We start from the raw sequence: 121,896 nt of genomic DNA, 5'->3' as shown, positions 1-121,896 counted from the left end.
GGACTTTTTTGAGACAGAACCTATGTAGTCCAGGATGGCCTCAAACATCCATCAATCTCCTCCTGCCCCCCAGTGCTGGGATTACAGGTGTAATCCCACGCTGGCTTGGTTTTTTGTTTTTGAGACAGGGTCTTGCTATGTAGGCCTGAATTTTTGGTGATCCTCTGGCCTCCTCCCCTAACCTGCCCCCAAGCTCCATGACAGGTATGCACCACCATGCCCAGCCCTAGGCCTTTTAAAAAACTCTCTTATTTTGGGCTGGGGATTTAGCTCAGTGGCTTAAGCACTTACCTGGTAAGTGTGAGGTCTTCAGAAAAAATGTTTTTTATTTTTGAGAGAGGGTCTTTCCAGATGTCTGGACAGGCCTCAAATTTATGCTCCTCTGGTCTAAACCCCCCAATAGCTGGGATTGCAGGCATGTGACATCACATCTGACTGTAGTTTTTTATTTCACGAAATACAGCCAAAATTTTAAAACACTGCTTTACCCAGTTGTTGAATAAATTTACCCTACTTTATAAGAATATTTGGTTTCCACTAAGATTTTGCCAATAAGCTCCTTTAAAAAAGGGAACATGTTTTGCATTCCTTCAACATTTTGTGGGGGAAATATAGGGTGTCACTATGTAGCACAGGCTGGTTTTGAACTCGATGCAATTCTCCTGCCTCAGCCTCCCCAGTGCTGGGATTATAGGTGTAGGCCACTTCGCCCTGCCCATCCACACTTCTTAAAATTATGAATTCATTTTAGAAAGATGAGTTGGGAATGGCCACAGGGTATCACCAGTGAAACCCCTGACTCAGCCATTTCTAGAGTGACGGACTGAGTGGGTGATTAGGAAAAGGAGATGTGAAGGTGAAGGACCAGATGGAGTTCGGGCCTTGAGTGGGATTCTGGACAGCAGTGGGATGGGAGATGCGTCTGTTTTTCTTTGTAAGATGGAAGGACTATTTTTCAGTCTTTCACCCACTCTACCTTCCCCTCCACATCCCCACCACACCCTCCACTCTGTGTCCCCAGTGCTTACCAAGATTCTGCCAACTCTTAAAAGGAAAGACTCTTTTCCTTTATTCTCAAATGTCATTCTATCTAGAATTTTTTTTGTTTGTTACTTTTTTTTTGCCTTTTTGAGACAGGGTCTCACTTATGCGGCTCAGACTGGTTTTACACTCACTTTGTAGCCCAGACTGGCCTCAAACTTGCAGCGGTTATTCTGCCTCAGCCTCCCGAGTGCTGGGAGTACAGGTAGGCACCACCACACCTGGCTTTCTCTGATCTTTTTATTTCCTACATTTCCTTACTCCCTATTTTTCAGTTCTTACCTGAAATGATCTTGTTCATTTTTTTATCTATTGATTATATGTTCTCATTACAAGAAAAGCCCAAGGGAAACTGGGTGACCTACAAGGGGGTTATTTGGTAATACCTGTGTTTTTATGGATTGTTGCATGCAATCTGCATTCGATGTGTGTCTCATGTATTATTCCTCAGAGCTGCATGTCTATGATCATCTCAAACTTCTCTTCAAAGTAAACTCTGTGACCCTTTCAGAACGCTGAAAACTCATTCTGAAACACAGTCTGTTTTTGTTGTTGTTGTTTTGTTTTTTGGAGGCAGGGTCTCATTTAGTCTAGGCTGACCTTGTACTCACCGCAATTCTCCTGCCTCAGCCTTCCAAATTCTGGGATTACAGGCATGCACCACTATTCCAGGGTTTTGAGACATAGTCTCATTAAACAGGTGACTCAGTGCATGACACTCACTCCTTGGTCCTGTCTGAAAGAAGAGAAAGAAAGGTGGGGGTGAATACACACACACACACACACACACACACACACACACACTCTCACACACGAGATAGGTAAGATAACAATACAGCTAGATTCTATTTGTTCCTTGCAAATGTTTTGTGCTCATATTGTTTAGACAAGATATTATGCCTATATCCTGTACTCTACTACCATGACAACAATATGCAATGTATCAACTATTGTCACTGTCTGACTAACCTGTTTAGTAACTCGGTTTCATTGTTTGTCTATCTTTTTTTTCTCTTTAAAATATAAAAAAAAGAAAGAGGATTGCTGGCGGAAGCACACAAACAGGAAAGGCAATCTCGAGCCTGGAATTGGGACTGGAATCTGGATTTTCAGAACTATACCTCTCCCTTAATGGAGTGTCGAGTATGTTTTGTGCCTGTAATCCCAGCACTCTGGGCAGCTGAGGAAGAAAGATCCTTTTAAATTTTTATTTGTGTTTGTGAGACTGGGTCTTGCCGTAAAATTCAGATCAACCTTGAACTCACTACGCAGCCCAGGCTGGCCTTGAACTCTTGGCAATCCTCCTGCCTCAGCCTCCTAAGTGCTGGAATTACAGATGTGTAGATCCTACCTTTAAGCTCAGCAATTTGGTGAGATCTTGTCTCAAAATAAAATTAAAGCCAGGGATTTAGATCAGCGGCATAAGCATCTATCTGGCAAACGCGAGGTCTTCGATCCCCAGTACAAAAAAAATTTTTTTAAATAATATTAAAAATAAAATGCTAGGGGCTGGGGATTTAGTTCAGCGGCATAAGCGCCTGCTTTGCAAGCGCGGGGTCGTGAGTTCGATCCCTGGTACCGATAAATAAAATAAAATGCTGAAGTTAGATGTGGTAGCTATACACCTGTAGTCTCAGCACTTTGGAGACTAAGGCAGGAGTATTTCGGAATAAAGTCCAACTTGAACTGCACGGCGACACCTCGTCGAAAGAAACAAGCAAGCAAGTAGAAAAGAAAAAGAAGACAGAAATCAAGAAAGAAAGAGAGAGAGAGAAAAGAAAAGAAAAACAAAAAAAAAAATGGAAGAGAAAAAAACAGAACGAGGGGGGTGGGGGGTGGGCCTAGTTCCAGGCGAACACACTGGGTGCAATACCAGTTACCATCCAGAAACAAAAGCAAGCTTTGGAGTAGAGGGCCGAAGCGCTCTCGGCGGTCCCGGGCTCACAGCTCGGGGCTGGTCGTGGTCGCCCCGAGGCCGAGGACCCGCCCCGCCCCGCCGCGTGGGAGTTCTCACATTTCCATAAAGCGCCACCCGCAGGGCGCTCGGCTGCACTCTGCGCTCGCGGTCGGCCGCGCGGCCGCTCTGGGTGGCTTCGGGTTTCAATTCTCCCCGGGCCGGGCTTCGGCTCCACCCGGGCGGGGTGTGGGGAGCGGCGGTCGCGGCGAGGCCGGGACTTCCTTCCTCCACCGAGGAACAAAACCGCGGGCAGCGAGCGCCGGGCGGCGATGGGGTCCCTGCTGAGCAGCGACGGCGGCCGCGGGCCCCCCGCGCCGCGCGCCCCGGAGCGCAGCGCCGAAGCCCCGCTGCCGCTCGCGTCCTTCGACTGCGCCGTGTGCTTGGAGGTGCTGCACCAGCCGGTCCGCACCCGCTGCGGCCACGTGTGAGTGCGGGTGCGGGCGAGGCGGGGCGCGTGTGCGTGCGCGCGTGTGCAAGAGTCGGCGTGGGTGAGCCCGGACGCGACCGTGCGCGTCCACCAGAAACTCCCGGTCCCAGCTGACCCAGGGCTTCGCGGGAGCAAACCGAAGCGGCGTAGGCAGCCTGCGGAGCTGCGTGCTCCCCAAGCCCGGGGGCGGAGGTCGCAGATAGGGACCGGGCTCCTTCACCGCTGGGGCGCTGGCACTCGCCAGGCACTCGGAGGGGGGACCCCGGCGTCAGCCGAACCGGGTAGGTCGGGCAGTGTTTGCTTCGTCCCCAAGGACTGGCCTGGTTTTGTTTTGCTGGAGCACGCGGGATCCCCAGTTCTCCAGCCGCGTCCCCGATCCAGCGCGCATCACCGGGATCCCTCCGCAAGCCTCAAGCCAAGGTGCAGCGTCCAAGGAACCTGCTGGATTCTTAGAATTTAGTAACGATATGTCTCAGGGTGGAGCTTGGGGTTTGAGCCAGGCAGAGTGTGTCACAGAGTGATGGGACGCTGCATACTACTTGCTCCACTCACCACCACCCCAAACCGAAAGGGTCGTATTGGGAGGGATACAGACTTTCGTAAAAATCACGTACTAATTGATTAAAATGCAGTTAGTGCAAAACCCTTGCAGTTTCTAGGAAGAGATTTAAAACAGTCCTGGCCAGGCATGGTGGCACACACCTAGGATCCCAGTGCTCAGGAGGCTGAGGCAGGAGGATTGCCGCGAGTTAATGATAACTAGTGAATTTTAAGGCTAGCCAGATCTATATAGTGAGACCCTATCTCAAAAAGAAAAAGAAAAACATTTCGAAAGAAAGGAGAAAAAAACCCCGCAGGTCTCTGTTCAAAACTGGCGTGCCCTCAGTGAGTGCTTGAGTGACTTGAGAGGGTTGGGTCTGCGCAGATAGATCCTTTGTGTGGTTACTGAGTGCGGCGGGAAGGAGCCCACTTGTACGTTGTCTGTTGTCGGTGGACTAATATCGTGTGATGAGTCACCCGAACCAAACCACAGTGGCTCTTACGGGCCCGTTACACGGGCAAATGCTTCATAGAGAAGGCAAAGTCTGGGACTCCTGCCGCCTAGGAGCTAAGCTGCGGTTTTCACCTCTGCTGGCCAGCAAGCAGTGCAGGAAAAGGTGCTGCCCTTTAATTATACAGTATTTAAATAAGAAAAGCTCTGGGTGTCATTATGTGGCTGTATTTTCCTTGTGTTTTCAGCCTTGCACTTTAAACTCCAGGTCTGCATAGAGTCCGTTTCTAGCTGTGCTGTTCCTCAGCTGAGCTGTCTAGGGTGCAATCGACAGAATTACCCAAAGGTCAGTAGGAGAGCCGAGAGGCAGTTGTGTGTAGCACTGTAAATTCTATTGATATGCTCAGGGTAATCATGGCCTGAAATAATTATGTTTAACTTGAATCTTTCTTAGCATTAAACTTCACAGTTGTGTCATTGGTGAACAGTAAAGTCTTGGAAATCCCTTCCACGGAACAGAGACTGGGCAGCTTTGCTACTGTAGTTATATTCTCCTGCAGAGTGTTCTCAGGGATTGTGGTGAGCCCTGTAGTTAATTCACTGTTTACAGGGTCCCTGCTTCTACCAAGTAGAAGACAGATTTGCATAATGTTGTGGTTTTTGTTTAATCTTGTTCGTGGTTGAAGTGAACAGGAAACCAGCCAACGGAAAAATAGTCATAAACTAGCATAACGAGCTCAGGATAAATGTGTTCCCTCACTTGACTATTCTTTGTTTTGACAAATCTGTGTCCATTGTTCTGGCTGGGGCAGACTGTCTGTGTCGCTCCTGCTGGGGCCTCCCTTGGGTCCCTTCCACATTATAGATGTCGCCCAGGGTCCCTTCTGCCTTGGAGCCTTTGTGTGGTTAACACCAACCGTCTGCTCTTAATGAATTCCTCTTTTCCACTGAGCTTAAACTACTAGGAAACTAAGAAAATGCAAATAGAGCCTCTCTGCTTTATTATCCTGCGGGAAGCTAGGCTTTCAGACTTGGGGAACTAGATTGTGTCTGCGGATTTCAGTTTGTAAACTTATTTTGAGTCGGGCAGTGTAACAATGACAGCGATACCCCGAATGAAAATGTGACAAGGATTTTATGAGGATTGTATGAATTGTACTGTGACTTTTTAAAACCAGCCCTTCTGAGAACTGGATTGGAAGCCCACCTCTGCCATTAGCCACCTGTTGACCTCCATCCATGTACCTTGATGTCTCTGGATCTGTCCCTTCCTTTGTAAAATGGACGAAGTAATGAAATTTTATGAATATTTAAAGTGTAAAACAAAAAGGTGGGCAGGGATAGTGAGTTCAGTCCCTGGTACCAATTAAAAAAAGTCCATGGTGAAAGTTGAGGGCTGGGCAGAGCCTGCCTGGAATGCTCAAGGCCCTAGAATTGACCGTAGTGGCCTCCTTCCTGGAAACTTGATGTTTATTTTCTCAATCAACAAGCAAACACCCATGAACAGGTATTATTTTATCTCTAAATTTCTTTTGGAAACAGATTGGGCCACAGAAGGTAAATCTATGACATTTCCAAGGTATTTGCAGATAGTCTTTGTTGTTGTTTTGCTAGGAGCCAAACCCAAGGTCTTTGGACTGAGCTATATTCCCAGCTCCTTTTTAAAATTAAAAAAAAAATCCAAAACTTTTTTTGGTACAGGGGATTGAACACAACCTTGCGCTTGCCAAGTAGGCACTTATGCTGCTGAGCTAAATCGTCTCCCAAAACATTTAAAAAAAATTTTTTTTTACTTTTTAAAACTTTTTTTGTCTTTTGAGACAGGGTTTCTACGTAGTTTAGGCTGGCCCTGAACTCACTTTGTATCCCATGCTGGACTCAAACTCACAGTGATCCTCCTGCCTTAGCCTCCCAAGTGTGGGGATCACAGGTGTGTGCCACCAGGCCAAGCCAATGTTGCTAAATTGCCTGGGCTGGAATTTATGATTGTCCTGCCTCAGCCTCCAGAGTGCTCACACACCTGGAGGTGGGTATGATTCCTGCACTTGGGAGATGGAGGCAGGAGGATCTCCAAGTTCAAGTCACCAAAAAAAAAAAAAAAAACGTTGATTTTTAAAAAAGGATGGAGATGTAGCTCAGTGGCAGAGCACTTGCTTGGCATGCCTGAGGCCCTGGATTCAATCTGCAGTACCCCCACCAAAAAGCAAACAAGCAGAGTGCTGGGGTTAAGATGTATGTCCAGCTCATATAGCCTTATTTTCAGTTTAACTTTTTTTCCTTTTAATAGACTTTTAAGAAAACTGTCTTATTTTATATCAGTTATAAAAAATGGACTTTGGGGAAAAGGCTTCTTACCTCTGCCTTCGGTTATCAGAGTTGAGGTAAGGGGAGGCTAGCTTTATAAATGGAATGAAAAGGAATGTCATATTCAAAAAGATATTTCAAAGAAATTTATCATATTGGATATAGCAGAAAGAAGGGAAAAATATGTCAAAGACAATGTCTGGCTTTTGTTTTTATGGGGTTTTTTGAGACAGGATCTCTGTGTAGTCCAACCTGGCCTCGAACTCTGTGCGATCCTCCTGCCTCAGCATTCTGAATGCTGAGGTTATAGACATGGACCACCATGCCTGGCTAAATTCTGGGATTTAAACCAGATGATAAAGAGGGCTGAGAGGGTGGCTTGGTGAGTGCCTTGGGGGAGTTGATCGAATGGTAAATGCTACAAGGTGAAAGGCCAGGAGGCTGTGGGAAGAGCTGGGGGGCCCTCAGTAAAAGAGAAAGAACCATGTCTCCAGGGACACAACTGCGAGTGAGTCATAGCATCTGCCTGACTCTGCCTAAATGAATTTCTGTGGAGGGTGCTTGTGTTTACAGGTGAGCGGATGAAAGGGTTCCATTTGTGGCCCAGTAGGGTCGAAGGCTGCCCCAATGAGTCACCCTCCAGGGGAGTCTGACAGCCTTCCTGGTGAGTTTTTAATGGGTCCAGAAATATACGTTAGTGCATTCTTTCTGTTTTATTTTTGGCATTTCTGGGAACTGAACCGAGAGCCTCAAGGAAAGCACCCTACCACTCTGGGTGAGTGAATAGGACAATAGATAAGTTTGAGTCCATCTTGGGTAACATCGGGAGGGCCTTTCTGTTTCTTTCTCTTTTAGAGACAGGGTCTCTGTATGCAGGCCTTGAGCTCACTTCACAGCCCAGGCTGGTCTCAAACTCAAATGATCCTCTTGCCTGAGCCTCCTGAGTGCTCAGATTACAGGTGGGAGCCACCACGCCCGGCTACTTTTTTTCTTTCTCTCTTTTTTTTTTTCTTCTTTCTTTCTTTCCCTTCTTCCTTCCTCTTTTTTTTTTTTTGAGACAAGATCTCATTGTGTAGCTCATGCTGGCGTTGAACTCACTATATAGTCAAGGCTGGCCTCAAACTTGTGGCAGTCCTTTTGCCTCAACCTCCCGAGTGCTGGGATCACAGGTGTGTGCCACCACAGCCAGCTAGTCTCTTAAAGTCAACTGATGGTAGCAGCTAATCACATCTATAAAATTTCTTCAGCAACCTTGAGGTAAGTGTTGGATTAAATAACATGCTGTAGACTCCAGATTGACGCATAAGGCTGATCATCACATCTATTAAATGAGGGTTTATTAGAAGCTAGTTACCAAAAACAAGTGGGATCATTACTGATCTTTAGTTAGAGAAGTCTTTGGAATCCTAGTAGGAAGTCTGGCTGTCAGGCAACAGTGCAGGCACCTATATGCTCCTGATAGGAATCAAAACTCCACTGTAATCCATTGTTCAACAGCAGCAGCATCAGAATCATCAGTTTGATTTGTGTGTATTGTTTTGGTAACATCTATGGCTCATTCACTAGTCCAGCCGACATTCTCATGGAGAGCGTGGACAACAAATAAGGAAGCAATATTGGGGGAAAAGGAGCCCTTCTGTACTATTGGTGGGAGTGTAGACTGGTGCAGCCAGCACTGTGGAAATCAGTGTGGAGATTCCTCAAAGAGCTAGGATTGGAGGTTCCGTATGACCCAGCCATTCCCCTCCTAGGTATCTTCCCAAAAGAATTAAATGCATCATACACAGTGGTGTATGCATACCTATGTTTATAGTGGTACAGTTTGCAATAGGCAAATCTTGGAATCAGCCCAAATGCCCATCAACTGGTGAATGGATAAGATGTGGTTTTCTTATACAATGGAGTAATATTCTGCCATAAAGAAGGATATGCTGGAGACATTTCTAGAAAACTGGATACACCTTGAAACCATACAATTAAGTGAAATAAATCAGACACATGTGTAAATACTGCATTGTTTCTCTGGTATGCAAAACCAGAAGTGTTAGACCTGGCGTGGTGGCACACACCTATAATCCTACAACTTGGGATGCTGAGGCAGGAGGATCCATACAACTTCAAGTCCAGCCTGGCCTACAAAATGAGCTCAAGGCCAGCAAAGTGAGCTCAAGGTCTGCATACAGAGACCCTGTCTCAAAAAGAAAGAAAAAAAAAAAAAAAAAACACAAACAACAACAAAAAGCCATCAAAAAACTCCACCAGAAATACAAATAAAGGAATAAAACATATAATAGGTGTTCAGAAATGAAAATGTTCAGATGAGGAGAACAAGTGACAGGAAGAGGAGAGGAAAGAAGAAAAACGTAAAAACAAGAAAAAATCCCCCCCCCAGCAACATTAAGTATGTGATGCAGTCTGATGACCCTAACTATATGTAGTCCTGTATCCTTGGAACTTAAGATTAAACATTCAAAGGAAAGCCATTTGCAATGAACATGTAAGGGCTGCTTTCTTGTCATTGATCCCTATTGATCACTACACAATTCAGTAGAGTGTAGATACTCTTAAGTCATGTGCCATGGGCAGTGAGGGCCAGCCTTTGAGAGAGGGAGTGCCGAAGTACAACCCCAAACCCATTGTTGTAGTCAGGGGTATGAGGAGAACAATTAGAATCACGACAGTGGAGTTTATAATATTTTATGATGGTCACCCAGAGTTAACACAAGAAAATGCAGGAAATCTGTCCACAACACTTTAGACTCAGAATATTTAGCCCAGGCCTAGATCCCACAGCAATGTCCTACATGAGTCCAGATGAAAATCTAGACCCCATGACAGAGCCTTCCACAAGCCCAACCAGAGGTCTAGAACCCACGAGAAGGACTCATGCCGGTCTGTTTTACAGATTCGTGCTGGGAAGGCGTAAAGGTCTGCGCTGGAAGCTAGGAAGTCTACGCCAGCTGGGTGAAGGAGCTGTGCTTGTAGGTTGAGAGCTCTACACTGGAGCTGAGAAGTCACACAACCAAGACCAGGGCTGTCCTGAAAAGCACCACAGCCATCCCCAGTGACACAGAGGTCTGGAGCTCCTCTGACAACAACAGTTGAGTGCATGTGAGGCAGCCAGCATGATGAGTTTGTCCTGGAGATTAAACAGCACACATCTTCCCCTCCAGAGCCAGAAAGGACACTCAGTGTAAGGACCAGAGCTCCCCCAAAGTGAGTCACAGCCATCATCACCAAGGTTCTGAGCTTCTCTGATGACAGTGGTCGAACTCACACTGAGGAAGCTAGTCATGAAAAGCTCCTCCAGGAGAACAAATAGCTCAAAACAGCAACACTTAGAGAAACCCACAATGCCTAGTTCTCCTGCGGCCTAGTTCTTCTATTTATGCTGGCAGCTTTCCTCAGGTGGGCCATCTACACTCAGCACCATCCTGATTTAATTCAGCTGTTGTTAAGTTGACCACCAGTTTTTAGTCCATAACAACCATTTATCCCAGAGTGCCAAGGTGGCAATTAAACCTGAATACTGAGGATTTAGTTTTGAAAAAAACAGCTCATACATTAGCATCTTTAGTCTTAAAACAACACAGGTTTGTGCCATGGCGCCCCAGGCTTTGGGTATATGTAAGCAGTGGATACCATTTTATCCGGTGGCTTTGAGATGGAAGTCTAAGCCAAGATGGCTTTGAGCATTGGTGGATTTTGCTCTGGGACCAAATATCCTGTAGATACAGAAGGACAACTATATAGGAAATCAAGGAAAGAAACAGAATAGGAAGTGTGTGTGTGAGCTGCAATTTCAGGATGTTTGGAGCAGTGCTGTTGAACAGACAGTGTTGCTCACTCCCCACTGCCAAAAACTAAACCAGAACAAACAGCCCCAACCTGAAAAATAAAAATAGAGGACTTTGATTTTTTTTTTCTTAAATTTCCAGCCCATCACTAATTTTGTAGAAAAGCCTAGAGAAAAATAAAAAACAATACCAAATATTTACATGTATCTCCTCACTTAAATTATCATCGTACATTGTTTGCCTAACATGTGCCATGCCCTGGGTTCCTTCCCTAGCACCTCGTTGCTGTCCAGGAAAGTTTACAGTAGTAATCCTAAGGAGAATTTATTGGGATTCCAGTGAGTTAATTTTAATCTACCACTTCCATTGCAACCTACGGTACTGAGAGATATATACAGCTGTGGGGAGCCAAGGAGTCCTAATCCTAAATCCAACCAAGATGGCAACCATCAGAACAAAGGCCATCACCCAGGCCCTTCCCAGGTGGTATTAATTTTCCATGAGGGGCGTGGCTTTGGGATGAGTGACAGAGTGGTGGGAAATAGTGACTGCTGTGACTGCCATGAGCTGGGCTAGGTAAGAGGTCTGAGATCACCTCTGCAATAAGCAGAGAGCAAGAAATGTGGAGAGAGCAATCTGCATAACACAGCTGAGGTATCTAATAATTTGGGATCAGTGCTTTACTTTTGAGGTATAATCTTTTTGCCCTGGGAAGTGATAGCTTCTTTTTTTCAGCTCAATTCCGACTGACAGCGTGGAGCAAGGTTCTCCATCCTACCAAACTCAACCACATACTTGGGGAATCACTGGACAGGGTACCACTGACCTGTCATTTTGCCTTAGAGATTATGTATCAGCTCCTCAGCCAGCCCAATTTATATTGCTTAAGGTCAATTGAAGGGACAAGGAAACAGCTTAGCCAGCTCTGTACATACATGGAAATAGGGCCATGTTTATCCAAAGTGAAGATAGTTGCTCCCCTTTTCAAAGAGAGTCATCTTTGTGGTTCCTTGCAAGACAAAAGAATTTCTTGTTAAATTCAACACACACAAAATTAGTCTGTCTTAATTGCTGGATGTTTTGAATGCTTGCCTGGAGGCCTATGCTTACACAGGAACCATTAATAAGGGGTTTCCTGTTGTGCAGCCTCAGCCTGGAGAAGAGTGGGGAGCAAGAAAACTCCTGTGGCCCTGGTGTGTCAGTTGGGCAGGGATGTGTAGAAGTTGGCTTTTTTTCTGAGTAGCCTTTTTTTCCTCCTGCCTCAAACTACCTTAATTTGCACTTTAAATGCACAAAATGAAATAATTTCTCTGCATCTCACCTGGCTCTTAGGAAGAGCAGAGTCCACGCTCTTTCATCTTCAGCCTCAGGGAGAGCCCCTGAGTCTCCTTTGTCCTCTGGGGAGAATCTGGATATAGAAAGTACCACAGCAGCATCTGAGTCATGCTAAAAGCAACGGGAAACCAAGAGCCTCATTGTGGTGCCCAGCAGTTCAACCTGCATGACCTTGGGAAACAATCCAGACTGTCTGTACTGGGGCTGCATGTGACACCAAGGCTAGCATGATAGTGTCACTGCTTGTGACACCAGCCTGCGAAACTCACCAGCCACATCTGGGGCCACATGCCTATACCTGCCCAGCTGGCTTCACACCTCTCTGTTCCCATCACTTTTGCTCAGTGGAGGGTTTGAACAGGGCTGTGGAATGCAGTGACTTGAAATGGAACAGAGTAGGAGAATGGGTTAGGAGGCCACTGTGGAGGTGCTGAGAATGGTAAAATTTTAGATGTTCTTCAAGACTTGACTGAGAAGATGAATTCAAGGTGGAGTGCCAGAGAAAGGGCAGAGTCAAGGATGACCTCAGAGTTGCAGACTTGAATGGGCAATTGGATCGAGGAGTCTGAAATTTGGAGGGACACCTGGACTGTAGACAATGATACACCCTCGACAGGAGTTTATTTACCAAGGAGAGGGTGTAAGATGGGCATGGTGGCACAGTCACCATGCAGCAGCATTTAGAGACTGAGATGGGAAAGCTAGGAAAGGACCAGCCAAAAAGTGAGCAGAAGCAGGTTGAATGTGAGATCTGGAAGCTACAAGAAGGGAAGGAGTTGCTGAACCATGGCTGCTTACAGGCCCAGAAGACGCAGTCAGCTGTTCAATTAGTGATGTGGAGGCCATGCATGGTCTCAGGAGAGGCATTTCAGTGACATGGTGGTCATGCTGAGGTGGAGCAGAATCACAGTGCTCAGAGATGAAGGATGGAGAAAGCCACTGGGCTTGAGAGGTACAGGGAAGGGGAAAAGTTTGGGGCAACAACTGGAGAGTGCAGCGGGATTCAGTGAGTCATCTTTTAAGAAAAGGAGAAGCATAAATGATTTTGTGTGCTGATAGAATGAATCAATGGAGGAAAAAAGATTGAAGCACTGAAGAGAGAGAATTACAAGAACACCGCCCATGAATAGAAAAGAGGTGAGAAGTGGCCCAGTGGAGTGCTGGGCCTCAGCCAGGGCAGTTCACGGAGTGCATGACGTATCACATGGGCACAGATGTAGGACATTACATAGCGGGAGTTTGGGGATTCCCAGCTGATAGATCAACTCTTATGTGACTGATAATTTGCTATTGCTGCGTGTAGTGGCACACTTCTGTGACCCCAGATTGCTATGAGTGTGACGCCAGCCTAGACTACATAGTGATTCAAGTGCAGCCTGAGTGACATAGGGAGACCTTGTCTCAAAAACCAACAAAAAGGGGCTGGGAATTTAGCTCAGCAGCATAAGCGCCTGCCTTGCAAGCAGGCCGTCGTGAGTTCGATTCCTGGTACCAATAAAAAGGAAAAAGACAAAAAAAAAAAAAAAAAAAACAACAAAAAATGATTTTTCCAATAATAATTTTAAGATAAAACTGCAGCTTAAATGTGACCAGTGTTTGTCCTCATGCTATACAGAAAATCTCCCTGTCCATGGACAGTAAGTGTTGTTCAAATACAGTGAGGGAAGGATTGGGTATCATAACAAACCCCAACTGTCTTGAAAGCCACTCCTTGGAGATCTGGCTGTTAAGTCTTAGATATTAGCCAAAATCACAAGTGACTCCAGAACAAAGCTTAGTGTGTATGATTCGGTAAATACCACTTAAGAAGGGAATGTTAGTCCATAGAGAGTCAGTCATCTGATGTTACAGAGTTATGCACTGTGGACTTGTGGGGGTATCAGAAGTCCCATGGTGGCTTTTGAACTTCATTAACCATTTCTGTTGTATGACTACTTATCTGTGCCTGTAGTGTGAGAAAGATTTAATTACACTGGTCCACAATTTACCTGGTCTGTTTATTCAGCAGCATCAGTATTGTCAAAGACAAATATTATTGCTCTATTAAATTGTATATGCTGTAACAAACTTATGACGATGACGTAGAGCTCCTGCCTCTCATGTGCTGAGATTACGAGTGTGTGCCCCTATGCCCCTTGTGTTTTATTCAAGATGTTCCTTAGATCCTAGTTATTGGACCTTGGACCAGCAGCACTGAAGAATTTGGGGTCCCACCTCAGGTCTTCTGAACAAGAAGGTGTAGTTTGACAAGATCCCCAAGTCATTCTGTCACCTTTAAGGTTTCAAAAGCACAGCTTTAGGTGACCCTGTTTAATTTTTATTATGGCAGTAATTTGAGGACATTTTTCAGGGTTATAGAAACTCACCTCTAAGATTTAGGATAAACGAAATAAAGTTTCTCAGAGAATGAAATTTAAAATCGAGAATAGTGTACAGAGATATGCAAAGGCAACTTTTGGGAACTGAAAGACTGAGGGCCATGCTGGTCTTCAAGTGTAGCCTAGTTGATTACTTCAGAGGAATGCTTCAACACCTGTTCATAGTGGGAGGACCTAAGCTCTGAAAATACCCTTATTTGGGCCTATCCAGATCCATTGTTGAAGATTTAACTTAGAAATACAAGCACGAGGGTTTCCAACATATCGTGACTTAACAATATGCCTCATTATGCAGAAACTGTAGGCTGTATTGATAGAGGGCAAAGAAACTCCCAACCTACTAGATGTCTGGTATGGGTTCATATTCTCTAAAATTGAAGCCTGAATTAGGTTAAGAGCATAATATGTTTCTTGAAAGAAAGCTTCTCTCTGAGGCAGAAGGGGGCCTGCGTGGGTTGCCCAGGACCCTACCTTTTCAGGGGATTTTTTTTTTTTTTTTGTCCAAGGTGCATGAATCCAAATTCAGGGGATTTCTGTAAAGCAAAATCCTGAGGTGAGGCGAGTCCAGGATAGGGAAAAATGGGAACTCCACAAACTGGGCATGAGGTGGGACAGAATTAAGGCCAACCAATAAGATTATGGGAATAGTTGGCTCAGGTTAGACTGATTAAATGAGGATCCAACAAGTAAGCCAGTTACATTGCAAGTGGGAGCACAACCTTTGTGGGGGAGTGTTTGGATTAGTGGCTTCTTCTGGTTTAAGATGATTAAGGTGATTACTATTTAGAATATCAATTCCTGAGGTTTATACTTAGGGTGTGGCTGCATTTGTTTTGTCTTCTGATTTGAGATTTGCCCTGCAGCAGGAGGTGTTTTGTTTCTCCCTATAATTGCAAGGTATCTGGTCCTCTGCCCTGGCTCCTTTGAGGGCTCAGACCTCTCTGGCTGCCTATAACATTTCTAATTAACTCAGCTGCCTATAAAATATGATTCCAAGACCATGACTGTAGATAGTTTCATGAAACTGGAGAGATTTTCATTCTTTATTTCTTATTTCTCTGCGTGTACTTGTAAATTAAATCCTAAATCTGTCTGTTTACAACTATCACCTGCTGCTTTGCTGACAGAAGTCACCATCATTTCGATCCCTGGTATCAAAAAAAAGTCACTGTTATGCATGAAGGAACTCATGCAATAATTTAAAACTGTACTCCTTGTGTACCTCTGGGAAGTCTGTAATCTCTTCTTCACATAGGCCACACAGTGACCTACTTAATGTTAGTCAAGTCAGGTCAGCCTCTAATTTAAAACCCTCCATTCTATTCCATTACTCTTTTTTTTTTCTTTTTTGTCTTTTTCATTTTTATCGGTACCGGGTATTGAACTCATGACCGCCTGCTTGCAAGGCAGGTGCTTATGCCGCTGAGCTAAATCCCCAGCCCCTATTCCATTACTCTTTCGCTTTGGTCATAGAATCCGTCCCCTACTTAGTGGACTTTTCCCACATCTCGATGTCAGCTAGACATTGGCAAGATGGTCCGTTCCTCTCTCCCTCTCTTCCTTTTTTTGTTTTCACCTCGGAAAACTATCTCCAAGTTTTCGCTAGGACTCACGCATAATCACCTTCTATCTCATCAGATTGTATTTTTCTGTAAGCAATTCTGCTCTTTTTTGGTGGGGAGGGTTCCAGGAATCAAACTGCGGACCTTGTGCAGGTCCTTCCTTTCATCCTCGGCAGGTCGAAGGCTGTCTGGCAATAGCAAGCTGCTAAGGACTTTGCCTTTGTATACTATACTGTGGGAATAGTTCAGTGGTAATCACAGATCACAACTGGGTTCAACCCCTAGCATAGGTTTGAAAAACGATTATATAGGTGAGTTTGGGGAGATTTGTACCAATGGATGAATTCTTTCACCAGTCTTCATTATAATTCATGGAATAAATATTCTTACTAAAAATAAACACATTCATTTTTTTTCCCGAGGTGCATGAAATCCAAAACATTCATTTTTAAAAGCTTTAGATTTTCTTGTCAACCTTTTATATTTTAAATTAATCTGTCTTGAGTTCAAGACCAGGCTGACTTGCATAGTGAAACCCTATCTCAAAAAGCCAAAAATTTCTGTGCTCTTTATTCATACTGGATTTTTAATTCCCTTAAAATATGTTTAAATTCTTTTCTGTTCAAATCACATCTGTTCATATCTCAAGTATCTCAATCTTCAAACATTTCCCTTTCTAATTTTCCCACTAAGTTTTCGTCAAGAAATGTTTGGTTAAGAAAAATTTAGTCATAGTAAAGTGAATAATTTTTCCTAATTTTGTATTATGAGAAATTTCAAACATGCAGCCACGCTAAAAGAATTGTATGGCAAGTATCCATATAACCACTGCCTGTATTTCATAATGCTTTTTTTTTTCTTTTTCAAATCCATTTTATCTCAAGAAAAAAAAAGTCTAAAACTAAATTTCAAAACATGTCAATCAGAGGGGCAACAATGGTATGTACATTGCATACACTGTACATTGTCATCTCCAAATCACCCAAGCACAAGACATGTGCTTACTGTTGTCTGAACAATACCAGCACAAATCTTTCTTTTCATTGAACTCAAAAGAAGTCAGTAGTATAACAATTTACTTTGATCTTTATCGCATTCCTATTAAATCATCAGTCCATCTTATTTTTCAAGCATTTTCAAGTAAACTGCATTGGGATGGGGATGTAGCTCAGCAGTGTAAGTGCCTGCCTGACAAGTGCGAGGTCGTGAGTTCAATTCCTGGTAATGACAGAGTGGAATGAAACTTGACCTACTATGTCTGCATGTTCGAAGAATGAATTTTAGGAACAATGTAAGTTAAGAGTAGAATATATTTATTGAGAGAAAGATAGCTTCTGTCTGAGAGACAGAAGGGGTCCTGAGCGGGTTGCCAAAGACTTTGTCTTTTCTAGGGACTTTCATAGAGCAAAATCATGGGGTGAGATGGGTTCAAGGTGGGGGAAGACTGGGCATAAGGTGGGACATAACTATAGTTAGCCAATAAGATTAGTAGTTCAGGTAAAATTGATTACATTGGGGACCAATGGGAAAGCAAGTCCATAGGAAGTGGGCATTCTTTTTTTTTTTTTTTTTTGTCTTTTTTGTTTTTATCGGTACCAGGGATCGAACTCACGACGGCCTGCTTGCAAGGCAGGCGCTTATGCCGCTGAGCTAAATCCCTAGCCCCGGAAGTGAGCATTCTTATAGCTGTGACTCTTCCCTAGGGTGATGGGATGGAGACTCTAGACTTCCTAAGGTGATAGGAAACTAATTAGAATATCAGTTTAAGAACTGATGTAGATGCTTTTGTTTGATCCTTTGTCTTGAGGCCTGGCCCACAGCAGGAGGTGTCAGTCTCCCTCCCCCACAGTGCAGTTGCCAGGTGTCTGAGCTAAATGCATTGACTCCTTTGAGGGCCTAGCCCTGTCTCACTGAGTATAGTATTTCTAACTAACTCAGCTGCCTGCAACAGTACAAATAAATATAGTAAGCTGCATATTTCAACACATTCTGTCCTCTTTGTCAGCATGTGTAATATTAAGCAGCGTTCGCTATGTGCTTGTTCTTTTTGGGTTTTTTTAGTGCTAAAGATCAAACCCAAGGCCTTGTGCATTCTAAGCTAGGTCTCTGCTACTGAGCCATTATCTCCAATTGCCCATTTTAGTACCAGGGATTGAACCTAGTAGTGCTCTACTACTGAGCTACATTAAGACTCTTAGGGGCTGGGAGGTTCTCACTATGTATTTCATGCTGGTCTTGAATTTGTGTATCCAGGCTGGACTGAAACTTTTGGCAATTCTCCTCAGCTTCCTCAGTTGCTGGGAGTACGGGTGTGCATCACTACACCTAGTCATTGCTCTTATACCTTGCTGCTTCTGTTTTGTCACTGAGAGGAACTGCCCTGTTTCCCAGAAAATAAGACCTAACTGCAAAATAATCAGTCTGTTCTTGCTCTCCTTGCCTTACCTGCACGGACACGGCAAGACAGGACTGGCTAGGGTGGATTGTTATCTCTAGTTTGCAAAGCTGATTGTTTTCCTGTTAGGTCTCACCGACATAGGGTGAATGATATATGACTGCCAAATAATCTAAGGGGGAAGATTCTAACTCCCAAGTGCTAGATGTCCAAAATACCATGTTCATGTTCTCTAAAATGCAGGAGTGAATTCTAGGAACAATGGAGGTTAAGAATAAGAAGAATTTATTGAGAGAAAGATTGCTGCTCAAGGGTGTTTTATTGAGCAAAGCCACGAGGTGAGGTGGGGCAAAATTATAGTCGGCTAATAAGATTACAAGTGTAGTTGTTTGGGTAACATTGAGCTAGTGAGAAGTCTCGAGGTGGGTGTGAGGTGTGGGACGAAGCTATGGTGAACCAATCTTAGGTAATACTGGCTAAATTGGAATCAAATGGGGTAGCAAGTTACATAGCACCCGTTCAGGGAATAAAAGAAGGAAGGAAGGAAGGAATGGGCTAGGGAGGTTTAGGTCCCCCACCCAAGGTGATTGATGCCTGTTTAGAATATCAATCACTGCTGTTCATCCCCAGGGGAAGTATAAGGGGGGGTAGTCCTTCCTCCTTTTCTTGAGGCCTGGCCTGCAGTGTATATGCCTCTGGTTACAGTTGTCTGCTAAGGGCCAGCCCTGTGGAGCTGCCTGAAATGTTTATTTCCAGTTTGGCTGAAATGTTTATATCCCATTTGGCTGTCTTCAGTACAGTGGGAATGACTGGGAAGATCCAGGAGACATAGGGCATAAAGTGTAGGACTTCCCAATAATATAAGGAAAATATAACTGCCAACCTGCTGGATGTCCCACACACTGAGTTTGTGTTCTCTAAACTCAAAGAATGAATTCTAGGAACAACCGAAGTTAGAGTAGAAAGAATTCATTGAAAAGTAAGCTTCTAAGAGAGACAGAAGGAGTCCCAAGTGGGGGGCCTGGGACCCTAGTTCTCAAGTGAGTTTAACAGAGCAACACCATGAGATAAGGCAAGTCTAAGGTGGGACAGAGCTATAATCACTAAGATTGTTGATTATAATACATAAGTGGCCAGAGGATGTAGCACAGAGGCACTAGCGCCTTCCTCTTAAATGCAAGATCCTGAGTGCAATTCCAGTTACCTAAATAAACGTAATAGAAGTGTAAGTATTAACAGTAGGTACTGTTGATCCAATTGGAAAGACACAGGATGGGATGAGGTAGGACAAGACCTTTATAAAGAACCCCTAAAATGAGAAGTATAGTCGCTTAGGTAATATCCATTAAATGGGGGTCAAAAGGGACAGCAAGTCAAAGTAGCAAGGGCACACAGACTGTCCTGGAGGGGTGGCTAAGGAGGTTTGGTCCCCCACCCTAGGTGCTTGAGGCCTACTTAGGAGTATGTATCAGTCCCTGCTGTTCATCCGGAGGGAGAAGCATGTGAGTGGGCAGTTCCTCTTTTCTTTTCTCTGGAAGCCCAGCTTTCAGTGGATGCCTCCGGCCACAGCTGTGCTGGGCCCTGACCTTTCAAGGGCCGAGCCCTGTCTGGCTGCCCACAGTATTTCTAAATAGTTGAGCTGTCTATAATCCAAGCATGAGCTGTTCCGCCCGTCTGAGCTGCAGTTTGCCCTCAGGAGAGTGAGAAGAAAGCAAGTGACTGAGGTGGACGCAGACCTGCTGGGGGCTCCACACCAGCACTTACCTTCTGCTTGGATTGGCAGAAGACTTAACTTGTGAGAAAAGGAGGGAAACTGGTTAGTGAATAAAACCCCCAAAGCCGTCTGTCTGCTTGCTTGTGAACAATGTGAACAAAATAACTCAGGTCACAAGCGTAGATGTTTTACTTGGTGTGTTACTTCTGAGTGGAGCGCAGTGGAAGAGCACCTGTCTGGCAGGCACTGGGCTCTGGCTTTAATCCAGTTCTGATGTGTGTGTGTCCTGGCTTCAGTCTGCAGACCCACAAAAGGAGAAAAAGGCTGAGTTGAGCGCTTGAAACAAGTATAATAAATATCCTTCAAGAGTGAGCTAAATCCCCAGCCTCTGGGGCAAAAGAGACTATACACTTGGAGAATCAATTTTCAGAGGTATGTGAGGGCAGATGTGCTTTAGAATTTGGAACTGAGAAGTGAAAGACAATAGAGGATTCAGGTCACTTAATTCCTAAAACAGTGACCCTTTCACAAAGGAAGGGGGAGGTGCCTGTGACGTGGAATGAACAGCTGCTGCGCTTAGGGTGGGAAAAGCCCAGTTTTTAGCAGGGCATGGGTGCACACACCTGTGGATGCAGCAGTCAGGAGGCTGAGTCAGGAGCAGCTCCATGAATTTGAGGCCAGCCTGGCTTACATAGTGAGTTCAGTGCTAATCTGGATTACATAAGTAGAGACTCAAAAAACAACAACAACAAAAAAAAAAAAAAAACCACAAGACTGGACAAGTTAGGTACTTTCTATAGCTATCACCTCATAGAGGTAATCTACCTCTTCACATGTAAATAACAATGTTGATGTTTCTTTGGCTGTTCTGTTTTCTTTTTACTTGTTGTTAGTTTTGTGGAGCTGGAGGTAGAATGCAGGCAACCACTCTACCCGATTCCCAGCCTCTCAGGGCAATTTTTTTTTTTTTTTTTTTGAGGTTAAATAAATTACACTTTTTTTTTTACCTCAACTTGTAAGAATGGAGATAAATTACACATTTTTTTTTTTTAAAAAAAACAGTCAATCAAACTTGAAATAACATTAAATGTAAAAGTTTACCAGACACTAACAAAAGCAAAAGAAAAGGTCTAGGGACCTGAGCAGAGCTGCAGTTCTTAGAAAAAGCAAGCCAGTCCTGTTGAGTACTTTGCTTCCCTTAGGGACCTGGCATGGTGTCAACATGGAGGCGGGGAAGGAGGAGTGGGGTTTGCTTGGGGTCCCAGGAGATTGCACCTCATTGATAAGTAGTTTCCTTGGAGCCAAAGCAAGATGCTATTTTGCTAGAAAAGTAGGGAGTGGCCACTGGCCAGGCCTAAACATCAGGGTGCCTGGAGCCCCTGTTAGCAGTTCAGTATCCTTTGTGTGCTGATAATTGATAACAGGCCCAGAAGGGAATACTTCTAAGAGCAATGAAAAAGCACAGGAAGGGTTTGGAACTTAGCTGTGCTTATCCATTACTAAAATTGAACACAGGAACTACCCTAGTGTCCATTAGCAATAGAGTAGGAAAAAAAATTCACACTGCAGACTTCACAAAACCAGAATGGACCATCTACACACCACAACCATGACGTCATGAATCTTTCTTTCTTCTTTTTTTTTTTTTTTAATTTAAGGAGAAAAAAAAACAGTGAAAGGGTACATGATCTTGGTGTTGAGCTAAGGAAAATGGATGCAAACAGTGCACACCCAAATTTTTCCATTTATAGAAAATAAAAAAGACAGGAGCTGGGGTTTTAGCTCAGCGGTATAAGCGCCTGCCTTGCAAGCAGGCAGTCATGAGTTCGATCCCTGGTACCAATAAAAAGGAAAAAGACAAAAAAGAAAAAAAGGAAAGAAAAGGCAAACCAGTCTTTGTTGTTTAGACATCAGTGGTCATAGCTGTGAAGCATGACAAACCTGTGGCATGCAGGTTGGTAAAACGTTTGATAAATGTGACACTGTAGATTGAGGTGCATGTCACTTTTGAGAGTTAGTGATTACTTGGAGAGATTAGAAATCGGCTGGAAGGAAATAGGAGGGGGAAGTCTACCAGCTAGCCAAGTTCCTTTTTTTTTTTTCTTTCTTTGTTTTTTGAGACAAGGTCTTGCTATGTAGTTCAGGCTGGGATGGACTCACTCTGTAGCCCAGGCTGGCCTCTAACTCACGCTGATTTTCCTGAGATTATTGGCATGGACCACCCCATGCTCTTCTTTCCTATGTGAGCTACATCTCAGTCACTGCCCCCCACCCTCACGCCCTCCTCCCCACTCCCGCCACTGCCTTTTTTGAGATGGGACTCAAACTTGGCAATCCTCCTGCATCAGCCTTCTGGGTAACTGGTATTACAAGCATGAATCATTGCACTCAGCGGAGTTACAGTTTTAACTTTGTGGAATCCAATTACCCACTTTGTGTGCTTGCGTTTGTTGAAATGTGTGCAAGTGTGTGGGATTGTGTCTGATTGGGAAGGTAAGCAGTGCTCCAGGAAGCAAGTGGACGTGTAATTGGACAGTGTGAGTCACCATGTGCAAGGTGTCACCAAGTTAAAATTTCCACAAACACGTAGGAGTGACTTCTTTGTGTCTTTGTGTGACAGTGATGTATTCTTGGTTGATTCTGGGTAGATTCTGCCGTTCCTGCATCACTACCAGTCTGAAGAGCAGCAAATGGACCTGCCCCTACTGCCGGGCCTATCTTCCTTCCGAGGGCGTTCCGGCCACCGACGTGGCGAGAAGAATGAGAGCCGAGTACCGGAACTGCGCCGAGTGCGACACCCTGGTACGTGCCTCTACCTGTGTGTGGTTCGTGGCCGAAGATTCGTGAGAAAATTTTCATTTCACCTACGCTTTTGACCACATCCTTTTCTACAGTTTTTATCTCAGCCTTCCCATTTTTCTGCATTTTATGTACAGGTTTCAGATGGACAGTTCCTCGAGCCCCTGTCTTCACCTCATTTTTCAAAAGCTTTCCTTGACTACCTTCACCTCCTCATCGGTGGATGAGGCACTATTACTAACTTCCATCCTGCTAGGTTTTTTTGTTTGTTTGACACAGAGTCTTGCCTTTGCAGCAGTCCTCCTGCCTCAGCCTCTGGAGTGTTGGGGTTACAGGCATGGACCACCGCACCCGTCCCATTCCTGCTATTCTGTTGCAGCCCACCAACAAACAGTTTCATTTTCAAATCACTGTTTTGAAATCAGGTGGGGCCCACCTTTATTCTGGACTTGCCGTATTTGTCATTACTTCCTTGTTATGGCTTGTCACGTTTGGCCTTGTTCTAGATGGATCAGATCCCAGGAGATTCTTGGAGAGCATGTGAGAATGTAGGCTTTTGAAATAGTAAGCCATGCAAAAGAGTGTAAGCTTTGGAGTGTCAAGACTGCACTTCTCTGTTGAAGGTATCTATCTCTCTGGCATACGTGTGCAGAAGGGTTTGGAGGGGGAGAAGCGGAGTTGGTGGAACCAGTTGGTCAGATAAGGAAACTGGATTAGGGTGATTGCATTAGATACAGAAGAAAACACTGTTTGGCGGAATAGGATTGAAGGAATTGGTAATCGACTGAATGTTAGAGTGAGAGATGTGAATAAGCAAGGGTACCCAAAAGAACAGCACATGTGGAGGAGGACCAACACAGTACAGTTCTGGGCATGTCCCTGGGTGTTAAGGTGTGTGTTTGGGTAGATGATTGGACCTGCTGAGAGGAGACCCTGGTTGGGCACTTAGCTATCTCCATTGGGAGATCAGCGCTGTTTTTGGAGTTGCTGGAGGACAATCGCAGGATCTCACTGCTGCTACGCAGCTGCATCTGCAGTCCTAGAGATGAGGAGACAGAAAACGTGTACTGAGTTAGAGTTCTTTCCAGAATCTTTCTTGATCATTTAGCCGTGTTTTCTTTTGACAGCCTATGCATTCCCTTGATGCCACTTATAACACCAAGTGCAGTCACATCTGTTTTTTTGTTATTCCCATCAGATTTGAGTCCAATGAGAGTAAAAGACACTGCTGTTTTATTGACAGCTGTATACTCAGCACTTCTCTTTTCTTTTTTGAAACTTGAAACTTTTCTCACGTTCTTCATTTACCCAAAACAGGGAAATAAAATTGTCAAAAAAAGAATTTCTAGAAAACACAGGAAACAAATTAAACCTAGTGCCCAGCAGTCTGTGTCCAAGGTGGCATCCTGCCCCTCTGCCACAGAGAGGTCGGGATACCTGGAGGTCATGGGAGCTGGGCATCTTTGAGCCACACACAGGCCCTGAGAAATTAATTCTGACTGTGGTGGCAGGAAGTCCCTGGTGCCAAATGGCAGGGCGTCTTCTCTCTACCTCCTGTGTATGACACATTGCCCTGATTCTGACTTCGTGGCCTCCTCTTAGACAATGCCCTTGTCCTCTTGTATGGGCTGTTCTCCTGCTACTCTCTTGTCCTAGACACCTGCGCGGCCACCTTCTATCTGTCAGCCACAGCTAGATACCTTGGGACAAGGGTGCCTGTGCAGTCTGGCACCTCCACCAGCATGCCAGCGTGTTTAATGGTGACTAGCACACAACAAGGGTTGAAGACATTGCTGAATATGTATATAAGGCGCAATCATTGACTCATGGCTACTGGATTAGTATTTATGCACAGGGGCTGGGGATTTAGCTCAGCGGCATAAGTGCCTGCCTTGCAAGCAGGCAGTCGTGAGTTCGATCCCTGGTACCGATAAAAACGAAAAAGACAAAAAAAAAAAAAAAAAACTATAAAAAAAGTATTTATGCACAGTCCCTGTCGGGTCAGATATTCTTAGATCGAACACCAATTCTCTCACTCTCTATGATAATTTTTGTAAAGTAAGGAAAAAAATAATATTCATGTTACAAGGCTGTTTGGCTCAATATCTGGCACTGAAAATGCCAGGGATGGGGGCACACACCTACACTCAGGATGCTGAAGCAGGAGGATTGCTGTGAGTTTGAGATCAGCCTGTGCTACATAGTGAGTTCAGGCCAACCTGAACTACATAGCAAGATGTGGTCGCAAAAGCAACAACAACAAATAACAGATTATTGTTTACTTTCTCTTATTTTTGTCATACAAAATTTCCCATGCACATTGTCAAAACTTCTCATCTCACACGGGTGTCTCTCAGCAGTCTCCCAGTTAGCCCAGGTGGAAAGCCTTTCCCTTGTTAACATCTGACTCCCACCACTGTGTCCAGCTCTCCCCCTTTATGCTATCCCTTGCCAGGAATGCTGCCCATTCCTTTGAGAGCCATTTTATACTCCACCTCTTCTTCAGAGTCTAGACCAGCTCACTGCTTCAGGAAGACTGGGACTTAGTGTTATACTGTTTAATCCCAAACACTGTCCCGTCTACCTCTCTCCACATCCTTTTTCTCTAGTGGATTTTAAGCACTGTGACAGCAGGAATGTGCCTTATCTCTCTCTTGCCATCTCTTACAGCAGTCTTACGTAACTGCTGTAGACCATGAAGGCATCAATCTGTTGGTCACTACTTAGCCTTCAGATTGCTGATTTCCGTGAGGAATGCTTACCTTTGTCAAACAAGGAATACAGGAGAACTGTTTTATTAGAAATAGTAAAGCGATGCAAGAACTTTATTGAATGTGAAAGGTTGGATGTTAAAGGTTACAGACATGTCTGCTGAAGTCCATCTTACTCGATCAGTGAGTTTCCATAAATTTTAGGTGGATATTTATTTGGCAAGCGAGGATTTTGTTTGGACTTTTCCACCAGCTTTTGTTTTTGCCTTTGGTTGAACAGTGTGACTGTTCCTTTGATGGAGTTGATTGCGTGTTTGAGGCTGAACTTCCGCAGTTTGGATGAAATGAAGCGGCTGGGTCAGCCGCAGCAGCACAGCTGTGCAGAGCTTCCTCTAGTGCAAGATCTTATCAGAGCCTCTAATGCAACATTCAGTTGAAGATGTGTTACGGTAGCCACAGACCCCTCATGGGGAGGCTCTCTGAATGTATATCTCGAAGAACAAGGGCTCTTTCTTCTGCATTGATAAAAGGGGACTGCAAGACTTGTCTTTTATGTTTGTTCTTAATGGGACCATTAAGTATATCCTGCATAGTGAATTGATATAATACTGGCTATGTTATAAAACCATGGTATTTATATCTTGGCCTAAGGCCCAGAAGCTCTTTTTAATTTAATATGATCCCCTCTAAAATTCATGTGTTTTTAAAATCTCTTTTATTCCTCTTCTTCATATATTTTCTTCTCTCCTTCTAGCATTTTCTTTACCCAGTTTTCTTTCTCTTCCTATTTTCCAAAACTTATTTACATGGTGGCACGCAAAAGCTATTTCTTACTTACTGTATCTCTTCTCACTTTTAAAAATATGCATTCATTTTAGAAGAACCAAGTTCAAAAGTTCAACATTTGGGTCTCCATAGTATTGGAGAAATTTATGCTTGATAATGCCTACACTTTGTGGTACTGTTTCATGAGTGGATCTATTTAATCAGCTGACTCCACAGTTGACCTTACTTGAAAATTATAAAGCTGGGTTGTAAAAAAGTCTCCTTTCAACTGTGAGTTTATTTTGAATTTGCTTTTTATAGGTTTGCCTTAGTGAAATGAGGGCGCACATAAGGACTTGTGAGAAGTATATTGACAAATATGGACCACTGCAAGAACTTGAGACAACCGGGAGGTTTGCTTTCATTCCATATAATTTAATATTAAACAGCTATAAAGAATGTAATGGGCTGGGAAAGATTAATACTTTCATTTTGAAAATATTTATGGATAGGCTCTTGACTATAGTACCTGAATACTGGTGTTTATTTGGTAAGAGCAATCACTTCAAAGATTTTTGCTCTACTTTAAAAACTTATGGAGGGAGGGAACTCAGCACACAAATTACACACTGTTACAATTACACACAATTACAAACACTGGAGCGACTTGCGGAGATGTTTCTATTGAGGAAGATCCAAATATGGAATGCAGAATGCTCAGATTTCTTCTGGACTCTTGTTTTTGGACTGACAGGTTCCGGAAGTAGATCCTGACAAAATGACTATCTTTACTCTTCTATCATCATTATCTCTGCTCAGTTGCTCTGTTCTCTCATTTTGCTAGTTTCTCTTTGCAAGGTAGGAAGTGGCATCTCAGTGTGTATTTGAACAAGGGAAGACAGGGCTGGGCAGAGATCCTGATTCCTGAGCTTTTTGGTGGGTGATTTTGCATGGGGCTGGGGAGGACAGAGGTGGCTCATCAGTGTAATGGGAACTATATTGATCATAACTGTAAGTGTGAGGTATTTTGTCTCAGCAAGGAGAGAAAAATAACTAACAGTCTCTTTTAGGATACATACTTAGATTTCTTATGGGAAAATATTTAGGTACCAACACCTTTACCAGGTTAAGAAAAGTAAAATCAAAAGAACTGGGATTAGAAAGTAAATCCATCTATATTTTATTTTTTAAAAATTTCAATTAGTGACTACTGTCTAGCTGCCAACGATTTCAGTGATGTTTGTAATTCTGTGCAATTTCTAGGTGTGTATGCCCATTTTGTCAGAGGGAATTGGATGAAGACAGCCTGCTACAGCACTGTATCACTCATCACAGATCCGAAAGGAGACCTGTGGTAAGAATTTTTGTTATTGTATCTTTATGTTTAATTTAAAATTAATTAATTATTTATTTTGCCTTTTGAGACAGGGCCTATGCAGTTCAGGCTGGCCTTGAACTCACTTTGTAGCCCAGGCTGGCCTTGAACTTGCAGCAGTTCCCCTGCTTCAGCCTCCAGAGTGTTAGGATGACAAGCAGGTGCCATTGCGCCTGGCTCTAGTTTTTATTTTTTTGGTACCAGGGATTGAACTCATGACCTTGAGCTTGCCAGGCAGGCACTTATGCCACTGAGCTAAATCTCCAGCCCCTTTTGTTTTAATTTTTACTGGTACATGTTTGAAGTACATAACGTTACTATATTAGAATTTAAAATACATCAGAAAATCCACTTAATGGATTTTTTTTCTTTCTTTTAATGCTGAAGATCAAACTCAGGGCCTCACTCATGCTAGGCAAATGCTGTATCCCTGTGTTGACATCCTCAGCCCTACAACTTTAGACTCATTCTGATTTAATTTAATTAATTTATTTATTTTGAGGCAGGGTCTCACTCTGCAGTTCAGGCTGGCCTTGAGCTCACTTTGTAGCCCAAGCTGGTCTTAAACTCACAATGATTCTTCGGTCTCAGCCTCACTTTGTAGTCCAGGCTGGCCTCAAACTTGGAAGGATCCTCCTACCTCAGCCTCCCGAGTGCTGGGATTACAGGTGTGGGCCACCACGCCTAGCTTAATGAATGTTGATGTAATTTGGCTTGTGCTTCCCTGATGGCTAAAGATTTTATACTTTTTTCATATACTTATTGGGAACTTGTATTTCTTTTGATGATTTTTTAATTCATTGCCCACTTATTAATTGGGTTATTTGATTTTCTTGGTGTTAAGTTTGAGTTTCTTTGGTCTTTTAGCTGTTTCCCTTGCTGAGAAGAAGCTTTTTAAACTGATGCCAGGGATGGTAGTGCACACCAGTATTCTCAGTACCTTGGGAAGCTCAAAACTTTGAGTCCAGCCTGGGAAATTTGGTGTCTAAAAAAAGGCTAGAGATGTAGTTCAGTTCAAAGACTGGGTTCAATCCTCAGTGCTGCAAACTTGAAGAAGGGAGGGAGAGCTAGAGGGGGAGGAAGAAGAAGAAAAAGAAATTTTAAGGCCAGGAATACAGCTTAGCAGTACCAAGCCCCTACCCCTACCTGGCAAGTACGAGGTCATGAGTTCTATCCCAGGTACCAAAACCAAAAAACAAACAAACAAAAATCAGTATTAATTCTGCCAATCCATGAATATGGGCTGTCTTTCCATTTAGTGTCTCCATTTCTTCATTGTTCTGACAATTTCATTGTAGACGTCTTTTATTCCTTGCAAATGTAAGCTGCTTTAAAGTTGTTCTACAAAGGTCAGAGAAAAAGACCCATAGGATTAAAGATCAAAAGCAATAGGAATGGCTTTATAATTTTCACAGATTGCAAAAGAATGAACATAAGTACTAAAGAAACTCACATTTTGGGTTTTATGCCAGTGGTGGCTTTGTTTACATAGAAAACAAAAATCACAGCATTTCTATCCCACTTTTTCACCCCAGATGTATTTATAATAGACGCACAACAGTATTTGTGTTGTACAGCGTGCTTGGGCTGTTCATATTACACAGTTAACAAAGATTTTCATGGATCGAAGCGAAGAGTCACCTAGGTGACATTAATGCATCCTCCCACACAGACAGTAGCTGAGTTTCTATCATGTGTTCTGCAGTATTAATACAAGTGCTACAAGGGTGTTGTGTCTAGACTTCTCAGCATCTAACTTTCCTTGTGTATCTCTTGCATTTCCTGGTATTTCTCTTATCCAACTGTTAAAATACAGCCCAAAGCTTCAAGGGGGATCAGTAAGGAAGAAACAGCAAGTGCTAGCTAGCTATTTGCACACTTCTCAGTGCTGTTCTTGACTAAGCATTTTATTAGCATTTAAGTGGTTTAACTGCTTCTGGCTTGATAAAGAGTCTCAATAAAATGAAAACCGCAAATGACTTTTCTGCAGATCTGGAACTTAAGAAAGCTATTCTTTACTACAGCCTAGGTCTAGAGTTCTCCACTTTTTCCTCTTCTATGTTTTCTTTTTGTTTGTTTGTTTTTACATTTTAGTGGTTTATCAGAGTTGCCGGAGAGAGCTTGTTTAGTCAAAAAAAGCCTTGGCCTGCCCCTAGAGCCCCTGGAGCCCCTTGAGTGATTGAAGAGGTCTGGGCTGGGATCAGATCATTTGCCCCTGTCCCTTTTGCTGGAGATTGAACCCAGGGCCTCTTGCAAGTTCTCTTTGTGCATTTCTAACAAGTTTTTAAGTGGTGCTGATGCCGTGGGTTTGAGGACCCCATCCTGAAACTACATTTAAAATTTTGAAGAAAGCCGGATGTAGTGGTGCGTGCCTGTAATCCCAGCACTTCAGAGACTGAGGCAGGAGCATTGCTGCGAGTTTGAGGCCAGCTTGGGCTACATGAGTAAGTTCAAGGCCACCCTGCACTGCATAGCAAGACTCTATAAATAAATAAATAAATAAATTTTGAGACAGGTTCTTGCTGAGTTGGCCAAGCTGACTTCTAATTTCCAAGCAGCTGGTATCAGTGGGGTGAACCACTATATCCAGCTAAAATTCACGTTGAACGATTACTTTCTTAACTATTCTGGCACTAATAATTATTTTAGATTCTTTCTTGAACTTTTGCTCTTGTTCCTTTCCAGTTCTGTCCACTTTGCCGTTTTCTACCAAATGGGAATCCAGGTAGCTTCAATGGCAGTCTAATAAGACATTTGCAAGTTAACCACACTTTGTTTTACGATAATTTCTTAGTAAGTATATTGTTTTACTTTTACATTGTTTTTATGCTGCTGTACTAGGCTTACTTTCTTAATCCAAGTGGATAAAATTATAAAGGAAAAATGTGTGTATAGCTGAAGTGCTAAATACCAGCATTAATTAGAAAATCTTGTAAAGATACTATATCTTATAAGTTTGACTATTAATGCTAAAGTCATTCTCTGCTCTGGATGAAGGTATTTTCTTTGTGATGTTGATAATCAGCTAGTGTATAAACAGCCAGAGGTAGCCTTTAAGTTGTTAAAATTTTTGTTTTAGTTCCTCCCTTTTTAATGACATTGTGAACTTATATAGTGGAGACGAAATCATTATCAGTAATGAGACTGGTTCAGACTTCTGCATTCAGTTGCTTTTATACACAGTCATAGACAGAATAACAGAGCAAACCTCATTTGAGTCGCACGCCCTTGCCTGAATGTCCAACCCAGAATGAATCTTGTTTTTTCAACATGAATGAAAGTTATATAAAAACTGTATGATACTCATATTTCTCATTATGAGACCTGATAGTTGTAAGTAAACAAAAAGTTAACATAGCCTGCTCTACTTTGGTCTCTGCCATTTATGGATATGGCATTTCTTTTTAATTTTACTATTTTTTTTTCTTCTTTTGGTGTGTGTGTGTCTTTTTTGAGGCAGAGTTTTCCTGCACAGTTTAGGCTGGCTTTGAACTCACAGTGATCCTCCTGCCTCAGCCTCCAGAGTGCCAGGATTTCAGGTGTGTGCCACCACACCTGGCTTCCTAAATACTTTTCAATAAAAGATTGTTGCCTGTCATGGGGAGAAAATCATTCCTAGCCATGTTCGCAAAAAAGCTTTCATTGATTTTGACTTGTTATGCAATTTCAAAATGAAATTGTTGATGATCATCATTTGAACATTTTCTATCCCTTTCCTTTTTTTTTTTGAGGCAGGGTCTATATTTACTCCAGGCTGGCCTTAAATGCCCTATGTATCCCAGGTTGGCCTTGATCCCGCAGTTCTCCTGCTTCAGCCTCCCAAGTGCTAGCATTGCAGGCATGTGCTGTGTGCCCAGATGTCCTCCATGTTTTCTGTACTGCCCATTGTGATTATCCAGGTTGGACCCAAGGAACTCAGCTTCTGACCTGGAGTTAAGTAGTAGCTGTGTCACAGTCCTGCAAGTATTGAAAGGCATTTAACCCCTGAATTTAGTTTATTCATTTATGAAATGGGTAGAGTTAGAAATACCCACTCTCAGAAGCTCTTATGAGGATTAAATGAGAAAATGCATATGAAATAATATATTTGCACAGTCCAGGCATATGTGATAGGTAAGATTAGTTCTATGCCTGTTCTTCCCCTCATGCTCAGGGGCTTCCAAAGTATCATAAGACTGGTCAGGAGGAGGCTACTTTTTTTTTTTTTTTTTTTTTTTTTCCTTTTTTTCTTTTTTATGGGCACCAGGGATTGAACTCAGGACTGCCTGCTTGCAAGGCAGGCGCTTATGCCGCTGAGCTAAATCCTCAGCTCTGGAGGAGGCCACTTTGTAGAGAGCAGTTTATAGCCACTCAGAACCATATCTTTGAATGTGGAAGTGAACTTGAAATAGTGTTCCTTGTTTTGATTGTTTGGTTCTATAAGCTATCATGTACCGAGTTGTTCACTTTATTCCAGATAGTCCCTTCTTGAGGTAAATACTATGTTTTCATCCTCATTTAACTGTGAAATAGCCAAAGCCCCAAGTCTACATGCTTAAGAACAAGCTAATCAGCTGGGCCAGTTGGCGCATGCCTATAATCCCAGCACTTGGGAGGCAGAGGCAGGAGGATCATTGCATGTCTGAGACCAGCCTGGGTTACAAAGTGAGCTCAAGGCCAGCCTGCACTGCATAGTGAGACCCTGTCTCACAAAAACTGGAGGAGGGGGGAAAGCTGATATTAGGTCCAAATCCTGTGCTCTTCTGAGCTACATGGCTTTCCTTCGGATTTGTTTCTATGTTTTAGAATGGATTGCCAGCAGAGATGTCACTTTTTGTAGTTTGTTGATAGTGGCAGAGAGTAGCAGTTGCAGAAGATAGAGCTCTTAATAACTTTTGTTCTACTTATGGACTGTGCTAATAGGAAGCATTGAATTTCGTTTTGACACATGGGCAAGAGGGAGTTTTTTGTTTGCAACGTTTTAAAAAATATAAATAGATATTTAGTGGTACTGCTGACTTTGTGAATTCTAGGGGATATGTGGTTTTGGTTTTGTTTTGTTTTGTTTTGTTTTGAGGCGTTGGAGACCAAACCTCAGGTCTTGCACATGCTTCATGATGCTCTACACTCAGCTACCACCCCAAACACCAGAGGATGTTTTCACATTACCCATGTTATGTGTTCATGTGAAATGTAGCCCTGTAAGATTTAGAATACTGAATAAAAGCTGCTACTTAGATCAGATACAAACTATAGATCTATTTTATTGTGAGTGTAATAGTTCATTCCTATGGTGTAAAATGAAACAATAGGTACTGGCCTCACAGCAAGTCCCAGGTTCTCTGACAGGCTTCATGGAATCATATCATTTAACTCAGGGCTTTAGTTTCCTGCAAAATGGGGCCATTGTGTTGATTCTCATCCTTCCATTTCTAAAACAATTGATTCTGTACATTTCTAATTATTTTTCTTTATTGTAGGACTTTAATATAATTGAGGAAGCTCTTATCAGAAGAGCCTTAGACCAGTCGCTTCTTGAATATGTGAATCATTCGAACACCACATAATTTTACGAATAGGAAGGGGAAGGGGAAGATTCAGTTGTACCATTTCAGATGCTGCTTGAACAAGTGGAGGGAAACTGTCAGTGTTTGACAGGGGAAAACATACAACCCAGCTGTATGTCTATCCATGCTTATTGTTATATTGCATTTGAAAACTGCTTTCATTTTGATGGTTTAAATCTGTTTTATGTTTTTGAGTATCTTAGACATTTAGCAACAAGAAATAGTCTCCATCAGTCATCAGTATATAGAAGAAGCACAGGCTGAGTGTGAAGGTAGAGAATTGTATTTGCAAATTGGATGACACTAGGTATAATGCTGCATATTACAACTACCATCATGGTTAGGCAAAGAAATTGATCTTTGTTCTGTGTAAAAGATGGAGAATGAAGCAATGTGTGGATATTCAAGGAAGTATGGAACTTGTTCCAATGTTCTTGTTCTAATATCTAGCAATGTACGACAAATAATCTTATATGGGAATAAGACATGATAATTTTGAAGTCAGCAAAGATCATCGAACCAAGTTATATTACATACTACTATAACAAAATAAATTTTATGTTAGCAGTGTATACTTAATTCTTTGACTTTCTATATGCACACATGAGCTTAATATTTTTCAAATATTCGTAGCTTGTTATTAAATATTTCTTAAGCATCATCAGTTGTTATTTACAGAAAAATTTACTTCCATAGTTTTTAGTGGAAACCGCAAGGGCTTTCTTTGTAATTTTAATTTTTATTTAGAAAGTAAAATGCATACTGAAGATTAGAAATTTATAGTCGTATGCATTGTTAAAAGAAACATTCTTTTAGAACTCAGCCAGCTACCCTACTGTACTCTGTGTCCTCTCCGCAATTTCAAGCTCACAAAAGTAGCCACTATGCTAATTGCAACAGAAGTCACTGAACCTCGCCCTGAGACACATTTTTCATTTTGTTTTGCTTTATTTTGTTTTTGAGATGGTATCTCACTATGTAGTTCAGGCTGGGCTTGAACTTGCAGTGATCCTTCTGCCTCAGCCTCTCGGATAACAGGCATGTGCCACCACACCCAGCTTTATTCTGCATTTTGGACATTGATTTTAAATGTGCTTTTCTCAGCTGCCAACAAGTAGAAACAGGTTTTTATTTCACAATCTCTTTTCCTCAATTTGGATGGATCATACATATAGCAAAACCTGTTGGGCAAGAAAAGTGACCATTAAACTAAAAATCTGGCTATTGAAAAATGGAAGAAAATGTTGAACATTAGTACCTACTGTGCAGACAATCCATTTTGGTTCATTTAGAGCAATAAAAAGGTGTCTTTTACATTTGTAAAACCTAAAAAATAAATCTTAACTTTAAAACTTTAAAAATGTGTACTTTAAGTAAGACTTGGGTCATCTACCGTGATTAACTGCAATATAGCAACTCTGAACCATTTCCTTGAATTCCTCTTATGATAACTTTGCCATGTATAAGACAAATTAGGTGCTGGCCACCTGAATTATTTTGTGTTTTGAACTGTTTAGGATTCTAGAGTGGTGAAACACAGATAATTGTTTCGCTTTGGTGAATTTTTATTTGTTTTTTGCTTTGTTTTTGAGACAGGGTCTCATTTTATAGCCCAGGCTGGCCTTGAACTTGCAGTGATCCTCCTGTTTGAGCCTCTTGAGTGCTAGGATTACAAATTGTGTGCCATTGAGCCTGGCTTCAAATATTGTTTCACTGTGCCTTTACCTTTTTATCAAAAGGTTGGTTTTTTTGTTTTTATTTTTGTTTTGGTTCTAGGGATTTAACTCATGATCTTGTGCTTGCCAGGCAGGCACTTAATGCCACTAAACTAAATCACTGGCCCTAACAAAGGTTTTAATTGTTGTTTTAAAAAATGAAAAATTGGGCTGGAGATTTAGCTCAGCAGCATAAGCGCCTGCCTTACAAGTGCATGGTCATGAGTTCAATCCCTGGTACCAAAAAAAAAAAAAAAAAAAACAAACAAACCAACCAATGGTCCCATAAATAAATGAAATACCAAGAATTATTTTAAAAAAAAAAGAGAAATCATTATTTGAAATACCAACAAAAAAAGTTTCACTCACTTTCTTTATAGTACACCAGAATATAGCTTTTTCAAGGCTTTTTAATAGAAAAATCATTTTGCATTATTTAAAATGAAATTTTCTTAGCTCTGCCAAAACCTATGGAGACTTCCCTTTCATGTGTTTTTTGCACCCATGTTTCTAGAAATGTAGGTGGGAAGATCTGATTGTGAATCTGCGGTAAAGATAGATTTCCACATTAAATCTCCTAGGTGGTTCCATCTCTAATGATGTTGCTTCATTACTGTTACTGAGTTCCAATGTCTTTCATTTTGAAGTGAACATTTTCCAGTATTTAAATATTAGCATATCGCAATTTGTATCCTAAGACACTGAAGGCATTTAAAAAAATAATGAGAGATTGATTCTTTTATTATTCAATGTTTTAAAAAATGTAGAATCAGAATTTAAAATGTATAATTTCTTTTCTTATGAAAATTGTATTATTATGGAAAATAAAAAATGGCAGGACCATTGCATTCATTAAAATAGTAACGGTTTATTCTTAAATACTGATCTTGGGTATTTTTTACAATGACTTTCTTTCTTTCTTTCTTTCTTTCTTTCTGGTGGTGGTAGGGATGGAACACAGGCTTTTAAAAAAATATGTAATTTAATTTTTTGGGTACGAGGGATTGAACTCATGACCTTGTGCTTGCTAGGAAGGCACTGCTGAGCTAAATCCCTAGCTTTAATTTTATTTTAAAGAAAATGAAGCCCAGGGATTTAGCTCAGCGATATAAGTGCCTGTCTGGCAAGCTTGAAGTCATGAGTTCAATTTCCGGTACCAAAAAATAAAAAATATTTTAAAAAAGGAAGAACTAAAGAAAATGAAACCAAACAAAACAGAATTAAGGTAAACGAAACATAACAGTGAAAGTGATACAGGACCTCAAGACAGGATAATAGGAAATCAACAATTGTTACCATAATACCTCTTGTTATCTTCAAAATTGCTGCCCATACTGTCAGATGTAATAAAGTAACAGAATAAAACCCATCAAAACACTGAATAAAACAAAATAATAAAACAACAAAACAGGGCTGGAGATTTAGCTCAGCGGCATAAGTGCCTGCTTGGCATGTGTGAGGTCATGAGTTCAATCCCCGGTACTGCCCCCCCCAAAAAAAAATTAAAAACAACAACAACAAAACAAACAGAACAATGGATTTTAAAAACAAGACAAAAATCCCCCATATTTGCTGTAATGCACATTGTCATCTTCCCAATAGATGCTCCCAGCTTTGGTCCTGCAAAGTAAATGAAACAGTACAAGCATTAAGTTGTTTTTGCACCTTAGTTGCTATCAACTCAGTCTATCCACCAACTCAGCCAGTTGCTTATGGGGTGGAGCGCAGCTCTTGTCTCCCAGCCTGCACACTGGCTGGCTCATGGAAAGGGTGAATTGGCTTCTTCTTTCTCTTCCCAGGCCCACAAGGCTGCTGCTGACTCATGGGAAGGGGGAGTTGGCTTCTTGTTTCTCTTTTTGTCCCTACATGGCTGCTGCCACAGGGAGGGCAGGTTGACTTCTTGTTTCTCTTCCCAGCCCTCAAGGAACCCAGGCTCTTAGACATGCCCGACAAGTGCTAACTGGTTGCTTCAGCTCTCTGATGTGCTTTTCAGATTGTTATCATTCAGTATTGTGTATCAATAAAAAATGAGTTCTCTACTAGAGGTACTCTTGCATCTGTGAGGACATTGGCAATGTCAAGAGATATGCTTGGTTGTTGTAACTTTGAGGCAGGTGCATGAGTGGTCCAGGAGTTGGGTAGAAGCCAGGGATGTTGCTCAGCTTTCTCCAGTACACAAGATACAGCTCCTCACATTAGTTATCCTTTCCAAATACCAAGAATGGCCAGGTTTACCAGCCCTGACTTGACCAAGCTGATGGTGAGTATAAAATTACTACTGGCTCTGCTGGCAAAGGACTTCCTTAAAATTTAAAAGGTAAGACACAGCGGATGGGGATGTAGCTCAGTGGCAGATTGTTTGTCTAGCATGTGTGAGGCCCCAGATTTGATCCCTAGTGCTATACAAATAATTCCTTTTTTTTTTCTTTTGGTACCAGGGATTGAACTAACAACCTTGCACTTTCTAGGCAGGTGCTTATGCTACTGAGCTAAATCTCCGGTACAAATAATACTTTAAAATAATAACATTTTTTTCCCCAGAACAGCTTCTCAAATTAATAGGAATGATTGTTTAAACACTAAGAAAGGCTGAAAGTCAAAATGTGCCTGAGAAACCAGTTTTGGAGCTGGAGAATCGCACTCACTGCCAGAAAAGTTTTTTAAAAAAAATAAAATGTAAATACTGTTTTCCCTGAAAAATACTAACTTCTGAGTGGCTGTAACTGTCATGTGTACCTTTGTGTCAAGAATATATGAAAGTTTAAGGTTCTTTATGAAAAATATAAGCCAGAATGGAGGTGTTATTCATGTAACTTCTGATAACTGAATTTGCTAAGTGACTTCCTAAAAGCTAAGAAACCCAGATCACTTGAGGACCTACATTTGTTGCTTAAATTATTCGTATTGAAATACCTAAGACAAAAAGATCACAAAGGAATGCTTACATGTATGATCTTTGAGGCTAAAGAAATACTTGTTTTAAATTATTACTGGGAAATCTAATATTTTAATCCTGCAAATTTCAGGGGCTACATATGAACCTAATCATGGCCCCTAAAGTAGCCATGAACGAGGATGAAAGTGAAGGGGAAAAAAAAAGTGAAGGAAGGGGAGAAATATTGAAGAAGACAGGTGAATTGTGCTTTAGTTACATAGAACCCCCAAGCTTCACCACTTGCCTGAAGTCTACTGTGGGTTCTGCCTATCTATTCTCTCTTTTTTTTTTTTTTTTTCTTTTTCATTTTTTTATCGGTACCAGGGATCGAACTCACGACTGCCTGCTTGCAAGGCAGGCGCTTATGCCGCTGAGCTAAATCCCCAGCCCCTCTGCCTATCTATTCTCCAGGGCAGCACTGTGCTGGCCTCAGAATTGCTGGGAACTTTTAAGCCTGGCATTTACAGATCACCATGTCTCCCCACAGCACACTGGAGAGTGGGCTGCATAGGTCATTTTCTGCTTGGATTTCATTTGCCAGAGAAAGTCATACGGCGATAGATCACATCAGGGTGCTAGGCAGTGTGGTCTGCTCAAGTGTTGGGATAGAATGGTGATGCCAGCTGTGGAGATGCAAGTCAACTGGGGTTGACAAGGGAAGGTAGGGAGGTCTGCTGGGGAAGGGAGCAATATTAAAAATGTGTGTGAAAGTGAAGGGATGAAAGGTCAAAATGAGATTTTAAAGCGTGAAGTAAATTACTTTTAAAACATACACATGTTCCTACATTTTTTTTTTTTTTTTCCCCGACAGGGTCTTGTTCTTGCTGACCTTAGGGTAGCCTCATTCTTTTTTTTTTTTTTTTTTTTTTTTTTTTTTTTTTTTTTTTTTTTTTTTTTTTGTCTTTTTCCTTTTTATCAGTACCGGGGAACTCATGACTGCCTGCTTTCGAGGCAGGCGCTTATGCTGCTGAGCTAAACCTCCAATCCTGGTAGCCTCATTCTTATGATCCTTCTGCCTTTAGCCCCCAAGTGCTGGGGTCGCAAACATGGGCCACCACACAAACTGCATAAAAATTCTTTTTTTTTTTTTTTTTTTTTTTTTTTATCAGTACCGGGGATCAAACTCACGACCACTTGCTTACAAGGCAGATGCTTATGCGGCTGAGCTAAAACCCCAGCCCTTGCATATAAATTCTTTTTTTTTTTTTTTTTTGGTCTTTTTCCTTTTTATTGGTACCGGGGATCAAATTCATGACAGCCTGCTTGCAAGGCAGGCACTTACGCCGCTGAGCTAAATCCCCAGCCCCCAAAATATAAATTCTTATAAGGTATAAATCCTATTGTGAAGACCTTAGTCACTGATCCTGATTACCACCCAAAAGATTGATCTTCAGTACATCAAGGCTGTTTAGGCTTCAGCATATGAATTGCATTCTGTTTTGCTGTTTCATTGGTTTCTGTGGTGCTGGGAATTGAGCCCAGGGCCTTAGACATTGGTAGGCTAGCACTCTATCACTAAGCTACACCCAGCCCCAACATGAATCCTGGAAGACGACCATTCAGTGATGATCCTATTTGCTCATCACAATACTCCCTTTCTCAGTTGTATAGTTTTCTTCATGGGGAACATTTTTGGGGTGTTACGGAGGATGTGAGACAGGATCTTACTATGTAGTGCAGGCTACAGTTGTTAACATGGCCGTCTCGGCCTGAGTACCAGCATTACAGTTATGTACCATCATGCATGGTCTGCCATCCTGTCCCCTCTCCCTTTTTTTTCCACAAATACTCCTAAAACTTATCACAGGGAACTGGATTTGAGACCAGATCTCATGTCCACACACTGAGCAACCACATGAATATCTCTCATGAAACTCATCAGTTCAGTGATGGAAATGAGCTGGCAAAATGAGCCCAGCTCAGAAGCCATGCGACTGAAAAGAAGATAAAAAGCTGCTTCATGCAGAGAGAGATGCAGCATTTGGGTGAGTCTATTTCAGAACTCTTCCTAGGACAGTAATTTAGTAACCTGGTTCACTCAGGAGGTTTTATCTCTAAAGAAGAGAGATGCATCCCACTCAAAAATATTAAGGTCCCAACTTAAAAAAAAAAAATAGGAAGAAAAAAGCAGAGCAGCAGAGTGGCCTTAGTGACTGAAGGTAGGAAAGGTGGAATCATTGGTGATGCAGTCACACTGAGTGGCTCTCCATAGGATGCATGTTTCAGAAAATGGTAGCAGTAATATGATTTGAGAGTGCAATTTTCAGCCCTCTGGTGTCTGAAGATCCTCTGTTGTATACTGGCACAGGCCCAGCCAGAGGGTCAGTGGTTTTAGCTGGTCTGAGATAGACTAAAGCAGCCTCCAAGTTGCTGAAAACTAGTTTAGGCAGCTGTGACCTTCCTGATCTGTACTGCAGAGCTGGTATGTGCAGCAAGGCTAAGCGAAGTGCTCTCGAGGAAAGGGTTGGATTCTGCTGCCACTTGGGAGAACAAATGGCTCCAGAGACAGTGATAGGAGGAGAAATAGCTTTAGTCTGTGGCCAAAAATGGAGACAGAGAGGGGTCTGCTGATACAGGAGCCTCTCAACTCCAGAGTGTAGAGGAGTCATGGGTATGGAATAGGAATAGTATGGGAGAGAGATGGGCTTGTAAACCCAGGGCTGGTCTTCACATCCCCTCTGGGAATAGTTAGTGATCTTCCAGAATTGCTGGTACCCTTTTCTTCACTGTTTCATTGTTGCTAGGTAGTAAGTTTACAGCCTTCACACTGAGCTCCGTCTTCACCTTTGTTTAGTTTTTTATTTTGAGACAGGCTCTTGCTAAATTGCTCAGGCTGAGAGTGAATTTGTGATCCTCCTGCCTCAGCCTGCCTGGGTGCTGTGATTACACACTTAGCCAAATAACATCTTTACATTGGCATATTTTTGCTCACTTATGATTTCTGTCTCGATAGAGCATGTTGAGCTGTTGAGCCAAGAGCTGTTAATACCAAAGGTTGCCAGCACCAAAAGCAGCCAGGAGCTGAGGGCTGGGAACTCCAAAAGCACTTGTGCCAAAAATGGCCAAAAGCAAAACCCAGTAACACCGGAAGCAGTGTGCAGCCAGGAAACAGACGGAGAGAAACACAGGATTGCCAGGAACTCCCATCTGTGGTGGCGATAAGATGTCCTGCTGGCTAGCTGCTGGCTCTGAGCAGCAAGAAAGTCTGCTAATGGGGAAAGGGATGTAGCTCAGCAGTGTAAGTGCCTGCCTGACAAGTGCAAGGTCCCAAGTTCAATTTCTTATACCCACCCCCAAAAACTTAGTTTTAAAAAAAGGCCACACATACAAACAGCTATGGGCACCAAAGCTCAGGACTGTTAACTCTAAAAGGGCTTCCCTGTGCCAACTTGCAATTTCCATGTGAATTGAGCACAGTTGACTGGCCAGTTGACATCTTGACAGCGCCTAGAGGGTCCTTCCCATTAGAGGGCCCAGAGAAGTGTATGGATAAGGGTCCTGTTGATGAGCAATCAAGCAGCAGCAGCCCAGAACGAGCCCAGGTCTGATTTCCACACCGCCAGGGACAAATATAGATAATACTGCTCACAGACCGTACACTACAACATAGTCAAGATGGTACATTTTATTTTATTCTTTCTATTTTAAGATACTAAATTTCATGTTGTGAAAGCTTTTAAACAAACACATGAAAAAAATCTTAAGCCAAATACCATGGTGTATATATAGGTTTGTGACACCCAGCTTGGGAAATTATAATTGTCAGTGAAACTTAGGAAGCAATGTCTCATGGGCAAAGCTCCTAAGGTTTCAAAAATAAAGCATTTAAATATAGAGATGGTACAATGCTACCCCCGTTGCTATTTTTTTACCCACTGGTCTGTCTTCAGACTGCTGATAAAATTTAAACCATATCAGCATATTTACTTTCTCTCCCCTTGCATTTGCAATGGTTGCGTCCTATTTTAAACATTTATTGTTCTGAGTGTCCTGTCACCTTTAACTATTTTAACTTAATTACCTCTTTCAGACTCTATCCCCAAATAGCCGTTTTCTGACTTACTGGGCTTCTACATAGGATTGGAGGTGTGGGCCTATCACATTTACTATTTAAGGTTCTATTTATTTATTTATTGGTGCTGGGGGTTGAACCTAGGACCTTACTCATGCTAGGCAAAATTCTACTACTTAAGTATATAGGGTCTTGCTGTATTGCCCAAGGCTGACTCTCACCACTTAGGCTCAAGAGTCTCCTGATTCAGCCTCCCAAGTAGCTAGATCTACAGATGTGTGCTTGCTGTAGCCAGTTAAAATTCATTATGTTAAACTTTCTCTGTTCAAATAACTTAATGGTTTCTCTCCTATGATTAGATCCAGAAGGATAAATACACTTGTGTTGTAACTCCTGTTACAGTTCTGGCTCTGAGGTGAGGACCGCACACCCCAATGTCAATAAATGAGTGAAGGAAAGATTAAAAAGGATGAAGGAGGGTGAGAGGAAAGGAAAGGGAGCGATCTTTAGTTTCAACTTTACATCTTTTGCTCAAAGATTTAAAAGAAAACTATGTCCAAGAAAAATTTGGCCAGGGGCAGTGGCACAAGCTTATAATTCCAGCTACTCCGCGGAGGTTGAGGAAGAATCACAAGTTTGGGGCTATCCTGGGCAATCTAGAGAGACCCTGTCTCAAAATAAAATTAAACCAAGGGCCGGGGGTGTAGTTTAGAGCCTCCCCAGCTTTAATCTCCACTGGAGGGTGGGGGAGAACAATTGGAATGTAAATCGACTTGTTGAACAGGCTATTATTGGTGGATTCCAGGGCTCTGCCTCTTAAAACTGCTTGACTTATCCAAACAATGTCAGCCTTGTGAAAGTCTGTGTCCTTGTGAGTTTGCTTTTTGTTGATTGATCTCTGTGTTTGTACAAGGGAGAAAGTAGCTGTCCCAGCGTCACGTACTTCCTGAGTTAAAGCACTTAATAGAGCTTGACTAGAGTATTAGAATCACATGTCCACATTCTTTTTTTTTTTTTTTTTTTTGTCTTTTTCCTTTTTATCGGAACCGGGAATCGAACTCACAACTGCCTGCTTGTAAGGCAGGCGCTTATGCCACTGAGCTAAATCCCCAGCCCTGCATGTCCACATTCTTAGGAGACACAATGTGAGTAGGATGGGCTAAGTCTGTACAATCTTTACACCCCTCCTTTCTAATCAATTGCACCACGCAGGATGGGTTTCGAGAGGTTAAAATGCCACTGGGGCTACTGGTATGAACATTATAGCAAACGGCAGTTGTAGAACAGTAGATAAAGAGACTACTAAAATGAAAATTAATGGCAAGGATCTGGCGTGGACAACATACTTAGCATGCAGGAGGCCTGGGTTCCATCTTCAGTACAATAATAAAAAAGTGAAAAAGAAACTGAATGGCATGAAAACGCATATTGATAGTGATTTTTTTTGGGGGGGGTCTTTTTGTGATGGGTCTTGTTATACAGTTCAGGCTGGCCTTGAGCTCACTTTGTAGGTTTTAAAAGTAACAATCTTTCTGCCTCAGCCTCCTAAATGCTGAGATTACAGGCATATACACTCACACCTGGTTTTCATAGAGGTATTTATGAATGAAACTGAAAACTGCCCCAAACTTGGGCAGATTAAAAAAAGGTACATTCTATAAATTTCTTTAATGTCTTGCTTGAATCTCTCTTTTGAATTTCAATTGGTACTAATTTGCAGAGGTGTGAGGGAAGAATTTAAACTTGCCTTGGAAAGCAACTCAGTTTCTTCTTTCGGGAAGAGGAGCCACTTTCTCAGTGTTTCTTGCTCATTTGCCCCCTGTCATCTGAAGTATTGATTCAGCTAGGAAAACAGGCCAAGGTCCAAACAGAACGCGGAGCTTAAAATAGGTAGTTTTCTGGAGGATATTCAATGCAGGAAAGTAATTACAAAGACTGGCCACACTGTAAGGCAAAGAAGCCAGATGCTGAAAAAAGGCAGGGCCTGGGCTGATGATACAGCTCAGCAGCGTGGCACCTGCCTAGCAAGCATGATGTCAAGATTTTGATTCTGGTACCAAAAAAAAAAAAAAAAAAAATAGTGGGGTCTGCCCAACAGGAAGCACAGCGTGGAGCAAGAGGCATCTTACAAAACCAACACCAGGGAAGTGGAGTCACTGCCAGGAGCAGAAGAGAAGAAACACCTTGGCTCCTTCCTTCCTTCTGGTCTCATCAGTGCTTTCCGTAAGCTGAACCTAGCTAGAAGCCAGCTGGCGAGGGAACTGGGAAACAGTTTATAAGGGTCAGTTCCAGCAATGCAGAACGAGGAAAAGGGTGGGGAAACCGATCTGATCCTCCATGAACACACACCAACTTAGACGTAACAGAAGAACCCAGTGAGAATAGCTTACATTTGATGAGGCTTATTATTTTGTTTAACAGAGTGGGGAGGCAGATGGGGAATAGATTAACTAAATAGCTCAACTACAAGACCCTTAAATTTTCCATATCGGAGCTGTACGCTCCTCAGCTCATTCGTTTACGCTCTAGCTTGTTTCCCATAGTTTCATGGTGCTTGCAACCTTTCTAGGCAGCACATAGAGGTAGAAAAATATCTCAACATGGGCCTACAATTGTTTATTTCTGTCTGGTTGGTTTTTGTTTGCATTTTTTGTAGAGTTGGGGATTGAAACCAGAGCCTCATATGTGCCACCCAAGTACTATTGAGTTCCATCCACAGCCTATTTGTCTGTTTTTTTTTTTTTTTTTTTTTAGCTTTTTGGGGTTTTTTTTGATCAGCAAAGGAAAGCTGAAGCCCCTCAGAATAATTCCCCTCACAGTGTCTTGGCCACAACTGAGTCATATACTTACACCCAAAATACAAATAAAAGGAAAGAGTCTTATCCAAATGGGTTCATGTCAGTTAGCTTTTCCTCTTGCCCTGGAAATGCTTGTTGCCTCCTGAGTAGGTTTTTGTTATTTTCTGAGATGGTTCCACTATGTAGTCTAGGTTGATCCTGAGCTCACTAGATAGTCCAGGCTGGTGTTGAAGTTGTGGTCTTCCCTCTTCAGAGCGCTAGTAACACTCCCTGCCAAGGTTGGGGTTTATGAATGCTTGATAGAAGATGGCATCCACGAGTTTCTCTTCTATCTTCTTACTCACTTGACCTGTTTGTGTCCTACTCAGCCTGAGGGGTGTGTGTGTGTCTGTGTGTACTGGAATGTAGGAAAGAACAATTTAGGATTAATTCAACAGGAATGGAATTAATATCAATCTCTTTAAAAACAATAGTTCTAAAACATACTCAACCAATTAAACTATATGCCTTCATTAGTTATTATACATATATCAGGAGTTAACGTATTTTTGTAGTTTTTTTTTTTTTTTTTTTATCAGTACCAGGGATCGAACTCACGACTGCCTGCTTGCAAGGCAGGCGGTTATGCTGCTGAGCTAAATCCCCAGCCCAAGTTAACATATTTTTAGGTTTTTTTTTTTGTGGTACTGGGAATCAAACTCACAGCCTTTCGCTTGCTAGGCAGGTGCTTACACTGCTGAGCTAAACCCCCAGCCCAGGAGTAACACTGAAAATATTTACAAACTGAAACCAAGTTGACACTTGTTATGGCTTAGATCTAAAATGTCCCCCAAAAGTTTTATGTGTTTAGAGATGAGGTTTTGGAAAGTGCTTGCATAATGGATCAATGAGTTAATCCACTGGTGGTTTAACAGCTGAATATGCCGTAGGAGATGGGGCTTGGTTGGAGGGAGTGGTTATTGGTCACTGGGGGGATGACCTAGAAAGGTGTATTTTTTAAAATGCTTTTTAAAACTGTATTTTTTAAAAACTGTATTTAAACATAACTACAAATATAGGAATACACTGTTTAGTAGTGTGCAATTTATTCTTTTTTGTTTTGTTTGTTTGTTTTTTCATTTTTATCGGTACCGGGGATCGAACTCACGACCGCCTGCTTGCAAGGCAGCTTATGCCGCTGAGCTAAATCCCCAGCCCCCTGCAATTTATTCTATACAATCTCAGCCGAAAACTTGGTACACGGTTTAAGATTATAAAAAAGGATTTGTAATCCGGTTTACTTTTTATCTATTACAAATATACAAAAGATCCTCCATCAAATACTGCTAAAGAAGGCAGCTAGGGGCTGGGGATTTAGCTCAGTGGCATAAGTACCTGCCTTGCAAGCAGGCGGCTGTGAGTTCGATACCTGGTACCAATAAAAAGAAAAAAAGAAAAAAAAAGTGTAAAAAAAAAAAAAAAAAAAAAAGAAGGCAGCTAGCTGACCCCTTGATAAATATAATGGGTTTGCCTCAGAAAAATTATAGGTAATAAATCAGACACACACGCAAATAAATACCGCATTCTTTGGTGTGAGAAACCCAAACTGTAAATAAGTAAGAAAATGTATAACAGATATTGTAAAGTAAGAAGGAAATGTTCAAATGGGTAAGGGAAGTAGAGAGAGGGAGGGGGAAAGGAAAAATGGAAAAAGAAAAAAAGGAAAAAATGGAAACAAAGCTTTTGTAAGTAAAGAGGAAAAGGGGCTGGAGATTTAGCTCAGAGGCATAAGTGCTTGACTGGCAAGTACAGGTCATGAGTTTGATCCCTGGTACCAAAGTAAATAAATAAATAAATGAGGGAAAAGGGTTGAAGGATGGGTAGGAGAATGGGAAAAAAGTGTCAAGATATATCATGTAGAGGTACAAATCCCCATCATGAATTTGATCATGTATGTATATCCAAAATGTATCAATAACTTTTTTTTTTTTTTTGAGTCAGGGTCGCTCTCTACAGTTCAGGCTGACTTTGAACTCCCTTATGCAGCTCAGATTGACCTCAAAAACTCTCAGCCATCCTCCTGCCTCAGCCTCCTGAGTGCTGGTATCATAGGCATGTACCACACTGTACTTGGTGTGTACCAATAAACTTAATTTAAAAAAAGGAAGAAAAATTATAATGTACTATAAAGTTCATAAAATTGATACAAAACAATATTATGAAGTTCAGTATCTAATATATGTGTGGAAGGGGGTGGGAGGGAGCCAATTACACACATGTACCTGTAAAAGCTATTTTATTAATAGTGCATGTAGATTGGGAATCTATATAAACCAAGATGCAGATACTTTCTTAAAACTGAAATAGCACTATCAGCTCACTTCATCTGCTGAGACCCATAAGAGACCTCAGTACACTTAGATTTTTATGTTCTTCTATGAGGAAAAGAAAATAAAATTTCTTCCCCTGCTTTTCAGGCCAGACATTCCCCATTTAATTACTGAGTTCCATTCCTATGACTAGGTCAACTAGGTCAACTAGGTCCTCAACAGAATTGGTCACTAAATGAGGAATGGTAGTGTATGCAAATTATAATATGTATTCAGAACAAAAAAAAGTCAAAAGAAACTCCAACTTGATGACTTGTGTTTTTATTTGCATAAATGACTTTGTTTTTATTTGCATAACTCTTACCTGCAGTACTACAGTGTGTAACAGGACATAAAATAGTATTGTACTGCATAGTACAGTCAGCAAAGATCAGTACTGTATAAACAAGGTATACTATATAAAAATGACATTGAGCTTGTATGAACAAGATGCACAGAACTGAATAATAGTTAAAACAGACTAGTTGTCAGTCCACACAGGATTGTGATTTTAAGTCTGAACAGTGGACATTGGCCATGAAGTCTCAACAGCTATTAAACAGGTAAGCTGTAATATGAGGGATATAGACAAGGTGTTATCTCCACTGATAACATTCATGGGGTTGCTGTAGGAGAAAAATAACTTCCAACCTGCTAGGTGTCAAATGTGCTGAGTTTGTATTCTCTGAAGTCGAAGAATAAATTTCAAAGGACAGAGCGGGGTTAAAAATAGGAAAGGTTTACTGGGGAGTAGAAATAGTCCTTGAGAGGCAGGAGTGCCTACTGGGCTGCTGCTGAGGTGGTTTTTCTGAGAATGCTTTATAGGGCAAAATCATGAGGCAGGTATAACATGAGTCAAACTATAATCAACCAGTAAGATTACAAGTATGGCCACTTAGCCAATATTGATCCAATACTGAAGCAGGGCATATAGCAAGGGTATATGAATGACAACATTAACTTTGGCCCACCTGTGACTTCTCAAACAGGAACATTTTGGGGAAGGAATGGGCCTCGGTGGTTTGGTCACCACCCAGGTGTCTGACACATACCTGGTCTTAATGGACTGGATAGTACAAATTATAATTTCAAATTTCCATTCATTCTTTCGAGAAGTATGTGAATCTGGCCATTGAGATTTTAATCTTAAAGGCTTGTCTTCTTCAGCAGTGCCTCCAGCCACAATTCTTTTGTGTGTGTGTGTGTCTGTGTGTGTGTGTGCGCTGGAGATTGAATTCACGACGTCGAGTTTGCCAAGCAGACACTTGAACGCCACTGAGCTAAACCCCGAGCCCCAGCTTCCGCCCCAATTCTGATGTCTTTGCCTATTCACAGATTTCCTAGGGAGTCTGTCCCTTTCTGATTGTATATTAACTTCATCTAATTTAGCTGCCTATAATAGGGTCCCATGCAATGAGGTCAGCTTGGATTTTAATTTGTATAAGCACTTGTGTGCCTATAGTCCCCAGAGTTATGAACATGACCTTTTTTTCCCCTTTGAGCATGACTTTAGAATTGACTGTAAAAAGCTGGGTGTGGTGGCACGCATGCTTGTAACCCCAGCACTCAGGAGGTTGAGGCAGAAGGATCACTGTAAGTTCAAAACCAGCCTCAGCTACAAGGTCAGCCTGAACTGCACAGTGAGACCTCAATCTCAAAAAGACCAAAAAAAAAAAAAAGGTAACACGGTCCTTCCCTTCTTGAAAGGCTAGCACAAAACATGCAGCTATAGTTATAAGACGCCATCGCAAAACAGTGCAGCCCTGGATGGGTGTATTCTTGTCCTGTCTCTGCTTCCTTGCTGTCAGAGATTGAGCAGCTTTCCTCCATCATTCCTTCCACCATGCCATTTCCACCTTGGTTCCAGCCAACAATGGACTGAACTCACTGAAACAATGAACCAAGACAAGGGACAGTCTGGGCCCTGCTAAGAGGCTTACAGGCCAGGTGTGGTGGTGCACATCTGTAATCCCAGCACTTGGCTGAGGCAGGACTGCCATGAGTTTGAGGACAGCCTAAGCTACATAACAAAACCCTGTCTCAAAGAACAAAAACAAAAAAAGAGGCCTCTCATGTTGCTGGTCAACAGACTACAAGATGATTCAGAAGGCTCCACAGTGTTGATGAAACTTACAATTAGTGTATACTTCAGGTGTACCTCCTGGTGCCTCTGAGACAGATTGGAGCAGTCTTGGCAGATTCCAGCAAAAGAAAGCCAAGACTCATTGTATCTTAAGGATCTGTCTTTTGTGTCATTTGGTAAATAAGTCTCCAAAAAAAGAATTTGTAGATTTCAGGGCCCAGGTACTCCAACAATGTCTCAATTCATGTCAGAAACTCCTGGCTGGCCCTGCTTTCCTCCAGATGTCATTTCCCCCCAAGCAAGTAGAGAGGGATTGGGTGTTTCAACTTAAATTAGAACCGTTATTGCAACAGCTTATCAAATTGGCCTAGCATTTAGGTTTCCTCTTAGGGCCTAGAGGCTGGGGACATTTATTTACACAGCTGAATGTTTTTGGGTTGATTTGTGATAATCTATTAAAAGACCCAGTAGGCTTTTCATATGAAATGGTGTCAACACAGAAAACTGTGTCATTTGGTAAATATGGTTTTATTTTTTTTTAAACTTATCTCCCAAAGGATATTTTCCCAAAAATTACTGATGGATTTTCACATATTGCCAATTATATCCTACATGTACACCAAATTTCTTAGGATATATGACCAGATACAAGTATGTTTGGATTAAGCACAAGTAAAGCTGATTCAAAGAATCAAGGAAGTAAAATTAAAGCCAAAAATTAATGTGATGGCTAGCAATTCTTAGTTTCTAAATGGAAATACTACCATATAGAAAATACACTTTATTTCCTAAAGTTTTTTGAGAGAAGAATAAAAACTGATATTAAAACAGCAAGATCTGGAAGCTGAGAACCATTTTATAGGAAATTTGAAAAGCACCTGGGCTACTGCAATTAGCTGTTCTTCTCATCATGTGCTTTTTCTCCTAGCAAATCGAGAAAGCTAAAATTAGCTTTTCTGTCCAGCTTCCACTGTGCTTGCTGCTATGGGGCAAAACAAACACAAAATCTTGTAGTTTGGCAGAAATAACCTATTATTACACTTTTGATTTATCTGAGCAATCTTTAAGATACAACTTAAGCCCTATTCATTTCCTTTGTAAGGTTGTAAGTCCCTAGAATTCTAATCATTCACCCCCCCCCACCACCACCTTTTTTGTCTTTTTGAGACAGGGTCTCTATGCAGTTCAGGCTGGCTTTGAGCTCACTGTGTAGCCTAGACAGGTTTCAAACTGTCAACAATCCTGCCTCAGCCTCCTGAGTACTGGGATTACACATTTCCCATTATTATAGTAATTGTTAATACAATATTTAATATTTTGGCAAATACTTTTTTCAAACTATATTTTTTGTTCTCTCATTTTGATGTTATTCAAGAGTAAAAGTAGTTGACAGCAAAATTTCAACGGCTGTATATGCATAATACCAAACAGTGTCGTCTAAGGAAATACTCTAGGGCTGGGATGTTACTCAGTGGAACTGATTGTCTAGGATGCAAGAGGCCTTGGGTTTGATCCCTAGCAAACTGTACCCCAGCTATGTCAAACTTAAAAGTTTTAACTGATATTTATTTGCAACTTGAGAATTAAGCAATACCTCATTCCACACAATAGAATGAGTGTTCTGTTAAGCTCAGCAGGGGTTTTAGATTCACAGACTAAAAAGATCTAAGAAAATAATAAATAGAATACAAAGGGGACTGGTATTTTCAAAATTATTCTTCTTATAAAGGTTAAAGCATATAAGATTTGCTTGGAAATGTGGATATTCTACTTTCTAATTTTTCTCAAAGCCAGATAAACAACATGGTTTCAGCTTTAGATGAGCAATTTAGTGTGATTCTATTTTGGTCTAGTCTAGTGAGCAGGAACTCAGCCCAAAACAATGGCTTCCTCTCACTTTGTTTTTTACATTTTTTTTTCTCGGTACCGGGGATCGAACTCACGACCGCCTGCTTGCAAGGCAGGTGCTTATGCCGCTGAGCTAAATCCCCTTCCTCTCACTTTTATTTAACATATTTATTTAACAACACCAAGGACAACATACATGTTAAATGAGAAAAATGCAGTGAGTGGCTATTTACATTTAGACTATAGTTAAGCACTTTATCAAAGGATTACAATGAAAAGTTTCCTTTAGTTGAAGATACCGTTTCATATTTTCTTTGTTAACATTGTGTAACCATCTTATAGGTTTATCAACTGCGTGGATCTATCTAGGAACCAAGGGCCCATTTTAAAAAAAAGATTTTAGCCGGGCGCGGTGGCACACTCCTGTATGCCAGCTCCGGAAAGGCAAAGGCAGGAGGACTGCTGTGATCTCCAATGAACACACAGGGAGTTCAAGACTAGCCTGGACTACACAGCTAGACCCTGTCTCAAAAATCTAAAAAGACATTTTAGTATATGGGTTACTCAAGTGTGAACAAAAATAAGTGTTTGGTAAATAACCATCGTCAGTATTTTCAAAGCCATCATAAACCAATCCCTTACACAAAACACAAGTGTTGGGGACACAGTTCAGTGACAGAGGAGTGAGTTCAATTCCTAGTGCAGGAAACAAAATAAAACTCAAAACCAAAATTACCCCAGCACTATTAGGCGAAAGACTGCATGTGCAAATGTGACTAATCAGCATATTTAAGCATCGGTCACGCTGTTTTCAGACATACACTGAAACTATTTTTAATTTCCCCTCGGTTAAGGATTAAAATCTCATGATAAACATTACTTCTTTCATAGCACATCCTGACAACACCACACTCTAGAAAGGGCAGGTAGTGAAGACCGAATTCTTGACGGAAATATTTTGTGGGGGAAAAACTGCTGAAAACTCCAAGATTTTTTTGAGGGTTGGGAAGAAACCGGGTCCTCCCCTTGGGTGGCTACGAGCGGCCCCACTGGGACGGAGGGCGCATGACGTCATAAACCGCTCGGGCGCCGCGCTGTTGCCATGGAGGCCGCTCCGCCCCCAGTAGTCAGGTCTCCGCGCCGGTGCCCGCATCCCTGCCGCATTCAGCAGGCTGCCGACTGCGAGATGCCACAGGAGAGCTGCTGGCGAAGACAGTGGGATCCCGGTGCCCCATGAGCCTCGGGTGCGGCTCCAATCCGGACCGAGGAGAACTGCGCACGCCATCCCTTTCCCCAGGGCCTTAAGAGACTAGAAGCCTGACGCAGGCGCAGAGCCACCTCCCTGCCAACCCACGACGGAGAAGCAGCTTGACCCACAGCGCAGCTCCGGGGTTCCAAAGTGAGGGTCCATGGCCGCGGAAGGGGACGGGGGCTCCGTGTGCAGAACCGTTCAGGAGACACAGAGAGGAAGCCTGCAGCCCCGCCCGGAGCCCGGCTCCGGAATGGCCTCACTCCTGAGAATCGGCGGGGGCGTGGCCGGCGAGGGGGGCGGAAAGGATAGGAGAGCCAATCGCTTGCCGCTTGCCTAGCCCCGCCTCTGCACTTTGCCCTCGCGGGGGCGGAGAGTTGTCTTGTCCTCAAGTTGGCGCGGCCGCGAGGTCTCGCGCTCTGCCACGCCCCCCAAGCCCCGCCCAGGCTCCGCCCCCTCCCTCTCGCGCGCCGCTTCCTGAGGAGATTCCCTTCCCCCTCCGGGTTCGCATAGGGAGTCGGGGCCCGGGCCGCCGCTGCCACCTCCTCGGCCGCCGCCATCACCTTGTTCCTCACCCCTCACCATGGCAGAAGAGCTCTTCGCGGCCACTTCCTACACCGAAGACGATTTCTACTGTCCCGTCTGTCAGGAGGTGCTCAAAACGCCTGTGCGAACCGCGGCCTGCCAGCACGTGTGAGTAGACGCCCTGTCCGCCGCGCGGCCCTGGGCCCCGCCGCGGACCCCGACCCCTAGCCCCGGCCCGGGCCGAGCCGAGCCGCTCCGCCGCTACACGTTCTGGCCCGTCAGGGCCGGCCACCTCTCCGAAGCTGGGACCTGTGCGCCTCCGGCAGCCTGGCAGCCCTCAGGCCTGCGCCCAGGACAGAGTCTGGCCTCCCGCGGTGTCCGGGCCCCGCGCCCTCCGCCAGGCCCGGCCCGCGTCGCGGGGACCCGGGAGCCTTTGTGTTTCCTAGCAACGTGGGGTGTCGGGTGTCAGAGTACGCCCGGGCACCGGTGCTCGCGGACCTGCCCTGCTATAAAGTTTTGTCTTCCTTTTTCAAAACCTCAGTCCATTCCTCTTGGATCCAAGAGTTCTTAAGCTAATCTTCCAACCCTTCTTCAGACCACCCGGGAATGTGTTTCGTTCCGTGCAAAATTCGGTAACATGTTATGAAGGCCTAAACAGAGTTTTCTAATTGCGCATGTTGGAGCTGACAGGATTTCCGGATATTGAAATGATGTTTTTCTTTGTGTTACCTTTCTCATTATTATTATTCCGTTACTGCAGGAGTGGAGGTAACAAGTTCTGTCCTGAGGACTGGGCCAAGATGTGTCACTAACACTGAAAGTTGAAGAACAAGGAGCTTAGGTGAAGCCACATGGCATATTTATAGTCAGAACTTGATCATTTTCTAGGATGTCTGTGTCAGTAATGGCTGGAAGGAGACCTTAAAAACTTACATTGCATCCGTGTATATCGGTGCGGACTTTCAGTCTCAGCACTCAGAGGCCGAGGCCAGGGGGATTACCAAGAGCTTCAGGCCATCCTGGGCTATATAGTGAGTTTGGGGCCAGCCTGAAGTACATAGTGAGACCCTATCTAAAAAGAAAAGAAAAAGATATATCACTGTTCTAATAAATCTGGCTGGTGACCAGAGTCCCTGGGGAACTCTTAAAGTAAACATAACAATTCCTAGGCTCTATTCCAAATTCACAAAAGAATTTAAGGTAGGTGGAGCCTTGGAAATCTTTTTTTTTTTTTTTTTTTTTTTTTTTGTCTTTTTCGTTTTTATCGGTACCAGGGATCAAACTCACGACTGCCTGCTTGCAAGGCAGATGTTTATTGAGCTAAATCCCCAGCCCCGGAAATCTTTATTTTTTAAAAAATGCACTTGATCTTTAAAGTTTATGCTTGCAAACAGCTGAACATAATTGAACAAGTTTCTAGATATATATTTTTCTCCTTCCACTTTCTTTTTTGAGAGATGAGGTCTATAATTTTGCAAAGAATTGGTAGAACTTTGGGTTTGCTCGCTCTTTCTTTCTTTTTACAGAGGGTTACTATGTAGTCTGGGCTGGCCTTGAACTTCTGGTGGTCCTCCTGCCTCAGCCTTCCTAGTGCTGAGAGTGCTAGAATTGCAGGTGTGTGCCACAAATGATTTCTTAATACTTAGTTCTTAAGTCCTAACTGCACTGTATTCCTCTGTGATCCAGGAGTTGTGGCTTTTGTAATAGAAATTAGGTCACTTATTTAGATTTTTAAACGAAATGAACCAAACCTGGTGGTGCATGCTTATCATCCTAGCTTTCCAGAACCTGGGGCAGGGATACTGTGACAGGAGAACCACTGGAAGTTTGAGATCAGTCCAGGCTACCTAGTAAGTTCAGGGCCAGTCTGAACTACATGGCCAGACCTTGTCTCAAAAAATCAAAAAAATTCTAAAAAATAAGTAAATTACAGCCTGAAATTATTTTTTTTTTGTTCAAGAAGGATATGTTAAAACATTTTAATTAAGAAACAATTGTAAGTGCTGTACTGCAACAAGTGGAAAGAAAAGAGGGAGAGCATACAGCGGTGAGAGGAAGTGGTAGTGGTCTCTAAAGGCATTTATGTATAGAATCAATGATTTCAGCTGTCTTTTGGGTCATTGCATAAAGCTCATCAATTTTAGCTCCTCTAATACTCCATGCAGATTGCTCTAGTCTACTTCCCTTGTGATAAATCAAGGACTATAATTTGTGTTGACCTCAAGGCTTTAAAAAAGAAGTAGGGGGGCTGGGAATTTAGCTCAGCGGCATAAGCACCTGCCTTGCAAGCAGGCTGTCGGAAGTTCGATCCCCAGTACCCATTAAAAAAAAAAAAAGGTTAAAAAAAGTAAAAAAGAAATAGGAGGGCTGGGGATATAGCCCAGCAGCCCAGTGCCTTCCTTTGCTAGAATGAAGTCCTGAGTTCAATTCTTTGGTACCCACAAAAAAAAAGAAAGAAAGAAATTGGAGATGGCAGGGTTTTTTGTTTTTTTGTTTTTTTCCTTTAAATTCAGGACCTTTGTCAGATCATATCATTATGCTTTCATGTGATTATAGCAGCACTGTACCTTCAGTCTTCGACATAGGTACTTTAAAGCTGTGTCTGAAGAGTGAATTAAAGAATAGGCAAAGGAAGAAAACACTTTATTTGAAAGGGAAGTAATAGTGGAATAGAGTCTGGATTGCTTGTAGAATTTCAATGGGAAAATGGATTATTTTTAAATAATACAACTGGCTGTGTCATTCACCTACTGTTTTTTGCAAAAAACAACATTGTGTTACAGTTTGGTATTGTGCTGCAAAATCAGATTGGGGGAGGCGGGGTAGACTGGGTGTAGAATGTAGGGCTTTAGGCATGTATTTCTGTAGAATCAGGTTTTTTTTGTTGTTTGGGGGGAGCTTTTTGAGACAGGGTCTCACTAGGCAATTCAGGCTGGCATTGAGCTCACTTTGTAGCTTAGGCTGGTCTTGGACTTTCAGCAATCCTGACTCAGCCTCTCATGTGCTGGGATGATAGGCTTGTGCCATCACACCAGCTTTTTTTCTTTTCTTTTTTTTTTTTTTTAACAACTTAAATTTATTTGGTATTTTGAGACAGAGGCAATGCTCTTGCTTCAGCCTCCTCAGTGGTGGGATCACAGATGGCTCCACCATCAGTTTTTGATTTGTTGATAGAATGGGACAATGTGATAAGGACTTTGGGTCATGATGGGTCCGTTTTCAGTAACAAGAAAGGATTTGTCTATGATGGTCCTAGTCAAAGGAGCAAACTTATTATTCATTAGAGTATTTACCAAAATAGAAGTTTTTCACAGTGAATCCCTTTCATTCTTCCAAATAGACACTGTCCAATGCTTTCTGTCTGCTTGGTGCAAGGAATAGTAAGTCCTCTTTCCTTGGTCATGTTGATAGCAGAATAGAAAACTTGTAAGAGTGTGATTGACATGGAGAAGATTTAGGTAGGAAATGAAAAGACCATTAATTAGCTGTATCTAAATCAATTTATAAGGAAGATTTTCACAGAAAATACTCTGATTAGATTTATATCCATATATTGAGGTATGGAAGAGGTATGGCTGAATCGTGATTTTTACCTTTTGGCAATAAAGAATGAAAGTAATGGAGATGGAGTTTAGAGATATTGTCAGGAATAACCGTATAAGCCAATTTGCCTGTTTCCATATAAATTATAGAGACCTGTTAAATAATCTTTGGCAAGGAAGCAGCCTGGTCAGTTTTAGAAAGTTTAGTGTCAGGGTTCAGATTGGCATTGGTGACTTGTGAAGATGTTGATGACACGATCATGTATCAGTGAAAGAAATGATTAGAACCTCAACTAAGGAAAGTGAGAATGGAGAGAAAAGACTCCTGACATTTTACTGGACATGTATAAAATCTAAAATATGACTTATATGTTCAAGAATTTAAATGTGTATATTGTGTACAGATCTGGAATATATGAAGCTAAAGCTTTGGGACAGAGCCGCCACGGCAGAGTACATAAACTGAAAGAAGAAAGCTTAGCTAGAATAAAATGCTGGAGAAAACTTATTAAAATACTAAGTAAAGAATAGTAGTCCGGGAAAGACAAAAAAATGGAAAGAAAACCACAGTAGTAACCATAGAACCTAGAGAAGACTTTCAGTAAGGAAACAGCAGTGTCAGCAAAGGAGTCAGATGCAACATTTTGAAAAACATAAAGACATAAGAATATAAAAATTGAACAGGGGGTGGGGTTTTAGCTCAGCAGCGTAAGCACCTGCACGCAGTCATGAGTTTGATCCCCAGTACCAAAAAAAAAAAAAAAATTGAACAGTAATTCAAATTATGGTTTCAGAAGAAAACTAAGAAGTGGCACAGAGATAGATAAAGCTCAGTACTTTCACTTTGTAAGGCTCTATGAACCCCATTTCTGTACTGAAAAGTAAAGGAGATACCTCTTATACTCTAGTGGACTGTTCTAGAGCCAATGAAAATTGCATTTAACAACAAATTTGATTTCTTATTGAGCTCAAAAAAATAGAAATCTAATCTACATAGCTTTGAGGTATGTCTGAAAGGAAAATCATTAGATAGGAGTTAATACTGCTTAGCTTCTATTACTCATTTGTATGATTTCCTAATTGATCTGTTTAGACTATCTTGACCCTGAAATTTCAGTTCATTTTATTCTGTCTCTTTCTCCCCCCTCCCTCCTCCCTCACTCCCTCCCTTCCTCTCTTTTTTCCTCTTTCCCTCTCTCCTTCTCTTCCTCCCTCTCTTTCTCTCCACTCTTTGTTGTTTTTGATTTTGGTACTGAGGGTTGAACTTAGGGTCTTCTACTTACTGTACTATGTCCTCAGCTCGTTTGTTTTTTTTTTTTTGTCTTTCTCGTTTTTATTGGTACCAGGGATCGAACTCAGGACCACACACTTGCAAGGCAGGCACTTACGCTGCTGAGCTAAATCCCCAGCCCCCTCGGCTCGTTTTACATTTTCTAAAATTTTGGAACAAGGTCACCCTAAGCTATAAAGTTGACAAGTATACACTATCACACTTGACTCAGTTCCTATTTCTTTAAAAATACTACATTTTTTTGGTATTACTGAATCCAGACCCTCACAGTGCCATGCAGTGGCTCTACCTATATGCTATATCCCTAGCCTTTTTATTTTTTTAGTTTGAAATAGGGTTAGTAGCTAAGTAGCCCAGACTGGCCTAGACCTTGTGATTCTTCTGCCTCAGACTCAAGTAACGGGGATTGGAATTACAGGAATGCTGTGTTTCTTAATTTTTATCAGTTTTATTGGGTAGTCATGCTCTAAAGATATGGTTCTAAGATTTCTGTTCTACAGACTTGTTACAATTGTGAAAGCTAGGTTTGTTTATGTTCTTGTTGATGTAATCCATTCTGCAGTCTATGTCTTGTGGTAGGTGAATTGAGACCATAAAGATTGATGGTTATAACTGATAGGTTTTGTCTTGTCTTTGTCTTGTTATTTTCCTGTTGTTTCCCCACCTTTTCCCCCCTCCCTCTGGTTGTTTGCTTCCCTGGTGGATTCTTTTTGTTGGAGTTTGTGGAGTTGTAGTCCTAATTATCTTTCTATAATGTCCTTCAGAATATTTTGGAGTGCTGGTTTGGTGGTCATAAATTTCCTCAGATGTTCTTTATAATGAAAGTATCTTATTTCTCTATCAATTTTGAAAGATAGTTTTGCAGAGTGCATCAGTCTGGGTTGAAAGTTGTTTTCCTTTAGAACTTGGAGTACTTTATTCCCAGCTCCCCTTGACTTGAAAGTTTGTGCTGACAAGTCAGCTGTGATTCTGTTGGGCTTTACTTTAAAGGTGATTTCTTTCTTTTCCCAAACAGCTTTTTTAAGATTCTACTCTTCTTGGGGCTGGGGATTTAGCTCAGCGGCATGAGCGCCTGCTTTGTAAGCAGGCAGTCATGAGTTCGATCCCTAGTACCGATAAAAATGAAAAAGACAAAAAAAAAAAAAAAAAAAAAAAGATTCTACTCTTCTTGTAGTCAGGGGTTATACACAGAGAACAATTAGGATCAAGATGTTGAGTTTATAATATTATTTTCATAATGGTCACCGGGGGTTAACACAGGAAAATGCAGGAAATCTATCCACAACACCAAAGACATAGATTATTTAGTCAAGAGCCTAAACCCCACAGCAGTGTCCCACATGAGTCCAGATAAAAATCCAGAGATCAGGACCATGCCTCCACGGGTCCAACTGGAGGTCCAGAGCCCACAAGAAGGACTCATGCCAGTCTCTTTTACGGATCTGTGCCAGGAAGACCCAAGGGTCAGCGGTGGAAGCCAGAAAGTCTATGCTAGCAGGATGAAGGAGCTGAGCTAGTGGGATGAGGGTTCTATGCTGGAGCCGAGAAGTCACACTCACCACAAAGACCACGGCTATCCTGAAAGGCACCACAGCCGTCCTCAGCTACACGGAGGTCCTGAGCTCCTCCAACAACAGGCACAGTCGGGTACATGCCAGGAAGCTAGCGTGACAAGTTCATCCTGGAGACCAAGCAGCACATGTCTTCCCCTCTGGAGCCAGGAAGCAGTGCTCGATGTAAGGACCAAAGCTTCTCCAGGAGAACCAACAGCTCAGCCAGCAACTCGTAGGAGAACCCACAATGCCTTCTTAATGCCTCAATCCTCACCACCTCCCTTCTTCTCCACCTGTTTATACTGGCAACTTTTCCTTTTCCTCAGGTGGACCATCTTCGCTCAATGCCATGCTGATGTAATCCATCTGGTGTTAAGTTGACCACCAGTTCTTTTTTTTTTTTTTTTTTTTTTTGTCTTTTTCCTTTTTATGGGTACTGGGGATCGAACTCATGACTGCCTGCTTGCAAGGCAGGCGCTTATGCCGCTGAGCTAAATCCCTAGCCCCCTGACCACCAGTTCTTAATCCATAACAACTCTTGTGTTTAATTTCTGGAATCTTGATTATGATATACCTGGCTGTAGATTTTTGATCACTGTTAATTGGAGTCTGTATGCCTCACTTATTTGTATGTCAAATTCTTTTTCTCTATCAGGAAAGTTTTCTGTCATGATGTCTGTGAACAGATTTTTAATGTTACTTGTGATATCTCCTGTTTGTTCATTGCCTCCAGTTAGCGTTAAGGTATACTTTGTCTCATCTAGTAGCTGCTGGATTGATTTTTCATGGTCCTTTGCCATTTTTGAGAAATGTTTCTTTTCCTGGTTGCTAACTGCAAGCCTGTGTTTCATATCTGAGATCCTGTGCCCACATTGGCCTAATCTGCTTTGAAAATGAACTTTCCTTTTTTTTTTTTTGTACTAGGGATCGAACTCACAGCCTTACCTCAGGCTTGCCAGGCAAATGCTTATGCCGCTTAGCTAAATCCCCAGCCCCTGCTTGGAATACTTTGAATGGAGTTTTTACTTTGCTTGAATCTGTTTTATGGATTCCATTTCTTTTCTTATGGATTCCATTCCATTCCATTTTCTTTTCTTTATGGATTCCATATGGAAGCTATGCGGAGCTTCCATAATTTTCTCTCTCTCTCTCTTTTTTTTTTTTTTTAAAGGACTGGAGAGCGCCCACGGGTCTCAAACCACCGGACCAATCAGCCCGGGCGGTTGGGAAGCCAGACACGAAGGAACTGCTGGGCTAAAGCCAGCCCCCATAATTTTCTTAAGCTCATCTATTTTTTGGTCTGTGTCTGCTGTAACATTGCTAAACATGATGTGTATTTTGATCATTTCTGTAGTTATATGAGAGATTATTTCTGATTTCATTTTTTCCAGAGCCTTGTGCAATTGCTTTGTTGTTGCCATTTTGGAGAGACTGGTGGGAGGCTTTTGGATTGTTCCACATCGTTGTCCCCTTGATTTGCCTTTGGTGAACTGGATGTCTGAGGTTGCAATTTGCTGAAGTGACTTCTCATTTTCTCTCTTTTTGTGGTTTAATTCCTGGGGTGATGCTTGTAAATTGCCTATGTGGATTGCTTTATTGGTAATATTTAGGACCCTTAGGTGATGATTATTTCTCTCAGGTATCTTCCAGGTTTAGCTGGTTTTGGGGTTTTGTGTCTGTTGGAAAATCTTATCTCTTCAGTTTGTTGAAGACGAGAAATTGCTGCTTGTTTGATTTAGTTTTTTGGCACTGTAACGCTGTATTTTCTGTGAACCTTAGTCAATCTCAGTCATGGAATACCAGGCCCAAGAGCTATTATAGAATGATTATGTCAATTTTGGCTAGAGTGGTGCCAATAGCATCAAATATAGCCTAGAAAATTATAAACAGAGCTAACCCTTAATTTGTATTTTTAATTGTTCAAACTAGATATGTATAAAAAAAATCGTAAAACAAACCAGAATATTATATATAATACATGAATCCTTAATGTGTCCATTTTGCCCTTAAGGGTTAGAATTTAAAATGGTTTAAGGAGAAAATACAGAAGTGGAAGAAAAGAAAGAGATTCGATGTAAGGTTGAAGGACAAGGGGGTACCATGCCAACTTTGGGAAATGGATGCAGAAGACTGAAGGAAGGGAAATGGAAGAGACAAAAGGAAGCACAGAACAGAACCACACTCGCAAAGAGATTAGAAACTACTTTCATACAAAAACAGTGGAGAAAAGAGCGAAAAACAGGGGCTGGGGGTTTAGCTCAGTGGCATAAGCACCTGTGTTGGAAGCAGGCAGTCATGACTTCGATCCCTGGTACCGATAAAAATGAAAAAGACAAAAAAAAAAAAATGAAGAAAACCAGTCCACTCCTAGGATTCTTTTTGGTTTCACTAGTAGACCATCTATGGAGACAGAGTCCTGAATGTTACTGATCTATCCCAGCAAGCGAGCAGTAACTTTTTGGTGGGGTAGTGGATATCTCAGCAGGTCTGCCCTGAGACCAGACTCATAGGGCTTGCCACAGTCCCAGCAATTTCCACAAGGCCAATCCCAGAGGGAGCTGCTAGATGAAGCTGGCAGCAATTCTGGGTTCTGAACTCAGCCTGGTCCATTTCCAAAATGGCTCCTGGTTAATTGCTCTCTCCCAAGAGAAGACTAAGTCCTCTGCACCCACTGCCAGCCAGAGCAGTCCTCCACATGTACTGCTCCCCTCCACTGCCACCTCTCTCTGCAGAGGCCTCCAGGGTCACCAGCCATCACTGTCACCATGACCTTGTTTTCACAGGTTTGAACAACTCTTGTGCAGTGGTTCCTATTTCAGGGCAAAGACCGTGCTGGCTGCTGCCTTTGTCCTTCAAGTTTTTTTACTCTCCTTAAGCTTCAGTTAGCACTTGAGATTATTCTTGGATCCAGGGGACCCACTTCTTCCTTGTCTTTTTCATGATGTTGTATTCCAGCACGTGGATGGTAACTCTCAGGCTGTTTTTTTTTTCTGCTGATTACCATTCTGCCATCTTCCTAGAAATCCCTGGTTCTTTCTGATTTAATAAGTGATTGCCTTCGATTATTTTAAGCTTTTTAAGGTAGTCTGAATTCTCTTTACTAGTTAAGTGGTATAATTTTTTAAAAGTTTGTACTAATTATCCCAGCACTCGGGAGGCTGAGGCAGGAGAATTAATGTGTGTTCGAGACCAGCCTGGGCTACAAAGTGAGCTCAAGGCCAGCCTGAACTGCATAGAGAGACTTTATCTCAAAAAGACCAAAAAAAAAGTTTGTACTAATTTATGTAACAGAAAACTAGCTTAATTTAAAGTCCTAAAAGCTTTTTAAAAAATGATTTTGGTTATATACTGAGAAGATAAAGGGTGCTAGATTTTTTTGTATTTATGTTGAAATTTTGAACAAGTTGAGTTGAAAATGTTTTATGAATAATAAAAGTAGGTCACTTGGCAGTTGTTAGTTTCCAGTTGGGAAAAGTTCACATATAACCTATTAAGTTGTTTCAGGGTAGTGCACTACCCTAAAGATGCAAACTCTTGATACACAAAAATAGCTTGGTAATTCTTCATATGCAGGTGTTTTTATGGTTGTTGTTGGTGGTGGTTGGTTGGTTTTTAAGACAGGGTTTCCTTATGTTATGCAGGCTGGCCTTGAACTTGGTCATGTAGCCCCTTCCTGAATGCTGGGATTACAGGTATGTGCTACCACACTGGTGATATGAAGCCCTTTTCTTTCCCTTTCTATGCTTTCTTTTGAAAAAAATAGCAAATTTATCTAGTTGAGCCCAAAGCTAGATGAAGATAAGCAGTTTTATTTTTAAAAAGGAGTACTCAATATAGAGGAAGTAGTAGTAAAATTGGAGCTAAAAGAACTGAATAGCTTTTGTATGTACGTCTTACTATGGCTTATAATTATAACATTTAAATCAGATGATTTAACTAATGTGTCACTGATTAGATTTGTAAGCTTTGATTACCGTAAGTAAATACATATTTCAATATTTAGTACTTAGCAAAAGAGTGACTGGGTTTGTGTTTGAACAAACAGCTACTCACTTAACACCATTCAGGCTGTTTTCTTGTTTGTAAAATTATATCAGAAATGTCAGCTGTTTCAAAGGCTTGTTGCAAGAGCCAAATAAAATAATGTTAGAGTATAGCAGTAATTTTTCTAGGCCTAGTGCTGCATGTGCATAATCCCAGCTATTCAGGAGATTAAAGCTGGAGGATTGCAAATTTGGTTATGGCCTAGCCACTTTACTTCAAGATAAAATGTTTAAAAGGGGATAGGAATGTAGTTCAGTGCAGAGGGCCTGGGTTCAATCCCTAGTACTTAAAAAAAAAAAAAAGGTGAAAGACAAAAAAGAAGAGGCCTAGGAATATAACTCAGTGTAGAGTGCCTGGCTGGCATGTGTAAGGCCCTAGGTCGAATACCTAGTGCTGGGAAAAACAAAACCAAAAAAAAAGAGAACAAAAACAAACCTCTTAAATCCTGTTCTTATGTTTTATGGTTATCAAGCACAAATATACAAATTTATTGTTTCATACATCTAAAACAAAAAATTTGGTTTGCCATTGTAAATAAAAGGGAATCTATTTCAAGTTTCTTTGTTTGGGTATTTGATGCCAAAGAAATTCTAAATGAATGGAGTTGTGACTCAAGATTTAAAAGGTATAAAAGGGAAAATATGACATCCACCATTTAGGAATCTTTGAAATGGGCTTGTGGGAAGTTTGAAAAGGTTTGGAGATGCCAACTGAAAAAGCAGCGCTGGAATGCCTTAAACTACAGTTGATGAGAGATGCTTTTTCTTCCCTCCCTTCAGTACCAGAACTTGGACACTCAGGACGTTGCACTTGCCAGGCAAGTGCTTTGCTGCTAAGCTATATCCCTGACCTTTGATAGGAGATTCTGATCAGAGCTCAGAAGTCCAGAATGTTGATTTCAATACTTCCAGTGAAGACTAGGCTCAAGTTTCTTCTCAGAAGAAGGGCTGCATCGGTTGTTGGGACTCCAGGTGCTGTGTGTTATACCTTGAAAAGAGTCTTCCCTGCATTTTGCTCATGTCCAAAGACATTGTCTGTTACTAAGAGCAGCAAACTAATCTTGTGGAAGAAATTTCAAGGCAGTCTTAATTTTGAAGCATTAACAGGCTACTGTCAGGGTTTTTGCCAGATTTATGTTGGGCATCAAGAGCAGAGAGTCCAGCAGAGTGATTTAAAACATTTTGCTTTAGACCAAAAAAGAAGCTCTAGTAATGTTGTAGCCTGCAAAGAAGAAATTGATCACTGAAAAGACTAGCAAGAGAAAGCCAACTATTTCAGAAGACAACAATAGAAAAGAAGGCTTGAGACTATCACAAGAACTAACAGGACTCTACCCTTTTCGGCCACAGAATTGCAAAAGTGACTTCTTTGAGAAGAAAGTCTCAGTGCGTCGCGTTCCAGCATGGTGGAGACCCAGGGAAGTTGTTCCTTAGGATTTGGTTCTTAGGCACTCAGCCCCTATAGCCAAGAGAGAAGAAAGTCTACCTACTGTTCCAGCTAGTAGCAGATCCTGGCATCATTCACATTGTGCTGGTTTTACGTGCATGCAGAATGCAAAGAGATCTGGAGGGCCAGGCAGTGTGCACCTGAGAGGACAGTGTGTGAGGCTGTAAATGTTGAGACTCCAGATGTTTGGAGAAGCCAGGAACATGTATTAATTTGAGGAAAACTTCAGGGAGGGAATAGAACTAGCTCAAGAGAGAAGCTGTGGTGGCTATAGCCACCAGCACTTGGTAGGGGTGGAACCACCCAAGCCTTTAGGAGTTCATATCTTAACCATAGATTGACTCAGATGCTGACCTTTAACTACAGGACTTAATGTTTGCCTTTATTGGTTTTGGACTTGCTTTGTTCCCATTCCTTTGTATTTCTCTTACTTTACCTTTTGGAATGGATACATTTATCTTGTGCCATTATATGTTGCAAGTGTTTAACTTTCTTTCATTTGTGCAGGGGCTCTCAGCTAAGAGTTTGACTTAATCACAGGGATGTCAGGTGTGGTGGCACATGGCTGTAATCTCAGCACTTTGGAAGCTGACACAGGAGGATCACCATCAGTTTGAAGCCAGACTGGGCCACACAAGTTTAAGGCCAGTCTGCACTACATAGTGAGACCATGTCTCTAAAGAATCAAAAACAAAAATCTCAGAAGAGACTTTGGACTTGATCTTTTAAGCAATAGTGAAACTATTGGGACTTTTTTTGGTACTGGGAATCAAGCTCAGGACCTTGCATTTGCAAGGTAGGTGCTATGTGGCTGAGCTGTATCCCCAGCACTGAAACTACTGGGACTTTGGCAACTCTTAGAGATGAACTAATTTCCTTGTGCATAAAAGAAGGTTCGTAAGTTTGGGAGGTTAGGGGCATTGTGGCTCATGTCTAGATGAGCCTCGTGGTCATTTGTAGGGCTTCTCAGAATGATGCTGGGAGAATGTGATGCTGGGATCAAGGGTATGTAATTACTAAATTATTGCACTGATAGGTTTGATAGGTATATCTGCCCTAAGGGCAGGTAGCCTGGATTAAATACAAGGGACAGAAACAGGGTTGGTATTGCTGTTTGCTGCCTTCGACCTGCCATGAACTGTTTCTCCTCTGCTGTGGAGCAGCCAGCTATGAACTGAAACCTCTTGTGATCTAAATAAAAATCTTTTCTCCTTTAACTTTGGGTATGGGGTATTTTGTCTCAGCCACCAGAAAAGTAATTAAGACACTCCTTCTGCATTATTGCACAGGCAGTCATAAACATTGAGAGTATTTTCTGTAAAATAAAAATCCTGTCCTCCTTTCTGCACCTGCACCTGCACCATCTATATCATGATTTGGATTGTTTTTCCAGTTGCCAGTTTTGTTGGAGAGAGAGCAGTATATAATTTTTGTCCTTCCTTTTTTTTTTGTTTTCATTCCCTCTGAAGAATGCAAGTATTAGCCAGAAAGAAGTATTAAAATAAAATTTTTCCTTTCAGTCTTTAACTTAAATAAACTTTCAATCATTGCTTTGTAAGACTGAGAACCTAAATTTCTAGAGTTACCAAAAATCAAAATGGCACTGTGGCTTTTGAGATGCCTACTAAGGCAGTGGTGGAGATCCTGTGGCATGTTGTGCCACAGTGGGCTGTTTGTTATATTAAAAACGCTTAAAGGTTCACTATCACTGCTTTAAGAATTTTGCTAAGTATTGAAATATTGGTACCTGGAAACATAAAACACTCATTTTATTATATCTTCACTGATTAATTCATTGAAATTTTACAGTTGTAGATAATTACACGGTAAAATTTGATGCCTATTTTTGATTTTAAAATAATTTTTAATATGAGGTGATTTTAATTTATAGTCTTACTTGATAATTTTTAATACCACTTTAATGGTATTCACTGCTATTTATTGAGCACTTTCCTGATTGTCATAAATAGAGTAGTTTACATGTATCACGTATTTTAATCCTCTAAACAATTTAATTGTAGATACTTTTACAATTTTGTAGGTGAGGAAACTGATTTTATAGGGGGAATGGTACTTGTTCACTGCTATGTGGTCTGGTAGGGAACTCAAATTATGAGATTTTTTTAAATTTATTTTTTGGTCTTTTTGAGACAGGGTCTCGCTGTACAGTTCAGGCTGGCCTTAAACTCATTTTGTAGCCCAGGCTGTCTCGAATTTGTAAGGATCCTCCTGCCTCAAATAAATCCGCCTGCCTCAGCCTCCTGAGTGCTGGGATTACAGGCTTGCATCACCACGCTCAGCTCTGTGATCTCTTGTGCTGTTATCTCTCACTTTGATTTTCTTTTTTTTGGTCTTTTTCGTTTTTATCGGTACCAGGAATCAAACCACGACTGCCTGTTTGCAAGGCAGGCACTTATGCCACTGAGCTAAATCCCCAGCCCCTCTCACTTTGATTTGTGTAAGTGAAGCATATTAGTTTATTTTGTATTATAGGGAATCAGATAAAACGTGTACTGTCTTTGACTCTCAAGTATAAACATCTGACTTATCTAGTCCTCTTTTTAAAAAGTTTAATTTTAAAGGGGATAAAACAATAAAACCAATCAAAACAAACCAGTGGTAAGAGATACAGGACTTTAAAACATGAAATCAACAATAGTTACCGTAATGCCTTTTGATGTCCTCAAACTAGCTGCCAATAACTTAGGACATAGTAAAAATAAAACAACAGAATAGAATAGAAACAATAAAAACAGAACAATATGCAGTAAAGGATTTCAAAACAAGTCAATAGTAAATTCAAGTTTGCTACCATAATACATCTTGCTGTTTTTGGAATGGGTAGTCCTGCCATAGGATTTAACAAACAAAACAGAAGAATAAAGCCCAACCCAACAAAAACAATGGAAAGGACACAGGATTTCAAAACAAGACCATAGGGAATCAACAGTGGCTATAAGCTTCAGAAAGAGATCCCCCGCCCCGCATGCCACACTGCATACTTCTTCTGAACCTGTGATCAGAACACTGACCCTAGACCTGCAATGTTAGTGAAACACCAAAGCACCATAGGCATCCAATTGCATTTCACCTCCATAGCTATCATTGCAGCCTGTGTTTCTCTGGGTAAGCTGGTCGCTTATAGTGGTGATGGCGGTATGGGAGGATTAATACTTGTTTGCTAGCCCGTGTGCCGGAAAGGGCTGGAGTCTGGCTGTTCTGTCCGTTGGTGGCCCACACATGGTGCTGGTTCCCATACTGGACTTACTTGCTTTTATTACCTTGTTCTCCCCCCCCCCCCCAGGTCCATGAATGGCACTGACTTATGGGACAGGCTTGGGTCTTGCTGTTCTCAGTCTGACGGCGGCCTGCATATGCCACTGGTTCCCAAATTGGGCTTGCTTGCTGGTATCTATCTAGTTCTCTTAAAAGCAAAATAATTAAATGTGGTTATCGGTGAAGAGCAGGGTTTCTTTCTTTTTTAAAATTTTGTTCCACTTAAATTGTTGGCGATAAATGTTTAAAGCTGGAAATATTCTTAAGTATTTTTCAAATTGTGTTTTTTGGACACTTTCTTGGTAAGTTTTTAAATATCCTGATCAAATAAGATTGTACAAGACTTAATATTTTCTTTTAGTAGAGAAACTTTATCCTAGAATTTCTGAAATCAGTCTATGTACTCTACTTGTGCTTTTGACACTGCTGAGGAGTCAAACTCAGCCCACCTATTCTAGATGCTTTTCATCTGAACCACAGTCCAGACTAATCACACTTTGTGAAACAACATTTTTACATACAGCAGTTTGAGACTGCTATGTTTTTATCTTTTTATTCTGTAAAGGGAGAAAATGTGTTGCTTCTTACAGCTACTAAATGACAGAGCCAGAGTAAGCTTCAGTTCTTTCTTTGGACCATGTTTATAATATTAACTTTTCATATATCATTAAAAGTTGTAAAGTAGACTTGACTGTAGATTCTTTCATGTTGTCTACTGCATATACTGAGTCTTAGGCTTTGAAATATATACACTTCTTGAATTTTTGAGATATTATAGAGGATGTGATCCAAAAATAGAATATTTAAAAATTGAAAATGTGTTGTGGTAAAAGACACATCAGCATTGATTGATTACTCTCAAAATACTCCTCTTCGTTTCAAACTTTCAAACATACTTATTCCATTGTTTTGCCACTTTCTTTTCTTTTCTTTCTTTCTTTTTTTTTTTTTTTTTTTTGGTACCAGGGATCAAACTCATGACCTTGTGTTTGCCAGGCAGGAGCTTATGCCACTGAGCTAAATCCCCAGTCATATCTTGCCTCTTTTTGAAGCAGTTCTGAAAGTGCTTTTTTCATGCGTTTTCTTTTTGTGGCTGCCTCAATATCCTGAATCTATTCAAAATATTTATAGCAATTTTTCTCAAAAGCACTTAGGCGTGTCGCCAAGTCTGACACTGCATCTTCTGGCTCTTTTCTCAAGTCAAAAATGACTATGAAAGATAGATGTTTTGGATTAATTCGTGACATCAAAGCAGTCATGCTATGGACACTCATGAAAGAGGACTGCCAGAATTGTTACAAGAAACTGAAAACAGTGCTGAGATGGGTTTGTTTAAAGCAAGAGTGGAGTATTTTGAGGGAGATTTTGACAATGTATTTTTGCAGTAATATTTTAAAATTTAAAAGGTGGTATCACACCATATGTTTGAATAGCCTGACTGACTTAGCATAAATGTATATCTACAATCACTTGTTTTTAATTACAAATGAAAAGTAATTTTTCTGTGGTTAATATTTCACAAATGTTTGGTTTAGTTTCTGTAGAAAATGTTTCCTGACTGCAATGAGAGAAAGTGGAATACACTGTCCCTTGTGTCGTGGAAATGTGACTAGAAGAGAAAGAGCATGTCCAGAACGAGCCTTAGATCTTGAAAACATCATGCGGAAGTTTTCTGGTAGCTGCAGATGTTGTGCAAAACAGGTAGAGTCAATGTAACATAGTTCTTTGAAAGTTAAAAATTTTACTGTGAAGTTTTTGTTTGAATGTCCATCTTGGGTGCTATTTTGAAGAGAAAGATGTTATTTATGTTGAGAACTAGGTAGAAAACTCAAAAAAGGTATGACTAGAATTTGTTAGAATATAAGCGTTTTGGGAACCGAAGCTGAACAATAAAAATCTCTGAATTTCCCACAATGTTTATGGTGTTTTCCTTGAAGTACTTGATCATTGATTATTCACTAAATTAACTAACGAAACATTTAACCAATTCATATCCCATTGTGTTTACAGATTCAACCCTTCAATAGTTGTCTTTTTTTAATGTTTTTGATTTTTTTTTTTAACAGTAACATCATTATTGCAACTCTACATGCAGAAATGTTAGTAGTTTGGCCAAATGGATATAATTAAGGAACTTTCTAGCTGCCCATTTTATTTATGTAATTGTTTAGAAAATAATATAAGTTTGTGGAGGACTTTGATCTAGTTTTAAGGAACAGATGGAAAAATCAGGTATTGGCAAGTCACCCACATTCACTGGTCTTGGTTTCATTATTCTGTTCGGAGAAGGAATAAAGTGGTGAGGAGTGTATCTATGTACCTATAGATTTATTGGAGACTTTTTTTCTAAAAGCTAATAAAGTCAGTGAGCAAAATCTGTTGCTATTTCATGTATTCATGCAAGTCAGCTCTGCTTTTCCATCTCTTTGGAGGAAGTTCTGAACTGAATGGCAATAAAAGGAAGCTGGAAAATACATCATAGATTCCGGGTTTACCCTTCAGTAAGAAACTGAAAAATATCTCTGGTATTAACCTGGGAACTTAATTTTTTAAAAATAGTTTGAAATTCTTCCTGGATAAAGCATTTAAGTAAAGAAATGGCCAATAGCTTGAGGCAACTTCTTAATACTTTTCATTTTTTAAAAATAGTATTTCAACTGGACATGGTGATGCACACCTGTAATCACAACACGCAGAGACAGGCAGGAGGATCAGTGAGAGTTTAAGATTAGCCTGCGCTACATAGTGAGTCCAAGGCCGGCCTGCACTACATAGTAAGACCCTGTCTCTACTGAAGAAAAAAAAGTATCAAGTATAAAATTACTAATCTTGGGGGAGTATTCGTGGAAGATAGGCTTTTTGTCTATGGCCTTTGCATCTGCAGAAGGAAAATATATTAGCTATTTTTAGCACCTACTTAAGAATTCGGGGAAAGTAAAAGAATTAAGATGGGCTATGTATTATGTATTGACTCCCCATAATGAATGTAATTATGTACCGCAAAAGATACTTAATAAACAGTTTCTTTCTTTTTTTTTGGTCTTTTTCCTTTTTATCAGGGATTGAACTCACAACTGCCTGCTTGCAAGGCGGCACTTATGCTGCTGAGCTAAATCCCCAGCCCCAGTAAAACAGTTTTTAAAGAAATACATCATTGTCTTAAAGATGTTGCTTAAATGAAATATTTAATATTTTATCCCTTTTTGTTGATAATATCTCACATCTTGAATTGTTTTAAAAATCACATTTTTAATCATTAATTTGCAGATTAAGTTTTATCGTATGAGACATCATTATAAATCTTGTAAGAAGTATCAGGATGAATATGGTGTTTCTTCTATCATTCCAAACTTTCAGATTTCTCAAGATTCTGTAGGGAACAGGTAAGCCATATGCATCCTTAAAAGTAGAATTTTTATAATTGAAGTGGAATTGTTTTGGGGCATATCTATATATATTTTGTGTTAAAATTATATATATGCATTTTAATTGTGTTAAAATTACATTAAGTATCAGAACCTATGGCAGTTTCCTTCAGAATTTGTTTGGTGGACTGAGAATATAGCTCAGCAGCATAGTGCCTGCCGGGCAAGCGTGAGGTCATGAGTTCTATCCCTAGTACCAAAAAAACAAAACAAAACCCCAACTTATTTGGCATATTTAATTGTATGTAGATCAGTTGTGTCTAGAATGATTTCATGATGTTCTCAAGCTTTTGGTATTTAAAATCATTCCTAGAATGTACAGTTCTGTTAGGCCTTTTAAAAATTGATTTTGCAGCAGGAATGACTTGAAAACTTAGAGAAAAATCCTTTTTAGCAATGTAATTGAAAATTAAAATTCAACTTCATTGTTTTCTAACAAATAATTACTTGAAAATTTTATTCTGATAAAGTCATATAAAAATTGAGACTGGATACTATTATTACATTCTTCTGTCTTAGTCTCTGTCTCTTCTGGTAGTACCAGGGATTTAATTTAATGTAAAACCTTTATCTTAAGCTATATCCCAGCTTTTATTTTGAGATGGAAGCATAACTGATTGTCCTACTGTTACTCATCCAGGAATCTATTCTTTGCTCAACTAAGTTAAAATGCACCTCTGTCCTGCACATCTCTGTAATCTTACTACCCCACACCATCACACTATGTTAATTCCTATGATTTTCATAGTAAATCTTATCAGGTAGGACAATTTCCTCTTTGGTTTAATTTTTACAAATACGCCATTCTTAGACTGGGCATGGTGGTATACATCTATACTCTGAGCATTTGGGAGACTGAGGCAAGAGGATTACTGTGAGGTCGAGGTCAGCCTGGGGTACATAAGTGAGTTCAAGGCCAGCATATACTACATAGACAGGCTCTGTATCCAAAAAAACAAAAACAAAGTAAAAGTTATTTCTTGACCCTTTGCTAGTATAAATGGTTTTTTCCTGGCAAAACCTTTTAAGGTTTTGTAGCAAGATAAATGGACTTTTTTGTGTTTAAAAATTGTATTTGTTACTAATGAGCAGGACTATTATAGATTTTTACCCATAATCTTTTTCTAGCAATTTTGCTTTTTTTTTTTTTTTTTTTTTTTGGTTTGTTTGTTTGTTTTTGGTACTGGGAATCGAAACCACATTTACCAGGCAGGTCCTGTGCTGTTGAGCTGTATCCCCGGCCTAATTTCGCTTATTTCAGAGTTTAATGATTTACCCATAGGTTCTTTTATTTTTCTTTTTAAGGAATTGAACTCAGAACCTTGCACCTGCCAGGCAGATGCTATGCTGTTGAGCTAAATTGCTGGCCCCTCTCCATAGGTTTTTATTTATTTACTATTTTTACTTTATAATTTTTTTTCTATTGCTTTTTGGTTTAGGGTCTCTATCCAGGTGTTATGTAATAGGCATCTTTTTTTCCTCTTGATTTTAATGGGAATGTAATAGAAAATTTTACCATCAATTATGATGCTTACTATAGTTTTTAACATTGATATTCCTTTTAGAGTTTTAAAGTAACTTTATTTTTTTATTAATTTACTTTTTTGGTACTGGGAATCAAACTAATAACCTTGTGCTTGCCGGATAAGTGCCATGCTGCTGAACTATATCCCCGGCGTAAAGTAACTTTAAAAATATTTATATGCTGCATATGCTCCATGATGTCCGGAATTTGACTTCTTTATTAAATGGATCTACTCAAATCAGAATAGTTCATGGAAACTTATACACAAAATACACATGTCTGCCTTAACTGATATCTGGGGTCTAAAGTACGGACCCAAATATTCTGATATCTTGGGTTTAAAATACATATTCTGCCTCAGATGTCAATGCACAATTATAAACCCAGAACTCAGGAAGCCAAAGCAGGATAATTGCCATACATTGGAGGCCAGCTTCAGCTGTATAGTGAGTTCAAAGTCAGCCTGGACTACAGAGCAAGACCTTGTTTTAAAGAAATAGAATAGAATAGAAGCAGAACATTGCAGTTGTATGTTTAGTAGTTGATATGGTTGAGCCAGGCACAGTAGCATACATCTTTAATCCCAGCATCCTGGAGGCTGCAGAAGGATCTCAAGTTCCAGCCCAGTCTGGGAAACATAAATGTGGCTAGACACGGTCTCGAAACAAAACAAAGCAAAATAAAACTACACATTTCTGGATAATGTGATACAAAGATGACTATGGAAGACTAGAGTGATGATAATGCAGGTCATACTGGAAAGTAGCTGTAATGAGAAAGCAAAAAAAACAAAAACAAAAACAAAAAAACATTGAAAATCACTTTCTTAAGGTGGATACCTCATTCCTGGAATCCCTACACTTTGTGAGTCTGAGGCAAGAAGATTTCAGAGTTTGAGCCCACCCTAGGCAGTTTAGTAACTTTGTTTCAAAATTTAAAATCAGAAAAATTTAAAAGATTACTTGGGACCCTCAAGATTGCATACTATCCTGTCAGTAAAGTAATTAAATATGTATTTCCAGTATTTGTATGTTTATTTTAAAACAGTGCACATCTTTTGAAAGCTGGATAATGTTTTTTTTTTTTTTTTTTTTTTTTTTGGTACCAGGGATTGAATTTATGATCTAGCACTTGCCAGCCAGGCGCTCATGCTGCTGAGCTAAATCCCTGGCCCCAAAAGCTGGATAATTTATGTAAAATTTAAGTGCAAAGCAAGTTGTCCCCAAACTTGTGAGCTTCCTACCTGCCTCAGCCTGTTGAGTGTTGGGACTACATGTGTATGCCACCGTGCCCAGCTGAAGAACCTTTATGGAAATGACCACATGAATGAAATCTTTAGCTGATAAGTGACAGTCCCTGGATGGAGCAGCCACGTCTTTTCTCAGGATTCTAGAATATTCCTTATCTGTGTGACTTGGGTGTAGGGTACAAGTAAAGATATCAGAATGTTCTACGTAGTAAATGTAGTGAAGCCTAGTTTGTTTCTTTTAAGAGAATAAAATATAACCATTTAAAATGTTCAGATATTTTCTTAAACCTGCTTCATTTGAAGGAGGCTGTAACCTTAAACCATTTCATAACTGTGTGTAAAAAGTGTGTTTTTGTTTTTTTTGTTTTTTCTTTCTTTTGGAGACAGATTTTTACTGTGTAGTGTAGGTTGGCTTTAAACTTGCTTTTGTAGCCTGAGCTGGTTTTAGCCTCACAGTGATCCTCCTGTCTCAGCTTCCCAAGTGCTAGGATTATAGGCATGCCCACCATGGATGAGTCTACATCATTATTAAAATTCTACTGGTAGAGGAATAGAATTAAGATAAATGCAAAATTCTGCATACTCTAATACTTTTGTAACTGCTTATTCATTTTAAAAGACATGAGTAAGACCCTAATAAGCAGTCCTATTTTAATTTACTTGAAGTAGTTAATGCCTTAATTATTTTATAGTCAAGAACCATTTGAAGTTCAGAGTTTTGAAACAAATTTAGTGTAGTCTTTATTAACAGTTCAAGTTAACCTCTAATGGACTTTATTATTTGGAGTATTAACTTTTCTTTCTCTTTGCTGCTTTAGTAATAGGAGTGAAACATCCACATCTGATAATACAGATACTTACCAAGAGACTACAAGGTAAGCTTTTGAAAAATACTACCACTTCACTAAATAATATTCATCACTTTATCAAATACTAATTTTTGGGTAGGTTTGTGATACTGAGAAGTGAACTCAGGGCTTTGTACATGCTAGGCCAAGTGCTCTATCACAGCTGCATTCCAGTCATTTTTTTCTTTCAGTTCTAGATTTTTGAGCTAAACTTTTACTCAATTCTCTAGTTTATAGTGCTAGACATTAGTAGCTTAGAAATAACACACTTGCTGCTTTTAAGATTTATATCAGATTAACGAAGATGGGGGTGGCATGTACCTGTAATCACTGCACTCAGGTGGCTAAAGCAGGAGGTTCTGTGTGTTTGAGGCCAACCTGGGCTACATACATAAAAATTATAAGAGGTAAACAATTCTCTTTGACTGTAGTCAGGTTTCTTCCATGCACTGCTTAAGTAGAGTTAGTAGTGTTGAAACTGTCCCTTGGTGACTGTTGAAGATAATGAAAAACCCAGTGATGCTTGATCTTTAGAATATTTTGGGTTTTTTCTTTTGTCTTTTTCGTTTTTATTGGTACCAGGGATTGAACTCACGACTGCCTGCTTGCAAGGCAGGCGCTTATGCTGCTGAGCTAAATCCCCAGCCTCTGATCTTTAGAATATTTTGAAGTACGTTATTTTGGTGATGTGTGTGTGTGTGTGTGTGTGTGTGTGTGTGTGTGTGTTGTATGGTAAATTCCTAGGGTGCAAGATAGATGAACATGTTTCACTGTCATTCAAGCTACCAAGAAATGAGATGAGAATTGTGGCCATTTTGTATATGTCTTAAATATGATGGAAGCCTTTTAAAAGGTTTATACCCCTAAATCTATGGGATACAAGGTTTCCAAACTGTGAGGCATTGCAAGTTATTGAAGATTTTAGAGGACACAGAGTGACATTCATTAGCATTACATGAATGATTATAATTGAGGTCCAGACTATTTTGGGGGAACACAATGACATTTGTTGGCATTACATGAGAGATTATAATTGAGGTCCAGACTACTACCAAACAGCTAAGTGTTTTTGTTTTGGGCATCATGAAAAGATTAACAAGCAGTAGTACTATCAGTTGAGATTGAGAACTTTTGCTGTCTAGATCATTTGTTGAAAACATAATTTTAAAGTGACATAATTCTTGAATGGCTTGTTATGATTTGTTAGCTGAATAAACTTTATTTATTTATTTATTAGTTCTTCTGGGCATCCCACCTTTAAGTGTCCCTTATGTCAAGAGACCAATTTTACCAGACAACGCTTACTGGATCACTGTAATAGTAACCACCTATTTCAGATAGTACCTGTGGTAAGTACAAGTGTGCATGCTGATCGTTTTATTTCATTTCATATATAGAAAAGGAAAGATCATTGATTTAAATTTAGTGTGGGGAGGCAGGGCTCAGTGGTGCAGTGCCTGCCTGGCAAGCGCTAGATCTTGAGTTGGATTCCCATGTAGAATGTAGAATGTAGAATGGGACCGAGTGAGGTGGTACACACCTGGAATCCCAGCACTTGATAGGCAGAAGCCAGAGGGTCACCACAAATTCGAAGTGAACCTGGGTTAGTTACATAGTGAGTTCAAGGCCAGCCCAAACTGCCTAGTGAGATGCTCTTAGAAAACCAAACCAAACCAAACCAAAAATATGAAAACAGAAAAGTTGCTGTCAGTAAGATAGACTTTTGTCAAATGATTTGATGACTATAAAAGTGAATTAAAATTCCAGTAATTTAAATCATAAAACTGGAGATGCTTGTTGTGATGTGGTATAGAACAGTCTAGAGAAAAAAAATGGAAAGAATATGGGATTGATTATTGAGTAATGGCAGAGTGTATTTTTGTTGGGCCTTTTAATTTTTTGCTCTATCAGCTGTAGTCTTGTGAGTGTAATCAGATGGATCTGTTGCAGGTGAAAACACTTATAAATAAGACTAAAGCCAGTAGGTATTTTTAATTTGTACTTTTATAGGACTTACAGTATACGACTTTATAAAACAAAGAAGGAAAAGAATCATACTTTGTTTCTGATATACACACAAGTCTTTGATGGCATTTTGAGGGTGATGGGACCTATTTGATGAAAGAGAGCTGAGTGGGTTCCAACATAGTAGCAGTAGTTTTAGAATAACTCACTTTGGAGATGAGTTTCCAGAGAAGTGACTTTTAACTGTGACTTGTGGAATAAGAGTTACTGAACTGAAAAGAGCTTACTGCCCTTTCAGCTAAACATTTTGGTGTGACTATTGTCTTCAAAAATCTGAATATCAACAAAAATGGTACTTTTTTGGATGTTAGGACAATTTGTGAAAAGCATACCCTGCACTGACTTGAAAATTGCCTTAAACTCTTGCATATCCCTCAGGAAACTATCACCTACCTTGCTTTTTGAAAGGGCATCAGCTTCTTTCAGATAAACAATGCCAATGGAAGTTCCTAGGAAATCCTTTCATATCTAAGAGATTTCACTTTTATATTGGATTACCAAGTTGTTTTTCCTATATAGTATTGAATGTATTGTAAACTGTTACTAGTGGCGGTTCCTTTTATATCATTTCAGTATTTCATCCGTTTTTAAAGTTGTAGTATTTCATTTAAAACTTTAAGGCTACCACTTAAACTTTAGGATTACTTCATTTTCAGTACAAATGAATGAAGCTAATAATAGTTTTTTATAGATCAAATGAGATTATATACTACATATTATATTTAGGCAGTTAATGATAACTCTGTTATAAAGGCTGGATGTGGTGATTCTGTTGAAACTGTAAATGGAGACTAAAGTAATAAAATAAGAGTTCTCATTACATGGTGTTATATTACTGTTATTTGAGGTAATTTGGTTGGAAGTGATGTAATCATGGAATTTGGCCTTTTGAAATGGTTTTCATGTATAGGCCTGCCTTGAAAATGCTGCAGTTTGATTTTAGCTCTCCAATAAAGCAAGTTAAAATGAAATTATTAAAATTTTAAAAAACTTCCAATGTAAATAAAAAATAATTTGACACTGTCGTTTTTAAGTCTGCAACAGTATTGTCTAACAAAACCAGCGTACATACTTTGATTAATACTGAAATTGCAGAAAAGGAAATTAATGATCAGTTAATTTGTTGAAAAAAATGTCAGTAGATTTACTTCATGCAGAGTTGCCACAAGCCTTCGGTTTGTACAAAAAAGTTTGGTATAAAATGCAAGCAAAGTGTAGTAAAACAAGATATGCCTGAAGTTTTCAGTAATATGAAAGCCTATGTTGTTTTAATACTTTCAATAATTATGTAACACTTGATTGTTTTCATTATTTTTTTATTCAAAACAATCTGTTTTTTGTAGACATGTCCTATTTGTGTGTCTCTTCCTTGGGGAGATCCTAGCCAGATTACTAGAAATTTCGTTAGTCATCTAAATCAAAGACATCAATTTGATTATGGAGAATTTGTGGTGAGTTCTTCCAGATTAAGAAAGTACTGTTTAAATTTTCAAATTAAATTAACTCTTCAATCTAGACTTGAGGTTTAAGGCAAGTAGTTGGATCATACTGACTGGATGTAGAGTACGTTCTTATATATAATAATATTGGTGAACTTTAAAGAAATGGTGAGAGTTGAATTTACTGTCTATACTAGAGAGAGCATTAAGAAAAGATCAAACTCCTGCTAGGCACTGTGATGAGTGCCTGAATCCCAGAGTACTTTGGAGGCTGAAGCAGGAGGATTACGAGTGAGCTCAAAGCCAGCCTGAACTAAATAGGGTGTTGATGGCTAACTTGGACTACCAAGCAAGACTCTCTCAGACAAATTGGAAGAAAAGAAAAAGGGAAGAACAAACTTCCAGATAAATGGTGATTTATAGAAAAACTATCTATAAAATTAAGGAAAAATTGTATTTGACAAGTAAAATTGGAACAGCATATTGAGGAGGATGTATTTCTTATCAGGTGTAAATTGCTTATTAAACCCACTGTAACAGTGTCTCATCTCCAGCACATGAAACCAAGTTTATTTACTTTTTACCTTGATTTTAAATGGAGGAGCTTAGTTATTTTGTAAAGCCAAGTTGACAGGTTAACAAGGTGAGTGGAGGTAGTTATGTGAAAGTGACTCCACCCAGGCTGGGAACCTGTGTGCTTTTCGTACACAGAGTCCTTGCTCAGTCCCCTTACTGCAGAAACAAAATAAAACAAGAGGTTCCCCAAAGCAAAAATGTTGTTAGGATTTTTGTTTAAAAATTAGGTGGTTTTTTATTATTTATGAAAATTGGATTTTACTGAACTTGAATGTAGTTAAATCTAATTCAAAATTAATTGTGACAAAGAATGGGTGATACTTGTTTAGGTAAGCACAAGTATGTGCAATTCTCACAAAGGCATGGACAAAGTTTACATTTTTCCTTTCCTCTCCAATGTCAAAATTATATAATTTTTGACACTTTTTTCAATTTGGTGGTAATTTGCATGTTTAATCTTTTTCAAAACAGTTATAAGTGAATGAATTGCATGTTTAATAATCTTTTTCAAAACAATTAAAAGTGTAGGTAAAGTTGACATGTACTCTGTTGTCTTAGTAATTTTATTTCATAACTGTAGAGTAGTACTCAGTTTTCCTCATAAGAAAAATTAGTGTGTCTGGAGGACTATATTTTGAAAAAAAAAAATATTTCCTGAACTACTTTTGATCTAATTGTCGGATTGTTTTACCTGGCCATAGAAAACTGTGGCTTTTTTGAGGTTAAGTAGAAGCCTTTATAATTTAAAGCAAAATCATGGGACATAAAGTTGATAGCAAATAGCATTTTTTAAATTCTTTTTTGTTTTGGTCCTGGAACTTGAATTTAGGCAAGCACTGAGCTAAATCTGGCCCAAATAGCATTTTTGAAGTTAAGGAGTAGGTGGTTGTTTTTTGTTTGTTTTGTTCTGTTCTGTTTTGTATGTTAGCATGTACTTGTGCATGCTGATAATACAGACATGTTCCACCACCAAGCTCTACTCCCAGCTAAGAACTACTTTTCTCACCTAATTCAGAGTGAATGAGCTGTAGTTTTTTGTTTCATGTTTTGGTTGAAGAGCTGTTAATTACTCAACTGTTAATAAATGCATATTTTCTTTAAAATTAGTTTGCCTTCAGATATTTGACATTCTTTTTTAGAAAGAACACAAATTTACCTCATATGACTGGATTACAATTAAGTAAAATTTTTATTAATTATTACCAGGCACTATAAGTTTCATTCTCTGCCAATCTTCTGATGTTATTTATTCCTGAATAACTAACTGAACCTTATTTTTAATTAAAGTTGAAGCATTTCAATGTTGTTTGTTTATTTAAGACATAGGGTCCTGCTGTATTATTCAGGCTAGCTTGAACTCCTGGGCTCAAATAACCTTTCTTTCTAACCATCAAGAGTAGGGACTATTGGGGCTGGGGATTTAGCTCAGCGGCATAAGCGCCTGCCTTGCAAGCAGCCAGTCGTGAGTTCGATCCCTGGTACTGATAAAAAGGAAAAAGACAAAAAAAAAAAAAAAAAAGAGTAAGGATTATTGTGAATGGCACATCACTGTGCCTTGCTTAATCTTACATTTTAAAGTATACTTTATGCTGTATGTAAACTGTCCTTGAGTATGTATAATGTATATCCAGGTGTGTAATATAGTAGGAAAAACACTGAATGATTGAGTATTTTCCTAATGACATGTTAATTTTTTTTTTAAAAGAATCTTCAGCTAGATGAGGAAACCCAGTATCAAACTGCTGTTGAAGAATCTTTTCAAGTAAACATCTAACATCTGTAGTCCTCTGCATCTTTGTACCTGCAAGTGCCATCTTGAAGGGGGAAAATTACATGAAGTCATCGTTTCAATAACTTGATGTGTATATTAATAAAAGTACTTCAATCTATTTAAGTTTTTTAATTAAAAAAATAAAGGTGGGCCACCTAAAGTTTTTATTTTATCCTCTTGATACGTATAAAAAAAGGAAAGTTACATTATTACTTTAAAAGCATGAAAAAGATTATATTTCACTAATGTAGTGGTAGAAGGGAATCCCTGTTGTACTTTATCTTTTTTGATATTACATGTGATTGGATTTTTCATTGCTGTGTTGCTTTTGAAATTTGGTGTAGTTCCTTCCATACGCTTTTATGTACACAAGCAACAGTAGCAAATTCTGAAAGATGCTATTGATGTAAACCTAACAAATCTGAGCCAGTTGTCAGAGTTGCAGAATGGAAACTTGAAGCGCTAAATGGAATAACCCAAAGGAAATTTTTAAAAATACATTCTAGAATTCAACTATGAAAAAAATTGTATTTATATAACATTTAGTATTTTTGAAAACTAGTGAGATTTTTCTTTAGCAACTAAAATTTTAAAAATACATTTCTTTGATGGGCAGCAGGTCATTTCAATCTTATTTGACTAATTGGAAGCCTGATGTATCCCAAGCTGTATAACAGCTCTTTGGTCTCAGAACCTTCAAATAGCCAGTGTTTCTCAATAAGTAAGATGAGACTTACAGTAGAAACTTTCAGGTGGTAATATATTCTATAGACAAATAAGATGTTTAAAGAAATTCATTCAAAGCTAAAGATATATATGCATACATTTTTGTATGTATACATATATACATTACATATATATCTTTGCATGCAATTTGTCAGGTTACATACAGAATTTCTATTAAGGATTTTAAAAATGGAAAAGCAATATAGGATTGAAGTGTTTATCTGACTTGATTAAAATTTTATATGTCACTGAATTTTTAAAATGTAACAAATGTTAAATGGAATAGTTGGCTGCTTACATCTTAAAAATTGAGTTTACACACTGTTACCTGTATTGTGGTGCTCATTTGTTACTCCCAAAAATAATGTGCAACTGGTAAGTTTTTACCAGTCACTGTTTCACTACTTTTTAGTCAAAATGAAATTTGTTCTTAGTATTCAGTAATGGAATCCTAAAGTATTTGGTGGAAGGGCCACATTACAGAATAAAGGATGAAGAGTGGATCTGCTGACATTCCATAACTAATATACAATGTTTTATGCTTTCATTAAAATAAATAACTAAAAAAAAAACTCAGAAGTAGTTTGCTGCTAATATATACATATATTTTATAAAATGATATATTTTGGTTCTTTTAAAACCCTTGTTGACTTTTCTACAGTGAACAATTTTTTTTAAACTTGATTTAATAAAAGTGTTAACCTTTTCAGTCAAACAGTAATGATTTTATTTATAGAAAGTAATAACAGTCACAAAAAAGCCGTATAGCTTAATGTCTTTGTTCTGTCATTCATAAGTGATATTTACTATCTAGATAAACATTTTCTCTGCAGCTACATAAGTAATTTTAAGAACAACTGTATAAAGAACTCTTTAAAGAGACTTTGGTCATAGTTTTCTCCAATTTAAAGCAGTAACTTCAGTAATTTCTTTCAAAGTTTAATGTGTCCACTGTCTCACCTTAAACCATTCTGGAATTTCCAAGATTCTTTAAAGATAATTGTAGTACAGATCTTGATGAAGTTGTGTTTTGAAATTTTGTGAATATGTTACATACTAATAGTCTGGTGTGTCTTTCATATAGGCTTTCTCATAAGGAAAACAGTGACTTTATTTGCTTTCTATGGGAACTTCTCAGTATGGGAATAATTGTTCAAAAATCTCCCCTTCTGGGCAGGGATTTAGCGTAGTGTCAGAAGTACCTGCCTGGCAAGCACAAGGGTTGTGAGTTTGATCATCGGTACCAAAAACAAAAACTAAACTCCCTTGCTTTTGTCAGTGATTTAGGAATAAGGATGGTTAGATTATAGATTTAATTCATAGTAATTTCATTTCTGGAAAAAGACCTTATTTTTAATACTGCGTTAAGATGAGTCAGGATGAAAGAGGAAAACTGTTGATACTTGAATACCTAAGTTTCACAAACTGCTTAAGAAAGCTTTCTCAACAGATTACAGTTTTTGTTATTACACACAGTCTTACTCAAAATGTTTGGCTTTATTTTTGAATTACAAGTGGCTTTCTCCTACTTGTGTGTCTAATTAAAGTTATGTGTAGAGGCAAACAGTATTTTAACTCACAACTCAACTTGAAAGACATGTAGGAGATAATCCATTATGTGCACTCAAGAGTAGATGGACAAAAGCTACCACTTGCTGACATTCATCAAGTATCTATGGGGCAAAGTCTTCTAGTCGTGTTAGTCAAACAAAAAGGTAGTTAAGTGGTTAATAGCTTTATGTAAGATACCGGGGCTATGGGAATATATATTGCCAGTTACAGTGTCATGTGGTAGTTTGGCTGCTTATAAGTATCTTCATTAAACCACATTCTACAAAACCTCCATAAGGGCAAACAACCCTCTATAGAAAGTGGTATTTTACCTTGGTAGAAAAAATGTGACCCAGTAAACATGTTAATACATGTAGTCTAAGATTCATAATAAAAATAAGGCATACCATGATACCACCTAGTATACAATTTTTAAACTTTTGTACAAACTTGAAAAAAATTGAAACTAAAGTATGAGACTAAGGGGAGGGGAATACAGAGACATCAGGAAAATGTTAACAGCTCATATCACTTATTTCTAACCCAACAGCAGTTGTCCAGTTGGGGTGGAGAGAGGGCAGTCATAGTCTTTCACTGTTGTAAACTGTGAAATGGGTATATTCCATTGTGTACTTGGTTGACAAAATAATGCTGTTTTCTCTGTCATTTATTAGTGCTGGGGATTGAGCTCTGCCTCATGCATGCTAAACATGTGCTTTATCAGTGAGTTATACTCATTAGCCTCCTATACAAGAGGAATTCTTAGGAGTGTAACTATGAATGGGACTGTTGCACAGAATTCAAGAGAGTAGGAATGTGGATACGGAATATGAGACACTAATCAGATTAGTTACAGCCACTCAGGAGGACATAGAGAGGAAGAAAGAATATATAGAGTAGACAGGGAATTTCAGATGAATGGGCATAATAGTTACGTAATACTGAAGTTGAACAATAACCTGAGTGGTCAATCAAGAATTATTGCTAGGATCCTGCTAAGTTCCGTTGTTTCACAACTTACATTACATGGTTTTGCCTGCTTTTTACTTCATAGGGAGCATACAATATTTTATCCGGGTATTTTACTCAGTTTTTTGTTTTTAGTCAGTTTTCCTATGCAGTTCAGGTTGGCCTTGAATATGTCTGACTCCAGCTTCTGAGTGCTGAGATTACATACTTGCTCCACCACTACTAGCTCCCATTTTTCACTCGTCATACTTGATTCTTAACAAGAAACCATTCTTTAGAAGAAAATTTATAATATTAGCAAAATATTTTTAATTTACACATCTAGGTAGTCAAATGTGTAAATAGCTTTTTGAGAAGAGTCTTGCAGTGTAGTCCAGAACTTGAGCTCACATCAGTCCTTCTGCCTTGGAATCCCTGAGTCCTGAGATTACAGGGATGTGCCATCCTGTTACATCATGACAACAAATGGGAACTTTGTAAAAGGTAATTGGTCAGAAATGAAACTGTTTGGTCACGATTAGCAGTAAAAATCCATTTTCTACCTTGCATTTTGAATGGATCTTTTCCTTACGTGTGGCACAGTAACGTTATATAGGGTCAGTCTGAAGGTGGTGTACCTAAATTACAAAGATCTTCCAAATGTTGACACTTTTCATACTGTTATTACATTAACACCACTAATATCACCTGTGCTCTCAGCTTTTCCAGTGTTCTGATTTTTGCCTAAAACTCAGATTTTATTACTGATAACAAATTGTTACCTTGAAATACTTACTTCCTCCAAGTAGCTACAACTGGCCATACCATGGAAAAAGCAGCTAGTTGCTCTCACAGTGGAATAATTACAGAAGGGTCCCCTTTCACCCTGAGTGGACCACCCTTGTGGAGTTTCCCATGCAAACTGACGATTATCTCACTATAAGAGAGCTGTCCTTTCCTACCCACTAGTTCAGACTGCCGTGGTTACTTTTCTGTCTTTGCTAAGACAAAATAACTGACACCCAGTAAAGGGAAAAGTTTAGCTCAATTGTGGAGGCTTCAGTCTATAATCAGCTGGCTCTGAGGCAGGATGACATGGCTGAGGCAACAGTTCAAGGCAGCAGGGGACAACAAAATCAACAGCAAAAAGGCTAAATAAAGCTGCTTTCCCTCCCATGTTTATGCAGGCTACCTGCCTGTGTGTGTGTGTAGCACTCACATTGTTCCTGTGCCTGCTTCTTGCACAGGCTCAGGATGTTTGCAAAGTGAGGACCTTGGCCCCCTGCTGAATCACTTAAACTTTCTAAATGTCTCAAGTTGACAAATGAATATTATTTAAAAAAGGACAAAACAAAATGGAAAATGGACAGAAATAGTACATACTTTCAAAGAAAAGAAACTAATAAATCACTAGTTGATGTATACATATTGTCCCCCCACAAATAGCTGTTCAAAATACAAAACTGTGGAACATATAAATGGAAATTCAACCAGGGAGACTGCAAACAGTTGTGTTCAGCTGTGCAACAGTAAGTATTATGGCTATCTTATGCACTTAAGACATGTACGCATGTATCCATATCTTCATTTATGTTGAGACCTAATAAAACTCACTAGATTAAAATCCTTCTGAACAAAGTTTAATAATATTGCTGGATTTCACATCATAACACTCTGGAATCAGCACTGGGGCAAGTTTTTGTTCATTTCATCATGTGTCGTAAGATCAGTTCTCATAAGCTGTTTATAGGTTTTACGCAAGCCTGAGTCTTAACATGTATTTCTGTCTAAGGGGCTGGGGATTTAGCTCAGCGGCATAAGCCCCTGCCTTGCAAGCAGGCGGTCGTGAGTTCGATCCCTAGTACCGATAAAAAGTCTAAAAAAAAAAAAAAAGAGCAAACATGTATTTCTGTTTTTTCTATATTAGAGGGAGAAACAGAACAAAGGACAGAACTAAACATATTCCTATAGACACATAAAACTAAAAAGACATATAAAACTGCTGTATAAGGAGTTCTAGCATGGTCCCTGTGCTGTTTCTTGTTGGCAACAAAATTGACTATATCATCAGATAAAGTATAATTGAACATATCAGTATATAACAGAAATATTTGTAGATAGTGTAGAGCTACAAAAACTAATCAAATCAGAATGGATATTGTGGTGAATCGTCATTTTCAGTATAGTTGTCTATACTCAACTTGAAACCAGCAACTTACCAGTTTTGAATAAAATCTGTCAGTAATAAGCAGTATTAAAACAAGTCAGATTTAACTAAGATCAGTCATGATACAACAGTATAAGTCATACAGGGATCCTGATTGAGTTAATAGGAAATTAAAGATGATCACTATGCTATGTCCTGATATCTTTAGGACAGCTGTCTGTGCCCTCAGATCCAGTTTGCTTGTATACAAACTAGGATGGAATAAGTTCCAACCAAGCAGAGTGGTGCGAGTAATAGGGGTTTTAATTCCTGATACACTATTAGCGGTGTCTTCTGGGCTTTTTTTTTTTTCTTTTTTGAAGGCTGTTTTTCCCCTTTACTCCCCCAGAATGAACTGTGTATTTTTGGGTCTCCCCAACATTCACAGTTTTGTATTGGGCGGGGGCAACCTGCTATTTACCTAAGTATTTGCGAACTTTCTCACTCTTGGGCTGGATTTCTAGTTATATTTCTTCATTTATTGAAGCCTGTCTCTTCAACCTATCCATAAATATTGGTCTAGTTACCTCTGTTACTCTCTGGTTCCCTATCACATTGAGTTCTGTTTTCTCATATTTGATATTGGTCCATATAACCACCTTCAGGCTAATTATATTTTCTATAAAGAGCCTCTCGGACCCTACCTCTTGATCCACTCTGCCTATGATTCTCTGTTTTTTCCCTTAAGTTAGTGTATCTAGGCCACCTATATTAGACAAATGAATCAACCATTATAGCGTCCTGGAGCATAAACAGCCACCCTAGGGCATGTTCTCCTCACCCCAGGATGTGGAACTGCTGAGTTACTGAGTTAAGCTTTTAAACTTCATGTATCAATTGTTGAAATGACAGATTTGTAAGATTTAGATTATCAAATTCCACAAATTTCACCACTCAAAACACAAAAGGTCCCCAACTTCTTATTTCTCTGAACACCTGAACTGTGCTCTTAAATGCAACCTATATTTGCCTCATGTCTTTGTTTTAAAAAGTGCATAAATACATGTTTTCTTTTTCTTTTTTGCTACCAGGGATCAAACTTATGACCTTGCACTTGTCAGCAAGCATTTGTGTTACTGAGCTAAATCCCTGGCTCTATATTTTCTTGAGACAACCATTGCACAAAACAAAACGTGCTTTGTGCACATCCCATTTTCTCATACACGGCATTGAAATTTTACTGAAAGGTTAAATTCTAATACAAAGATTTCTTTCTTTCTTTCTTTTTTTTTTTTTGGTACTAGGGTCCAACTGATGACCTCACACTTGCCAGGCAGGCACTTATGTGGCTGAGCTAAATCTCCTGGCAAAGATTACACTGTTTCATCAAGCATTTTTTTAAACTTTAAAAAATTCTATTATTTATTATTTTTAAATTTTTTTGTTTGAGACAAGGTCTTGCTATGCAATTCAGGCTGGCCTTGACTCACTTTGTAGCCTTGGCTGGTCTGAGCTCACAACAATCCTGCCTCAGTCTCCTAAAGCTGGGATTATAGGCATGCACCACCATGCCCAGTCATTGAGCATTTTTATTTATTTTTTATTTTAAAGATAATAAAATCCAACAAAACAAAACAGAACAAAGTCAATCAAAATAAAGAAGTAAAATTGGTACAGAACTTCAAAACAATACTAGGAAAAAAACAGTAGGTAACAGTATATCTTGGGGGTTTTTTTGGTTGTTGTTTTTGCCTTTTTGAGACAGGGTCTCTGTGCGGTCTGGGCTGGCCTTGAGCTCACTTTGTAGCCTAGACTGGTCTGGAACTCACAACAATCTTCCTTCCTCAGCCTCCAGAGTCCTGAGATTACAGGTGTGAGCCACCATGCCTGGCTATATCTTGTTCTCTTTCCAATAGTTGTCCATTGCATTAGGTACAGGAAAATCAACCAAAAACAAAACAATAAACCAGTCAAAACAATATTGAATAAAGCAAAACAATCGGAACAAAGCAAAACAGAACAATGTTGGGTTTCAAAGACAAAATAGAAGGGAATTCCCCATATTTGCTATATTGCACAATGTCATCCAGAGGCGCTCAGACTTCTGACCCCAGGCCTGCAAAATCAACCAGACAATAGGAGCATTTAGTTGCTTCTGAAGGTCAGTTTCTACCAGTTGCTGTCAACTCATGCTGTCCTCTCAAAGCAGCGGGCTGCTTGGCGTGGTAGGGAGGTGGCTTGATTCTCAGCTCATGGGCTGGTAGGCTTGCAGGGGAGGCACTAACTTTTCCTGGAAGCCACGCGACTTGTGCAGCTTACCAGAAAGGCTGGCTGATTGGCTTCTTGTTGGATGCTCCCAGTCCTGGCATTGCTGATTCTTGGGAGGTGCTGAATTTTCTCTCCCTATCAAGCAGTTTTAAGTGAAGGTTTTTGTTTTTAAATTTTATTAGTGTATGTTTGTACAGTCATTGTGGCAAGTTTATACATGTATATAAAATACAATTTCATTTTATATCCCCTTCTTTCCTTTTATCTCTTGGTCCCCTTCCTATTTGCAAAATTTTCTATTTTCCTGTTTTCTATTACGTATCTGCAATTTTGCTGTTTATCCTTTAGAATATTTAAATGTGTGTGTCTGATTAATCTGTTATAATTATTCTCTCAAGGTGCATCCATTTTCCTCCAAATGAATCATATTTACAATTTATGGCAGAATAATATCCTGTCATGTATAAATAACATTTTCTTTATCCATTCATCCTGAACAACTTAGAGGAGCTTCCAACATTTAGCTATCATGAACTGTGCTGCTGTAAACATGGTGTAATATGATGACTCTTTTTTGTTTTTATTCTTTAATCAATTTCATTGGTACAGTTTATATATATATATATATATATATATATATATATATATATATAAAATGATCACATTCATCACAGAGAATTTGTGCCTGTACATTTATAACTTGTTTTTTCCCATTTCCTTCCTCTCCCTCAATCTCCCATCCCCTCGCCTTCTGATTTACAAAAGCTTTGTTTCCATGTTTTCCTTCTTTTCTAGTTTTTTTTTAATGTTTCTCTTCTCTACCCCTCCCCTCTCCCTTGTTCCTCTTTTCATTTTCTTCCTGTTTCACAATACCTGTTATACATTTTGTTCCTTATTTACATCAGAGAAACAAAGTGGTGTTTAAGTATGTGTGGGTGTCTCTAAACTCTTTTGGGCAATAAAGATTTTTTTCACTTTTGAGTGCATGGTACTAACAACTAATAGTAACTTTGATGCCACAATTTTGATGAGTGCCAAGGTACCACTGGTGCATATGTTGGCGTACAAGGCAAATAAATGTCTTAATATTTATGAAAAGATTTTTGATCTCACAGAACTTTGAAAGTTTTCAGAGACCCCTGCCATTCTTGGTTCATAGGTGACAAAGAACTCTTTACTGTAAATTATATTTATAATTTAAAATATTTTCCAGTTGGGGCTGGTGATTTAGCTCAGCAGCTTAAGCACCTGCCTGGCAAGCGCAAGGTTGTGAGTTCGATCCTCGGTACAAAAAAAAAAAATATATATATATATATATATTTCAGTTGTAACACATTCTTTTCACCTTCTTTTAGTTAGTGTATTTAGGCCATCTATATTAGAAATTATATCCAATCTTGTTTGCCTTGTTTCTATTGTGCTCTTTTTTTGTCATTAGTTGTCTGTCTTTTTCATTTCACTTTCTGCTCCATTCATTGTGGCCTCTCTGCCATTGTTTCTGGAATCCTGGTAGTTTTTTCTCTCTTTAGAATGTCCTGCAGTATTCTCTGTAGAGTTGGATTGGTGGTTGTAAATTCCCCCAGTTTCTTTTTATCTTGGAAGCACCTTATTTCTCCATTATTTTCTAGGGACAATTGTACAGGATATATCAGTCTTGGCTGGAGGTTATTGTCTTTAAAGGCTTGGATTATTTCGCCCCATGCTCTTCGAGATTTGATGGTTTGTGCCGAGAAGTCTGCTGTAATTCTGATGGGTGTTCCCTTGTAAGTGATCTGTTTCTTGTCTCTGACAGCTTTTAGTATTCTGTTCTTAAATTGGATTTCTGGAATCTTGATTATTATATGCCTGGGTGTAGTTCTGTTTTGATTGTAGGTGGCTGGAATTCTGTATGCCTCATACATCTGAGCATTTTTCCCTCTTCCTATGTTTGGAAAGTTTTCATGGGAAGTTTGGGAATATCATTATTTCTGTGAATAGCCTTTACAGTTCATTTGTTTTCACCCCTGCTTCTTCTCTCACATCCTTTATTCTTAAGTTATAGATCCTCTTATATCTTCTAGCCTTTGTATTGTTACTGCTTGTTTCCTTGTTATTTTTAAGAAGTTTTTCCTTTCATGCTCCCAAATTACAAACCTGTCCTCCAGTTCAGATAATCTATCCTTAGTTTCTTTCAAACTGTTATGCCAGCTTTCAATAGAGTTTTTAGTTTCCTGGTAATCTCTTTGAACCTGCTTCATGTATTCTATGCTTTCTCTATTTTCTCCATCAAACAATTCTTCCCTTTTTTTCTGTTCTTCCATTCCACCATCTGTTTTTTCTTGGGAGGTGCTTAGCATTTCTTTGACTATTCTACTTATATCTTGCTTTACTTGGTTAAATACTTCACTGTTGAATTCGTTTATGAGGTCCTGAAGATATCACATTATGTCTATTGGTGCCATGCCTGATATTGCATGTTTTCTGTCCTCATTCTCCTTTGCATTTATCTTTCCTGGATCAGTATTCTCAGGATTGGGGACCAAGGACCCTTTCTTGTTGCCTCCTCTTTTTATATTTTTTTGTTCCTTCCATACAGGGCATATATAGGTGGCCCAGTTTCTTTCTTTGTCAGTTTCAGTTTGTCTGAGGCATGTTGACTAGGTGGTCCTGCCCACTGCAATGTACTAGGAGGTACAGACCGGTGCATCCTATGATGGGCCCACCCCTCCAGGCCAACCTACTGAAGGCTTCACTGCATTAGGGTGCACTGCCAGGCGTAGGGACTTGGTTTGGGCTAGCCTATTGGGCCTCAGTCCATGGCATCACCACGTCAAGCACTCCCCTCCAATCCCATTTGAGAGGGGAATACATGACTGAAGTCACTGCAGCACCCTGTTCTGGCCATCTGCCCAGTCCCAGAATGTCCTCTGTTGGAGCCTCCTTATCTATGGAAGAGTCCCTATTCCTCTCATTCACCGCATTTCGATGCAGGGTTCCCCTCCTGTTCTGCTCTCAATTTGATTCACCGATTCCTGCTCTCAGAGCATTCACATCTCTATCCTGGCTGGACCAATTCAGACATGGCAGCCGCAGGGAGTTCAAGCTGTGGATTCCAGCAGCGGCACTGAGACTTCAGCTGTTCAAATTGTAGCACTGGGATTGCATTTCCGATTGTTTTCTCTCAGCTTAGTTCATTCCTGGGTTGGCAGGGGATATCTCCCTCTCCTTAGGACTCCTCACACCGCACCATTCCTGGAATCTAAGCTGGCTATCTCAGAGAGCCTCCGTGGCTGCTGTTGTCTATCTACCATCTTCTCTCCACTCCCTGAGGTAAAGTTTTGAATTCTGATGAGATTGGTTTGATTTTTTCCTTAATGAACTGTGTTTTTGGTGTTATAGTAAAGAGGTGTTTGCCTCACTCAAGTCTTGAATTTTCTTCTATACCATTTTCTTCTGGTTTTCTACTCTTGCATTTCAGTCTATGATCCTTTTTTTTTATTTAAGGAGAAAAGAAAAAAAAACAGTGAAAGGGTACAAGTTATACAGATTTACAGAATAAAAAAATGCGCAGTAGGAAATCACTAGTTAATGGATTACATATTGCCATCTTAGAAATAAATGTTCAAGTCACAAAATTAAAGCTTGTAGAGTGGACATTCCAACAATGATACTGCAAACAGTTCTGTTCAATGATCCAATAAAACTCTGTGATATCATTTTCTATCTTATACACTTAAATATACATGCAGTTATATAGTGTAGAGCACTTTCTTTTCCTCTCTTTTGTACAATGACTATTACACATTTTGGGTTTCATTGCTCCCACGGTTCTTACTGCTTTTTTGGAAGAGAGTAAAACCAAATGTGACATAACAGGACAGAATCGGTCAAGTCAAAAGGGTGGACATAATAGATAATATAAAAACATAATACAAGGTGATCAACAATGGTTACCATAATGCCTCCCACTATCTCTAATAGAATTGCCTATATCGTTAGTTATAATACAATTGAACAAAACAGTAAAGAACAAAACCGACAAAACCAAAACATTGGAGACATTGTAGGTCTTCAAAAGTAGATAAAAGTCAACGAGAATGGGCGTTATAATGAATCTCATTATCTTCACAGCTGATGCCTAAACTTTCGAACCTGATACTATCCATCAAAACAGAATAGGGGAACATCAGTCAAAAACAAGATGGTGAGAGTAATACAGGGCTTCAAATCGAGATAATAGAAAGTCAAAGTGGGTTACTATATTATATCCTGCTATTTTTTTCCCCTTTAATTAAATGGATAAAAATAAAAAAGTAAATAATGGAGTGGAGATTGAGAAAAAAGAGGGCATAACAGCGAAACAGCGCAGATCAAAACATAACCATTTAAGCAGAATAGTGTTTCACCACCAGATAATTCCGACCCAAAAGTAGTTACCATATTGACTCTTTCCCTGAAGTCCTTGAGTACAACTTCATATACTGTAGCATTAAGTATATCAAAACAATGTAAAACCATTTAAGAGAATGACAGCATTACAGAGTATTTAGAATCGACTAACAGAAAATGAACAATGGTTTCTGTATAATCTCCTTGTCTTTAAAAGGTTTTTGCTTATACTATCATACATAATAAAATCCAATAAGATACAATCTGTTTAGACCATTGGAGACAGAAGAACAAAAGCTAGATGAGACTTCAAGACAAGATGATACTAAATCAGTATTACCTATTAAGATGTCATTTTCTCCAAAATAGCTGTTCCTATCATCCAATCTTCTCTGCCTCATTTCTGTTGAGCTCTTTTTCTGTCAGTAGCTGTCAGTTTGTCTTCTTCATTTTGTTCTCTGCTCCATTCGTTGTGGCCTCCCCGCCACTATTTCTGGGTTCTTTGTATTTTTCTTTTTTTTAGAATATCCTGCAATACTTTCTGTAGGGTTGAATTGGTGGTTGCAAATTCCCCCAGTTCCTCTTTATCCTGGAAGCACCTTGTTTTTCCATCAATTTCCAGGGACAGTTGTGCAGGATATCTCAATCTTGGCTGGAGATTATTATCTTTCAAAGCTTGAATTATTTCCCCCCCTGCTCTTCGTGATTTGATGGTTTGTGCAGAGAAATCTGCTGTAATTCTGATGGGTGTTCCCTTGTAAGTGGTCTGTTTCTTGTCTCTTACAGCTTTAAATATTCTGTTCTTGTATTGAATTTCTGGAATTTTTATTATTATATGCCTGGGTGTTTCTCTGTTAGGGTTGTAGGTAGCTGGGGTCCTGTATGCCTCATACATCTGAGTATCTTTACCTTTTGCTAAATTAGGAAAATTCTCCTGGATTATTTCTGTGAGTAGCTTTTGTAGTTCACTTGTTTGTGTCCCTACTTCTTCTTTTATGTTCTTAATCCTTAAGTTATGGATCCTCTTATCATCTTCTTGTCTTTGTATTATTGCTGTTTGTTTCTTTGTTATTTTTAAGAAGTTTTTCATTTCATTCTCCCATATTACGAGTCTGCCCTCGAGTTCAGATAGTCTGTCCTTAGTTTCTTTCAAGCTGTTATGCCAGTCTTGGATAGACTTCTTAATTTCTTGATAGTCCCTTTGAACCTGCTTCACGTACTCTATGCTTTCTCTGTTTTCTCCATCAAACAATTCTCCCCTCTTTTTCTGTTCTTCCATTCCACCATCTGTTTTTTCCTGGGTGGTGCTTAGCATTTCTCTAACTATTCTGCATACTTCTAGCTTCAGGTCATTGATAACTTCATTCCTGAATTGGTCTATGAGGCTCTCTATATGGTGCTTAATGTCTATTGGTGCGGAATCCGCTATTGCCTGTTTCTCAGAATTGGGGGCCCAGGAGCCTTTCTTGTTGCTTCCCTTCCCCATATTCTTTGTTCCTTATATGTATGCAAGTTTACATAGGAGGCCCAGCTTCTCTCCCTGTCAGCCACAGCCTGATCAATTTGCACTGGCTAGGTGTTCCCGCCCACTGCTGCGCACCAGGGAGTTACGGACTAGGCAGCCTACTCGGGAGTCAGTCACCCCTCCGGGCCACCGTCAGGCTCTGGGATCTGGGTTAGGCCAGCCTACCAAGTCCGCCCGCAGCATCTCGCAGGCCAGGCACTTTTCACCAATCCCATCCGAGAGGGGAATGTGTGGCTGGAGTCACCACCGCACCCTGCTCTTACAGGACTGCCCGAGCCCAGAACATCCTCTGCTGGAGTCAAACTGTGGTAGAGTGTCAGTTTCTCTCACTCACCTCGCCACAAGTCAGTGTATGCCTCCTTGTCCGTCCTGTTTTCGACTCCGTTCACAGACTCCCGTTCCCAGAGCTTCTGCGCGTCTCTCCTTGCCGAGCTGCTGTGGAGGCAGCCAGCCGCCGAGCGGCAGGAAACCCAAATCGCGGTTTCCAGTGGCGCGGGGTCCAGCCTCCACACCGAGTCTTTTCTGTTCCTATTTTAGCGCCAGGACTGCATTCCAAGTTGGTTTCTCTCAGCCCAGTTCGTTCCTGAGTCAGCAGAGCATATCTCTACTGGCTCATGTCTCCTTAGTCCGCATCATTCCTGACTTCTGAGCCGAGCCTTTCAGAGAGCCTCCGGTAGTTGCTGTTATCTGTCCACCATGTTCTCCTGGAAGTCTATGATCCTTTTTTTTTTGGATACCAGGAATCAAACTCAGGACCTTAATCTTGCCAGGCAGGCACTTGTGCCACTGAGCTATATCCTTGGTCCTGTTTTGAGTTACTTGTAGCTAGCAGGAGATATGGTGATGGAATGTAGATAACTGACATGTGGCCATCCTTTTAATAAAGGACTGCTTGACACTTTTGATGAAATTATTTGACCATAAACAAAAGGATTTATTTTAGGACTTAAAGTTTTGTACTGCCGATTTACATGTCTGTCCTCAACAGTATCACATTTTTTTTTCTAATTTTTTATTTTAAAGACAATAAAACCAAGCAAAATAAAACAATAAATCCAACTAAAACAAAAATAATCTAAGTGATATAGATTTTAAAAAACAAGATGATAAGAAATCACCAATGGCTACCATTAATGCCTCTCATTTTTGGGGGGAGGTTACTGGGAATGGAACTCACAATATTGCATTTGCTAGGTAGGCACTAATACCACTGAGCTGTATCCCTGGCACTCCATAATGCCTCTCATTGTCTTCAAAATAGCTGCTCATACCATCAGAGAGGAAAATCAAACAGTAGAATAGAACAAATAAAACAATGAACCTAGTTTAGGACTTCAAAACGAGATAACAGTTACACTGAAATGGCTACCATAACATATCTTGTTATCTTTGAAATAGCTACCCATGCCATTAAATATACTAAAATCAAACAAGACAAAACAGAATAAAACTAAACAATGAAAATGGTACAGGACTTTAAAACAAAATAATAGGGAATTAACAATGGCTACTACCTTCAGAAGGAGATCCTCCATAGAAGGTATATTGCATGTTATTATCTAACTAGATCAGACTGCCTGCTTTAGGTATGCAAAGTTGGTGAAACACTAAACACTATAAGTATTAAATTGTATTTTACTTCAATAGCTATCATCTCAGTATATGTTTCTCTGGGTCAGCAAGTCGCTTATAGGAATGGGGGAAGAAACTTGGATCTTCTCTGCCAGCCTATATGTTGGAAGGGACTGGTTGTCCTCCATGCTGCCTGCAAATTGCGGCAACTCACAGGAAGGGGCTGGCATCTGGTTCTTCTCCCCACTGCCTGCAAATAGCACCAACTCGTAGGAATGGGCTGGTGTCTGGTTCTTCTCTCAGCCCACACATGGCACTGTCTCACAGGAAGGGACCAGCTTGTTCTCCCTGTGGCCTGTGAATGGCACTGACCTCACAGTCTTGATAATTGTAACTTTCCAGTGAATATTGAAATCCAGAAGTAAAAATTTTCCATTTTTTCTATTATTTTTCTTATTTGATTTGGCTATTAACATGTGGATCATTTGCATTTCTCCCATAAAGTATTTTTCTATTGCATTTATTTTTATTTTATTTTAAAGAGAATAGAACCCAACAAAACAGAATAAAGCCAATCAAAACAAAGCAGTAAAAGTGGTAAGGAACTTCAAAATAGAATAATAGGAAATCAACGATGAGTACCATAATATATCTGCTATCTTCACGATAGTTATCCATACTATCAGACATACAAAAATCAAAACAAAATAGTAAAACCAATCAGAACATAACATTGAATGAAACAAAACAATGAATCAGGACAAAACAAAACAGAACAATGCTGTACACTGTTATCTTCAAAATAGTTGTTCAGGTTACTAGATGCAGGGATAAAATGAAACAGTAAAATGGAACAAAACATTGGATTTCAAAAACAAGACAGGAGGCTACCCTTCCCCATAGTTGATACAGTGCACTGCCATCCTCCAAGTAGATACCAGACCACCAGCCCTAGGCCCACGGAGTCAACTAAACAAAACAAGTGTAAAGCTGTTCCCTTCCCCTCAGTTGTTATCATCTCACCCAGAGTCCTCTGAGTCAGTGGGGTGTGGGGATGCTCTTTTGATTTTTCAGCCCTCACACTGGCTGGCTCACAGGAAGGTATGGTTTCTTTTCTGGCTGAGACTCTTACCTATCAGCATAGCAGAGCTTGCTTCACAGGAGGGCATGGTTTTTCTTCTGGTTGAGGTTCTTACTGATTAGCATGGTGGAGCTTGCTTCATGGAAAGGTATGGTTTCTCTTATAATTTTTTCTATCGTAACCATTTAAAATGGACACACACTAATATCTCGTGCTTAATTTAATTTGTATCTCCTTAATGATGTTGATTATCTTTTAATATACGTATATTTATTGAACAGAACTGTTCAATAAATTATAAAATATATAAATATATATTTCTGGCATCTGTATATTTATTTTCTTTAATGATATCTGTTCATATCTTTTGTCCATTTTAAACTGGATTTTATTTTACTAAGATTTTTTGGTTTTTATTTTTATTTTTGTTTTTGATACAGGGTCTCACTGTGTAGTTCAGGCTATTCCTTTTTTTATTTTAAAGATATTAAGACAAAAGAGGACATAACAAAGCAGATCAGATCAGAACAATGCAAGTAACACAGCATTTTACCACAAGACAACCCATAATTAACAATAACTACCATAATGTCTCTTTCTTTGAAATAGTTGAGCATAGCTTCATATACAAAAGTATCAAGCATAACAAAACAGTATAAAACCATTCAAGAGAATGAAAGCATTAGAGGGCTTTCAGAACCAAATAGGAGAGAATGAACAATGGCTACTATATTATCTCATTTTCCATAGAAAATTTGTTTATACTATCACACATAATAATATCCAATAAGATATAACAGGATAGAACCAAAGGCAACAGAAAAATAAAAGCATAATAGGACATCAGAGTAAGATGATACTAAGTCAGCCCTGGCTATTCTTTTTTTTTTTTTTTTTTTTTTTTAAATTTTTATTTAAGGAGAAAAGAAAAGAAAGAAAAAAAACAGTGAAGGGGTACAAGTTATACAGATTTACAGAATAAAAAAATGCGCAGTAGGAAATCACTAGTTAATGGATTACATATTGCCATCTTAGAAATAATTGTTTAAGTCACAAAATTAAAGCTTGTAGAGTGGACATTCCAACAATGATACTGCAAACAGTTCTGTTCAATGATCCAATAAAACTCTGTGATATCATTTTCTATCTTATACATTTAAATATACATGCAGTTATATAGTTTAGAGCACTTTCTTTTCCTCTCTTTTGTACAGTGACTATTACACATTTTGGGTTTCATTGCTCCCACGGTTCTTGTTGCTTTTTTGGAAGAGAGTAAAACCAAATGTGACATAACAGAACAGAATCGGTCAAGTCAAAAGGGTGGACATAATAGATAATATAAGAACATAATACAAGGTGATCAACAATGGTTACCATAATGCCTCCCGCTATTTCTAATAGAATTGCCTATATCATTAGTTGTAATACAATTGAACAAAACCGTAAAGAATAAAACCGACAAAACCAAAACATTGGAGATATTGTAGGTCTTCAAAAGTAGATAAAAGTCAACGAGAATGGGCGTTATAATGAATCTCATTATCTTCTCAGCTGATGCCTAAACTTTCGAACCTGATACTATCCAGCAAAACAGAATATAGGAACCTCAGTCAAAAACAAGATGGTGAGAGTAATACAGGGCTTCAAATCGAGATAATAGAAAGTCAAAGTGGGTTACTATATTATATCCTGCTATATTTTTCCCTTTAATTAAATGGATAAAAATAAAAAAGTAAATAATGGAGTGGAGATTGAGAAAAAGGAGGGCATAACAGCGAAACAGGGCAGATCAAAACATAACCATTTAAGCAGAATAGTGTTTCACCACCAGCTAATCCTGACCCAAAAATAGTTACCATATTGACTCCCTCCCTGAAGTCCTTGAGTACAACTTCATATACTGTAGCATTAAGTATATCAAAACAATGTAAATCCATTTAAGAGAATGACAGCATTATAGAGTATTTAGAATCGACTAACAGAAAATGAACAATGGTCTCTGTATAATCTCCTTGTCTTTAAAAGGTTTTTTCTTATACTATCGTACATAACAAAATCCAATAAGATACAACCTGTTTAGACCATTGGAGACAGAAGAACAAAAGCTAGATGAGACTTCAAAACAAGATGGTACTAAATCAGCATTACCTATTAAGATGTCATTTTCTCCAAAAAAAGGTGTTCCTATCATCCAATCTTCTGTCTCATTTCTGTTGAGCTCTTTTTCTGTCAGTAGCTGTCAGTTTGTCTTCTTCATTTTGTTCTCTGCTCCATTCGTTGTGGCCTCCCCGCCACTATTTCTGGGTTCTTTGTATTTTTCTTTTTTTAGAATATCCTGCAATACTTTCTGTAGGGTTGAATTGGTGGTTGCAAATTCCCCCAGTTCCTCTTTATCCTGGAAGCACCTCGTTTTTCCATCAATTTCCAGGGACAGTTGTGCAGGATATCTCAATCTTGGTTGTAGATTATTATCTTTCAAAGCTTGAATTATTTCTCCCCATGCTCTTCGTGATTTGATGGTTTGTGAAGAGAAATCTGCTGTAATTCTGATGGGTCTTCCCTTGTAAGTGGTCTGTTTCTTGTCTCTTACAGCTTTAAATATTCTGTTCTTGTATTGAATTTCTGGAATTTTTATTATTATATGCCTGGGTGTTTCTCTGTTAGGGTTGTAGGTAGCTGGGGTCCTGTATGCCTCATACATTTGAGTATCTTTACCTTTTGCTAAATTAGGAAAATTCTCCTGGATTATTTCTGTGAGTAGCTTTTGTAGTTCACTTGTTTGTGTCCCTACTTCTTCTTTTATGTTCTTAATCCTTAAGTTATGGATCCTCTTATCATCTTCTTGTCTTTGTATTATTGCTGTGTGTTTCTTTGTTATTTTTAAGAAGTTTTTCATTTCATTCTCCCATGTTTCAAGTCTGCCCTCCAATTCAGATAGTCTGTCCTTAGTTTCTTTCAAGCTGTTATGCCAGTCTTGGGTAGACTTCTTAATTTCTTGATAGTCCCTTTGCACCTGCTTCACATACTCAATGCTTTCTCTGTTTTCTCCATCAAGCAATTCTCCCCTCTTTTTCTGTTCTTCCATTCCACCATCCGCTTTTTCCTGGGTGGTGCTTAGCATTTCTCTAACTATTCTGCATACTTCTAGCTTCAGGTCATTGATAACTTCATTCCTGAATTGGTCTATGAGGCTCTCTAAATGGCGCTTAATGTATATTGGTGCAGTGTCCACAATTGCCTGATTCTCAGGATTGGGGGTCGAGGAACCTTTTTTGTTGCTTCCCTTCCCCATATTTTCTGTTCCTTATAAAATGTAATCTTACACAGGAGGCCCGGCTTCCCTGCCTGCCAGCCACAGCTTGATCAAATTGCGCTGGCTAGTTGTTCCTGCTCACCGCTGCGCCCCAGGGAGTTGCGGAGGAGGCAGCCTACGCGGGAGTCAGTCGCTCCTCCGGGCCACCGTCAGGCTCTGGGATCTGGGTTAGGCCAGCCTAGGGAGTCCGCGAGCAGCGTCCCTCCGGCCAGGCACCTTTCACCAATCCCATCCGAGAGGGAAATGTGCGGCTGCAGTTGCCACCGCGCCCTGCTCTTACAGGACTGCCCGCGCCCAGAAAAACCTCCGCTGGAGTTAAACTGCGGTAGGGAATCAGTTCCTCGCTCACCTCGCCACCAGTCAGCCTTCCTCCCTGGCCGTCGCGTTTCCGACTCCGTTCGCAGATTCCCGTTCCCAAGCCTCTGTGTGTCTCTCCTTGCCGAGCCGCTAACCGCGGTTTCCGATGGCGTGGGGACTCCGTTCGGAGACTCCCGTTCCCAGAGCTCGGCGGTCGCGTCTCTCCTTGCTGAGCCGCTGTGGAGGTAGCCGGGCGCCTGGCGGCGGGAAATCTAAACCGCGGTTTCCAATGGCGTGGGGACTCCGTTCGGAGACTCCCGTTCCCAGAGCTCGGCAGTCGCGTCTCTCCTTGCTGAGCCGCTGTGGAGGTAGCCGGCCGCCGGGCGGCGGGAAATCCAAACCGCGGTTTCTAATGGCACGGAGTCGAGCCTCCACACCGAGATTTTTCTGTTCCTATTTTAGCGCCAGGACTGTATTCCAAGTTGGATTCTCTCAGCCCAGTTCGTTCCTGAGTCAGCAGAGCATATCTCTACTGGTTCGTATCTCCTTAGTCCGCATCATTCCTGGCCTCTGAGCCGAGCCTTTAGAGAGTGTTCAGAAGTTGCTGTTGTCTGTCCGCCATGTTCTCCAACTCCCAGCCCTGGCTATTCTAATGTCTTTTCTTTAAAATAGCTGTTTATACTATCACAGATAATAAAATCAAACAAACTAGGATAAAACCATTCCAACTAATGAATGCAGACATTATAAGGTTTCAGAGCAATGTAATGGGCAATCATGATTACTATAAATTCTTATGTACTCTTACCATTTCTTACACTAGGGAGACTATATGGTATTATACATGTGAGTTTGATTTATTTTGCTTATGAGTATGGTATCAAGTTGTGTCCATTTATTTATAAATATCTCAATGTGATCATTCTTTATAGCTGAGTAGTACTCCATTATATAGAAATACCACAACTTTTTTATCCATTCCTCAGTTGATGGACACTTAGGTTGTTTCCAAGATCTGGCTATTACAAATTGTGCTGCTATAAACATGGGTGCACATATATCACTGTGGTATGATCCTTCAGTTCTTCTGGGAATATGCCTCAAAGTGGAATAGCTGGAACAATTGGGACTTCCAATCCCAGCTTTTTGAGAAATCTTCAGACTGACTTCCACAATGGTTGCACCAGTCTACACACCCACCAACAGTGAGGAGAGTTCCTTTTTCCCCACAGCCTCTCCAGCATTTGTTGTTGGTGGTTTTCTTGATCCTGGCCATTCTTTCAGGAGTGAGATGGAATCTCGGTGTGTTTTTAATTTGCATTTCTCTAATGAGTAATGATGATGAACATTTTTTCATGTATTTATTTGCCATTTGTATTTCTTCATCTTAGAACTATGTATTCATCTTAGTTGCCCAGTTTTGGATTGGATCTTTGAATTTGGGGGGGTCTGATTTTTTAAAATTCTTTGTATGTTTTAGAGAAAAGTCCTTTGTCTGAGGGACAGTTAACTAAGATTTTTTCCCAGTTTGTGGGTTTTCTTTTCACTATGCTGGAGATTTCTTTTGTCATGCAGAAACTTTTTTTTTTTTTGGCTTTTTTGTTTTTATCAGTACCAGGGATCGAACTCACGACTGCCTGCTTTCAAGGCAGGCGCTTATGCCGCTGAGCTAAATCCCCAGCCCCATGCAGAAACTATTTAATAAGAGGTGATCCCAGTTATTGATTCTGGGAAGTATTTCCTGTGCAGTTTGAGTCCTTGTTCATGAATTCTCTACCTATCCCTATGTTTTCAAGGTTTTTACCCAATTTGTCTTCTAATAGATTTAGTGTTTCTGTTTTAATATTCAGATCTTTGATCCATTTAGATTTTAATTTAGTACATGGTGATAGGCATGGATCTAGTTTTAGTTTTCAGCATAGGGAGAGCCAGTTTTTCCAACACCATTTATTAAAGAGATTGTCCTTCTTCCAGTGAACATGTTTGGCTCCTTTATCAAAGATAAGGTGGTTGAGTATGTTGGTAGTTGTGGTTGTATCTTCTAATCTATTCCATTGATCTTCAGCTTTGTTTTGATTCCAGTACCATGTTGATTTTATTACAGTTGCTTTGTAGTATAACTTCAAATCAGCGATTGTGATGCCTCCTCCCTTGCTTTTGATGCTTAGAACTGTCTTTGCTATTCTAGGTCTCTTCTCGCTCTAGATGAATTTTAGGAGTGATTTCTCTAAATTTATGAGGTATGTTGATGGTGTTTTTATGGAATTGCATTGAATCTGTATAACAGTTTTGGGAGAATGGCCATTTTTCACAATATTTATTCTTCCTATTCATGAGCAAGGATGTCTTTCCACTTTCTGAGATTCTCTTCAATTTCATTTTTCAGTGTACCATAATTTTCCCTGTATAGGTCTTTCACTTCTTTCATGAGAGTAATTCCTAAATATTTCATTTTTTTTGGTTGCTAGTGTGAAGAGTGTGGCTTCTCTTATTTCTCTCTCTGTGATCTTGTTGTTAATGCATAGGAATGTTATTGATTTTTGAGTATTGATTTTGTATCCAGCTACATTGCTGAATTTATTATATCAAAGAGTCTTTCAATGGAGTTTTGGGGGTCTTCTATATAGAGTATCATGTCATCTGCAAGCAATCATAATTTAACTTCTTTTCCTATCTTTACCCCTTTTATTTCTCTCTCTAGTCTAATTGCTCTGGCCAGTATTTCCAGTACTATATTAAATAGGAGTAGTGATAAGGGACATCCTTGTTTTGTGCCTGATTTTAAAGTAAAGGCCTTCAATTTTTGGCCATTTAGTATGATACTGGCTGTTGGTTTGTCACAGATGGCTTTTATTATATTGAGGTAAAGACCATGTATTCCAACTTTCTGCAAGGTTCTTATCATAAATGAATGTTGGACCTTATCAAAAGCTTTTTCTGCATCTATAGAAATGATTATGTGATTCTTACTTTTGGTTTTATTGATATGGTGGATTACATTTATGATTTATGTATGTTGAACCATCCCTGCATGCCTGGGATGAATCCCACTTGGTCACAGTGTATAATCTTCTTGATGATTTGCTGCATCCTGTTTGCCAATATTTTACTGAGGATTTTTGAATCTGTGTTCATTATGGAGATCAGTCTGTAGTTCTCTTTTTTAGTTTGGTCTTTCCCTGGTTTTGGTACTAGAGTAATATTTGCTTCCAGCAATGACTTAGGAAGGATTGCTTCTCTTTGAATTCACTGAAGAGTTTGAGGAGTGTCGGCATTAAGTCTTCTTTGTACTTCTTGAAGAATTCTGCAGTGAATCCATCTGGGCCTGGACTCTTCTTTGTAGATAAGGACTTAATCACATTGTCAATTTCATTAATAGAGATTGGGTTATTTAGCAGTTTTACATCTTCTTGACCTAGCTTTGGTACTTCATATCTTTCTAGAAATTTGTCTATTTCTTCTATGTTATCAAACCTATGAGAGTAGAGGTTTTCAAAATAGATGTTGATGATCTCTGTATTTCTATAGAGTCTGTAGTGATTTTGCCTTTTTCATTCCTTATTGCATGAATTTGAGCTGTTTCTTTCCTTTTTTTTTAAAATAAGGTTGGCTAGGGGCTTATCAATTTTATTTATTCTTTCAAAGAACCAACTCTTTAGTTCATTGATTCTTTGGATCATTTTCTTAGTCTCTATTGCATTAATTTCTGTTGTGATTTTTATAATTTCCTCTCTTCTTTTGGCTTTGGGCTTGACTTGCTCTTCTTTTTCTAGATGTTTGAGGTGTAACATCAGATTGTTTATTTGTATTCATTCTGTTTTCCTCATATGGGACCTCAGTGCAATAAATTTTCCTCTGAGGACAGCTTTCATTGCATCCCACAGATTCCGGTAAGTTGTATTTGTATTTTTGTTTGCTTGTAGGTATTGTTTAATTTCTTCTTTAATTTCCCCTGTGACCCATGGATTACACATGGAGTGTGTTATTCAGTTTCCATGTGTTTGTGGGATTTTTGCAGTATCTTTTATCATTGATTTCTAATTTCATGGCTCTATGACCTGATAACATGCAAGGGACAATTTCAACTCTTTTGCATTTATTTAAATATGTTCTGTGAGCTAATATATGGTCTATTTTAGAGAATGACCCATGTACTGCTGAGAAGAATGTGTATTCTGATGTTGTTGGATGGAACACTCTGTATATGTCTATCAAGTCCATTTATTCATAGATGTGATTCAGTTCTGTGACCTTCTTTGTCTCTTAGCATCATTCTTGGTTTGAAGTTCACATTATCTGCAAACAGAATACCTACCCCCACTTTTTTTTTCAGTTTCTGTTGCATGAAGTATTGTTTTCCATCCTTCGACTTTCAGTCTGTGAGTTTCCTTTTGGGTTAGATGGGTTTCTTGTAGACAGCATATGGTTAGATGTTGTTCCTTGATCCATTCTTCCAGTCTGTTTCATTTAATTGGTGAATTGAGACCATTTACATTAGTGGTTATCACTGTTATATATTGGCTTATTGTTAACATGTTATCTTTCTGGTGTTGCATCTTTTTCTTTCCATTCCAAGGTAGTTGTCTACCTTGCTTAGTGGTTTTTTTCCTAAGTGTATTTAAACTGTCTTTCAGTATTCTTTGCAGGATTGGCTTGGTAATCGTGAAGTTCTTCAGCTGTTCTTCATCATGGAAGTATCTTATTTCTCCATCCATTTTGAAGGACAGTTTTTCAGGGTACATCAGTCTAGGTTGGAAATCATTTTCCTTTAGGATCTGAAATACTTCACTCCATGCTCTTCTTGACTTTGTTTATGCTGAGAAGTCTGCTGGGATTCTGATAGGTTTTCCTTTATAGGTGATCTGTCTTTTCTCTTTGACAGCTTTTATTATTCTATTCTTTTGTTGGATTTCTGGGATGGTGATTATTTGATATCTGGTTGTAGTTTTATTTTTGTTATGGCTATTTGGTGTTCTATATGCTTCACTGATCCTAATGTCAGTTTCCACTCTCATGTTTGGGAAATTTTCAACTATGACTTCTCTGAACAGCCTGTTGATATCATTTGTGTTGTTCTCTTCTTTTTCATTTATCCCTATTAATCTTATGTTGTTTTTCTTTGCATCGTCTTGCAGCTGTTGAATTGTTATTTCCTGATTCCTTGTTGTTTTAAAAAGATCTTTCCTTTCCTGTTCACTAGCTACAATCTTGTCTTCAAGGTCTTCAATTCTATCTTCATTTTCGTTGAGTTGGTTTTAAAAACTTTTGATGGAATTTTTGATTTCCTGTATATCTCTTTGAATCTGCTTCATGTATTCTGCTAGTTTCTTACATTGTTTATCCAGGGATTCTATCTTTTTGTTTTGTTCCTCTAATTTTTTAACTGTGTCTTCTTTCGATGCATTCAGCATCTCTTTCATTACTTTTATCATTTCTTCTTTTACCTGGGAGATAATTTCTAGTTTGAATTCCTTTAAAGCTTCCTGGAGTTGCTTCTTTATTTGAGTTGCTATTATTACAGGTATTGCAGGTGTATGGCATATATTTTATTCTATGCGCATGGCTCTTAGGCTTTCTTGGGATGGGCTGGAGGTTTGAGATTGCATTTTGGTCTTTAGCTTTGTCATTTTCCTATATTTCTGTGCTTCAAGTGTTGTTCCAAAGCTTCCCCTGGCTGTGTTGGGAATCGTCTCCTGTGCCCTAGGCTCCTGGGACTGAATGGAGGTTGCTGAGTGTAGTCCAGTCAGGCCCTCAGGCCCTCACATGCCACCTTCAGTGTTCCAGGTAGTTGGGCAGGCACCTAACTACTGTGGATTATGGGCTGAAGCGCTCCCCAGACAAAGACCAATGCCCTGGAACTTACTTCACCTGCTCTCAACTCTCGTAACTGAAGTGTGTCACTGGGCATAATCTACTCAGGCTGAAAAACCTCCCAAGGGTAGTCCAGTGGCTGGGACCTGGGAGGGTCCTTGAGCTCTGGGAGCGATGATGTTAACACAGTGTCCCAGGCTCTGCATGGAGAGCAGACTCACTCCAGCTGCCAGTTGAGTTTCCCAGTTTTGGAGGTCACTGATCAAACTATTCTTGAACTCACTATATAATCCATACTGGAAGCAATCCCCCTGCCTCAGCCTCCCAAATGCTGGGATTACAGGCATGCACCACTAAACCCAGCTAAAAAGTTTTTATATGTTCTTTTTATACTTAATAGCCAAGTCCTGAGTGAAGCCCTGGATTAAATCTCCAGCACCACACACACATAACAACAGTGAAAGAAAAAAAAAGTGTTTTTTTGCCAGATATATAGAATGCAGATATTTTATCCCTATTTGTAGCTTTCCTTCATCTTGTAGAGGTTTTTAAGAGAGCAAAGTTTTAAATTTAAAGAGATCATATTTTTTTCCCTTAGGGATTATACTTTTTGTGTCATCTATAAGAACTTTTTGTCGGATCTGGTCTGAAGATGGCAGCTTGATAGGTGGCAGGGTAGAGAGCCTCTCTAAGAAAAACAACTCAGACACTAGAATTAACACCATGGAGAAGACCAGACAAAATGAGAGGGATTCTCACAACCCAGGAAGAAAGTGAGGAAAGGAGAAAAGGAAAAAAATGGAAGGAAGGAAAAACGTGGACGAAAGGTTGGAACCAGACATTCTCACTGAGCTGGTCTTGCACTGTGCTGGGGACGCCTTGGAGTTGGATGACTCATGGTCTCACTGAAGTCTTGGTCCCCAAAATCCAGGGTTGATGAGCCCAGGCTCTTAGCGGAAGGATGTGGTGCAATGGAGAGTGGAACCAACATGGAGAGCTGCATTAATCTGTGGTGAGTGCTAGGAATTGGGTCCTGCAGAGAGGGTGACCAGCTGGACAACATATTGGAGTTGGGCAGGACAGGCCTGAACCCAGAACCACAGTGGCATCAGTCAGCCGCCCCTGGCCCAAAGAGGACTGGTGGGATCTCCTTGGTCTGGGTCAGGTCCCTGGTCAGGACCCAATAGCCAGGGATGAAACTGTCTCAAACCTGTGATGTCTGCACAGCACAGACTCACATGCTGAAGGCACTCGCCGGTTGACTGGCTCAGAGGAGAGGGACCACCCATATCATCCCTGTGTGCACCTCAGATGGCAGTAAACTGGAGAAGCTGCAATCCCCTAGCCAGAATGCTTCAAAAAACCATAGGCAATACAGAAAGGGCCTGAGACCTGCACCATACACCTGTCTGAAAGAAACCAGAAACGTGATAAGAGAAAGAAACAAGAAAAAGCCTCCAGCCACTGACCCAGGGAAAATAACTCCAGGAGAGATAAATACAGAAGAGATCAAGGGCAGCAATCATCAACATCAGCCACAGCATCAGCATAAATGAAGAAATACTTTCGTGACCTCGTAGACAAACTTAAAACTGAAATTGTAATTCAAGTGAGACAAGATATACAAAGATTAATAAAAGAAATGGTAAGCCTCTCTCACGAAGACACAGATGGAAGAATGAGGAACCCAGAAAAGGAAGAGAAACCTTTGGTGAAGAATCTAAACAAAATCTAGAATACATGAAACAGATTGAAAGAGATTACCAGGAAATTAAAAACTCCATTGAAAGCTGGCAAAATTCCTTGACAGAAACTAAAGTTAGACTTTCAAAACTTGAAGATAGATCTGCAATGTGTGATCGTAAAAGAAAAGTTCTCTTAAAAATAACAAGGAACCAGGAAGTAACAATACAAAGGCTAGAGCACAATAAGAGGATCTATAACTTAAGAATAGAAAATGTGAGCAAAGAAGCAGGAGTAAACACAAATGAATTACAAAGGCTATTCACAGAAATAATTAAGGAAAACTTCCCAAGCATAGGAAAAGGAAATGATATCCAGATAAATGAGGCATACAGAACTCCAACTAACTACAACCAAAACAGATCTACATCCAGACCTTTAATAATCAAGGTCTCAGAAATTTATCACAAGAACAGAATATTAAAAGCAGTCAAAGAAAAAAACAGATCACCTATAAAGGCAAATCTATCAAAATCACGACAGACTTCTCAACACAAACTATCAAATCAAGAAGAGCTTGGAGCAAAGTATTCCAAGCCCTGAAAGAAAATAACCTCCAACCCAGATTGATGTAACCAGAAAAACTGTCTCTCAAAAATAATGGAGAAGCAAGATGTTTCCATAACAAAGAGGAACTGTGGGAGTTTATGACCACCATTCCAACCCTACAAAAAGTACTGAAGGACATTCTAGAGCAAGAGAAAAAAATCACCAGGATTCCAGCAACAGTGGCAGAGAGGCCTCAGTGAACGGGGCAGACAGTGGAATGAAGGAGAGAAGTAGACAACAGCAGAAAAATACCATAGCAGAGATGAGGCAGAGAAGACTGGCTATAATCTCTAACATAGATGGCCTTGATACACTAACAGAAACACAGGCAGAGTAGATCTGGAAATAGGGTCTATCGAGATGCTCTGAATAGGAAATATAACCCTGAGCGAGGGTTAATGAACCGAAATTCAAAGATGAGAAAACAATGCTCTGTGTGAAGGAACTAGAGAGAAATAGAGACAGCTCATCCAGCAGCTGAAGATAGGTTAGAAAATCATGACACTTTTATGCAGTGGAGACCTACTCAGCTATAAGAAAGGAAAACTTTGAGGCTTTAGTAGGTAAAGGAATACAGCTCAAGATCAAGCTCAGGGGTAAAAAGGTTCAGCACCACTTAGGTGGATAATGGGTTGCCCCCAATCTAAAAACTAAAGGAATTAGTGGGACCTAAAATATACAAAGCACCTTGAGAAAGGGAAAGGGGAGGAATTGTCTAGAAAAGGAAGGCAGAGGACATGCTAATAGTTTATCAGGATTTAAAAGCCACATTAGTCTTATCACTCTATTTAGTTTGATTTTATTCTGTTCCAGTCTGTCTACTCATAGTAGATTTGAGGGTACAGACAGCTATCCCCAAAATAGCAAGATATAATATGGTAACTATTCTCAATTTCCTATTAACTTAAACTGAAGTTCTGTATTACTTACATTGTCTTACTATGACTGATCTTATTTGAATCTGGTTTGTTAGATCGCTGTTTCGTCTTGACTGATTTTATTCGAATTCGGTATGCTTGATAGTATCAAGCCTAAGAGTAGAGGCAACTACTCTGAAGAGGACAAGCTGCAATAGGATACCCATTCCAGTTTGATTGTTCACTGCTTTTAAAATCCTACAATGTCTCCAATGTTGTGTTTTTATTACTATTGCTATATAGTGCTATGTTCAATTATATTATGCCTGATGATATAGACAATTCTATTGAAAATAACAAGAGACATCATAGTAACTACTGTAGATCACCTAGTATTGTAGTTTTATATGTCTTTTTCATTTTATGTTTTTCTAGGAATTTGTTTTGTTGTTTTGATCTGTTTTTCCCTATAATACAGAAAGGATAGGTATACATGTAGAGACTCATGCATGTGTAGAACTTCTAAACAGTTTATGAGATTTGATTATATAATGCATGATGAAATGAACGAATACTTTGAAGAAAGAGGCACTAAGGTACCCAGTGCTAATTCCTTAGTGTCATGATACAAAATCTAGCAATACTATTATTCTCTGTTCAGAGTGATATTAGTTCACTTTCTTTTGTTTAATTTCAACAAAATGTAAAGATATGGTCAGCTATTTCAAAGAGAATGAGAGACATATGGCAGCCATAGTTGACACCCCTATTGTCTGGTTTTGAAGACCTAAAATACCTTCATTATCCTGTTCTAATCAGTTTAGTACTATTTTGTTCAGTATGTATTCACTGTGTATGAAGATGTGGACAAGTATTTGGAAGAAAACAAGAGACAATATGATAGACAGTGAAGATCTCTGGTGGTCTTGCTTTGAAATCTGTGTTTCTTAAATTGTTTTCTTATGATGTGTTTTGTTCCATTTAATTTTACCCTCTTTAAAATAAAGAATTTTTTAAAAAAAGAGATCTCTGTCAATCCTGTTTTGCATATTGTTTCCTGTAGTCCTTTCTGAAACTTTAAAATTTCATACCTTACACTTAAATCTATACTTCATTTACATTAATTTTTTCCTAGGGGAGGGGTTTATTTAGGCTGAAGTTATTTTATTATTATTGTTTATTTGTGGCCAACAGATACCCAATTGAGCTAACACCATTTTGCCATGTTTTTGAAAAGTCTATCCATCTTGGATTGAATTTACATTTCCAGCTTTATACAACTTCATTTGAACATACATGTGTTATAGGTCGTTTGGCATTCTGTCCATTATCTATTTGTCTACCTCTACCCACTATGTATGATGAATAAGTGAGAGAATGTCCTTCTTGTTAGGAGATGCATCAAATATTAGGTCATAATGTCTGCAATTGCTCTCAAATAATCAAGCTAACCAGAAAGGAACACACATCTAAATAAATTGAGAAAATGTTACTGTGTGAAGACAGGAGAGGACAGATGTAAAATAGCGTACTGGAGTTGGCTGTATGGCGCATACCTGTAATTCCAGTACTCAGGAGATTGCAAGGCAAGAAGGTCTCAAGTTCCAGGCCAGTCTATAAAGCTGGATCCTGTCTCAACAGCCAAAAAACAAACAAAACTTACTGAATAGTCTTGCAAATTGTAAGTCTGACTTCTTTTTCAAAATAAATTAATGCATGGACATTATTTATTTATTTAGTACAAGTGCTCTAGAAACTGAGCCACACCCTAACTTTTTTTTTTTGTACTGGAGATCAAACTCAGGGCCTTGAGCATGCTAGGCAACCACCCTACTACTGAGCTACAACCCCAGCCCTACCCCAGCCCAATCCCACCATTTTACTTTTCATTTTGAGATAGAGTCTCACTAAATTGTCTAAAACTTTTTCTTTTCTTTTTTTTTTTTTTTGTCTTTTCTTTTTCATTGGTACCAGGGATTGAACCCACGACTGCCTCCTTGCAAGGCAGGTGCTTATGCCGCTGAGCTAAATCCCCAGCCCCTGTCTAAAACTTTTAAGTCCTCCCAAGTAGCTGGGATTACAGGTGTGTGCTATGTGAACATTTTATTATTGTTTTGGTCTTTTTTCATTCTTCAGTTCTGGCTGGCCTACAACTTGCAGTGATCCTCCCACCTTAGCCTCCTGAATACTGCAATTACATGCATGTACCTCCATGGCTGGCTATGTGAACATTTAAAATATGCTTTTATTAGGGAAAAACTTTATTTCATCCCTTTTGAATTTAAACTATGCCTTTAGTTGACAAACTGAATGCCAGAAGACTGTGAAGAAAATTAAGGGAGCAGAGATGATGGTTTAGCAAAAAGAAAATTGTAATTAAGACTGTGATGAGGAGCCATGGCACTGACTGAAGCCTTTCTGGGCTGATGAGCTTTTATAGACCATTGTCATGCAGTGGCATGGTGACATCCCATCCAAGGAATCTTCATAAACTGATTTCATATTTCTGAAGCTAGCTTGATAAGATATAAACATTTTAACAGAAAATTATGACCTCTGTTTCCAAATACGGAAGAGAGTCACAATATCAACAATGTTTTTACATCATTTCAGGTTTAAAATCTTCATTTTCTTTGGTCATTCCTCATGGTCTGGTCATAGGATCACTTATTTTTCTGATCTTCATTGTCTGGTCTTAGTTCAGTTTTATTAGTGGTTTCAATTAATGGCACCTTAGTCCAAATCCAGTGCTTTAAGAATTTTTTTCTGTTCAGTGCAGAGTAGTTTTGGTACTTTTATATATACTGTATTAGAAATCATATTTTTTTATCAAAATTTCTCCAATTTCAAGAGCACTTGCCAATTTATGTCAATCTTAATCCCAGTGTTTTCTGTGATTTAGAATATTACATTTATGATTATTGATTAATCTTTTTTAGTTTTGGTGCACTGTACCCACCTATTAAGATATTGAACTTTGATTTTGGTATACAGTATATTAGCTAGCATTCCAAGATTCATTTTCAGATTGATAAACAAGATCTAGACGTTATTGCAGATAATGAAAGCCAGCCTAGAAACAAACCATGGAAAACTGCTTTAGACTGGCCTCTACCTATTAATCAATAATGTGTGTGACTGGTAAGCTAAATATTGCTAAGTATTTAAGCTCAAATATTCTAGACTCCAATATATTATTCATAAGACTAACAAGCTTAGCCTTAACAATTCTGATGCACTATATATGTTAAAATATGAAATGTATTTAGTTCATTTTAACTTTGTGAATATTCCTTTACCATATACATAATAGTAATTTACCATATTGCATAATAGTAATCTATTATAATAGAAAAATTACTATTTGTAGTTGCTTACAAGTTTGATATTTTGTTTTGTTTTTTAATTTTTATTTTGAAAGTATACAACAGAACAAGTCAGAATAAAGCCAACTAAGATCGTACAGTGAAATTGGTACAGAATTTCACGGTAGGTTACTGGGATAACAGTAATAATTATCACAGTATATTTTGTTATCTTTATAATAGTTGTTCTTTCAGTCACGTATATCAAAATGAGATGAAATATAGAACACTATAGAACTTATCAAAACAGAATATTGAATAGAGCAGTACCATTAATCAGAAAAGAGCAAAACAGTAATAAAAATATTTGCCTTCAAAGAAATGGTAGAAGGAAGTCCCTCTTATTTGCTATGGTCAACCTGACAGGAGATGCTCAGATTTCTGGTTCCCGTTTGCTAATGGGCAGGGGTGGGGGTGGGGGTGGGAGGAGAAGGAGGATAGGGGAAGTGGGATATTTGACTCTAGGCCATGTAGCAGTAGGTTCACTATTGCTAAGCAGGGAGGCAGAATGGTCATTGTTTTCACAGCGTCCTCAGTTCCAACATGGCATGGATCTCAGGAGACACTGCTGTTCTCCCCCTGGAAGGGCTGCAGAGTGCCACACTGCCTCTGCTTACCAGGAGGGGAGGTGCTGGCTTGGCTTCCCAGAGTCCTAAGTTCCAACATGGCGTGGATCTCAGGAGACACTGCTAGTTCTCCCCCTGGAAGGGCTGCAGTCTGCCCAAGTTTGATATTTTGTTAAGCTACATGATTCTCATTAATTTTGAGTGTGAATTTTCTTTAGAAAGAGAGGTCTGTTAGAGACGTTTTATTAAAAGAAATGTTGGGGTTGAGGATATAGTTCAGTAGTGCCGTGCCTGCCTGGCAAGCACAGGGTCCTGAGTTCTATTTCTGGTACACACACACACACACACACACACACACACACACACCACACAAAGAAATGTTGGATGTAAGATGTAGTCTTCAGTGGTGATAGATGTGTTTGTGTTTTGTGGACCTGGAAGTTTTATTTTCTCCATTTATTATTTAGGCCATGAATATTGAAGAGGACATTATTATTATTATTATTATTATTATTGTTGTTGTTTTGTTTTTATGAGACAGGGCCTTTCTATGTAGTTCATAGCATGAGGCCCTGAACTCACAATATAGAACAGGCTGGCCTCAAACTTATGATAATCCTTGGTGCTGGGATTACATGAATGTGCTGCTACACCTATTGGAGAAGGACATTTCTAATTCTGAAATTATTTCTCTCACCAAAAAATTAGGAGCGATTTGATCTAGAAAGGTTTCTTAAATGCTGATAGCTAGTGCTTACTGAGAACCTATGATAGTGGTGGTGAATCTATAGTACTCATGCTGCAGTGGGCTCTTCTTACCATTGAAAGCTCTAAAAGTTTTGTCATCACTGGCTGCGATAATGTGAAGACTCCTCCATGCAAACACATCTAAACTGAAGTGAAGACTTAACCGCAGGCTTGTTTCATATTTCTGATAAGCACCCTGCTGTTTATTATATGAGATAGGCTAAAACGATAAAGAAGCAGGTTTATCTGATGTTTGTGAAAATTATAGAAAAACAAGATTTATTTATTTTAGACTAATTTAAAACTGGGCTTGAGACATTACATCATTTAATCCATGATGGGTATATTCACATGAAGGCATTGTAACCTATCCATAGCACCTCAAACCTGGGACTGATTAGTGGAGTATTTGTCTCAGGAGCTGCCTTCATCATTGCTCAAGGATTATTTACAGTAACATCACAAATTTAATTTAAAAGTTATAAGCACTTCAAGAGCATGGCAGGATTAGATTTCCTGGGATGTGTATCTTGAGGTATCCAGTGAGCTCTAGTCCAAAAACCATCCTGAGATGAAAGCAGAGGTCAGTTAATATATGGTTAGTTCAGATGCACTGAGCCTACACGAAGGTGATCAACTGCAGTGAACTCTTTGGGGACAGAGACGCAGGTGAACAGAAACACGAGCAGAAGGAGAAGTGACTGTGCTTGGGTTGTGTGTGGCTTGGGTTGGGCAAATCTTTGTAGACTTGTGGGAAAGAGGAATCCCTTCTGGTCTTTTCATGCTGCCTACAGGTTGGATGGGAAGATTTTAAGAGGAAAGTTTTTAACAGTTATTATGATGGTTTGTGTCTAGATGTCCTCCCAAAGCCTCATGCAGTCATAGGGCTTTTTCAGAGGTGGCTGAATCTACAGTGTGTGATGCTGACATTAAGGGTGTGTGGTTGGTAAATCAGTCCTTTGATTTGTCTGGCATAGTTCTGGCTAAGATAAGGGTGTGTCCTAAGGTGGGTAGCTTGTATACAATATAAGGGTAGAAAAGGCCTTGTTTTTCCCTTGTTTTTGCTACCTTGGGGGTGCCATACACTGTTTCTCCTCTGGAATGCTCCTCTGCTAAGCCACCCTGCCATGAAGTCAGCCAATTATGCACTGAAACTGCTACAAACTGAGCCAACTAACCCTTTCCTCCTTTAAATTGCAGTGTTGGGTATTTTGTCTCAGCAGTGATAGTCACTGTCTTGGTGTTTTTGTTCTCATCATACTAGGATGGAATTTATCAGGTCCTGAGATATGAATTCATCTGAAGCACTATATACTTTTACTTATGTATCTTGACTTTTCATTTCTCATTAACTATGCCTCTGTCACTATTTTGAGCTCAATATTATAGTGTTTTTCTCAGTAAAGATGAAAATAAGGGTTTGTGTACTGAGAAACTTGATGCTGAAAATTGCCTTATTTCCTAGCCAGAGTTCTTGCTGCTAGTTAGTACGTGTTTCCCTCGATTGGACTGAGGCACTATTTTTCTCCTCGGCACATGCGGCATCTCCTGGTTCTCTCCAGGTTCTTTTGCTGGCTCCCTTTCTAAGGTGAGGCATTTGTAAGTCATAGTTCTTCAGGGCTCAGGACTGTTCCTCCTGTTTTACATTATCCTGAGACCAGAGAGTCTCATTCCTCATTGTCATCAGCGATCACACTCTTTTTTTTTTGTTTTTTCCTTTTTATCGGTACTGGGGATTGAACCCACGACTGCCTGCTTGCAAGGCAGGTGCTTATGCCGCTGAACTAAATCCCCAGCCCCTTCACTCTTACCAGTTTCCAGTACCACCCTTATAGTAACCAATCGCACATGTTTATCTGTTCTGTCTCCCCAGCACACCAGACCTATATACCCCACTGTTTTACCATCTCTGATTCTCTCACAGGCACCTCAACCTAACAGATCAGATCAAACTTATCTTTTCCTGACATCTGGTCCTTTTTGTGTTCTAAAGCTCAAGCACTTGGCTAAGCCAAAATCCTGGGACTCTTCCGTGGCACATACCATCCACTTGTATCTCAAATCCAATTCCTTAACAAGTCATGTTGGTTTGATCTCCAAGTATCTCTGAAATCTTTTATTTTCCCTATCCATTATGTCTTAGTTACTTTTCTTGTTGTTGAGACAAAACATCTGAGGTCCAAAATTAAGGGAGGAAAGATTTATTTGGTTCACAGTTGGTAGCAGTTTTGATCCATAATTGACTGGCTCCAAGGCAGGATGGCACATGGCAGAAGGGCAACAGTTCATGGCAGGGACGACAGCAAGTGCAACAAGAAAAGAGGAGGAGGAAAGAGGGAGAGAGATAAAGAGGGAAGGAGGGAGGGAGAGAGGGAGAGAGGGAGGGTGGGAATCTCTTTCTGTTCCTTATATTGTATCCAGTCTACTGGCATTAGGGTGGTGCCAATCCACTTAGAGGACTGATTCAGCAGTCACCCATCCTTGGTCCCAGCATTGCACCACCAATCACATAGTTTTAACTCAGCCACTTCCAAAAAATTCTATGGCTGCAAGAGGCTTTGAGGAAGACATCTAGACACAAACCATAACACATTATCATTCCACTATTAAACTATGTTAGTCCTACTTTGAAGGGCTATCAGTCTTTGTAAACCTACCATTGTTCCCTTTAGCAATGTATATGCCTTCATATATCATATCAGTCTTCTGGTTAAACTCATCCAGTGACTTCCATTGTTCTCAGGAGAAAGGTAAAACAAAAGTTCTTAACCTGGCCTATAAAACTACATGATCTAGGGGCTGGGGGTTTAGCTCAGTGGCATAAGCGCCTGCCTTGCAAGCAGGCAGTCGTGAGTTCAATCCCTGGTACCGATAAAAAGGAAAAAGACAAAAAAAAAAAAAAAAAAAAAAAAAAACCTACATGATCTGCTCTTTGTCTAACCTTTCCAACTGCATTTTCCACCACTGTCCTTACTGGAGTCCACAGCACTATTAGCTACAGATTCTGTTCCTCCAGATTTGTTATGTGCTGCTTTCCTCACATAGATCACCCTCTCCATCCCTGCCTCACTTAGGGAGGACCAGTTCATCTGAGGGCTCAGTTCTCACTTTACTTACTCAAGGAATTCCTCTGCTGGTCCTGGTGTGCCCTCCCAGAGCATCTTCCTGTGCTTCTTAGCATTTACCCAGTTATAATTATGTAAGTAGCTTCTTATTAGCGTACCACGACACAAGCATGAAGACACAGCAACAATAAATTACTTTGATTTGGAGACATAGCAATGCCTAATGCATAGGAGAGACCAATACACAGCCAGCATGTCAGAATCCTCCTTTGACAAGACCTGGACTCCCACTCATGTCTCCAGCAGCTCTCAGTCAGTGACTGACAGGTTGATGTGTAAACAACCCGCCTCCCTCCACCCTTGCATAGGATAACTCTGAGGTCTTATATTCTTCTCTTTCCCAGGATTTCCTCTAATGTACCATTATTGGCTATCTTCACTTTTCTGTTTCATTTCCCCTGTTCCCTACAGTTTTTTTTCTTTTACCTTAAATAAACTAGTTACATTTCAACCCTTGTCTCAAAGTCTACACCCTGTGGAAGCTGCGCTGAGACCTGTATTGAAGCCATCCGGGAATATGACCCCTGGACTATTTGCATCAGCATTTTTGAGCACCTGTTAGGAAAACAGATACTCCAGCCCTACCCCAGACCTCTGAAACAGGCACTCTGGGGTTGGTGTCAGCATTCTGTGTTTTAACAAGGGCTCCACGTGATCTTCCCAAACTTGAAAACCAATGACATTATACATTTTCTCTCAAATGAAGCACTTCATTTGTCTGTCAGCCCCAGATATTTGGCATAAGTTACAGAAATTTCAGTTGGGTCCCCAAATATGAACTAATGGCTGGACATGGCTTTTTCTGGGTTCAGCAATTAGGATTCAGAGGAAGGTCTAAAGAGAAGGGCTAGATTTACAGTCGTCATAGTTGGCAGTGCTTTAAACTCACCCAAACCAAGGACAATCAATGAAGGAGTTCCTGTTTTAAGTGCAAGACTGGACTCCGCCCAGGTCCTGCTCAGTATCTTGGGTGGCTGAAGTACCCAATTCATGGCACAGGAGGGCTAAATGTCCGCACTCGCAGAGAGAAGCTATGCCAAACAGAAGTCTCGTTTTCCTGCTCTGGTGAAGACTGAAGAAGCTCAGAGGCTTACAGTGCTCCTGACCATAGACATCACCATCGCCTGTGAGGAACTCTAGGTAACCCCAGATGTCATGCAATAAAGCCAGCCCCACTGGAACTGTTGGAAGAAAAAGATCACTGAAGAGAGAAAAGGTACTCCTGAAAACTTCTGAGACCTGAGATTTCTCTTCAAAAAGCAAAACTCCAAAAAGCAAGACTCAGGCTGGGGATTTAGCTCAGCAGTGTATTTGCATGCCTGGCAAGCACAAGGTCAGGAGTTTGATTCCTGGTACCAAAAAAAACAAAACAAAACTAACAAAAAACCCCAAAACCAAAAAACAGAAAGCAAGACTCCAGTTCCACTCCAAATACAGATGAGTAAACGGGCTCTTGCTAAGACTGTGGCTCTGAGGCTTTCAACAGTTCAATCTGCTATCCCTCTGCAGGAACTGTGGAAATCTGACCTGCTCCTCATACTTGGGTTCTACTTCTCCAATTTAAGAGTTACTTTCTTTTCTCAAACAACAGCCAGCTCAGTCGTCATTAACTTTTTTCATTTTTTGTTTTTCATTTTTGAGTCATGGTATTACTATGTATGTAGTTCAGGCTGGTCCTGAACTCACTGTGTAGCTCAGGATGGCCTTAAACTAGCAACAATCCTCCTGTCTCAGCCTCCCAAGTGCTGGGATTAGAGGCATGCATCACCACACTCAGCTACTAACTCTTTGTCTCACTGCCTTCTACCAATTTTTTTCCATTCAACCCAACCAGTGATCTACAACATCCCCAAGGTAGTCAGAGAGCACAGAATTTCCAGCAGGCAGGGCCTACAGCTCCTTCTGGATAGAAGTAGCTGTATGAAGCCAAAGTATTCCCCTCCCTCGGAACCCCACAAAGAATTATGGAGACATGAGACAGGAAGGTCAGAGGTGACTAAGACTAGCTAGCTGGAAAAGTCGGTGTGACCTGTTAAGCCCAAGACACATACGCAGAACTTTTCTCTAAGTCCTGCACTTGGACTTCTCATGAGAACTTGAGCAAGTTTTTGATTGGGCAACCAGGAAATGATGTCCACTGGGAAATATAAAAAAGGGATAATCACCATTAAAGAATATAATAGCGTGTCTCTTCACAATAGCCCACTCAGTGTTGTGGAGTATGTTTTAATTTTTTTCCTTTCTCCTATTTTTACTTGTCCTAAACTCATTCTTCAGAGCACTGTTTCTACCTTTCATAGATGTGAAACTTTTCCACCATATTAAAAAAAGGAAAGAAATGAAAAGAAAATGGCGAAAGCAAGAGAAATGACATGAAATCACAGACGAAGCTACCGTAGGCCAGGCTCCCGTCAGAGGCCGGTGTAAACGCATACACGCAGCAGCCACAAGGTGGCAGCTTGGAACTACTACATTGCAGACAGAACATTCAAAAGCCCAGCTGCTGGGAATCTGGCCACAGTGGAGAACAAAAATCAGGTGTACCGAGGCAATTAGAACCAGAAAGGAGGAAAGACCGTGGCTCGTAATGTTTGCCACGGGTATTTTCATAATTTTACTTTCCCTATTAGAAGGGACAGGCAGACACACACGCAACACACACAAGCACGACAGTCTCATCAAACACAGTGAACGAATCTCCTTCTCAAGAGCGCTGGCCACAGTGAGCGTGCCCCCCAACACACACACACACACACACACACACACACACACACACACACACACACACACACACACACACACACACACACACACACACACACACACACACACGGCACACGGGTTTCCTCAAGGGCCCGTGCTTCCTACAGCCCTCGCTATGTACTTCTCTGGGCTGGGGAAGGACTTCTGAAGGTAATTTTACTTTTATTTGGTTTTCACCTAACCTGTTACCTTCAAAACTTCACCCTTCTATAAGTTGCTACTCTACTCCCCTTTTGAAACATGGGTATAAAAAATTTATGTTTTTCTTAAATATAGCATTGCATGCTATAATAACATACAATGTTTATCAATAAATCAGGGAAGCAGAGTTTTCTGTTGTGTCTCACACATAGGAAGCGCCCAGCGTAAGTCTGCTGAACTTGACTGAAGGGAAATAGAAGAGATGTTTGAAACGTGGAAGGGATGGAGATAATGGAAAAACTCAACCTTGTAGAGGGTCACAGTGGGGCACAGGGAAGTAGAGAATTCTCACCCACTTCCCAGAGAAAACCTGCTGTATCCAGGGGTCCGTGAAACTTGGGGTCTAGCTTTGATCTGTACTGTTATCTACATGTCCTTCTAAGGATTTGAGCACAATTTGAATCATTGCGATTGTTTACACTGCTAGAAGGCAAACTTTCCGAGGACACACGCCGTGTTGGGACTGCATCATAGTTCCAGACCTTGTCCAAGGCAGGAACTTTATTTTGACTCCTTAGAAATTCAGCCCATTTGCTAAGCCATGCAAAAGCTAAGCTGGGGAACAAGTGACTGTAGAGACACAGTGAAGTAAACTGGAAGGAAAATTGCTCGTAGTAGACCATACAAATGTTACTTAAAACAGCTTTCATTAAGTATCTAACAAATCAAAAATTATATATGTAGTGCATTACATACAGGCATATGTGTGTATTTTTCCAGTGATGGAGACTGACGCCAGAACTTGCATATGCTAGGTGAGTGTTCTACCACTGAGCCCCAAAATTGTTTTTTAGTAAGGTCTTATTTATTTAGTAAGGTCTTATTTCTTCAAACCAGCGTTAGTCTAAAAATTCTGGATATTGGACAAAGGGCTTGGTATCATCGTGTCTTAAAGACAGTTGCAGCTTAATAGGCAGAGATGACTTACATGTAAGCACATATTCAACAACAGTTACAAATGCTATAGAACCTCAGGGGAGGAGGAGGCTTCATAGAGGGGATCGGCATTGGCCTGACCTTTGGAATGTGAGACACCTGTAGATGCTAATGAGAGGGGGATGTTTGCTTGGTACAGAAGGCCAGGGAACAGAGTCTCCAAGATGTCTAGGGCAGTGGACTGCAGCAGACAGACAGACAGACAGAAGCTCAAGAGGGTGTGGTGAGGGAGATCAGAATGGAGACGTAGCTGGGGGAGACTGTGAGGACCAGTGCTGGAGGAAAACTTTGGAAACAATGTGAGATTAGTGTTTTATTTTGTTTAAGAAAATTCAAATACCATAAAGTACAACCTGTTGCTATCACGCACACACCGAGGTTCATACTATACCCAATAAAACGATCACATCCGTATTATTAGACAACAAAACACACTTGAAAATTGCGTTTTAAATATACTACTTTAGAATTGAGACGCAGCTGGGGAGGAGATGATGAGAGGATGATTTTGTTTAGAAGCCTCATTCCAAACTCTACCTATAGTGCCCGGGGTAGAGTTTTGGTTTTGAAAGGAACATTTTGTGGTTAGCTTGGCAAGGATTTGCTGTGTGTAGTCCTCCTTCAAAGACTCCACTAACCTGAATCAAAAGCTCTCTCATGGCGGGGCAGGGGGCAGATCTGCAGCCAACTGCTGCCTGAGTTTTTTGTAGACAAACGATATCCAGTTTCACGGGGTTCGGGCCGAGGGATGGTTGTGAATAGCTCAGGGGTGGGAGCCTTGTCTGGCCTGAGCACGGTGCTGAGTTCCATCCCCA

The 121,896-nt window shown here is 40.0% G+C and overlaps 2 protein-coding genes across 9 annotated transcripts; both read left to right on the top strand.

The window, feature by feature from the left end:
• The first annotated feature begins 3,080 nt into the window (after nt 1-3,080).
• Rnf125 (ring finger protein 125) lies at nt 3,081-35,691 on the top strand. Of its 4 annotated transcripts, none has more exons than XM_013157225.3 (6): nt 3,081-3,422; nt 22,550-22,703; nt 26,498-26,589; nt 27,440-27,530; nt 30,237-30,344; nt 32,608-35,691. In XM_013157225.3, exons 1-6 carry the CDS (start codon nt 3,268-3,270, stop codon nt 32,725-32,727), a joined length of 720 nt encoding a protein of 239 aa, XP_013012679.1. In that variant the 5' UTR covers nt 3,081-3,267; the 3' UTR covers nt 32,728-35,691. The 4 variants fall into 4 exon arrangements, with proteins under 4 accessions (XP_013012679.1, XP_063087863.1, XP_063087864.1 ...); XM_063231793.1 differs by having other exon boundaries at nt 3,082-3,422; nt 31,012-35,691; XM_063231794.1 differs by having other exon boundaries at nt 3,082-3,422; nt 31,008-35,691.
• Nucleotides 35,692-52,594: 16,903 nt separating this feature from the next.
• Nucleotides 52,595-82,061, top strand: Rnf138 (ring finger protein 138). 5 transcript variants are annotated; one of them, XM_063231791.1, is made up of 8 exons: nt 52,602-52,778; nt 62,638-62,688; nt 69,298-69,463; nt 71,030-71,145; nt 74,780-74,836; nt 76,047-76,158; nt 78,178-78,285; nt 80,555-82,061. In XM_063231791.1, the coding sequence occupies exons 3-8, from the start codon at nt 69,326-69,328 to the stop codon at nt 80,621-80,623; spliced, it is 600 nt and encodes a 199-aa protein (XP_063087861.1). In that variant the 5' UTR covers nt 52,602-52,778; nt 62,638-62,688; nt 69,298-69,325; the 3' UTR covers nt 80,624-82,061. The 5 variants fall into 5 exon arrangements, with proteins under 5 accessions (XP_005005613.1, XP_003474146.1, XP_063087861.1 ...); XM_013157195.2 differs by lacking the exon at nt 62,638-62,688 and adding an exon at nt 53,371-53,451; XM_005005556.3 differs by lacking the exon at nt 62,638-62,688 and having other exon boundaries at nt 52,595-52,778.
• The last annotated feature ends 39,835 nt before the right edge of the window (nt 82,062-121,896 follow it).

The sequence above is a fragment of the Cavia porcellus genome, unplaced genomic scaffold, assembly GCF_034190915.1.
Source record: "Cavia porcellus strain 051 isolate PalLab524CR breed Dunkin Hartley unplaced genomic scaffold, mCavPor4.1 scaffold_20, whole genome shotgun sequence".
In the NCBI taxonomy this organism is placed as follows: Eukaryota; Metazoa; Chordata; class Mammalia; order Rodentia; family Caviidae; genus Cavia; species Cavia porcellus.
This window is presented reverse-complemented; position numbering and strand designations above follow the sequence as displayed.

What these genes read in the sequence shown, in the direction of transcription:
- Rnf125 (XM_013157225.3), top strand. Translation starts at nt 3,268, where the DNA reads ATGGGGTCCCTGCTGAGCAGCGACGGCGGCCGCGGGCCCCCCGCGCCG. An exon ending in GCGCCGAGTGCGACACCCTG is followed by an intron (nt 22,704 to 26,497) that starts GTACGTGCCTCT and finishes TGCTTTTTATAG; the next exon opens with GTTTGCCTTAGTGAAATGAG. An exon ending in TGTTTTACGATAATTTCTTA is followed by an intron (nt 30,345 to 32,607) that starts GTAAGTATATTG and finishes TTTTGTTTTGAG; the next exon opens with GCGTTGGAGACCAAACCTCA.
- Rnf138 (XM_005005556.3), top strand. Translation starts at nt 52,669, where the DNA reads ATGGCAGAAGAGCTCTTCGCGGCCACTTCCTACACCGAAGACGATTTC. An exon ending in TATTTCAGATAGTACCTGTG is followed by an intron (nt 76,159 to 78,177) that starts GTAAGTACAAGT and finishes TGTTTTTTGTAG; the next exon opens with ACATGTCCTATTTGTGTGTC. An exon ending in TTGATTATGGAGAATTTGTG is followed by an intron (nt 78,286 to 80,554) that starts GTGAGTTCTTCC and finishes TTTTTTTAAAAG; the next exon opens with AATCTTCAGCTAGATGAGGA.